This window comes from Oryzias latipes, chromosome 6 (assembly GCF_002234675.1).
Source record: "Oryzias latipes chromosome 6, ASM223467v1".
Classification (NCBI taxonomy): domain Eukaryota; kingdom Metazoa; phylum Chordata; class Actinopteri; order Beloniformes; family Adrianichthyidae; genus Oryzias; species Oryzias latipes.
The window spans coordinates 13,038,182-13,160,077 of record NC_019864.2 but is presented as its reverse complement, the minus strand read 5'-3'; the positions used below and the strand labels follow the sequence as shown (position 1 = coordinate 13,160,077).

Genomic DNA, 121,896 nt, shown 5'->3' with positions numbered 1-121,896 from the left:
TTTTTCTCTCAGTCGACAATATTTGTCTTCAGTTCGATGAAAACTGTTAAAAAGCCTTCGACATTCAATTTCACGGAAGTCGAATCACCTCGTCAGCCTGTCAATTAGTGATCATTGTCATCATATAAGCAGCTGCTTCCCTTTTCCTGTTGGCACCGCATCAGGTCCCTCTGTTATTTCCTTCTCATCCGTGGTTGTGCTTTTGAATAAACATAAGAGAGGAGTCTTTAATTGAAAGCATCTGTCACGAGGAGCCATCGATCTGCAGAAGTTTTTCTTAAAAAGTCTGCAGAGATCTTAATATCCTTGTGGAGCAGCCCAAACTGCATCTTTTCAAAAGAAAAGTACGGTGGACCTGAAGTGCAAATCACATCATGTCACTCTATGCAAAAACATTTAAAGGATGGTAACCACAATGAAAAAACCAAAACAAATGATAAATAAAACAACATTTTATTTTAGAAATCAAAACAAAATTTGACAAATCAAAATGGAAAACACATGTTATTTCCAGAAAAATGTTGCTATAAGAGGCATCGCTGATTGGATGATGATTGTCCACCATTTTAAAACTAAATTTCGCCCGAAGTGATACTGAATAGCATCACCCAATCTAAAATGTCCCATAGTGCAGATCTTTTCTGATTTAAGATTAAGATCAACTGTATTAATCCAGGGGAAATTCAAATTTCTTATTGTGTTTTGTTTTATAACATTACATTTTGTTTTCTGGGTAAATTTTCTGAATTTTTCTTTCTTTCTGTTTTGGCGGCCACACACAGCACCTTTAAAGTAAGCTTCCTGTGGATTCACAGGTGCAACTCTTCACTACAATGCCAAAAATATCAAATACAAGAACAAATATCATCTCACTCTATTTCTGGGATGTACAAAGTGAAGCGTTTGAGTTCCCATATGTAAATTTGACCTATTCAGATGCTCTGAGTGCATAATTGCTTGTGATTTTTCTCTGACATTTCCACATGACTGAATAAATACTCTGCAAACAAACACACATCCTCTTACTCCCACACACAGGTTCACAGCACATCTGTCAGGACCAGGCTGTTTGAAGCTGAATGTTAAGTTTTGAAAACTAAAAGAGGCTATTAAATTCTTCTTCTTTTTTTTTTTTTTTACTATTGTTCCTGTTGATCTTTGTTTTTCCCCCCAGAGGGTGCAACGATAAAATACTACATTTTTTGTTAGCACAACAAAATGTAGCGTAACATGAACCTCCTCTATCAATCCCTCTCCCCCCATAGTTATCAAGACACTACCATCATAACAGCCTTTCCTAACCCCTATAATGTCTCATGGCGTCACGGATGGGTGGGGGGTTATACATCAGAGGGGGGCCCCCACGAAGATTGCCAGGGCCAAATCACATTTTCTCCCTCCTTAATACCTCTCCTCCCTCCCTCGTCCCTGTCCCTCCTCCTGCTCCTCATGCCAGGCAGATACATGTCAGCTATCTATTCTTTCCTCCAGACAGCAGGGTGTTTGTCGTTCCTCTCATCCACCCCAGAGACGGAGCGCGGAGCTCTGTGCTTCAGCAGCAGGATGCATCTCTATTTGCTGTGCCGTGCTGCGAGAGAAACAAAAGTGTTTGAATGCATCTGAAGCTTAAATATCACACACACTAAACTGTACCCTTTTGGGAGTAGCAAATAAGTTTTTTTCTCAGTTACTAAATCCCTCCAGCTCTATGATTTTCTGTAGTGTCATGTTTTTTTTTTGTTTTTTTTTGGTACATCCCTCTTGACCAGGGATAAAGCTTTCATTTTCTTTTAACAGATTCTATCTGGAAGAAAGCATTTTTTGATGAATGTGGGGACGACAAAAGGTTGCATCTTCTTTCATATGCCCCCCCTCCACCCCCACCCCTTTTGCTCACAAAAAGAAGAAAAAAATCCAGTGAGACAGAATTTTTCAATTAATTCCACCTAGCTCTTTTTTTCCCAATATCTTGCATTATTTATAGGCTTTATACCACGGCTGATTATTGTTTGGCTATTTACACCCAAGATCTAAATCTTATCCCAGGAGACTGAGACACCCCCATGTTTGGACTGACACATGCACAAGATGTGGAAATTAGTTATGGTGGCCTTTGATATCTTGGTAATAAACAGACTCAATTGCTTGCCGGGCAGACATGCTTTTGGGGTTTAGCTGTTTCACCAACTCAAAGTAGGAGATTTTTCAAATCAAAAGACATCTCAGAACTACCTATCGTTTTGCCCATGAGCAAAATATACAGTATATTATGAAAAAAAAGTATAATAAAAAGATTCGGCTGCAGGAAACTGAGATGAATACAATATAATGATATAATTTACAATCATCAGCAGGGCATTTTTTAGGCATCGGTTGTTCCCTATGTTTCAGTCCCACTTCAATCATCTTCTGATCTATTTTAAAAATATTTATTTAATCATGATGGTGCCGTTTTAAGCCAAACTAAAATACACAATAACTGCGTTGTTTTCTAGGATGTAGTTTCTGCAGAGTGGTAGTCACTTATCAGAAATTGGCCTCTGAGTTGTGGGTGGGTCTGTTGGCATGGAGTAAGCCCACCCCCTTCCTGGCATTCATTTGTTTACTCATTTCCCTGCTAGCTTACAGCCCCTCACACCCCCAACCGATATTACCGGTGCAACAAAAATGGCGAGTAGTGTTAGAGCTTTCCAGCTGTACAGTTTTGGGCCAGATACCAGCTCAGACGAGGAAAAAGAAGATGTTCATGGATCTATTCATCTGCAAGTGAATGGATAAGAATGGAGTGAAGCAGGGAGCTTGAGACTTCCCGTGGTTGTTTCTAAGTCACACCTACAAGCTTTTTCTGATGACATTTTGGCATCCTGATTCACAACAATTTGAATAAAGAAATACTTAGAAATGCTATTTTTATCTTAATTTCCTTATTTTTTGTCCTCCATAATCAGAACAAAAACTACAAGAACACGTTATACACCAAAAAACACAAATTCCATTGGACTAGGTCTGTTAAACACTTGAAGAAAAGGACAGACGATAAATTACAAAACAGTTTGGAGACAAAGTTTTTGACAAGTGGATATTGTATTTAGCGTAGAAAAAGGATGCATTAAAAGTACCTAAAAAACAAAATGATGGAAATTATGGAAAACAAAATCTGCAATGCTGCAACTTTTTGTTCATTTTCTACAGCTATTTTCATCTTTTGCTGTTATGACAACACTTTTAATACTATGCTATGAACAGTTTCTTCATTCAGCTTGTAGATGTTGAAGGCAAAGCAGTCAGGGGCCAGGAATTACCCTCCACATGTGGAGAATTCCCTTTTTAATAAAACTAAAGCCAAACGCAGAGCTGTCTCATGATCACAGTAAAATTTCTGCAAGGATTATTTAGACATGCACTTTGCACATACTGTTATTTGCATTTAAATGTCAAATGTGGCTTTTTGCATGCATAATGAAGTCCTATAAAACAGCAAAGCAGATTATTTTGCAGAAATCCAGGAGGATTGGTAGAGAAGCAACGACTTAAACAAACATAAAAGTCCAAATCAGCAGTTGACTTATGATAACGGAACACATTTTGAGAAATAGAAGTATAGTGGGAGCCACTTACTCAGCATTCTGCAGGTCTAGCGCCCCCTTGAGTCAACCTCCATAACCCCTCAGCCAATCCACGGGGATGGGAGCGCGGCTCCGTCAGCTTCCTTCCCTGCTCTTGAGCGCCCAGAGATGCGGTGCTGAGCAGGTGTGAGCGTCGTGGAAAAGACACGGGGAGCATCCGCCATCGGCACGCACCGGCACACCTGACCGCTGCGAGAGGTAAGGACGAAAGCAGGAGCGGGCGCAGAGACACCAGACTGTTTTCTTTTTTCCTCCTCCAGGACCAGGGCTCTGTATTTTTGACAGGCGGGGAGAGGAGGGGGGGATCAGTGTTGTTTACAACCGGCTGTGCGGGATGCGGGGCCGGGATGGAGTTTCCGCAATGCAGGACTGTGGAGGATTTGTGCTGGAAGGGAAATACATTTGTGCGTTTTGCTCCACAAAATGCGGGGAGGTTGTGCAACATCTCCGATGCAGGGATGCGCGCCTCAGACACTTCCCTCCTGCTGCTCAAATACGCAATCACACATGTCATATTTTTCATATTCCTAATACATTTTGAAGTTTAGGATAATAGTGGTTGAATGAAAACTCAGCAAAGGCCACTGCCTTGAGAGAGGCGCACGAAAAGTGCCGTCTGCTTTACAGCCGAGATATCTGGACTGAAGAGGCGCCGTAAATATTTTAATCCATTGAGGGACTGAAGCACATGTTCCTGTGCTGGAACCTCAACTGTTGGAGGCAGACGGTGCCAGCTTGTCTTGATCAGTATTGAAGGAAAAGGTGGATGTTTGCGTTCCTGGCGGGGTGTGAGGTGCAGGGGAGGTGCTGCCATGGGCGCGTCCTGACTGTCTTTAAGGGAAAAATCTATTTCATTCATTCAGTTTTACTTTTACAGATTTCATTTTGCAAAAGAATGTGTGAAAAGATATTTTTTCTAGGATTTTAGGCAGGACTAGTAATTAGTTGTTCATTTTAATTGCAAACATGTTATATTTGTGTCAAATGTTCACATTTATGTAGAAAAAAAGACACGTTTCAACAATTTAGATGATTAAAAGTTAAACTCGAAAAGTTTGAAATAATAATTATCTCAAATTTTCATGAAATGCTTTGAACCTAAATCAACTTGTAACAGTCATGATTTGAAAAGGTCAGATCAAACAAATGCCAAAGCTTTTTGGACACTCACTTCAGAAACATTTTCCCAACTTGCATTGCTTCCTTAGCTTTACAGCACTTTAAGTTTGTTATTGATTGCTTAAAAGGTAAAAGGAGAGATTGATGAGGCGCAAACCACTCTCACTGTTGACTGTTAGGTGGATTTTGACACACATCTGCACTCCAATCAGAGGCACAGCAGGTGAAAATGAATGTATAAGTGATGTTTGCAGCACAGAATATGCCATTTGGCCTCATTATGTTGACAGCATTCAACCCCTTAAAACTCCATTTCCCTATTTATACTCGTTTATTTTTCATGTTAAGCTATTTTTCGCTTTTGTTTACTTGAAGTCCTGATTTTAGGGAATGTTTGTTTTTAGGAGCAAGAAAACCCTTAGAAGGATGTCTAATGTACAACCTAGCATGATGAAAAATGTTACATTTTCTATCTGTAGACAGGAGTGACATTGAAGTAGTAATAAAATAAAAGTACAATCAGCAATAAGCAGAATCCCCTAAAAACACAACAGTAACATTTAAAAACATTTATGCTTTCTGTGAAAATGTCAGATAAACATAGAAACCACCATTGAGATGATTTTTCTAAACCATTTTGTCCTGATTTTCAGCGGTAGCCCAGCTGTGACACTGTTTGCCTTTTGAGCACTGAATGAATCAAACTTGTAATTTGGCACAAACTGTCGAGGGGATTTCTTTAGGCACGTGCCACACAAAGTGTTGTATAAATCTTGTAAGCCTGACATCTGCAAATGCATTTTGTGGCCTGTGTGCCCCATGAGGTCAGCCCCTCTCCTTCATGCTAAGTGACTTGAAGTTACTGTGTTTGAAAAAAAAAACATGCTACTATCTGCAAAGCCCTCATGCTCCTTGGTAAAGAATTTTAGATTTTTAACTAAATCAATCTTCAGGCGCAGGATAAAAATGCAAGATGAAACCTTTTTACATAAAGTTCGGTATCAGCTGTTCTAGACCAACTGCGATTAAAATTGTGTTTTTAATGTTTTTAACAAATGTTTGTGTCATTTTTCTCATGATGAAGGACATATATGAAGGAAATTACATTGTGTTTCTTAGTATTTCTTTATTCAAATCATTGTGAATATCAAAAAAATGATTGGAGTGGGACTTCCACAAATTCCCCTTTTGTTTGTTGCAGCAGCTTTAACCTCAATCGGACTTTAGCTAAAATCTAACCCAAAGGAAGATTGAAAGATTTTTGGCTCCTAATCTAGTTTGTTCTTCTAGCTACAGCTGCAAAAGCAACGAGAACTGGACTTTTGCCACCCAAGATAACAAAAATTACAGCAAAGTGCTTGTAGGAGATTAGATTTATTTACAGATATCCTTGTAATAGGTAAATAATTCTCAGACATCGATTGTAACGCTAGCCTGCCAAAGCAGCTCAGATTAAATTAACAGTTGCATCTGGCAGCAGCGACGCAACTTTGCCAGTTTGTCTCCCTGTCATGTCGAATCTTAATGGGAGCACAACCTGTAAATGGGCTCCCTTTATTAGGGGAAAGTCGCTAAGCCAGCCAATAGCAGATGAAGAAGCACAAGTCATTATTGCAGCAGCACTTCATTGTCTGAGAAAAGGCCTCTCTGTGTCCCGCTGGCAAAAAAAAGCAGTGCCCCGGCGTTGATGCTTCAACTAGATTGCTCAGCAATTTACGCCCTACCAATCAATAGTGAGATGCACTTATGGTACGACGGAGAACCGGAACGTCCACGGAGACAACCCTCTCCTCTGTTCAAGCCTGAAGTAGAAACAAATACAGTCCTTGTGTGCCATCAATGGCTTTCTGGAACACTGTCTTCAGTGAGCGGACACCCCCCCATGTGCGCTGATACCTGGACTCTACAAGCTCCATTGCCCATCACCTGTTGATTTTTTTTTTCTTTTACTAAAATATGCTTTTTAAAGTTCATTTATAAAAACACTTTAAAGGCAGATACATTAGTTTTAATTTTCTGTCTCTTTAACAAATACATCCAGCTAATGCATTACAGCACTAAGATGTTCATCTTGCTGCATCTGTGGCTGTGGAAGGATGATTACTCTTGGTCTGATGCTCTATTTCTGGTGTGGTGATGGCTCATGCTGATTGAATGGTCTCAACAAATAGCTACTCACATTTCAGAAAGCCCTAAAGCTTTGATGCTGTGCAACCTGGATTGTTTTACCTCTGCTTTGTCTGAATCCAAATGTTAGTTGTCTACGAGATGAGCTGCAGTCTGCAGGAATGCAGCTCAAAGATAAAAATACATTTACTTGAACTTCTGGATTTATGTCTATTTATAGTCTGAGAGTAGGATTTAAAAAAACAAAACAGTTATCAAGAAGTAGTTTGGTTGTAGAAGACATCCAATGACATCTAGATAAGGGTACTTTTTATCCTGTATTCTATCTTTGCTAGATTTTAGCAGTGTGTTTTTGCTAAATGCCCTCAGTGACTCATGACATTTGCCCAGCTTGATCAGCTGCCAAAATGATTCCCCATCCAAGATGAGATTGCTCAGTTTCCATTAAGATGAACTATATGGGATGTTCAGCTATCAAACATGTAATTGCATCAGTTTTATCCTGCAAATCAAGGGATCAAACTGTCAAACCGATCACTTTTGGTATGTGATTCCATGAGGTGATGTGAGGATTGTGCCCTTGGATTAGGTTTTGTCTGATTTATTTCCTTGGTTCTTGGAATGTTCTGTTTTCAAGTTTATCCCCTGTCAGTCACACTATAGGCTGATGGTCATCCACAGCTGTTTTTAATTAAGTTAGCTACCCTTGATGTATTCAAGTGTCTAGGTTTTGGTAGTTCATAGTCAGGTGATGCTCTGCTTTGTCACCTTTTTCTCTTTTAGTGTAACTCATTTTCTAGTTTAGTTATTAAATGTTTAGGTTTCTGTCATCAAGCCTGGTTTCCTGCATTTTTGATTCCACACCGCTAGTTCCAGACAGGTGAGGCAAGGTTTTTAGGGTGAGTGGGTGTGTAGTATAAAATAGGACAATCTGTATTAAAAAAGACAAATTTTGAAATTGTGTCAAAAATAGAAGTGTTAGAATTTAAACAGAATTTATTGTTTAAAGATCCATCTCTGAGGAAATTTGTGTTTTTAACATGTTCTTGTGGCATTTTTCTCATTATGGAGGATATATGCAAAGAAATTTAAGCTTCTTATTGCATTTTTGAGTATTTCCTTATTCAAATTGTTGTTAATTTAGGAGCAAACACAAACATGCAATTGGAAAAGGGCTTGTAGGTGTGACATGCAAGTTCCTATGGTAAGACACAAGCTTCCCTGCTCTGCTCTATTCTGATGCATTCACTTGTAGACGATTAGATCCATGTACGTCTGTTTTCCTTGTCTGAGTTGGCATCTGGCTTTGCTAGATGGCTCCAATATTGCTTGCTATTTTTGCTGCACCGGTAATGTTAGGTTGGGGATATGAGAAGCTTTAAGCTAACATGTAGAACATGTACACAGATGGGTGATGAGAAGGGGGCGGGATTACTCCATACCAACAGACCCAGAGGTGAATTTCTTATGAACTACTTCAACTCTGCAGAAACTATGTCCTAAAAAACAACACAGGTTTTTTGATTTTTAGCTAAAAGCAGCAAAATCATAATTAAAAGACCACGGAATGCTTTTCAAATAGATCAAAGGACGATCAGAGTGGGACTTTTACTGCATGCTTATTAATATTATCTATTCTGAGAAGCTAAACTAATGATTATGATTTGGAGTTTTAGACTCCTGAAAGCAAACGGCAATCAGACTTGCAAAATAAACATTACAACACACAAACATCAGAGACAAAATAGTATTTACCCCTATAAGCTCAAACAGCAACTTTAAAAAAATAAAGTGTTAATTTAAACGAGAAATAAAATTAATCGATAATATGTCTTGTATTCAGAAGTAATTGTTACAACAGCAGGAAGGCGAAGACTGGGCTACAATGATTCAAGTGAAATGCTAAATGCTAAATATAATACCCCCCCCCCACACACACACACACACAAACCTGGAAAAAAAAAAAAAAAATTCACCAGATGGGTATGAATATGGTATTATCTATGTAGAAATGTAAAACCTGAACTTAACTGCAATTAAAAACTTCTAAGCTCTGAGCTGTGGGTTAAACACAGGGTAAAGACAAAAAAAAACTGTCCGAAACCAGAAAACTGTTTCTTAACTGGACTGATGGTGAATCAATTACATCAAATCAGCTGAACTGATGACTGAAATCTAAAGTGAAACAGGGAACCCAGAAAACGGAAAATATTTAGAAATAAAAAAACAAAACCATATAATAAATAAAATAAATGAAAAAATGTCTTTGGTTCAATGTTTCTTATATTAATTTTCAAATGGTGTTTTTCAGCCCCTTTGTATTTGACAGACATTAGATAGGTAATTAGGTCGCACTGAAAAGCTTGAATATCTTATCTCCAGTGTTTCTCTCAGGTTTCTGATAGATATTTTTAGTCTTTACAATCAAAGTTAATCTTTTGGGATTTGCCGACTCATTTAGACAGATTTAACATTCAGTCACATTTGTTTGAACGGCATTAGCCATGTAGCAAATTGATCACATTTATAGTATTGTTAAATCAGGAGATTCTCATCTGGTTTGAAGTGTATTCATTAATCTATAATGTGTTTTATTATTAGTAATCAAATAAAAGAAAAGAGAGGTTTCAGTTTTATTCAGCATTTGCTTTGTATTTAAAATACAAGATGGAAAATGTAAAATACTAGCAGTAACATTTATTTTGGTGCATCATTTTGCAGCCTCTTGATAGTATTGTGTGCTAAGTTGACATTTTTGTAAATGGTGTCAGAAAACTTCTTGTACAGTTGTTTACTGTGTCAATAGGCAGAGGGATTGTTGTAAGTACACCGACTTCTTTGGTGGAAACTGCGAGCCTTCTGTCTCTCTACTCTCTGAGGTGGAGAAACATTGTTTACAGGAGCTGCAGAGAAGCAGAGCACACAACCAACATTTAGAATCTGTTAGAAATGTCTTTTAGTGGCATGCACTTAAAAAAATCAATAAATTGCTTCTGGAGTACTCACTGTGATATTTAACTTTTTTTTTATCGTGGTTGTAATGTGAACTGCTAGGTTGCCATTGCCAGATTAAAACTCAGAACTTTTTCTAGGCATCACAAATTTTAAAACCAAAAGCATTACAAGAAGACCAAAGTTGTTTTTTTCTGACTTTATAAAGAGTTGATAGAAAAATAAAGACTAATAATAACATTATCCACCAGTTAAATAGCTTTAAATACTAAACCCGAATAACATTTTTATTTGCAAGTATTAATTGTGAATCTTGACTTCCTAAAGTGATACTTTTTCAGGCTTTTTGAATTTTATATTCTCAACCCTATTGGTAGTCACCACTGGTGGTTAGGCACTGGTTCAAATCCCTGTTGGATCTTTTCAGCGTGGAGTTTGCATGTCTGGCTTTTCTCCAGGAACTTTGGTTTCCTCCCACAGTCCAAAAACTTGCTTCATAGGTTAATTAGTGACTCTAATTCACTCTTAGGTGTGAATGTGAGTGTGTTTTGGTTGTGTTGCTCTGTGTGGCCCTCCAATGTACTGGCAAACTGTCCAGGGTCTACAACCTCAGTACCTGTGGATAGGCTCCAGCAACCTCATAACCCCAAACAGGAAGCAGCAGGTTTATGAGATAGATGAATTGTTAACCCTAATTATAAACCAAATAATACATATTTCACTTGAACTCTTATGCTGCTACCTTTTTACTTCAGGAAAACAAACAAACAAACAGACAAACATAAAGATGGAGGAATTTGGAAGAATTTATCCAATTTGACAAGAAGAGATCTTCCTCAGAGTTAATGAGAGCCTGTTTCCATGGTGCCTAGAGTGTTTTAGAAAATAAAATAGTAGTTCTACACATAGTTTATGCCCGTAATTACTTTGATGCAGTCAGCTTTGTTAGTATTCATACTCAACAGCTGGGTTTCAATTTTAGCATTACAGCTTTGATTTCTCTTCTTCTAAGCTCTGGTAAGTAAAAAAAAAAACTGTCAATTGTTTTTGATTGCATAAGAAATGTGTGGAAAGTGTGGTTAAAAAAACAAAATTGAGAAGCAATGGTTTTTAATGAACGGTGTTAAAATGTGTAAACATGTCACATTGCTTTGCAAAACAGCAATTTTTTAATGGGAAAATCAACATCATTAGTCTTTTTTGTAGAATGAAAACAATATTATGCACTTTGTTCAATGTTTGCACAATTGAATTCAACATAAAACTGTTGTAATGTTTGAATAATTCTAAAGAAGAAACGTACAAGATAAATTTGCTTGTCAAGTTTTTTCACCCCCAGATGCATGGTGGGAACTAGTTTTTACACCTTTCTTGGTTTCTCCAAAGGGAGAGTTTTAAGAAGTTTCTAGTAGATAACACTCTCGAAGAGTGATATTCTAACTTCATAAGAAATTTCCTACATTAAAAAGTTACTTTTTTCTTAATAGTATGATGCTTGTCTTCCAGAGAAGGGATGGTAAAATACAGGGAAAGGTTAAAGTCTAAAAAGCTCTTGGGAAGCCTGATTATACTTTTAGAGGCGTCCTGTTTTCCCTTACTTTGGACAGCTGAATAGCTAAATTGTTCATGGATCAATAGTTTAGCTTCTTATTGGCTCCACACAGTAAGCAAAGTGCATTTAAACCATAGAAATCCCATTATTCTTGGCAGAGATAGGAAGCACTCCTCTAATGTGCTGTTCCCATGTCCATCAGTCTTTCTGTTTGTTTACCTACAGAGCAGTTTGAAATGTTCTGTGACGTTATCATCTGGATTTCAAGCGGCTGGATAGCTCATTTGACTGGGTGTAGCACTGTCATGCAGGATTTCCAGAGTGTGCAATGAGCTAAAAATCCAGTGTGGTTTCTTGGGCCAGACACTTCACACTGCTGCCTATCTGGGTGTCCCTGTGCCTTGAAAATTCAGGGTTGTGTCAAGAAGGGTCTCTGGTGTAAAAAATCTCTGGCAAACCACATGTGCGAATCAGTAAAAGCTGATTCCCTGTGGAAACCTCCAATGGGATATGCCAAAAGGTTGGAAAAAAAAAAGTTATCATCTGGAATTGCCGTCTGTGGTGCAGAGTTAGGACCGTCAACCCCTGATCGAATGAGCACAGGATCGGTTTCTGCCCTGCCCGCTGATTTGTTGAAGTGTACTTGGGAAAAAGACTGTTTTAGTTATTGGTAATAAGGTGGTTATAGGTAGTGTTAGGCAACAGAGCCACCATTATTGTGGGAATCTGTTTGTATGTGGGTGAATGGGACTGTGACTGTAGAAAAGTGCTATATAAGTGTACGACAATTGATATAAAAAAAATGTTTTCTTTGACCAAAAATTTTGATTAAAAAACTCACGATTGTCTAATGAGACCTTCACTAATAGAAATATTGGAAAATTATAAAGTTGTTTGAACCTTCTATTTAAAGTTTGAAGCAAACCTGATAATTTTAACCACTGCAGTTCCTTGAATGACCACTTGAGACTGGTGTCAAATGGGAGATTTTTCCCATCAAATATCATATTTAAAATACCAAGAACAAAGGTCAATTTAAATTTAATAACACTTATGTACAGCTTGTTGTCAAAATCTTGTTTTTTTATTTTTTTATTCATGACAACTATAGGGAATGGATGATATTTTTCTAACTCCTGTTTTTTTTATATTCTAGCTAACAATTGTATATTGGGGACATGGTTTGATCTCAGCAGACCTCTAGCTAGACTTCACCCTGCATAATCGCCCTAATTTTGTCCAAATGACCATCTTTAGGTCTAAATTCAGCTCTTTGGGTTTTGTTTTAGTCATTCAGAATCATACGGTGACATCAGAGTTTATGGGTCCAGTGTACATGTGTTTGCTAAGCTAGTATGATGGTATTATAAAACTGCTCTCTGTTCAGAGCATTTGTTTCCAGCCCACCCCTTTGAATATAACAAGACAGGGAATGAAAGAGGTTCAAGAGTAGGAAGTTAAGGAGCAGGGGAAACCAAAAAAGGAACATTTTTGGAGCCTTCTCTTCATTCCCTACATCAGTGTAACCACTAATAAAGGCTGGTTGCTGTCTGGGAGATGCAGGCCACTGCTGGCCCCTCAAGGCTTGTCTTCTGCATTGCCGGTAAACTGGAGCACTAGTGCTCCTGGATCTTCGTCCACATCTTTACATGAAGGAACCATTGATGGTGGGGAGCATTAGCATTCAGCGTCGATGAGCACGACAAGCGAATAGGTTTCCCATTTCACACCAGCGACCTGTTCTTACTGGACCCCCTGAAAAGGTCTAAATTCAGCTCTCTTGTTGAATTACTAATGAGTAAAAAAAAAAGGAAAAAAGGAGGTCAGAGAGTGCTTAATGTAGCCCTGAGCGGTCCAAAGAGTACACTCTCTACAAAGGCTTTCTATACGATTAGAGCAACACACTCTAGCTGGTGGGCTTTTGGCATACACAAAGTAACAATCAACAAGTACCCTTTTCCCCCCTAAATGCCACTAGAACAATACATTTAGGTAAACTTATTTTAAATGTCCCTTTTTCTGTTGACATTCAGATCCAGAATACTTAAAGTTTGGTAAGCAGGTGGGCCCTGTGCAAAGGTTTGCTCTAATTGTTATTCCCTGTTCTTGCCTGGGCTGAAAACAGCATGAGCGTCTGTTGCAATCTGCTAATTCATGGTCAGGTTTATTCAGAAACACTAAATGCCCTAAAGCAGAAGCTAATTCCACTCCATGAAAAATTACATTTCCCAGCTTCCTGTTCAGCTTTTATGTTTTCTTGTTGCGGGTTAGATTACCGTACTGTTTCAGTGAATCAATCAAACACATGGAGAGAAGTAGGAGTTTTAAAAGTCAGGATGCATTCTGTATAGCACTGCTAAAGAATCCATATCATGGTGTTAGAAGGCAGTGTGACCTAACAGCTTTACAGCTACTGTCTTTTTTGCCTTGGTTCAACTGGTTAATTGCCTTATTATTCAGAGGTGTAATCTACTGTCAGCGGTTAGGGAAAAAAAACAACAACAACAACAATATTCTCATACAAGAAAACAACTGGACATCAACCTTATCATTTCCAATCTGGATTATTTACCTTATCTGCTTCTGTTATTGCACATTGGCCATTTGCAATAGTTATAAAGTGCTAAAACTGGATTTGACATATGGAGGACTGCATTAGACAGTAACGTTTGGTTCCGTTTATTGCTTCGAACAGCTTTTTAAATGTTTAATGAACAAGGGTGAAATGCCTTGTGGCCGCATTTCCATCCAGGAAAACAAAACTGCTGCCTTGATTAAATACAATCTGAGAATGCAAAAGAGGTCTACATGAAGTTTGAAAATGAAATGAAGTTTTATCCTACAAAAAGGGTGATATGAAAACAACTTTAAAAAACATTTAATTTCAGAATTTTTACAACCCAAAACAGTATATTTCATTCAAATAACTAAAAAAAATCACAATAGACCGCTTTTAACCTTTTAAGTATTGTTCAATAATGTAACGAATACGCTGTCAAGATTGAAAGAGGCACAAGGATTTGTTATGCTACGATCTTGTCTGAGAAAAAAAAAATATTTCCGACTTGCTGAGGAAATACAAGCCAGAAATGTTTAGGACTGTTCATTTATAGCTTAGGAAGGCTGAATGATGAACTCCTTCCATGGCGCACGTGTGGTCTTTGTGCTGAAATGTGTGATTTTCTGGCTGGTGTCGTGTGTTGGATTATTCATGGAGCAGGTGTGGTGGGATAGAGTGCAGGAAAGGGCACCCAGAGGTGAAAAAGGCAGGGAAAAAGAGTGCTAAAATCTTTTTCTCTGCTCCCGTCATGCCACTGTCTTCCTATAATGCTCTGACTGTTATCTGCAACACACAGCTCCAGTCATGCGACGCACACAACCATCAGTGTGTGTGTGACAGGCAGAGCAGGGGGAATCGTGTCACTGTAAGACAAGCACACTCACACCCCACTGTACATTCATTAATTCTGATCCTTACCAATGAAAAAAGAAAGGACTAGTTTATACTTCAGGACACGTTCCTTAGAATGGAACACAGTAAATTATTGTAAAATCCTACACTTCGAGTGGCAAGGAGAAAAAAAAAACATCAGAAGAGCTTTGATGATTCTTCATATTTACATGTTCAGGAAAACGTAGAAGTTGTTAAAAGGAAATGCAATGGCTACTTCCTGTGTATGTAAACTGTCATTTGTGATTAAAGTAAGGAAAAAGCAACAAGCACTTCAGTTGGAAACAAGTGAAAGCACAATTAGTGACTCAGTTCACAAATTTTGTGATTCTCTACTTAATGAGTAGAAACAGAGTTTTCAAAAGTCCATTGATTCTTAAAGTTATTTTGAAAAGGTTATACGGTTCATCATGATTATATATTTATGTTTTTTGTCAGATACAACCAGTGATGAAATAGTCCAGCTGCTAAAATAGAATAAAAATGAGAGCTGTGTTGGTATAAGTGGCACCAAGCCAAGTGCATTTCCAGTGCAGTTGAATCTTCTTTCAGTTGATCTCTTGTTTCTTCCTTATTTTGTGATGTTCATAAACAGGCTGTGAAAGCACAGTTAATGAGAGAAGAGTGTAAATCTTCAAAACAAGGATGCCCTGGAATATTCTGTTGTGGCTTAGCTCCACGTGATTTACTGCCCCAAAGTCATGACATGTTACAGTGTTGTGTATTTTAAACATTTCAAATAAACATACAGTCACAAGAACAGTCCATTTCAACAGACCAGCAATTTTAATGTTGGATAACAGAACAATATGGATAAATTATAGTGATTTAAGCACAGTTAATTGATAAGATTGGTTTGACAGTTAGTGTACAATTATGTGTTGATGTGGTTAAATGAAGAGAAAAAGGCAAGCTTAAATGGAACAGCCTCTTAACAATGTAGCTGTGTTGGTGGTTTGGGTCTTAACAGCTCTAGGATTGCATTTCAACAGCTATAGAACAGTTGGGAGATTATTTCTTTAAAAAAAGTGGATAATCTTGTGATTTGAACGTCAAAAAAGCACATATCCATCTGCACTGTTGATAAAGTAAAGCATTAGTCACAATGGCCCTAACAGTAAGCTACTGTAGATACGAGCTTTCTTCAGGTGAAAGTTGGCAAACCTGTATGGGACACGCAAGTGGCCCACAAAAAACAACAAAGCTGTTGATCGCTCAGCAAGCCAGTGGAGCGGATATTTTCATGCATATTTTTCTATTGGCATGCTGTGGGTGACAAGTTGTAGTGAACACTTATACAACATGCAAAGATGACCAAGTCTTGAAGATGAGTCATGGTATCTGCACTTAAAATCTGTATGGGGGCTGCAGGTTATTGGGTTTTTTGGAGGATCGTGGTAGAAGATAAGATGCAGCAGCTACTGCCTACAACCCTCTACAACCCGAAAGCCCACTGCCCGTGCATGGGTCAACCCTTGTAGAGGTGTATGTGACTCTACCTTAAATTAATGTCAGTTTCAAATGTGAGTTTGAAGTTTTTGGCTCAGGTTTGATAACTTGGCGTATTTATCCGGTTGCTTTGACTAAAAGTCCTTCTGTTCCTGCGCTTCTCTGCGTGGACACCTGCTTTGTGTTGTGAGCGGTGGTCACACAGTGTGACTTGTCCAGGAGGAACCAGATGACTCAGGTCTTTGCCCAGACTGCTCTCATTGTCAAGCGGCTCACATGCTGCTGTCCTGTGGGCTGTCTGACGTAGGCCATGTGCTTAGCATTGATCACAAGTGACTGGGGCTGGTAAACATAGATACTCCATTCCCGATGACAGCCTTTCAAAACATGATGCTGAAGCAGAACGTTCCATGGGGGTTCTTATAAAGTCCAACAAATTACACCAAAATTTGTATATTACACATTTCTTTTAAGGAAGTCCTACAAAAAATACCAAATAAAAGAAGAATTTGATTTCATGCAAAAATGATCCCATATAGAAAGACTGTGGAGCCTGCAGGGACACAAACAGTGGGCTTCCTGATGGTATGCATGAATATGCATGTGCTCCTTTAAAGAACTGGCGTAGACTAATACAGTATGGCAGTCAATTGATCCACAAAGCATGGCTTTGTCTTGTCTCTTTTTATCCATGTAGGAGGTGTCTGTTTGAACCACACAGCCCTAAAGCGCCACTGGAGAAACTTTAGAGAAAAATCCTTTTCATTGTCATGACACAAACAGTCATCCATAGCATGGGATGAATTTTTACAGACACTGCCTAATGACTTATTTATCAGAAGGGGGCATGGAGAGTTTGCTTTCCAAATCCAACTTTCAATTATCCCAATTCATGTGGGATTTGTGGAGTCTGGGTTGGTTTAATGAACCAATTAGTTATAAGTTACTAAAAATAAACAACTCGGCATGGTTCATATGCTTTTTAGAGCTTTTGCAAAATCTGCTTTCACTAATCTTTTTTGAATTGCAGATCAGATGTGCCGACATTGCCGATCAGACAGAAAGGCAAAGGACTTGTTCATTTCAGGGGAAGGAATGGGATCTGTCTGCCTCTTATGTGCAGAGGCCAAAAAATAAATAAATATATATATATATATATATATATATATGGAGTAATGAAGTAAAGACATCCTTGCAGTGCTGGGTGCTGGGAATTTTGTAGTTTTGCCCCTGGCGAAAGAGGATGGTGCTGCACAAAAGCAACAGCAGCAGTCAAAGCAGCAACTGAAAGAAACATTTCGATCTGTTCAAGTGTAAATATTTAAACACCCTTCATTCTCTCAACTGTGTTTAATCTGACTCCAAAGTTTGAAAAAATACGATCAAAGCCTCCCCCTACAAGGACTTCTTCAAAAAAAACAAGAAAACAACACTTTCCAGTGATGGATTACTTTCAAATAATCAATATTTGCTTTCATGACAGAAGCTGAAAAACACCCTTCTGTTTCCCATTTGGTCCAATGCGCTACCACATCTGTTAGAACATGAAGCTAAAAGAACACAGGGGAAAAAGTGCTAGATTTTGTCATCAATGCTAGAAAGTTGATTTTAAAAAATGCAGTTGTCTTTTTTATTCGACAAATTATTAACCCTGGAGCTATCTTAGATGACCCCCCCCCCTTACATTGACGTGTTCTCCCTACCATGACAAAGGTGGATAAAGGTGGAAAGATTTCATGTAATCCATGGACACCAGTGAAGATCACAAATCATTGAAGAAAAAAGGTTCAGCGCACTGTCTAGTGGGTCTAGATGACCCAACTCCCAATGGTAAAGTGCCTAGGATAGCACAAGGGTTAAATAGGGATCAGTTTTGTTTAATTTCTTAAACAAAGGTATAATCTTTAAGTTATTTTAATTTATGAGCATCTTAAGATAGCAGGGTTTTAAAGTAGAAAAAAATCCAGTACCTTGAGTCTTTGAGCCGGAACTAAACAAGAGTTAAATAATGCCGGGCTTTGAACACAAAGGAGTTGGTTGAACGGTCAACCTCTGATCTGAGGATCACAGGTTTGGTTCCTACCTTGACTGCCCCTGTGTCGGAGTGTCCTGGGGCAACACGCCGAACACCACATTGCTCCTGGTGATTTATAGGTTGTAGCCAGTGTCAGGCAATGGTGCCACCATCAGGGTGTGAATGTATGTGTGTGTGCAAAGGTGAATGTGACTGTAATGTTCCATTCACATCGGGCATGTGTTGGGCATTCAAGAAGGCGTTGAATGCAGGTTCTTGAACGGGGTTTCAGCATGCAGTGTTCACACTGAACTGTTGCTACCCGATACTAGAGCTGATCTACAATTGGAAGAGGCTTGGGGTGGAATGTTGGAGCGCTACGAAGCTCATATAATTCTGGCACGGCACAAACCGCAGTTACTAATTTCTCCTCCATTATCGGTTTCAAACGGTTTCAAGCGGTCTCTACCAAAGCCGATACCTGATACCTGAAGCCCAAAATGCACATATACGTGTATTTACATAGATTTTTCAGTGAAAGTAATCGCTTGAACATGCATAGCTGAGGGTGGTGTTTATGTAGCACGTTTTTTTGGCCTTCAAGGAAGATAGAAAAGTGCTTTATAAGTATACACCATTTGCAGACTGTGAGAAAATGTCTGATTTAGTAAGAAAAAGACGAATTAAAAGAGTTTTTTCTAAAACTGGGTGTTGGTGTTACGCATGTGTCTGAGTTGTTTTATTATCATCACTAAGATTGGATATAGTGTCTACCCATGTAGCGTAGATTAGTGCATTGAGGTTCTCTTTAGTAATATTAGCTACCTTAAAGTTTTCTAAAGCTTGATAAATATTTTGCTGATGGATGTCTGATAGTGAAAAAACCCAGTTAAAAACAGAGATTGAACATAATCATGTGCTAAAAGTGAATTAGCTGCAGCCTTGGACCAGAACTCGGTGACTTAAGACTGACAGAAGCCATAAGGATTCATTTCTGTCACACACAGTAATATTTGCGGTTTTGGTAGAACGTTTTTTACTTGAGGTGAACAAACATGTTTAACAATTGCTTAAAAGGAGCATAAATGTACTGAGAAAATTTCATTGAGGTCACTTCTGTAGCCTGTGCATAAAGTGGAACAGCAATAAAAACGCCTCATAGCAGAACTCTGTGATCCTAAAGCAAAGAGACAGTTTTCTATATAAACAACTGTATGGAACTGTAGTTATTGTTGCAGCAGTTTTAGTGGACTGATGGATGGAGGCCATCTAATTCTATTTCATAAAACGCATCAGTAATCTAACACTACTGTGTTTTCTGGGCTTGCTCACTTTGTAGAATCAGACATCTTCAGTTGTCGGGTTTGTTCTTGATTAACTGAGTCAATGATGGAGGGATATCAGCACTGAAAAATGAATCAATAATGTGAGGCTTCGGCTGTTTTTCTGGCCCTGACTCATCTGAGCTGCACTAAAAAACATTGATTCCCTTCCTGTTAGAGCCTGTTTCTCACACATCCTTATGCTGGGTATTAAACATTTGATTGGTGTCTCACCAACATCCACCAGCAGTATTGCTTCCCCTTTTGTGATGATTCACCATGAGCTCATATTTGCTTGTAAAATACATTTGCTTCATTTCTGTCACATTATATTTGAAAGCGGTTGTGAAAAGATCATTTGTTATGAACCCCAACGAACAACAGCGCACTGGGTTGCCTCCTAGACTCCCATGATCAGTGTTGCCAGATCTGAGCGACAGTTTCCAGCCCAAACTCATCGTAAAACCCGCCCACCTCAATAAAAACAAGCCCAAATCTCAACCTAGCAAAAACCTAATGTTGAACGTAAAAGTATAGCCATAGCCTAATAAAAAATGACGCAATAATAATAAATTATTATATAATAAGTCTGTTATAATAAATTTTTTTATAAAATAAGTACAGAAAATCCAGTTATAGGTTTCTCGTATCGTGTACTCTAGATGGCTTTTGATGGCGCCCCCCTCTTTCTGCCACTGCCAGTTGCTGGACCACAGCGTATGTCAATCAGCGGTGGGCTGGTGACTGGTGGATTAGAGGGGGCGGGGCCTACCTGGGTGCGCGTTGGCTGAACGTTCTACTCCGGCTGAGTGTATAAGCAGGCTGCGCTATTTTTGTTCGAGCTGTAACCATTCTGACAAGGTTAATAAAAGCCAATAAAGCCCTGCATCATCTCCATCTTTTGGAAATGAACCCAAACGGCGGAATAGGGTTCTGACTCTGCAGAGGCTCTGGGAGTTTTAAAACAGCGTCAATTATTCGCTGATTTTTGTTATTCGCGGGGGGGGGGGGGGGGGGGGAACTAAACAGGGGGATTACTGTAATGTTTCATATATTCACAATGCTTTTTTTACGCTATATATTAATTAGTATACTTTTACTTAATATTTTAAATAATAAGAAAAATAATAATAATGACAATAAAACCGCTAAATATTTTGAAAAGCAGCCCAAATTTTATAGACCCGCCCAATGCCAATTTTACCCGCCCAACATAACCAAAAGAAGCCCAATTGGGCGGAAACCCGCCCAATCTGGCAACACTGCCCATGATTAAGTTGCCAAGGGTTTCTAATAAAACTGGAGAAAAATGCTGAAATTAGTGCACTTGGAGGCAAGGATTTGATTTGACCTTAAAACTAAGAAGCAGAAAAGCAACGATTACAGCCAATAGCTAATTCGTTTTACCCAATTATTCTGCTCTCTATTCCTCTTCTGTTTTTTTCTCTAAAGTTATATAGTAAAACAGTCCAGTTGTACTTTTAACAACCTGGCGCTCACTGGAAGCACAACCACTTCACTGCATGCAGGCTGAATGCATAGGAATAATTATGGTGCAGACTGATGGTTCTGGAACAATGTTCTCCTTTAAAACTAATTAAGAATAAAAGAAGGGAAGAGTGCTGAATTGACTTGGTACGAGGGGACTCAAACAGGGGGCCGAAGTCACATTCCCTGACTATGTCAGCTAATTAAGCATCATACATTTTTACATGCCAAAAAACATTGTGGTACATTAGCAGACTGCCAGAAGCTTTGAAAACACCAATTTAACTTCATTTAAATGGCTTCAAATGAGTTTGTGTGTACCGGTATATATAATAATAATAAAATACTTTGCTTTTGACAAAAGCAACCACAGTAAAAAAAATCTTTGGACAATTCTTGTTCAGTTCACAAAGATCCAAGAAAATAGTGTTTTTTGTGGAGGACGGAAAATTTCTTTACGCAAATCATGAATAGGGAGCAGGCAAAAAAAATTCTATTGGAAAAAAACTTGTTGTGACAGAGAATCTACAAGCAACAGGCAACAAGCTCCCTGCTCCGCTTCAATCTGATGCGTCCACTTGCAGGCAAATAGATCCGTACGTCTTCCTGTAACCTTGCAGGAGAGCATGTAAACAGATGGATGATGGAAAGGGGGGGCAGGCTTGCTGTGCACCAACGCAGAGGGAAATTGCTAAGAAACTACTGTTGCTCTGCAGAAACTATGTCCTAGAAAACAACACAGGTTTTTACATTTTGGCTAAAAACTACATAATCATAATTAGAAGACCACTGGGAACACTTTTAAGTGTAAAGTTAAAAAGTGGGACTTTCAAAAACTGTTCTTTTTTTAATTAACTAATTTCTTCATGACTCACTTTTTAATTAATTTCGTATCTCTATAAGTCATTTCATATGCTTCCAAAGTTGGATTGTCTACATATTTCCTCTTGTCGCGATGCATCAAGCTCCTCACTTTACGATCTATTTTGTTCAACCAGCGTGAAAATTGCTCCATTTAATAATGCTCCCCCTATGCCTCCCAAGATGCAATGCCTCTTAGAGCCGAAACGGCCCTTCAAATTAAAACTCCAACCACACGGTATTGTCTCAATTAAACAGATTCAACGTCATGCTTTTGGCCGTCATTTCCAAGATCGTTGCGTAATAAAGCTCGAGGGTCAAACCTGTTGTTTGAGGGGTTCTAAAAAAGAGCAGCATTGTGCGGTCTGTATTGCTGAGTTTAAGGTCAGTGTTGACCCATTTATGCAAACGTGGGTCAAAGGAAATCAGCGATGCAGAGCAGAGCGGAAACATCTCGTCTAATGAGCTTAAATGCAGCAGCCAGCGACACAACGTGCGTCACAGAGACAGCCAGGAGGAAGGCCGACGTGAAGCTCATGCTTTTTCTTCCGGGTGGTACAGTTCTGTGTGATGATTATGCAGACCACTTTCTCCTAGAGGAAAGGGGCCCAAACCCAGGTCTCGAGAGCCGACCTCCTCCTCAAGAAACCCTGACTTATCTGCTGTTGATTACCTGGATCAGGTGTGTTTAGCCAAAAAGGAGCTTCAATGGCTGGATGGTTGGAAAACATGTAGAACACTGGCCGTCAAGGCTTGGATTTGGGCACCCCTGTCCTAGAGACTTGGAACAAAATCACACGTGCAACAAAATAAATAAATATATAGTCAAACATGGAGAAAAAAGCATGTCGTGTTTGCATGTCGTGTGCAGCAGATTAGGTCATCTGATTTCCTAAAGAAAAAAAGAAAGGGTGCAAAAACAATTCTGCTTGGCCCCAAAAGGTATTATCTATGCCTTAATGCAGGAATCAATAGGGCCAGTCTGTCTCCAGTGTCACAGGCGTTGCTGCAGGAAGATGCCATCTTCACACTATTTATTATGGATGAGAGGAGAGGGTCACAAATGGAAAAAATGGATAGAGACAGAAAAAATGGAAGAAGACCGAGTGTGGAAGGATTTTCGTGTGGACAGATGAAAGTAGAGGCTATGAGAGTTAATGTAAAGTGGATGATCAGATTACAGCCCAACAGTGGGCCGACTCTTTGCTTTTATGATTTTGTGACATATTTCCCTGTAAAGCCCTGTCTTTCCAATTGTCCGGTTTTGCTTGGTTGTGCCCTCGTCCTCTGGCCGCCCTCTTAAAGCTCCTTCCACAGACAGCACTCATACCCCCCCCACCCCCACCCCCCACCCTTTATTACTCTCTTTCACGTCTGCGAACAGAGGTCACAGCTGGGAGAGCCCTGGGATTTGACAGCTAAGTGTTTATGTCGGGGTTCACATTAGTGTTTGTGTGATGAAACAGGGTAGAATGCCACGGCAGCCGCTGCTAACTAGCAGCACCACAACCCAAATGGTTTATCCTGAGACACATGCGGCTTGGCGGATTCTCCACCTAGTCCTGCACCTCCAGGCCTGTTAAGGTGGGACTCTGGATCCCTTGGGCCGTACAGTGAGATTGGTGGCAGAGAGGGTTTGTTATTGTGCTGTGCTTGGAAAAAGCAGAGATACAGGAAGTTTGCTTCTTCGGTTTTGTTACTGTAAGCATTAGCATGTGTGTGTGCACGTGTGAATGTGAGTGTGTGTTTACGCTCCACTCAGCTCTGCTTGCTCTGGGATTCTGTCCTCTGCAAAGGGAGAAGCCTATTATCTCCGGTTCAGAAAGAAGCATCCCACCTCATGCTGCAGTGCTGCACACCTCAGGGATAATCCACCAGCAATTCACTGTGTGTGTCTGTGCTTGAAATTGTGTGTATGTATTTGAAGCTTTGTGTTTTATACCTGATCACAAAATCTCCATCTCAGGTTACATTAGGGCTAGGCGATATGGCTTAAAAATAAAATCTCCAATTTTTTTTTTTTTAAGTCGTTAAGTCGTTAAGAGTTCCTATTTTTTCTGGACCCCCCCCCCCCCCTTAAGGAAAGCAATAAGTACAATTGGCAGACAGCTTAAAGCAAATTTTGCTTTTATTTAATCAAACACAAGACAAATGTAACCCCCATTTCTGGGATGAATAATAAATAAATGAACACACTCTTGGAATCAAAGTCCCAGCTGAGCGATTGATGTGGGGTGTGATGCTGTAGGAGGAGTGTGATGCTGTAGTATCGCGAGACCCAGCGAGACGAGTGTGGTGAGTCGACTTGGCGGCGCGTAAGCATTTGAACAAACATTTTCGATCTTGTTTCATTTTTCCGCCATATTAAAATATTTCCTGCTAACTAACACAACCTGTTAAGAGTATTAAGCTTCTGTCAGCCTGGAGGACCTGGAGAATTTCATTGACGAGTGTTTTAATACCTGCAACATGGTGAAGCCCAGAACCGCCACCACCACCCCCTCCGCCAAGCGTGAACGGCCTGAGGACTCTCCCGGGGCTGTGTCCTCTCCGGGCAGCGGAATGAGCGATATCCTGGATTCGATTGACAAAAAGCTCTCCAGCTTTGATGGCCGCCTCAATTTGCTGGAGATCCTCCATAGAGAATTTCAAGGTCTGCGGGAGTCTCTGGAATTCAGCCAGCAGCAGGTGCGGGAGCTCGCAGCGGAGAACCAGGCCCTCAGAGAGACCGTGAAGACCCTGAGCAATGACACCGCCCGTCTCTCCGAGGAGAACCGATCCATAAAGGAAACCCTCCTGGATCTTCAGTCGAGGAGCATGAGGGACAATCTAGTGGTCGCGGGGGTTCCAGAGGAGGTAGGAGAAGACCCCGAAGCCACCGTCAGATCCTTTTTACAGGTCCACCTGAAGCTCCCCAAGGAGGAGGTGCAGAAGATCTCCTTCCACAGGGTTCACCGCCTCGGAGGAAGAAGGTCCGACCACCAGCGCCCGCGTCCTATTGTGGCTAAATTCGAACATTTCAAACAGAAGGAGTTGGTGAAGGGCCGCGGACGGGAACTGAGAGGCACGCATTACAGCGTTAATGACCAGTTCCCGGCAGAAATCCTCCGTAGAAGGAAGATCCTGTTCCCGCTGAGGAGGAAGCATCTTGCTGCTGGTTCGAGAGCGATTGTGGCCGTTGACAAACTTTACGTGGACGGCCGGCTGTTCCGGGACCCGGAGATCACCCCCTGGCTGTGCTGAAGGCTTTCAGATCCGCGCTGAGAACATCTGCGCTGCCCAGAAGAAACCCGCTAAACTTACTTCAATGAATGGAAAACCGGATCATCAATAATCCACACCTCGATCTCAGGAAAACAGTCTTTTTTTTTTTTCTTCACCTCAGTCCCACTCATGTTTCTATTGTTATTTTGTTGTTGTTTTCGTTTTCCCTTCTATCTCTTTTTTTCTTTCCTTTACTCCCCCCCCCCCCCCTCCCCCCTCATTATATGTAAATCACCTGGAAGCAACTCATCCTCGGTAAGTATTTATTTATGCACGGAACGGGCGCGCGCACACACAAGCGCACACAGGGGCGTGCACATGCGATCCCGCACACACACGCCGACATACTGCAATCACCTCACACAGGCTCTCATAGGACGCACGCGACACGCAGCTCACATAGCCAGAAAACGTTCACGCGCACAGCGCTTCTCAATGCGGGCACGCGCACACGGACTGGTACACAAGCACTACTTAGCTCTACACCTTTTCAGTCAGAGCAGTTATGAACAGTCTTAACATCGTTAGCTGGAATGTGCGTGGACTTGGCTCCGAGCCAAAGAGACTGAAAGTGTTAAATCACCTGGATGGTCTAAAAGCAGATATAGCTCTACTGCAGGAGACCCATTTATCAAATTCTTTGGATCACCTTATGTGCTGCTTACAATTTCCAGTTATATACTCTGCCAGTTACAACTCCAAACAACGAGGAGTTGCTGTTTTAATTAATAAAAATCTTAATTTTACTCATAAGGATACAGTTACTGACCCAGAAGGCAGATTTGTAATCATTAATATATCCATTCAGAATAAGGACTTTTGTATAGTGAGTATTTATGGTCCTAATGTTGACGACTCTTCCTTCTTTCACAGATTCTTCACCTCACTCTCAGTTCACTCTGACTCCACAATCATTATAGGAGGAGACTTCAACCTTGTTTTGGACCCTGAACTTGACAGACTCAGCACAGCAGCAGCCCAGCGCACATGGCGATCTGCAAGTATTCTAAAGCAGTACATGAATGATCTGGGTCTCTGCGACGCGTGGCGCTCATGTCACCCAAACACTAAAGGGTTCACCTTTTTTTCTCCAGTTCACTATTCACACTCCCGTTTAGACTATTTATTAATCAGTAACTCTCTTTTAAAAAATATTCAAAGCTCCAATATCCATCCAATTATTATCAGTGATCATGCACCAGTCTCTGTAAACATTTCTAGGGAAAAATCCACACCCTCTGGTACAACCTGGAGGTTTAATACGTCTCTGTTAAAGGACCAGGAATTTCTTGAATTCTTTAAAAAAGAGTGGGCAACCTTCTTAGACTTCAACAATACTCCAGACATCCCACCGTGCGTTCTTTGGGAAACAGCAAAGGCAGTCATGAGAGGGAAAATCATTTCTTATTCAACGCACAAAAAACGCAAAGAGAAAGCAGATTTATTAGAATTAGAAAATAAAATCAAAACCCTGGAGACTGCTTATGCTGCTTCTGCACAGGAACACATTCTGAGAGATCTGAAAAATTTAAAGCTGCAGTTAAATGACATCATTAATAAACAAACACAATTTCAAATACAAAGGCTACGACTTGAAAGATTTGAAAACTCTAATAAATCTGGCAAATTTCTGGCTAATCAGCTTAAAATTAACAGAGAAAAATCATCAATCACCTCTATTATGGACCAAACAGGAAATGTCACCCATGACCCGGTCAAAATTAATAACGCATTTGAAAACTTTTATAAAAACCTGTACACACCGCAGATCAATCCGTCAGAGCAAAGTATTGACTCATTTCTTAATAATGTAAACCTACCCAGGCTAAATGAGGATCAAATCACAAACTTAGATTCTCCGCTCTCGCCGTCTGAACTTCATGAAGCTCTGTTACTTATGCCCAATGGTAAAGCACCAGGGCCTGACGGCTTTCCTGCTGAGTTTTATAAAGAATTCTGGGAACAACTGGCACCAACATTTTATAAAACTGTCACATCTATTAATGAGAGCCAATCAATGCCACCTAACATGAACTCAGCCAACATAATTCTTCTTCTAAAACCAGACAAAGATCCCACTAGTCCTTCAAGCTATCGCCCTATTTCTCTAATCAATGCAGATGTAAAAATTATCTGCAAAGCACTAGCACAGAGAATAGAAAAAATCACTCCTCACATAATTCACTTCGACCAGACTGGATTCATCAAAGGCAGACACTCGGATGATAATGTCCGTAGACTAGTTAATATAATAGACTTTGCCACCATTAAAAACCAGGAAATGACGGTACTATCGCTGGATGCTGAAAAAGCCTTTGACAGAGTTAATTGGAAGTTCCTTATTGCTGCCCTCCAGAAGTTTGGTTTTGGAGAAGCATTCATCAATTGGATCAAAATATTATATCACAACCCCAATGCATCAGTTAGAACTAATAAACAGACTTCAAACAGGTTTTTTCTTGGAAGAGGAACCAGACAGGGCTGCCCACTCTCTCCTTCTCTTTTTGCTATATTCATTGAGCCTTTAGCTGCAGCAATAAGACAGAATGAGAGCATTATAGGAATAAAAACCAAACACAGCCATCATAAAATTAGTCTTTATGCGGATGACATATTACTGTTTTTAAGGAATTTACATTCTGTAAATGAAACAGCAATGATCATAAATGAATTCTCCTCCATATCAGACTATTCCATTAATTGGAATAAGTCTGTTTTATTACCACTCAACAGGAATATGGAACAAAGACTCACAATTCCAGTTAAAACAGGAAATATCAAATATCTGGGTATCTACTTTTCCCCCAAACTATCAGAACTGGTGCAGCTAAACCACACCCCATTACTGAAAAGCATACAGGACGATCTAACACGCTGGACCAACCTGCCTTTGTCCCTTATGGGCAAGGTAGCCACGGTTAAAATGAAAATCTTACCCAAGGTTAATTATCTCTTCTCAATGATTCCCACACAACCGCCATTAAAATGGTTCAAAACATTAGACTCATCCATATCAAGCTTTCTATGGAACAACAAACCTGCAAGAATTAGTCTAAAAACTTTAAAATCTGCAAAAAACTGTGGAGGATTAGAATTACCTAACTTCCACAAATACTTTCTTGCAAATAGATTACAATACATCTTAAAATGGTTAAAAAATAATCCAGAAACCAACTCATGGTTAGACTTGGAACAGGCGTTATGTGGAAAGATCAACCTGTCACAGCTACCATTTATTAGCCAAACAGTTAAAAAACAGGATTGTTTCAAAAGCATTAATATAAATGCCACCTTAACAGCCTGGTGGGAATTTCTCAAAATATCAAAATCATCAATTCAACCGTGCAAAATGACACCCATCTGGAACAACCCGGACATCCTTATTAACAAAAAAATGATTCACTTCCCAGCTTGGCAAGCAGGGGGCATAAAACAACTAGAGCACGTAATTATTGATAGAAGATTCATAACCCCCCAGGAACTTCAAGACAAACATGGAATAAATAACTTCTTGGAATATCAGCAACTTAAATCAAGTATTACTAAAAAGTATAAAATTAAAGACGACGATTTAAAGCTACCAGATGTAGTTACCACTCTGATTAATTTTTCAATGAATAGAACTCTCTCCAAAATATACAAACTTTTATGTAATTTAGATAACAATATTGCCCTTCCAACAAAAAAATGGGATGCAGATTTGAGCATCAGCACAGATGAAAGCTTCTGGTCAGAACTTTGTCTAAACACCTTTAAACTGACAAAAAGTCCAAATCTGCAGCTAATCCATCTCAAAACTTTTCACAGAATTTACTACACTGGACAGAGGATGTTCAAGATGGGTCTCAGTAACTCAGACATTTGCGAGCACTGTCATCATAATCTACCCGACAGCTACATGCACGCACTGTGGTTCTGCACTCCTGTCCAGGCTCTCTGGCAGCAGGTATGTGCCGATTTATCAGTCTGGCTTAAGGTTTCAATCACTGCCTCACCGTCACTTTGTGTGCTTGGTGACATGAGTGCCATCGATATAGAAGAAGGATTAGCATCTATCATTTTCATAACTCTTTGTATTGCCAAAAAAACTATTTTAATAAATTGGAAAAACAAGAAAAATATAAACATAAGTCAACACAGAAATCTGCTGTTTGATCATATCAGCTTGGAAAAAATGTCAGCCCAAAGCTCAAGTAACTTTGAAAGAATTCAGTCTCTCTGGTCTCCTGTGGTTGACTCCATGACTTAGGGGGTGGGGGGCTTGGTCGTCGCTGCTCCTTGCCCTTCTGCCGTGGTTTGGGGTGGGGGTCGGGGCTTCCGGTGCCTGGGGGGGGGGGGGGGGGGGCTCCGTTGGTCGGGGGGTCGGGTCCGGTGCCTGGGTGGGGCGGGCTGGGGCGCTGCGTGGTCCTCTGGGCTTGGGTGTGGGGGTGCGTGGTGGGGGGGTGGGGTGGTGGTCTGGCTTGGCTTGGGGGGGTGGTCCCTTTGCCTGTGCTGGGGGGGGTTGGCGGGGGGCCCTGCTCGGGTGGGGGGGCCCAGCGGCGCCGGATGGGCTGCCCATCTGCACCTGGGGCTGGGATCGGCCCTTCCCTGGCTCTGGGACGGGACGGGACAACCCTCTCGGGGCCCCCGGTCGCTCTGGGTGTCACCCGCTTCGGCTGCGGGGGGTGGGGTGGGGTGGGGGGCTTGTCGGCCCTGTCCTGTGGGGGGGCGTTCTGGGGGGGAGGGGGGGCCCATTATTAGTACGGGTCGGGGGGGCTAGCGGGTCGGGGTCTCCGCTGAGGCAATCAGTGGTTGCCTCGGCCGGTTGGCCTCCTCGGTCCCGTCGAGGCCTGACCAGAGCTCTTCTAGGGCCGGCGTCTGGGGGTGGGGGCCTGGGCTTGCTCCGGGGGGGGGGGGCGACGCTTTCTGGCTCCTCTCTCTCTGTGTGGGGTGGGTGGTGCCGGGCCTGGGGTGTCGGCGCCTCCGGGGGTGGGCCCCTGGGCTGGGTGGCCCTGGCCCCTTTGCTGGGGGTGGGCTGGGGGACGGCTGTTTGACCACCGGGGGACAGTCTACCAGCTGTCCCCAACTTACCCCCTTCCTTATATAACCTCATATTAGGGTGAGGGGGTGGGGGGTCTAGCCTGCGATGCGCCTTGGGGGGGGGGCTACTTGGGAGTGGCCCCCCTCCTATGGTTGCCGTATGGAGTGGGCCCCCCCTCTTTCGGTTTTATTTGCACCTTAGACATGTAGGGTCCTTGGTAGGGGGGGTGCTTGGACATCACTGCAAGCAAGCAGCAGATGTCCTCCTGGCACCCTACCCGCCAATTTTAACCGCACCTTAGACATTTAGGGCCCTTTGGTGTGGAGGGTGAGGGGACATCACTGTGAGTAATCAGGAGATGTCCCCTTAGTGCCCTACTCGCCAATTTTAACTGCACCCCCCTTAGTACACACACCCCTCCCCCTTCAATATATACATTCAAACATAAACACACACACATGCACACAAACACCCTCTCAAACACCCATACACGCACACACATTTTACAAGGAAGGTGGGACCTGGGTCCATCTGTCCCCTACCCCTTCCCTGGTGGGGGGTGCGGGCCCCTTGGCGATGGCGGCCGTGTCCCTTGGGTGCCGGCTCCCTGGGCCCGGCGGTGCTCTCTCCGCACGGTGGGGGGGTTCATATTACACCTGAGCCGGGGGTGTTCGTGTCCCTGGGGGGTGGGTCCTGGTCCTTGCCCCTGGGCGCTGGGCCCCGCCAAACTTCCAACATGGCCGAGCCTGGTCGGGCCATATTTATAACATCCCTTGTGGGCTGCCCTTTTTTCCCCGGGGTTCCCCCCTCCTGGGCGGGGGCGGCGGGCCCCTGCCTTGCTCCTACCTGGACCAACCGTGGGCTGGGTGGGTGGCTGCCTGGAGTGCGGAGCGGGTCTCCCTTGGGGGGTCCTGGCTCGTACCTGGGGTCGGGGCGGGGGGATGCCCGGAACTCCTGGGTGGTGGTGGGGTGCTCGTCTGGGGCTGTGGGCGTCCCTCTCCGGTGGGGCCCTGCGTTGGGCTCTTCCGGCGCGGCGGGGGGCTGCTTTCCTGGCTGGGCTGGGGCGGCGCTCTCTTTCCCTCTGCGCCTCCCTGCTCTCTGGCTCTGGGGGCCTCGCGGCGGTCCGGCTGGCCCTGGCCTGGGTGGCGGTCTTGGTCGCCCGGGGGGCGGATGTTCCCTGCCTGTTCCCGTGTGGCGTTGGGGGAATTCCGGCTGCCGCTGCTGCTGCGGCGGGGGTATGGGTGTGGGGGTGGCTGGGCGCTCCTCCTCCTTCTTTTCACATTCCACCATCCATTTTAGAAGAACATAAACACTCACCTGAGCACAGGTGTTAGCTCACCTTTGCACTAATAGTTTGCATGATTGAATGAATGAAAGATTTCACACTAGTTGGTTTAAAGGCATAGGTATGCGTTCGTGAACACTATCTGTTTTGTGTGCATGTTGACATGTGGACATTCTTGCGGCTAGCAGGTGTGTTGATAATATTTGAGTGTGTGTGAACAGGCCCCGCCCTTTTTGTACTACATTTGAACCGTACCGTAACGATAAACAACCAGTAAACCTGTCTGCTCTATGCTGCTTCATGGTCTTACCCCCCTTCCCCTCCTATTATCACCCTCCTACCCCCCCCTCTCTCTAACGTCCCTCTCTCTTCTTCCCCTCTTTCCTTTTCCGTCCGGTCCAACACCAAAGATTTTCAAACATGATTGAAATTAATAAATTTTGGCCTCAATTACAAAAGGGGTTTATTCAGACATACCTTTGGTTTGTCTGAAGATGAATAACCCCTCTTGTTAAAATAAAATATGTCCAACACAAGAGGCCCTCAGCTCTCATCTGTTTGCCTAGCTGTTGGACAGGACAAGTTAAAAGGAAAAAAAAAAAAAAAAAAAAGTCCCAGCTGAGCTTTTAAGTCATACTTTGTAGTCTAGACTAAAAGGAGACAAACGTTCACCTTGAGAGTAGCACCATTTTCAATACGATTAACAATACAGCTCATATCTGGGGTCTAAGATTTTAACTAAATTAATAAACCCCGTCTTCTCCACGGTATATATTGGCACCATGTCTTTGGTTATATGCAAAGCGACCACTTCGGTGATTATTCTCCACCATGCCCCTTTCCTAGGGATGGGTACCGAGCCCCGGTATTGAACGCGCCCGGGGCAACATTTATCAAGACTGCAATATCTGTAAGATCTGACCTCAAGGGTTCTGCAATAGGTACTGGAGAAGTCGCATTGGTTTTGTGTCCCACAAGATATAAACTAGAGCTGTGACGGTGTGGGATTTTAGATCACCACGCTGATGAAGTAACAGCAGTCGTGGTCACTCCTCCGCCGGCCACGTCGCAAATTAATACCGGTACAAGTAATAAATACAACGCACTACTCTTTATTAACAAATAACAGTGACAACTAACTATCTAACTAATGAACTAACTAAATAGGTGTTGTAGAATGTGTATGTGTGTCAGCTCGCTGCATGTGTAGGAGGAAGGAGCATGTGCCGGACAAGAGCGTGCACAAGTGTTGGGGGCGCTCGTTCATGTTTGGAGTTACGGAGTGAAGGAGAACAGGTGTTGGAATAGGTTTGTGGTGCTGCTGCCTTTGACTGCGATGGGCTTTAGGCAAATGTTGCAGTGTGGGGTCTCTTCCTCCACGTCTGTGGCAGCAAACCCATACCAGTTCCAAACAACAGATGATTTTATTCTTTTCTTGGGAACAACTTCCCACTCTCACTGGTAGACATGTTGTTGCTTGCTGTTTCGTGTGTGCTATGATGTTGTTGTTTCTCGCTTGCCATACCACCATGTGAAACTACGCTGCGGAAGCTCTGGGGAGCAAAAATGCACCATTTCACAAAGCTCGATTTAGTTATATTTTTAATCGCCTGTAACAAAAAGTTCGAATTAATTCATTCAATCGATTTTTCACCCAGGCCTAGGTTACAGGATACCTGTTCCATCTGTCTCTCTTTATAGATAACTTGAACATCTTCAAGACATTCATCAATTTAAGGTTTGAGATCAGAGCTGGAGTGATTCTAAATGCTTTTTTTTCATGCACAATCAGTTCTCTTTGACTAATTTATGCCCACATTTGAGTCTCTGGTTGACTTGATCTCACATCTGCTTTGTTATAGTTTGCCTCCATATTACATATAGTTGCTGTTGTTTCTGTCTCGTCTTGTACTGCAAAAGTCGGGGAACCGACTCTGATTTTACAAATACTCCTTTAAAAGAAATAAATGTCAAAGGATGCAAAAAATAAGTCATTTTTTTGTGTTTGAGCACATTTAAAACACCTAGTAGCCTCATTGACTCATCCAATTACAGACACACTATCTGCTGAAGCATTTATTGAAACATTAGGCCCACATAGCTTTATTTGTATGATGAAGGGGTAAAAAAATGTCATCCATCTTCAGACATGTCATGGAGAATACATAATTTCAGAGTTCAGAGGGATATCATGCCTCACCCTATTCCATGTGTGCAACCCTCAAGGCTTGACTTAGCCAAAAAAGATTAAAAAAAGGGAAATTACCAGTATAGTTTAAATTTTGGAATGCCAAAAGTGCCAGGGAGTTTAAAAACCGTTAGTGAGGTGATGTAGAGTAAGATTGAAAAAGCCAAAGCTACTCTGTACAGTTGAAACATGTAAAACATGGGGCATATATTCATCCATTACATTATGGAAAATTTGTAATAGATCAATAAATTTGCTTCCCCAAACTCACTGAAACAAATTAGACAGCACATTAGACATTGATTTATGTATTTTTTGTAGATGTTCTGGACTGTATAAAGGCTGTTCTTGATTATTGTAGCTGTCTGCAGTTTAGCAGTTTTACACTTTTCAACTGAAGTTGTGACCATTTTAAAAAAATATTGCAATGGAAGTACGAACTATTTTTCAATAATATTTCAAACTAAAAGCTGGATATGAGGATATACACATTTTGAAGCAGTAGTTTTTGTAATTAGAATTTGCAACTGAAAAAAAAACCAACAGTTGTAAAATGTGTAGATCCTCCAACAATTAGTGCAAATTATTGTTGAAAAAAAGATGCTTTTTTCCTTCATAGACTGATCATTTGCAAGAAATTCAAAGGTTGATGAACAGATTCAAACTTTTTTTTTATCTCCTAGACTATTTGTCAATATCAAACTTTTCTCTGGTGAAATTAAATTTTAGTGTGGTGTATTTTGACCAAGATTGATACTAATTCCTGTTGAATCGAATTAGTAGTGTTTTGAGTTTGAAGAAAAAATGTAAAAAATCCATCCAAATGTAATGTTACTCGGTCAGAGAACACAGAGAGCCCTCATCCCACATGTCTTTGTTAGTGTCAAACATTTTCAGTGTTCGGTCAGTTGTGCATAGCAATGAACGCAACAAAGCATTTCGCCTTTCCTGTGTGTGTGTGTGTTTTATTTTTCAAAAATGACACATTTTGGGACCAAAACAGCCTAACATTTTTTTTTTTTGAAATGGTTTATTTCAAGCAATTAAGTAGAAATAATACACAACAGCAATATAAACATCAGTTATACATTCATACAGTAACTAATCAAATTTAGGATTATTAGACATATTAATAAATATTGCTTGAAAGGGAGTGGGAGGAAGCGAACTTATATAATCCCACCCGTTATACTGTAACCATTTTATTACATGATTTATCAATATCCAGTTCCTAGTTTTTATCAGACAGAATTAAAAATCATAAGATATCGATAAAGCACAGGACAAAGATGAATTACTTAAGTATTACGTCAAAAATAACTATTTTAGAAATCAACATGGCAAATGCAGATATATATGCAGATTATGTTACTTATAAAGCCATTCATATGAATAAAACATAATACTATATCAGTAAAGCAGACAACACTGTTACAGGAATTTTCATAGCAAAAATTTCATCAAGTATCAAAAGTTAAAAACATGTGCAAAATTATGCTACATTAGGAAAGATTTTTGAATCAATTTATCAAGTTTTGGAGAAAGTGAAGTAATATCATTAAAAGTCAATCAATTTAACAATTTTCAATAAGTGATTAATCATTTGTTTTACTTTTTTTAATATTTTTTTGTATTTTTTATTTTTTATTTTTTATAATAAAGTAATGCTGTAGGGGAAGAGTAAAATGGGTCCCTAACTGTCGATTGTCCAAGGTTGGTATTTCTTCTTTTACTGATAACAGCTGATCTCCTGGGTTCAAAACAGAGTTTATAGTTCTCTTCGATGTTATGTCTGCAGACATTAGATTCAGGTCCATATCCTTCTTCAGCTAATATCAGCGACGGTGAAAGTTGAGGTCAAGTTGTCTGCAGGTCAGAACTCTGCTGTTATTCAGGTTACGTAAAGTGATAAATCCACTTGTCATATTTCTTGAAATTATTTGGCTCTTTGGTTTATTACTCCATGTTGTTTCAGACGACCGTGATGGTGTTCACAACCACAACCTTTGACCGATCCTCTGGACCGAGCGGTTTGACATAAATCCTGCAGCCTTTAACCCAAGTGTTCTCAATCTGCTTACGCTTCCTGAGAAGCCGTGCATGTTTTGAGATTTCAGCATTCCTTCTGGTCAGATGGTCGTTCAGATAAGCAGCCGAACCTTTCAGTCGTTTCCTTTGGGTCATCAAAGCTAGCTTGTGTTTGTGATTCACAAACCTGATGAGGATCGCTGGTTTATCCGTCTCCTTTCTCCTGGGGAGCAGGTGGCAGGTCTCGATGGTATTGAGATCCAGGGAAATCCCTTTAGATGTGAGAAATGAATGTATTTACTTGCCGTTCCACATCGTCCAGTCTTTTCTCCAGAATCTCGACCCGGTTTTCTCGCTGCTCGTTTTGAGCCCGAAATCTTCGGAACTCTTCCATCATATCCCAAAGTGGCGTTAGCTTAGCCGACACTTGTTCCATAAAACTTTTCAGCGTTTCTTGAATAATGTCAAGAGTCTTTTTGAGGTCTTCATATTCCTGGGGTTTCTTCGGGGGCATGGTCAGCTCTCTTTTTTGAAAATCAACCTTTTAAGTAATTTGAAGATAGTTGTATTCGCAGAGAGGCACGCCACGCGTCCTGCCGTGTAACCCGGAAACGGAAAAAAATTAAAACAATTAAACATTTGAATCCTTTGTATTCGTATTGATCCTTTGTAAAAGAGGGTTCCCATTATAGTGACAACAAAAAATGGTTGCTTATGAACTACAGTTAAAATTATTCTTGATTAACATTTTGTTTTTGCTCATGTTGTCAGAAAATGTATCCCTTGTGTAGTAACAGACCAAAAAAATATCTACAATATCTACAATTCATTATCTGCATGCAAAAAAGTCCTTGATTCACGTTATGTGTCATAAATTCATTAATCAAGAAAAATGAAACATTAAAAAGCACAAACTCCAGCTTCCATTTTAAAATAATATTAAAAAGGTCTAGTTATTTAAAACATCAATTTACTTTACTTTTTGTATAAAAGAATAGCCATTGTAATGCAATATTTACAGCATTTTAAACATCAAATTAATTCAATAAATTACACTTTAAATGAACTAATGATGTCTTTTGTTTCCAAAACTGTTTCCCTTTATCCGTCCATTTTTCATACGTCTAGACTCGGCACAAAGTCCACCCTGTTCAGTTGCCGTTAGCTTGGTTGGCATGTAGGAGAAAAAATAAAATTAAATAAAAGTGACACAACTAAGAAAGAAAAATCTGTAATTTTAGCAATCAAAGTTACTTTTGTACATATTTTATACATATTTTCAAATTTCCCTGATTTGCTACATAAATTGTACGGTGTCTCATTTGCTGGGCAGACCCTCAATAGTTTTGCAATTCCCTTGAATTCATCCAACTTCCGCTCATTTCTCTAAGTCTAAGGTATGGCAACCTTTTCTAATCACTCAAGTTTCACTGTCAAACTCGCTCTGCAAAACAAGTCTAGAGGCTGAAACATGTTCTTCATCGGTCTAACGTCAAAAATGTCTTTCCGTTCCTACTTATTTATGACGGTGAGAAAAACATGGTTGATGATGTCTCTCAGTTACAAAAAACAGAAAACCACAGCTGAAAGTCTCTCTGAACAGTTTAAAGTTGAACTATTTTGTTTTCCTTCTGTTGAAGCACAAATGATACTTAATGTTAAAGTACCATTAGCTGTCACACACCTAGGTGTGTGGAATATGTTCTCTGCATTTGACCCACCCCCTGGGGGAGCGGTGAGCTGCAGACACAGCAGCCCTGTGTGTGCAACCCCCCCCAATCCAATCCCTTAATGCTAAGTGTCAAGCAGGGAGGCAGTCACAAAGTGTGAAGGAATGTGTGTGTTTTCTATGTATGAGCAGGAAATATACTGTTCAGGTTCTTTAGGAGAAATAAAAGCTCATTTAATGTTATCTTATATATAGGGCACATGTCTTCATAGCGATGCTGAAGACGTAATAATCTACTGATAAAGAAATGTAAACAAAAGCGCTAAAAGCACAATTTTATACAAACACAATATATTAAAAAGGATTTTATGAACAGACAAGAGATACAAGTTGAACCCAAGGGTTTTTTCTAACTTAAACAGCTGTTTTCTGATAATGTCTGATTTGAATGACAAGGTAAGTGTCAGACTATAAGCACTTTAGAGAAAAATGGAAGCTAAATTGAAATATTAGTAATACCAAAATACGTTTAAAAAAGTAATAACAAAAAGAAAAGAAACAGAATTGTTTCTTTATAAAACCTACTGTTTGAAAAAATATTAATACCATTTCTTATGTATGGAGCCCCTAAAGGGCCATTGATGAAAAAAAAAAAAAAACTGGAAGAAAAAATTGTTTTTTTCAAGTAAAAAAAAAATTTTTGGGGGTAAAATTTTTTTTTTTGAAGTAAAAAGGAAAAAAAAATAAATTATTGGTGCGCACCAGTTAGTATCAGGTGCGCACCAGTTAGTATCAGGTGCGCACCAGTTAGTATCAGGTGCGCACCAGTTAGTATCAGGTGCGCACCAGTTAGTATCAGGTGCGCACCAGTTAGTATCAGGTGCGCACCAGTTAGTTTCAGGTGCGCACCAATTAGTTTCAGGTGACATTATGACATTGTCAGTAATATTTCTTGTTTTCAGAAAGTTTACAAGGTCCATATCCTCAACTTTAGCCATTCTCAAGACAACTATAGCTACTTGGTGCACAATGAGCAAGTAGGTCAACTATCTGATATCTTCTGATAATAACTGGTGCGCACCAGATACTAACTGGTGCGCACCTGAAACTAACTGGTGCGCACCTGATACTAACTGGTGCGCACCTGAAACTAACTGGTGCGCACCTGAAACTAACTGGTGCGCACCTGATACTAACTGGTGCGCACCTGAAACTAACTGGTCCGCACCTGATACTAACTGGTGCGCACCTGATTCTAAGTGGTGCGCACCTGAAACTAACTGGTGCGCACCTGATACTAACTGGTGCGCACCTGATACTAAGTGGTGCGCACCTGAAACTAACTGGTGCGCACCAGTTAGTTTTTTTTTTGTTTTTTTTACTTCAAAAAAATTTTTTTACTTCAAAAAGAATTTTTTTTTCCTCCATTTTTTTTCCTAACAATGGCCCTTTAGGGGCTCCGTACTTATGCATACTTTGGGAAACATTTTTGTTTCATCATTAATTGTTACTCATCCAAAACAATTGGAGGAAATTACTATTAAAATCTTAAAAATATTGCTCTATGCTAGAAATAACTTAAACTACGACGGAGTATTAGGGCCACCAAAAAAAAAGAAAAATTAGAGCCACCAAAAAAAAAAAAAAGTAAAATTACGAGATTTTATCTCGTAAATTTAGGAGATAAAAACTCGTAAATTTACGACTTTTTATCTCATACATTTACGACTTAAAATCTCATAAATTTACGAGAAAAAAGTCGTAGATTAAGGAAAAAACACAGAAGTTGTCCGTTTATCGGAACCTAGCTTGAAGATGAAGTATGTGGAGCCTTTTGTGAAGCTTCATTTCCGGATTATTATAGGTTTAAAACAAAGAGATTCTGAACCTTTTGGCGACTCAAAATCAGATTATTTTCCGTGTAGCAAGCAGTCTTTCCAGGGTTCAGTGTCAGTAAAGCGGAGTTTAATATGTAAAATAAGGAGCTCAGAGACACGTTTGGGTGTAGACAATCGCTGCAGCCTTTATTCTCCTTTTCATTCACATTTTCTGAAGTTCATTTGTCTCATTACGTCATGAACCTGTCATCCCAACACCAATGCGGAAGTAAACAGTGTTACAAACGCCCCCTCCTGCAGATGAAATGTCCCGTTTCAGCATAAAACAATAAAGAGGAATGAAAATAGTGTTTTATATTAGCTTTGGAACGTTGAAAATGCCAAAAAAAGTGCTCCTCCTTTTGTGTGACGGAAGCGTCACACAGACGTAGAGTCTTGTCTTTGGTGGAGGAAGAAAGAATTCAAGCGAACAGCTGCAGGGACACCGACGACGGCTTCATCGGGCTGCAGAGATCCTGCAAACCAACCATCAATAAATAAAACTTTAATGAATCGTAAATCAAACAAATGACCTTCCAGACATTTGGAACGTTATCAATAAACATTCAGCTCACCTGTTCAACAAAGTTTAGTCGGTCTGCTCTGCTGCTGCACGGCGTTCACCTGCTGCTCTGCATGCTAACTTCCACTGTAATCTCCTAAAATTACGACTTTTTTTCTCCTAAATTTACGAGTTTTTATCTCCTAAATTTACGAGTTTTTATCTCCTAAATTTACGAGATAAAATCTCGTAATTTTACTTTTTTTTTTTTTTTGGTGGCTCTAATTTTTTTTTTCAAGTTTACTTCCGCATTGGTGTTGGGATGACAGGTTCATGACGTAATGAGACAAATGAACTTCAGAAAATGTGAATGAAAAGGAGAATAAAGGCTGCAGCGATTGTCTACACCCAAACGTGTCTCTGAGCTCCTTATTTTACATATTAAACTCCGCTTTACTGACACTGAACCCCGGAAAGACTGCTACACGGAAAATAATCTGATTTTGAGTCGCCAAAAGGTTCAGAATCTCTTTGTTTTAAACCTATAATAATCCAAAAATGAAGCTTCACAAAAGGCTCCACATACTTCATCTTCAAGCTAGGTTCCGATAAACGGACAACTTCGGTGTTTTTTCCTTAATCTACGACTTTTTTCTCGCAAATTTATGAGATTTTAAGTCGTAAATGTATGAGATAAAAAGTCGTTAATTTACGAGTTTTTATCTCCTAAATTTACGAGATAAAATCTCGTAATTTTACTTTTTTTTTTTTTTTTGGTGGCTCTAATTTTTTTTTTTTCTGTGGCCCTAATACTCCGTCATACCGTCGTATTAAACAGTTTAGATCTTATCTAAAAATCTTTCCAAAGTCACATATTTTACTACCAATAAATCATCTGAGGCTTATGAAGAACATCCTAAATGACCCCTCAGTTGAAGATTTTCCAATTACAAATCCAAGTTCTGACTTGACTCCAGCAACGGCTCTTTCATCCACGAGAAACAGCCAATCTATCTGGAAACATGGAGTGTAACCCTGAAGACAGCTGCCTCTGCACTCTGTGCCCACCAACACTCCATGCACGCTTCCAAGACACTTGATTGCTTTTTGGTTGGAAGACTTTTTAGTTGCTTTTCTGAGCAGCGTTGTGTGGCTCACTAGAAGATAGAATGTGTGCTCATTTGCATGCATGTTCTGCCTGGTTGATCAAAATCAAAGATCTGATTTGGTTTCAAGAACTAAGACTTAAATCAATGTTTAAACATAAAGGAGTTTAAGATGAAATATTGAAAAATGATCATTCATAAATAGGTACTATAAAAAAATACAATAATTAGAACCAAATGATTGTTTATACAAGAAAAATATGTGTTGAATGTTTTCATGTATGTTAGTCTCTGTGTGTATGTTTATCTATGTGTGTAGTTTTTGTAGTTTAAATATAGGAGTTACGTATTTCTTTTCTTCTTTCCTTTTTTTATCTTGTCCTATATTTCCCCTAAAGCTTATGTCCAAAAAAAAAATTATCTTATCAAATCAAGACCCAACTATAGGTCCTGTGGTTTTACTGGCATCTCTGCGGTCAATATCCAGCTTTTTTAAGGGTTTAGTGGTGAAATGTCTTCAACTCTTCAGCATCACCCCTCTGTTACCAAACCTATAATATCTAATTATTCAGACATGTCCCATCATTTACTGACATATAATACTAAAGTATTGACCTAATTTTAAATAAATGCATCCTGCCAAAACCATGGCAATTAGCAGACATAATTCAAACAGATAGTTTCATTAAAATTAGATCAGTTAAGATAAATGTGAGACCTATGTAGTTAAACCAAAATTCAATAATTTTAATCAGTTCTGTGATTTGTGTTTCACTATGCTACTTTGGTGCCTTTTATTTTTTACCTAGATTACACTGTTTTTCATCTTGTCACATACAAGAATACAAAGTGGAACTCAAACTTATTTGATTGTTTAGTTCCCGCTCGTCTTAATCTTCCCTGAACCTTTAGGACCCGACTTTGTCAAATCCAGACAAAATCCTTCTTAGCCTCATCTTGCCTCAGTTCAGTGTCGCAGTTCCCCCCATTTCCTGCACACGGGGAACACTTCCCTTTAACATTCCGCCTCACAGGCTGAGAGTGAGACTCACAGCTGGCTGTTTTCTGCATAATATTTCATCATTCGGATATTTGCCCGTGAGTATCTCACCTGGGGACGCCGGGGCTTCATTTTCTTGCATACTAGTTGTTATCTTTTGCTCTTTCCTGCTGTTGTTTCCCTCTCAAACATGCTGGAATTGGTTAAAAATATAATAATAATAAAGGCTCAATTCTTTTTTTATCATTAAAATGAATAATTTAAGGAGAACACACTCTAAACTAACACAATATTTGCAACGGCATTTTGCAATATGCAAAGAGGTCTGTTTTAAATAACTTTTTATATTATTAATTCTTTAAAAACACATCATCTTGTTAATTGACAAGTGGAAATACACTTATATAAAATGTAAATGATCACAATATCTATTTATATAAATGAAAAATAACCAGATGGTTGTAAAATTTGTTTTACAAAACAAAACTTGATTTCTTTTCTGTTTTGCTTGTTTATAAAGATCTATTTTATATTCATAACATTGTGTAACATTAGCATTTTATATAGATTTGAGTGACTTAGGATGTGTGTTGGGGCTAAAGACATGTGCTTATTTAGGATCTAATTCATAAATGTTAAGAATTAATTTAAAAAATGTAAAAGTGGTCATGAGTTGATTCCTTACTTGTACTGCCTTAATTAAGTTTAAAAAATATCAATAATTTGATCTATATACATATATATATATATTTTTTAATCATCATTTAATCATCAAACATGAAGCTAGAGAAGTACAATTTGAAAATGACGTTGCTTTGTAACAGGGTGAATTGCAGCCAACGCCCAATAGAGCCATCATCAATGCCAGTTTAGTGCAGATGCCTAAATCTCTTAGGGGAATGTGCTTACTTTAGCACAGATCAGGACAAACAGCAGAGATTATGATTATGGTATTGGAGATGATATGTCTGGCTCCTTGCCAGGTTGATGATAACATCAAAATATTGAGAGGGCTTGATGTAGTCTGAGTGTGTTTTTTTTTCTTTCCATTTTTTCCTATATATTATTATTAGCGGGGTGTTTCTGTGCATGTGTGTGAGTAGAGAGCTTAAGAGATTAAACTACGGCCCCAGTTGGAAGATCCCTCTGCGGGGCTTTCTCTCTGCAGGGAGGCTCCCTTACTGGCGTCCTATTTGCATGGCTCCCCGCTCCCAGCTCAGGGAGGCGGCTTTTTCCTCCTCTCATCATCTCTCCCTCCTCCTTTACACCTTGATGAGGGCTCCTCTATCCAGGAGCGTTGCTCATTTCTGAGGAGGACAATGGAGCTGAGAATTTAGGACACATGGCAGAGTTGGCGAGTTGAAAGGGATGGCAGACAGGGGCTGCTTAGTAGCTCACCAGAGCTGCCGTCATGGCAGCCTCCCATAGCAAGGTAAGCAGGATCCTGCTGTTTTTCCACTTTAGAGGGTTATGTTTCTTTCTTTTTTTACATCATCTTAATTTATTCGACCTGCATTTGTTGTTTTTATAAAAATAAAACTTTTTATTTTATGTTAGGGAATAAATCTGAAAGTTAAGTCTCTATGAATGAAACAGTGATTTTTTTTTCTATCATTGTCAGTTGCTCTGAGAGCTTTCTATGTCAATCTGTAAAATGATCATTCCATGTGCAGTTTTTGTGAATGAAAAATATGTTTTTGCCGCTGCTCATTTGAACAGTACATCATTATTTTAGTGGCTTGGTTACAGCATGGAGGCCTTCAACAGGGCGCCCTCTTTTCTCTCGTTTTTCTACCACCTTTTGTCTTTCTGGCACATTCAGTTACGTATTTGCAAAACTTGGGATAAAAATAAAATAAAAACATACTTCGTGACTATCTTTTGAGACTAATTACACTGCCTACTGCATCAGACCGTTTCAGGGCTTTTATTATGAAAGGTCAGTGGTTTTCTGTGTTACGTTCACATGCAAATGATCAGGAAATGTAGTCTAAACTTTAATTATGTTGAAATTAAACCAGAGATACCATTTTTGTCACTGTTTCCCTTTATCCTGTATATCTTTTTCCAAAGAGAGGCCAAAGATTGATCTATTGAAGCACAAACTTGTTGAAATGTGAAGTGAAGTTGATCATGTGAAGAAGAAGAGACCCTGATTTAAATAGATCGATGTTAATATGACTAATCTTTTACCCCTTTAAATTAACTTGCAAAATGTGCTTATGACTGCATCATATCACTGTTTTTCTTTTGTATTTTAAGTTTTATTTTTGCCTGTTGAAGTCAACAGGTTCAGCTTTACTTGCCTGTTTGTAAATTGTTCTCTGGCATGAGATAAGAAATATAGATTAAGAAAACTGATAGCATGTGTTCTGACATTATGATAATTGGTCATTTAGTACCTTCTTTGCTGTGCCTTTAGACGTTTTAAGTTTATTTCATTGCAGACTCACATTTACAGATGAAAGCTGATTTGAGGTTAATGTGATGCAGACAGGAGTCCAGCTCCAGCGCTCATGGCTTGAATGGCTGGTGTCATTGATATTCAGGCCGGCTGAGGTTATTGAGGCGGTCTGGCCCCGGGGGGCATTGTGTTGACGGCAGGGGTTAGGATAAATAGCTTGCATTAGCATAGCAGTTCTAGGGAATGAGAAGAAGAGACGGAGAAAAGGAGCGACAAGGAGCAAGGGGGGAGTCAGATAAATAGACACACTGAAGGAGCCATGACTGGATAATCCAGAGCTTGATAACATCATGAATAATACTCCACACAGCTCCAGATGATAGTTTTTTCTTCTTTTATAGATTAAAAAAAATATTTCCAAATTGAAAGAAAAGTCTGCTTCAGATTGGATGTAAAAAAAAATGAATGGAACAAACATAGCCTAAAAAGTACAAATGTTTTTAAATCACCTGTAGATAACCAATGTGTTAATCCTACATTTTTAAAGGAGCCAGGTGTTCTTCAGAGATATGCATATTTAGGTATGCACTTCAGTCACAGACCTTGCAGAGCTGAAGCTGCAGACAATTCTTTTGTGCATCTGTGATCAATGATTGTCATCAATAATTCATATGAAATACATCACAAACTCTTTGCTGTAAAATAGAACTAATTAGATGTCAAAAAGAATCAAACTGAAGCTTCTTTCCCATTGTGGGCCTTATTTTCATAAATAAAATTAGCCAGTTTGACCTGAAGAATGGTTTCTATTGAAAGGAATGTGCAGTTCATGAGTGGAATGCTCCACAATGACTGACATTCATGTTTAATATAGACTTGGAGTTGAAGAAGGGGGGCTGTGTTTGAGGCAGGAGGACTGGTGATGATGAAGAAATCATGAAAAAGTTGAATTTCTTTTCTTTTCAATTTGCCCTGCTGCTCCCACAGCATCTCCACAGGCTCTGGATGAATTAACTTAAAGAGATTGAACAGTAGCGTCCTTCACAACAGGCCGAGTCACAGCTGCGTCTGGAATATGCCGTGTCAGACTCAGCGTCGCGCTGTTTTCATCTCAATTTGATCTGGATCAATACCGCTCTTTCTCTACGCTTTCCCAGGGGCCTTTGGTGATGACACCAAGTCTTATCTGCCGCGTGTCAGACTCTGTGATTCCATGATTACCGGTAGATACAGTAGAAGACAAGAATTTGACTACAAATGACAGATTACATGTGCATGCATTTAACAGTGTAATTAAACAAAAAAGAAAGTTTTAGATTAATTTTGATCTGAATTGGCTAAACCTAAAATAAGTAAATTATAGCATTTAGCAGCATTCATTTTCAGTTCAACATCCTTACTAGTGAGATTTATAACTTTGTTGTTCACAAAGGATGTTTAAAATATTTAACTAAATGATTGAAATAATAAAAAAATCACATCAAATGTTTAAAATCTATCTTTTTTTGTATATAGTTTTTGACTGACATCTTCCTCTCTTCCTCCTGTCTTTTAAGAATTTTACCTCTGAGTTGTAGGTGGGACTGTTGGCGTAGAGCTACCCACCCAACACACTGTTTATTTGCTCTCCTGCGAGTTTACAGCCCCCCATACCCCAACCTAACATTAGTGGTCCAACAAAAATCGTAGCAATATTGGAGCTATCCAGCCGTACAGTTTGGAGCCAGATTCCAGCTCGGACGAGGAAAAGGAAGTTGTACATGGATCTGGTTGTCTACCAGTGGATGCATCCTCTGATCTTTTTAAAACTATACAGACTTGGGTTTTCTGTAGTTATGGGTAATTTTTTTTAGGGTTTTCATTCTTTTGAGCAAACATATGCATTAAGAAATATTACCTATATGCTTAAAAGCAAAGACACTTGCTTAATTACATATTCCAAAACAATCTGGCTCTGAATGCACCCTATTTTTTTATTCTTATATGTTTTTTACATTCTTGTCTTATTATTTTAGTTGATAAACATGTTTTCATTTATTACAAATTTAAAGAATAAAATATCGGGGGGAAAAAAGTACAAAACAATGATGTCAAAACTTTGGTTCTTGCCTTGCATCACCAAATCCTAACATAATGGGATGTGTTGCTGAGCCGTCACTCAAAAATTCCCTGGCTCCTCGTCATTTTGGAAAAAGCTGAAACAGTTTGTAGTTTAGGGAAGCATCAAAGGTTCCCACCATGTCTTTTCAGAACTGGCAGCGCCATTCTTTTCCATAAACTGTCGCATCAGTCATTACTGTTCCTTCTTAAATATTTCAACTTTTGCTCAGCATCAATATTTTCTGACCCCAGTTGTCATTCAAGGCAGTCCTTCAGATTCTACGCACAAGAGATAAATGCAAATTTAAAGAAAGTTTTTCTTTTTCACTTGTGGATTGATTGATTTTTGTTTTTACATTTGCTTTTTGGTCATCCTGTTTGCCTATCAATGTGTGTCACTTTATTGTTGAATCTTTCACCCTCTTTCACCCTCATAGACGGTCCCTATTTTCTCTCTTTAACTGATTAGGACCAATCCAGCGTTAACCCCAGTTTGGCTTTACTTTGCAGGATTACAACAAAGCTGCTGTTGACAACTGAGGCTGTTGGAAGTGTGTGTGTTTGTGTTCATCTGTGTATGCATCTGTGTGTGTGTGTGTGTCGGGGGGGCTGAGGTTGCTCGAGCAAAATCTTTTTTTTTTTTAAGTCTACCTCTCTGTCCCCAATCATCATCTGCTCTCCTCCCCCTCCTCATGATGCGTCTTTATGACCCCCATCTGGCCTGAATATTAACAAATAAATAAAAAAAAGAAAACGGCTTTAGAAAGTTATGGGGTCACACAATAAAATGCAAATGGAGGTGTTGACCCCCTGTTTCAGATTTCTAAATGAGTTCTAAAAAGCATCTAGTAATTTGGTTTTTGGATGTAGCACTCCAAGTGAGAACAAGGAAAAATGAAAATAAAGATCAAATTACAAGCTGTGTCCTTGACTGTCCTGGGTGTGTTTTACGATGACGTGAAGTGGTCTTGTTTGATGGCCTTTTGATCTACAGTTTTGACTGCAACACTCTCATCAAGTGCGATGGGGAGATGAAGCAGGAAAAGCTCTAACAGTGACGGCCGGAACCGTCTCACTTTCTTGGTCAATCAATCAGAGTTAGTCCTTAATGGAATAGATGGGAATGGTACCTGTTTGTTGTCTGCGTATCTCCTAAGAGCATCTATTAAGATCATTTATGATTTACGAGTAACAGAAATGGCATTTAAAGGGCTGTAAACTGACGCTGATTAAAAAGAAAAAAGAAAAGAAAAGAAAAACTCAGTTTTCTGTGATGCTTCTGCTCCTGGATTCTGTTCCCAGATGAGCAAAGCACCCGCCGTCTTCCTTTCACAGCGGCGCTGTTGTCCCAGATTAAAATGAATGTTTGCATAGTTTCATCGGTGGTCACAAAAGACCCCCCCTGCAGCACACAAACTGCTGCTTTTGAAAGGTGTTGCTAGGATACACTCCCAAAGAGAGATGAAACCCCACCCCCTCCGCATGGGTTTCTTACTCTGCGAGTCCATCACGCTGCACACATGGGACAGCGTGTCACACTCCTCTGTGAAAGCTTTACAGTAACTGCTGTTTTGTTTGTGTCATCCAGAGCTGACACTTTACATGTGATCTTGAGGTTTTTTTTCAGTCTGTCTTTTATATTTAGAGCCAATTTGTCTTGTTGCCTCCAACATGTCATTCCTGCCGTCAGACCCACCGTGCTTACAAGCAATCAATAACTTCTGCCTCATCTTTTGTTACCCGTTAATCAACACTCATTTCTCTTCATGAGCAGAAAAAAACCAACAGATTTTTGACACAATCTTTAGTTGAGGGTGGGGAGAACATTGACAGCAGTTTAAGAAAAACAAAACACTAATCATCTTAATTGTTTTAGCTATTGAATTATCATGCATGATGATTTTGTGTTTTGCAGTAAATTATGCATTCTTTACCATCGGTTCACCTTTTAACCCTTCTTATTAAATACATAAAAAAAGTTTTCTTTTGGCTATAACTTCCTAATGGTTCTAAATCATTTAACTTTTTTGTGCTACAAATAACAGTTCTCGTGCTCAGCCAGAACATGATAATTAGGGAATAAATATGTCACATATTTAAGCTTAAACACTTCTAATCACACAATATGATGGACATTATAAAACTGTTTTCATAAATTCGTTGTGGATATCGAGCGCTTCTTAGCCATTCTTCTGCATGTTTCTCCTGACTCAGATCATGCTGGCTTTCATCATGTGTTGCTGGGCAGAAGCAGGAGAGCTGCTGCTGTGCTAGATGTGATGTTGCCGAGATGTGGATGAGAGTGAGTCTGTGCATACTGGCTGTGGTGATCTGCTTTATTGTCACTCATCAGGCAAACACACGGCAGAATGAATGAAGGAAAAGAAAGAGTTGCTTTATTCCTTTTACCAGCTGATTTCTAAAGAAAATGTCAATAACCCTTTGAAGTCTATTGATGCAAATATCCATCCAACCACTTTGGCTTCAAAATTACCTTAATTTGGCATCCTCATGAAAGCAAAAACATATAAAGTAATTTTTCAGGCATCAGGAGGTTAAATATATATCTCTGGTTTTAATGGCATTCATGCTAGGTGCTATAATAAGAAATACGACACATTTCCGCTTTTTAAACAGCTACATGACAAAGTTCAGGTCAGTTCAGTTTTCCTGCCATCCTTTATACATCTAAACATAAAACTATTGAAAAACAGAATAAAATTAAGAAATATAAAATAGTTATAAACCTGACAAGTCATATACTCATGCACACTTCCACAGAAGAAAATATTTAGAGTTTATTCAGTCTGATTTCATTTATTTATTACTTTACTTGACATAGACATTAATATCCATTAATGTGCAATAATGTGCAATTGCCATCTCTGCAAATGCCAATACTCAGTACTTCATCTGTTGTTACTGGACAGGTGGCACATTTGTCTCCCTAAAAACAAAGTGAAATTAACAACAATAATTCAATATAAATCTAAATGAAAATTGAAAGTGTAAATCAATATTGTAAAAGGAGGTTCCAGCTGTGTCTTGCACGAGATGGATGCAAACACGCCCTCCCTTTTGTTAAGTTGCATGACATTCTTTTTTAGTATGTGTGGGTTGAAAGTTCAACAAAAGATCTATTTAATGCTTTTCTTCTGCATTAAATTACTCCGTAGCTGTTTTATCTTTTCTCTTCTATCTAAACTATCTGTGGAGATTTGAGAGTTTCTCATTACATGAACAATCTCTTTTTTTCCCTCCAATTATTAAAAGCTTTTTTTTTCTGTCTTCTTGATCTCCTTAAGGAAAACTGCAAGGTCCTGCTCATGTTTCAACAGCCAAGCTTCAAGCTGTAACCCCACCAGGTGGTTCTCTCTCCAGCATCATGCTGCGCCTCGCCCTGCTCCTCCATCTACTGCTCCTCTCCTTCACTCCTGCAGGTCTGTTGCAAATTCAGCCAAGAAGAAAATGTTGCACAAAATCAAAAATAAGTACTAGGACACAGTTTGAGTCATAGCATACAGAAAAAAAAACATTCTTACACATTCTTTCTTTTCTTGCATGTGTGTGATTTGAAAACAACCAATCAGTAGTAGCATGTGGTTTTTGGTTATAGGTGATTCACACAAAAGCTGTAATTAGAGCGATATTTTTTTGGCTGTGTCGGACGTGTGTCCTCTCCCTAATTGTCTGTGAAAACCTCTTCAAATTTTGCTCATTTGGCTTCCCTTCTATTTGTCTTCGCTCTTCAAAAGATCACTCAGTTGTCAAGGATATTTATTCACGTCAGGAACATTTTTCAGGCAAATTGCAGTTCCAGCCACTTTACCAAGTGTGAAAATCACACAGGTGGTAGGCAGCTTAAGTGTGAGCGTGCTTGTCATAACTGGGCTTTCTGTGAATGGAAAACAAGAAAACCGCAAGCGAGCAGCTCACTGACAACTTAGTCGTATGTCTGGCCACGCTGGCAGTTCTAACATGCTTTAAGGGGAAAAAATGGGAGACACATTTAATGTACTCAGTTAGAAATACATTTGTGCAATCATGCAGTCGTATTTAGGTCAGTTCAAACAGACATTATAAAGATCTCTTGAAAATAAAGCAAGAATTGTCAAATGAGATGCTCACTGTTTGCTTGAGAAGCGGGAGTGCTGCATGCCTCCAAGGGCTCTGAGTTTTCTCAGCCTGCTGCTGTGTAATCAGCTGGGTTGGAGTTAAAGCAAAGATGACAGAAAAGAGTGAACTTAAAAAATGACCTGTCTAAAAATAAAGCAACCTTCTCTGCACTCCTCTAGCCTGGGTAGACCACAGTGGTTTGATTTGTACATTTTCATGCCTCTAAATGGCAGGTTCTTTAAAAAACGGCGTCAATTTGACATTTATGTTTTAGCCTTTAGGCAGTGGGATTTCACTGGCTTGCAACATTTGAAGAGAAATAAATGGTACTCAAATGCACCACATAGTTATTACGTGATTCCAAACATGTCTGTTGTTTACAGTAGATATAGAGCAACCTTAGATTTTCTGTCTAGAAGACATATGGCTAATTCTAAAACTTTTTTTTAACCAAAAAAGGTGAAAAACTAGTGTGTTTTGTGACAAAATTGAGGTGTCACACAAATTGAGATGCATATTAAGCAAATGTCATCTGAATACTAATAAATACACAATGTTATTACATTTCTTATATTTTGACCAATTAACTCCAATTAGGTTTTCTGTTTTGTCTTTAAAAAGGGATGTTGATTAATCGATTGGTTTGGTCCAGTTTGTCAAAGATTATTATCTCACAGAAGAAAAGTAAAATTTGATGAAAATGAAGATTTTTTATTTATTTTTTTATTCTGAAAACAAAAACAAAACAAGCTTCAGTATACAGTGTTAGGCAGAGATTTTGCATGTTGCAGTTAAAGCCTTCTTATGACTTCCTTTAACTTTCAGGTGCTTCGGTTCATGAGGAGTTTGCAGATCTCTGTGGAGGTAAGGCTGTATTTATATCTGTACCAGTATTTTTTTTATTTTTTTACTTTATTTGAAAGGAAATCCACATTTAAACCTACTTGTTTTTGGAAGTGACTGACCTGGATTTTTTCTAAAATTTAGCTCCGAGTATTGTAAATACCAAATAAACACATTGATGGCAAAATACATTTACCTATAAATCAATGTCAGGCAGTAAGAACAAACAGCTATAAATGGAAACTACCGTAGTTGGACAACCTTTAAAGGCATTCATTCTTTTGATTTACAGTTTAACAACTATTCGTGTTTACAGCCTTGGAGGCGGCTATGAATCCTCTTCAAGGCTGTGACAGTTGAGTGGAAAATGTTCACTGACTGTTCCAGGGTTTTGTCAACTCCAGATATCAACTGGGAAAATATTTAAAAAAAAACAACAACAAAGAAAAACTACAAAAAGGGAAAGTATTTGTATTTGGGCAGGTAGAAACCCACAACCTTGTTAGATTAGATCAGTTTTGTCACAATTGTGCTGTGAACTGGGTTCATTTTAAACATAATAAGCAAAAGAAACGATAAAAAAATACACCAAGTCACGTATTAGGAGTACAGTCTAAACTCATTTCATATCATATCAGGGATGAGGTTTGATAATGAGAAAAATAAACAGAAGAAACCACCTACAGAAAAAACAAACCAAAGACAGCAGTTCTTACAATAAAATCAAAGCTAATATTAACCAATGATTATAAATAATTTGTACAATTTGAATAGATCAGTATTCAAAGATGCAGTTGCAATGTGACCCTCAGCAGGACAGGGCTGATGAAAATCAGCGTAAAAATTAGGTGTTGGTCTCCATGTTTGATCTGAAAATGACATTTTATCCCTGTGGATTCAGCAGAATGAATAGATCGGTACATTTCAACTGAGTTAACAGATCAGTGCTGAGAATTTTCATTCAACTATGTTGTTACAGTTGGTGAAAGGAATTATTGTCCTTTTGTTTTGATTTGCATCCAAAATTGCGTAACATTTTTGTTGTAATCAAAAAGGAAACGTTTTCAGATCCATTTACTGGTTTTCCGTTTCAGTTGTTTTATTTTGTTTTTATTTGATGTGAAAAGTCAAGAGCAGGGCTGTCTGGCGCACACACATTTTGAAGGCACAGATGAGACATTTAGAGCATTAAATTTTGATCTTGAAAATAGTGGAATCCACAAACAGTCTATCCGTGCATCTATTTTTCCTTTTAATGTCCTGTGCAGGGTTGCTGTACCCTGCTCTAGCCATTAGGTGAAGGCAGGGTTTACCTTGAGGAGGTTGCAAGTCTACTCTAGGGTAAATCTAGAAATATGAAATTGATAAAGTGCACTTGCTGACGCGACATGTGGCAAAAATGTCAGACTAAACTAAGTCATTGGAATACTGATATGGTGTAATAAATAGCACAATGAGCATTTAGAGCGCTTGACCATATTGTAAAACTCTAAACTTTTCAGTTCAGCAAAACCAAATACTCAATAAGCAAGAATAAAAGACGCATTATGGACTTTGTGTTTGTTTTCTGTAGTTAAAAGCACACAGTATGGCAGAGGTTGCAGTTGTGAGACATCAGCATTGTTTACTGTATACAAACGTCATTCTCTGAAAGAAAAAAGGTGCAGACAGAATGTCAACAAGGGTAAATTAACACAGAAAGGCTCAGTTGCTTGGGAACAAGCATGTGGGTTGATTTGTTAATGGAGTGAGCGGCGGCAGAGCTCATGAAATCATCAGCCGCTCATGCAGAGCTCTAGGAAAACCTGATCCGTGGCACCGCATGAAAACAAAAACCTAAGAGAGCAAATGGTTACAAATGACACAGAGAAACACATTGATGCAATTAACGGGATGACAAGAAAAGTGTATTTTAGTTTCATTTTATTGAAAAATAAAGCAGTTTTGATATGATTTCAACCAAGTATCATAAAACATAATGTTTAAATGGAACAAAATGTTTGTTCTGGAAAAACAACTGACACATAAAAATCACTGTTCGAACTGAGTTTTTGGTTTCATTTAGTCGTGCAATCCGGAATTTCTTTGGGTAAAACAATTATAAAATAAAGTTTTGTGAATAATGTTTGTAGACACTTTCGCTCTGGTAGTTCTTGCTTTAACCTCATTGTTTTCCTTGGATTATAATTAGAGATGCATGAGCCTGATGAACCTGACACAAAGACAGCAAAACGCTAGTTTAGAGATAAAAAAAAGAGAAATAAGTTAGCACTCATTAAACAGCTGGTTGAATGACCAATTCTATGGAAACTGTGCAACAAGAAAAATCAAGGAAAACACAAGACACAAAATTACGGAAATCATATTGTGTTTTTTATTAGCTTTGGGGGGGAAAAATCTTACAAAAGCACTAATGACTGTTGAACAACAACTATTCCTTCATTTAAAATATCCTGTTAGTGTATAAAAGTCCATATACAATTGAAAAGATTGTCATCATAATTTATCTGAGCATGTGCTGCAAACATAATCTCACAAAATAGATGATTCATGTTTAATCGTGTATTAAATTAAAATGATTGTTTTTCTCAGTTTATTTAAAATGAATAGCCAACATTGATACTAAATATGTTAAAAGGTATAATTTGCCAAAAATTATATTACTGAATTAGTGCTGAAATTAAACCTTTATTTATAAAAAGTCCAGCCCTCAGAGTGAAATTTTTTTTGGTCAAAAATGTATACTTTTATTTTTATAAATTTCTAAATTCTAATAAGGGTGCAGCTCACTGACTCTTTAGACTCAATGTAATCAAAAGATAAATAGTTGAAGGTGATCTTTTTCCTTATTTTAACAATTTATCCAACTTGCAAAATGTTTTCTATTAGTTTTATCCCAAGTATGGACTGAAAGTTTTTATGCAAGTCAATATGATGGATGTACTCTTCAGCCTGACATGCTGCAGGCTTACGCTCTGAAGGTCACACTGCACCAAAAACAAGAGAAAAGTGGGAAAATGCTGCCCAGGATGTATGATGTCGAACTTCTTGTCAAACCTGAATAAAAATGGAGTTTAAGCCATCAGAAAAGTGAGTCGATGTAGAGCCCCTCAAAGGTCAGAGCCTTATTGCAGGCAGCTTTGAAGCTGGGCTGCAGGCACTTTTTTTCCCTTTTAAAAGTTAACTTCTAGTCTTTCAGCTCATACATGTACTAATACCCATCACTGGGCTGTGAAAGCACTTCTAAAGCCCACCTAATAAATGTCTCTCAGGTACTGAGTGTCACATCTTTTTGCCTGTTGGAAAAGTGATTCTAAAAGACAGGCAGTGTCTCTTTGCCATCCCAGAATAAACCATCTCTAAGCTCTATAGACATGTGGTGTAAAACTTTCAGCAATACATGCAATGCACGGCATTAAAAGCCTTTTATTCCATATGAAATAATTGTTTGCCTGTTTATAGATGGCATAAAAAAGGGCATTTCTCCTTAATTTTTCTAAGCTAAAAAACAACAGAAAAAAACACAGAGTTTTAGACCAGCTTTTTTGTCGGATTAAAAGTTCCAGCACACTAATAATGGAAAGAGCCTTGCAGATTGTTTGGCTCACAGTAAAGCTGACTAATTAACCATTATTTCACATAGAATTAGAAAAAAAAAAAGTAGATTACTCCCTCCATCCCTCCAGGGACATTTTGGTTTGCCACTATGCTTCATTATATGGCTCAGGGGCTTATGGGTAATTATTGCCACATTTTGCTTGAAGCGCCTGAAGGACACAATATGCTCGCTGTCCCACTTGGACTCTCTCCTTGGTCATGCAAACATTCTGCTGCAGATGTGGAAAAATGTTGCAACATCATGTACGTTGAAATTTGTTGAAGAATTATTCCCCTTTGGGATTGCAAGTAGTTACTGGATTATTTACAGTGTAGTCATACCCCACGGGTATGACTAATTTCAGAGAGCACTGTCTATTAGTGCATGCATGCTCAGAACAGCAATGGTCAATACAGTCAGCAAGAAACCCTGCACCACTTACAGCTTGTAAGGTTTTAGAATGCACATACAATGGAATTAAAACGATTAAAAAGTTAATAGCATTGTGTTTCCAACTGATAACAGACAAATTCCAGAATAGATCAATGGAGTGTTATCTTTATATTTGTCTCACATGCTCCAGATGTTTGCCTTACTTTAAGACTATGATCAGGTCCTGCAGGCCATGGAGACTACTTTGTGTTTGCAATTTAGTTAGATGTGCCTCTCTGTCCATACCTGTCTTTGTATGTCAGTTTATGTCTCTAAGATTCCTAGTTGTTAACAGTAAAGATTTGCTTGTTAAACAAAACAGTCAAGTGTTGCCACAGTAGAAAAGGCGTTCAAGCAAAAAGGATAAAGGCACTGCTTTCAGAGAAGGGGTGGAGCTATCTTGTGTGGCCCTATAATAGACTGGCAAACCGTCCAGGGTGTACCCAACCTTCAGCAACTCCATGACTTCAAAAGGGATTAAGAAGGTTTGGCAAATGCTTGGATGGATGAATGTGTAAGTGTGAATTTTAGTTTGAAAAACAACGTATGAAGTGGTTATCATTCATTCTACAAAGGTCAACATTTTCGCTGTTGTTTAATGAATAAATGAAACTTTATTTATATAGCACTTTACAACTCCTGTTAGGGTGCCAAAGTGCTTCATAGTAAAAGAAAGATCAAATAAAATGATAAAATTAGACAAATAGTGAACAAAAATTAAAAACAGCATCAAACTACAAGAATTAATTAGCAATTTCAGTCAGACAACTCTTGCAGAAGAATATTTATTTCACAACATCTTTAGGTTGACATTCACAATTTGATTCACAACTTCGTTTTGGCATAAGGCTCCGTTCAATTCCTTGAGACACTTATTTTTTCCATACACTTTCGGGTAACAACCCCCGTAACGGAGCCCACAGGTGGAAGCCGGGGAGGAGGGAGGGGCAAAGAATGAGCGCTGAAGGTAAGAGAGAATGAACAATTGTACACCTGACTTAAATAGGACGCTAAGCAGGTGGGTTAATTAACTGACCCGCCCTAGGGGAGTAACCTGCAATTCTGCCGGGTGTCTGCCCGAAATGCGACGAGTCGCTATTAAATACATAAAAGACAAATAAGAATGGTTCTACTCACATTCGATTGTGCTTTAACTGACCATTCTGAGACATTGTTTAGCATTCCAGGCTTGATAATTTGAATGATCTTTGGCCCTGATTTACTAAGGGTTTGCGTGTTTAAAACATCTGCAGACTACAACACATAAACAAGTTGATATATACATGTTACATGCTGTTATGCCGTTGCATACTGTTACATGCTTGTTTACAGTCCTCTCAATAATAGTTAGCAGGTATTGGCCTACATAAGTCTACTCGCAATGACAACATCTTTGTCCAGCTACCACAAGTAGTTTTTTAAACACAAAGTAAATGTGATTAAGATTAAAAAGTCCTTTAAAAAATCATGGATGTTCAAACAAACTGATTTTAGATATTGGATAAAATATTTGGGGCTTTTATCATTTTCATGTAAAATAGAAAAAATAATCTCTGGTGGGAAAAAGTTCTACTAGATATTTCTGTAAGGTCTTGGACTTACATCCTCATCTATCTATATCAGGCAAATGCAATGGAAGCTCTGGGTTTGGTCTCAACTGTAACAGCAGTCATTAGATCATCCACAATTACAATTACACATTAAGTCTTCAGACCCGATATATTTAATTCTTTCAGAAAAATTTTTTTTCTATGTGATTTAAAAAAAAAAAAATTCTTATTTACATTCAGACAAAAAAAGCAAAATTCACATAATAGTACATTTCAATTGTCTTACATAATGCTAGATCTCATCTCATCTCATCATAGGGCTTTGTTAGTAATTTTTCTCAAACAGATCTGTTGGTGTAGCTGTATTGTGGCTTGTAAAAAGAATATTATCTGGTGCAAATGTCGTTTTTTGGAAATAAATCATCTCAAAATGTTAGCTTCCATCCTCCATAGCAAAACAGAAAACACAAACTGATATTCACATGACAAAAATACAAGATCCTTGTCTAAACATGGGTGGTTGGATCAACTTACCCAATGGTTTAGTTTACCCCAGTCTGCCCCATACATCCTGTATTTCCGTGCTAGTAAAATCTGAGGAGATGTATCAGAGTTGAAGCTGATATGTTCATGTAGAATTAAAGAAATAGACTGATTAGCACTATTTCTATTGTTCAATCTGGATTGCGAAACAAAATCAGAGATATTTAGGCAGAGATGAGCTGAATGTGGCTGCAGGAAATGGGTTTGGGTCAGGGGTGCAAGGCAGTGAGAGTTAGAGACAAACAGAAAAAGTGTAACACGAATAACAAGACAGAAAAAATGTGTCTCGAGGCTGACTATGTGGCCTGCTTCAACACCCCCTCCACCATCTGTCGGATCCATCAGAACGGGAATTATGGCACGAGACTGAGTTGCACTTTGGATGCCATTTCAGCACAGCCACAACCCCAGTAACCACCTCCCAGCAGGCCACTCTGCATTTTATTTCTTCATGTAAAGAAGTTAACGTAATCATTTTATGGTGCTTATTATCTTTTCTTGCTTCTTTCCGTCTTTACTTCCTCCTTACTTTCCCCTCTCTGCTTCCTTTCTCCCTTAACACGGATTTGCACTTAATTTTCTTCCTGTCGGACCCATAATAACCTATTTTTAGAATATTTAATTTCTCTTGCAGCCAGCACCAAGCTTATTCAGAGTCCTTGGGAATTTTCATCAATGTCAAGCGCTCTGAAACGGTTCACTGGTGGAGTGTTTGGGTGGGAGTTGAACCTGTCTCCTAACATTTCAATTGAAGCCTCCTGCTGGGGTTTAAACTGTACAGCTAACTTGTTTGCACCGTGTTAAGCCAGCCTCCTAGTTGGTTAGTTTGGTCTGAGCTCAAATGACTTCCAATCCTTTAGCTGCTGGCAGCAGAGGGTGATACATGCGCTCCGGCTGTCAGTTTTAGAAATTACTCTTTTTGCTGTACACGCCAAGCACCCACACAAAGTTTCACATTTGTCTCTAAGATCTCGCTGCTTTTGTGGGAGTTAATAGAAAAGAGGCTGCCACTTCAGGTGGAGCAGTGTTACATGCAAGTTTTTTGTTCAGCTTTCTAAAGGTGACTCAATCTGTGGATGTGCCATTTTTAGAGTGAGCGGATCCCATGAATTGGCCTGGTTAGGGGGATTAAGGATGAAGCTGGATATTATCATCTGAAATACCGAGCTTCCCTGCGAGTCCGTTGTATCTTCTTAAACACATGGGCCTGAAACAGAGATTTACACAAACTTTACATTTGTCATACTGCATGCTGCTGCACCCGCTCTTCCTCTTTCAAAAAAGAGGAAGGAAAATTCTGGCACATTCCTTATTCAAAGGCAGGTATTCCGCATACATTCTATTCATGTCACCGCTCATGATGTCTGCCTGTTTCAGTGAGTAATACAGAAGACTGTTTTGGTGCAATGACTGTGTGTAAAAAAATCAGTTAAAAAATCCTTCAACCTGGTGTTTCTTGTGTGTCAGACAAGATGACGCACAGTGTGCCCAACTGTGGTAGTGGAGCTTACAGGGTTTTTTCTGCCTTGGTAGCCTTTTCCCCTATAAAAAAACTAAAGATGTATTGTAATCAGTGTAATGGAAAAGCATAATGACTTATAGTGACACATTTTTTGGGGTCATTCATTTTAGTATAACTAAATAAAATAAATCATAAAACTTAGAATTTCCCCCTACAATTGATTATTTTTAACTTTTTAACTTTTTTTGTTGAAGCCAGTATTGACCACTCCTTGCATTATGTTTTCTCAGACGGATCTGTAGGTTTCGGACCAGTGTTTGAGAAGCAGCCAGTGGATACGATCTACCCTGAGGAGTCACTGGAGGCCAATATTACCATGAACTGCCAGGCTAAAGCTAATCCACCTGCCACATACAAGTAACACATTTTATTATATCAACACTTTTCACCCCTCTCCATGTTTTCCCAGCCTGACAGGTCCACAAGGGTGTTTGCACCAATGCACCTTGTTTTTTTTAAAAAAAAAATCATTAGATGCACTTACATGTATATCTTTTCAAACCATATTATGTTTCAAACAATCAAAGCAAGTCGCCTAAATTCAAAAATATATATATATTCAAATCTATGTAAATATATTTCTCTTTGAGCCTAAAAGCAGATTTCCTGTCATCCAGCCAGAATTACATAGCAGAGCTAAAGGATTGTGCTTTGTCCTTTTCTTGTAATGTATTCCAACAGGGTTTTCCCAGACACAGTCAACTGCAGCTAAAGTATGCAGCTTTTGAAAAAACTTTGGATGGGAAAATTTATTTTGTCAGAATTTAATTTGTCATGCTGCCAATGTTACCACTTTTCAAATAAACATGTAATTTTGTTATCTTATTTCTCCGAAAGACTAATTATTTTATCAAATTTGGCTTGTTTTTTCCCCCCAGATGGATGCTAAATGACAGAGAAATTGACATCGGAGCAGAAAGAAACCACTACAGTTTAATTGAGGGCAACTTGGTTATCAGCAACCCAGTTAAAAGCAAACATGTAGGCAAATACTCCTGTTCGGCCACCAACATGTACGGCACTGTCATCAGCAAAGAAGCGTCCGTCCAGTTTGGCTGTAAGTTTTTCCATTTTGCACATTTTTGTGAAGAGAATATGGATCCACTTTTCAGCTGAACAACACTGAAAAAATAAGAAATAAATAAAAATTGTTGCGACCAGCTGATAAACATTGCAAATGCTCCAGAAGCTGACCTTTTCATTGGCCTGCCTTCTCAATAGTTTTGCAGCTAGGTTGTCCAGTTTAGTTTAGTTTGTTTAGGTAGTTCAATTTAGAATTTTCCTATGAATTCTATGTATTTATTCCTTTTGGTTTTATGTTTTACTTTTTCAATTACCGATACGAAGCCCATCAAGACGACTGTTTTTGTGAATTTGGGCTATACAAATAAAATTGAATTGAATTGAATTTATTGATTACGAAAAAGGTAAAACCGTAGTATTTCAATCTTATGTCCCTTTTTGTCAGATTTGGATCTTTTCTCAACGGATGAAAGGACCACAGTTTACGTCAAAGAGGGTCAGGGTGCAGTCGTGCTCTGTGCTCCTCCACCACATTTCCCAGGTAAACCACAGAATTAAAAAAAAAAATATTTTGTAAGAGGTTTATACAAGGATATTTCACCTCATAATTGGACTTTGGTATAATTTTTTTCTGATCTTTGAACTTTTTCGTTAGTGTTCTAAAGAAAACTGTTATTTTTTTTCATACTATATCAGTTTAGTTTACTCTCTTGCTTTCATGAAAAAGACAGAAAGTGTAAAATAAATAGGCTCTTTTGTAAGGAACGATCTGCATCTTCACCCACATTAGATTTACCTCCACTGTCCTTTAAAAACACTTCATCGTTTTTTTTTGTAACAATCTTTTATATGCATAGAACATAATTAAAAACCTGTTAATGTTTGCCTTCGGCGTTGCTCATGTTTAATCGGAGCCAATAATCCCCCCAAACTGTCTATGTTTTAAATGTTTATCTATTAAGCGTTAAGAGACTGAGAATGACCACATTAAAGAAAATATTCTCTCAATTAAGCCTTTCTCCTGAAAAAAAACTTTAAGACTTCAAATTAAAGGTCAAGGGATTTATTTAAATTATAAATCCTTCATCTTTTTGTGTCTCCAAAGCTGCTTCTGTGTTTAGACTTTTTGATTGACAGGCACCATCTCAATGTCTCTGTTTCTGTCAGCCAAGCTGTCCTTCAGATGGATCTTCAATGAGTTCCCTACCTTCATCCAACTGGACAACCGCCGCTATGTCTGCCAGACAACAGGAAACCTATACATCTCCAAGGTGGAGTCGTCCGACAGAGGCAACTACTCCTGCATCGCATCAAGCCACTCGATTTCGAAGAGTGTTTTCTCCAACTACATCCCGCTGCAGCCCCTGACTGAACGTTAGTATTGCTTTTCCCATCTCCTCCTACCTTGCTTTCAAGTCGAAATCTGTTGGAAAATGTTAGCTGTCGTGGTGTCCGTTTTCCAGCCAAGACTCTAAAATGGCTCTTTGTCTTGAATCGGGAATGCAGAAAAAAAAGAGGGACTATAAATACGTGTATATATATACCTGTTTATATATCTCAACTCAACGCAACCTGTTTTGGGGTTTTGAACTGTAGTGTGAGGGCATAACATCCTCTTTGGCTTTTGTATTCATTGATGTAAGTTTCAAGGATGTACCTGAAACTCAGTTCTTTTCTCCTCATTGCTGGATTGACATTTTTCCTACCAGTATTATAGCTGGCTGTGATGAGCCTATCAATTAATGTTATTGGCTTTGTGCATATACAGTAAATGTACTGGAGGGGGTAAAGTGCACAACTTGTGTTGTAATTCATCGAGGCAGCACAGAAAGCTGGCCAAAAAGAAGAGAAACGAACTACGTTATTAACAATATCTTTCAAGAAAACTACATTATTTAGGTAATGATGTTTTCTTTAATGCTGGGGGGTCAAATTTAAAGTCAATTTTCTCCACTTCATGGTTGTCTATATGATTCCCTGAAGCAAATATTTGATGTATTTTGGGTGTTTATTTAAAGCCTATTTCTGCTCTGAATCTGAATATTAAATCGCTGCTCTTTGGTTAGGTCCCAACAGGAAGTACCCCGCTGACCTCCGAGTGAAGTTCCCAGACACCACTGCTTTAGTTGGACAGAACGTCACCCTGGAGTGCTTTGCTTTGGGGAAGTAAGTGTGAAGGTGTTTAGTGTGGTTTGTTTGGAAGTTTTATCTGAAAGTCTGATGGCAGCGGGGAGGTGTCTGAGTATTAACTGCAATAAGACGGTGCATAATTGAGAATTTGAATAAATTGATGTCAAGATTGGGAGTATTTTCTGCTCCGTGAGCTGTTAAATTGCTTCTTAATACAGTGGAAAAGTACCATTTTCTAGACTTCAGTTATAAACTTAAGCCTTAGTCACATGGAGGTATGGAGGTTGACCCATATGGGTGCTGCAGGCTTTTGGGTTGTCCCAGCCCATAGAGGGTTGTAAGGAGGAGCAGCTGTATCTTATGGGGAGCACAAGTGTCTCCCTTGAGTCTCATGCAGCCACCTTAAGGGATGTCATTTGCCTTTTTTTTTGCCCGCCGAAAGGCTGTATAAGGGCAATTGTGACTTCAAACTTACAATTCAGAATGTAGGCGATTTGAGAGCAGTCACACAAACCTTTCTGTTTTTCCTCCCAGTCCTGTACCTGAGATTCACTGGAGAAAGATGGAAGGACATTTACCACAAAATCATGACCTGCGGATGTCAGGCTCTCAGCTGCATCTGTACAATATCCAGGTAAAAGACAGCGGGATTTACAAATGTGAAGCAATCAACTCCAAAGGAAAAGACTACCACTCTGCAAATGTATTTGTTGAAGGTAGGGAAATGCTCAGATGCAATAAATGTGTTTTTAACTTTTTCACATGCTTTTCATTTTTTAATCAGCACAAATTTCAAGAGCTCATGTCACAGAATTGCTTTAATTGCAGCTTATCCTGAATGGGTGGAGCACATCACGAGCAAAAAGAAGGAACTCCATAGTAACTATACCATGTCATGTAAGGCCAGTGGCAAACCGGAACCTAAAATCCGTTGGCTAAAAAATGGTCATCAGGTAAAATTCTAACTTTTTTTTGTATATGTTTGTCAGGAAATCCTCTGGGAATCCTCTGTAAGTCAACTTACTGATCAGTATGCAGCCATGTGTTGTTTTGGCACCTCAGCAGAGACAGGAGGGGAACCCAGTGGGTACCAATCATGGCAGGAGGCGATACCTGTTGTTACATCAGGTGTTGTGTAGCTCTCCCCAGAAACAACTGTCATCCGGCCTGAATTACCCCTGGGAGCTGCAGCTAATGACAGACAGTAAACTGGGTCAGACTGCTGGGTAGAACATTAAGCCTTAATGAAATCTCCTCCTAATTATAGGAGCTGTCAAAGTCTTCAGTTTTACCTGCTTGAAAGTCAGAAGTCAAAAATAAAATTTGACTAATTTCTTTATGATTCTTTGTATAAATATTTAAAGCAGGTGTGTCAAACTTTTCTTCCACTTCCCATTGTCTCATTGTCTGATTCTTCTGAGGTAATCAGAAGAAGGTTTATTTAATGATATCCAAAAACAATCAGGACAGTAACCTTTCAGGATTGAAGTTTAACAATGGATTAGTGTCTGGAGGATAAACCAGGAGAATCTCTGTCTTTTTAATATCAGTTGCTTCCTCTGAGAATTTTTGAGAAAAGAATTTAGCATTAGTTGTGGTGACAAATGTTTAACAACTAATTCAGGGTTAGTTTGCCATTTGAAAGTACTGCAGTCACAATAAACAAAGTTTAAAAAACAGTAGTTTTGACCAACTGAACAACTTTTCAAGGGAATTTTGACTGAGACATCAGATAATTGACTTACTTTAGTCTGACAGTACTTAAAGTTCCATTCCTATGCAACTTCTGATCTATTTTAAAAGCTTTCCAAGTGATCATTTAATTATGATTATGCAATTTTTCACTGAAATTTCAAAAACTTGTGTTGTTTTCTAAGACATAATTTCTGCAGAGTGGCAGGAGTTCATTAGAAATTTGCCTCTGAGTTGTGGGTGGGACTGTTGGCACGGTGTAATTCCGCATCCACTTCCCATCATCCATCTGCTTCTGATTAACAATAATTTCACAAAATAAATACAGAGAAAAGCAATTCTAAGCTTATAGTTCTTTATGTTTGTCCTTCATCATCAGAAAAATGTCACAAGATGCACATATGCAATAGATCTCTTTTCTTAGATGTTTGACCACTTCACATTTAATAAGGTTTGCTAATCATATCACAAAGGTATACGTGTTTTTCGACACTTCACAGTTTGACAGTAAGAATCAAAATCTAAAAGCATAAAACTCATTGAGGTGGCTTTAAATTTTGTTTTGCAGATTGATGAAAAAGACGTCCACTTTAGGAACTTGACGTTGGATAATTCTGGGATGTACCAGTGCATAGCAGAGAATCGTCATGGAGTTATTTATGCCAATGCAGAGCTGCAGGTGTTTGGTGAGTCAAGCTTTGGTTTCAATGCTGCACAAGCAGATTTTCATTCGTGAATGTGACTGTGCTGTGAATGCTGGCTCTACTATATATATATATATATATATATATATATATATATATATATATATATATATATATATATATATATATATATATATATATATATATGTATAAATATTTCATTTGTTGTGTTTTTTTTTCTTTTTTCCCCTCAGCTTGTCCTCCCACTTTTGAGCACAATCCAATAAAGACAGTGATGGTGGCCAAAAACAGTCGGGCTGTGCTTGAGTGTCGACCGTACGCAGCTCCAACGCCTAGCTTCACCTGGAGCAAAGGAACTGAGCTGCTCTCCAACTCAACCAGGTTAGGCGGATTTGTTTCAGATCAGGGGTCTACAACCTTCAACGCTTAAAGAGACATCTGAGTTGATTTCCGACTGAGAACAACCCAATAGCGGCCACAAGGACTGACTTCATCCTTTAGAAAAAGAAGACACTGATTTTTTTTGTTTTTGTTTTTGTTAGAATAGACATAAATAAAATATGGTGTTTTAAGAATAAATAAAACAGGAATATTTGGAGAAAATAGAGTTTTTTTTCTAAATATCAAATAGTTTATAACTTTTCACAGATCTATACATGACTTCCTTTCAAAATAAAAGACATGCTGTGCCAAGTAGTATAATTAAAATTCAGCAAATGTAGTAGTAGGAAATGTAACGTCAACAGTGATAAAAAAGGCAGTTTTAACCCCTTGAGGGTAATTTCAGCCATAAATGTATAAATCTAAGTGACAAACATTAAATCAGAGCTAATTCAGTGACCCTTACAATATTTTTTAGGCAACTTAAAATCCTATAATGTTAAATTTAATAACAGATAATGACAGTCCACCTTATAATCCAGCACACTTTAGGGTTGGAATCTGGTTATGCTTAATGACCTCAAACTGGTTTTTTTGTGGTAAACGGCGACACAAACTAGTCTAAATGTTTTTGTTTTAGTAAACTGCAAAGCTGATCTGCTTGATGGATTGTTGGAGCATTATGGGTATTGTAGTTAGGAGCACAGTCATATGTACTGTGCTTCAACTGTTTGGGAAAGAGTTGAAAAAAGTTGGACTTTTCTGACTGTTTTTGCTCAATGCACCTTCGTGTCTGTCAAATATTTTACCTTTTTTGAACTAAAAAAATAACCAGAGAGCCACAATGGAGGGTAAAGAGCCACATGTGGCTCCAGAGCCTCAGATTGCAGACCCCCTTCTAGAACTTCCAAAAAGTCTAGTTTGTCAGAGTTGGGTTTTGATTTTCTTAAATAGCATATTGGGGGTAACACAATTTGACACAATTTAATTGTGTTAAATTCTTCTTAAAAAGAACTTTGCAGATTTCTTTAAAACAAACACAATCTATTGGACTTTGGGGAAAAATCTCAATGTTTTTGTCTGCTGAGCTCTGCTGCATGTGAACAGCTGACATTAAGCTTATTTTGATGATCAGTGCAGACTGACAGCTGGATAAAATCCCCACTTGTGTTCCTCCCTGACGGAACAAGCTTAATCTTAGAGCTCTAACACCCACCAGCCATCCCTCCCCTCGTGGCTTCCCAAATTTTCACAGGGATACCCACAATGCTATGCAGGAAGAGCCCCAGTTTACTTTTGCAGCATCTAAATTCTCTGTTTGGCTACTCTTTGTACCCCAGTCAAGCATAAAAATCGCATTTGCAGGCACATTCATCAGGCATCACTGCCTGTGGCAAAGCATTGTCTTGTTAATATGTTTTGAGTTCAAGTAATTATATATATGGATTTATTCTGGGCACTTTTACGATCCACATGTCCGCACTTGACTTCTGACCTTTGATATTTCTCCTGAAGCTTTTATGTGATGCATTAAGAATGAATTCCTCTTGTGCCCCAGGGTGTTCATCTGGGAGGATGGAAGCTTAGAGATCCGGGATGTGACACAGTCAGACGAAGGCCAGTACACATGCTTTGCCAGCAATATCTTGGGCAAGGCTAGCAGCGTGGTCTCGCTGTCGGTTACAGGCAAGTTCCAGACAAAAAGAAAACGATGCACAATTAAAATTCCTCCGCAGATTTCCACATTAGTGATCTCAACCTCTAAATGTCTTGAATTGTGGTCACGTGAGCTGACAGCATCCAGGCTACTGGTAGTTATTCAACTGCTTTCCCAAGGGCACGTGTGATGGGGGTTAGCTTGAGATTCCATGAGATGTGACAAAGGAGCTCAGCCTTCACACTGTTTCTCAGAAAAGGCCAACAGAGTTTAAGGGAAGAGCTTGAGGTTCAAATACTAATGCACCTTTTTAAGATCTCTTGCTCACTGATTTAAACTGTCTCAGTTGTTAGGCACTTGTTTTTTTCCACAGAAGACCCAATAGTAGTGCCTGCTGCACAGCTCTTTACTGCCCCCTTCTGGAAATGTGCACATATTATGCATGAATTTTACTACCAAACAAACATTACAAGAAATTTTTGTTGTTTGGATGAGACGTTTCATGATGCAATATTTTTTTACTTATTATCATAGCATTCACCTCACTGTGCTCCGCAGACTCCACAAGGATCACCTTGCCACCCTCTGATGCTGACGTTAATGCCGGGGAGGATGCCTGGATGCGGTGTGCAGCATCACATGACCCGTCCCTAGACATAACCTTCATCTGGTCCCTTGACGGACGAGTCATTGACTTGGACAAGGGCAGGCTGCATTATGAACGGGTTCCAGTAAGAAAACTCTTTAATACACACACACATTTTATATATAATAATATAATATCTTTAATTCATTTTTATTTCTTAAGGTAGCTCAGCACAAAATATTACTTTAGTCTGATGAAAAAATATTGAATAATAATATGATGATAATATATTGAAGAAAAAAAAAAAACAGAAGTCAGTGACTTTCAAATGAAAAAGTGCATTTTTTGTCAGTATTTTTATAGCCATGCTTGATATTGTTCATTACAGCTGACATGACCTTCCTCTCTTTTTAAAGAAAAACCCTCATCACAGTTTCTCACTTGTCACTTTGCACAGTTAGTAACCTTCATTTTATGACACTGATTGATGACTTCCCACTGTGTTGTTCTAAAATGCTTTTCTTTTAAGGTAGGGTTTAGCTTCACCATCAGTGCTGTGAGCAAAGCTTTTTATTTATTTATTGTTTCCTGTTCTGTGGAAGCAACATTGGCTTGACCATTAAAAAAATAGCTTCCTACAAAAACTCCCGATAACGCTGATTATGTATTGCAACATATGAATGTCTACTAACTGTTGGGTGGTCATCTGCAGAATGGAAATTCAAGTGATGAGCTGAAGATCAAAAACGCTCAGGTCAAGCATGCAGGAGTTTATAGCTGTACCGCGCAGACCACAGCTGACAACGTCACTGCCTCTGCCCGTTTGATTGTGAGGGGTAAGTTCTCGGCTCGGGATCAAGCAGGTCTGTAAAGTACATGGGTACAAACAACTTAACCCCAGAGAACCCATTGTAATTGTATTATTATCATTTGATACTGTGATCATGTTACATGAAGCAACAGAACAGAAAAAAGAAGAGAATCTTGTGGTGTTAACATTTGAATACCATCATTATAACCTTATAATAATGTTTTTAGTACAAACTTTGGAGTGATTCTGTCAGCAAGTCTGGAATCTAAAGTCCTGCTATTCAATTTCTCAAAGGCTAATAGACCACACAGAAATAAAATAAACTGGTTTGTCTGGCAGAGTCTGTTTTCTGCAGTGTATAATAAAAGAAAATGAATTTTTTCCACAGAAACCAGAGTTCGACCTTTTTTGCCAGCTAATCTGTCAGCACTAAAACTCCATGTGAATGAGCACTGGTGGAAAAGTGCTGGCACAGGTTTTGGAAAGACATGATTTGGTGTTTGAGTCTATAAATAAAGTTGTTTTTTTTTTGGGGTGCGGGAAGAAGCCGGTACCAAAATAAAACACTAGACCTAATTTGACATACTGGACAAACCCATAGGAATAGATTGTTATTAGTTTAAAACTGAATAAGTGTTTTCATACATGATCAAAGGACTGTGCATTCAGAAATAATTATCAGGACCAGCAGGCAAAGAAGCATGAATACTATTTGCATTATTAGTTTTTACTTTAAGTTGTAACAAGCCATTACCATTTCATAACAGTTTCAAAATAAAAGCTGACATTTTTAAGAGAGACTTTTTTTGACTCAAAGTCCCATTAGTTGTCAAATACCTGTGAAATTTGGATTCTGCATTTGAACCAGCCGCTGGGAAGCCATAATAATTGAATTTAGATTCATTAAAAAAAAGCCAAAGATTGACTGCAAATCTTAAGAATTTCTATAATGAATGTAATAGACCAGTTTAACTTGTTTTATTGAATTCTTCACACAGTCCATATTTGTAAAAGCTTGTAAAAGCTTTTTCTTATTCCAAATTAAAGATTTTAGAGAATTAGGAGCACTGAGAGGAATCCACAGTTTGTGTTGGTCTCACAGTTTTTTACCTTAAAAAACCCCTTATTGCTTTCATCTTTTAAGAATAAATACCTTTGATCCAGGCCTCTTACGTGTAAAAATGTTCATGCGTATTATTTTTACGTGCACTAACCTGAAGCCGTGATCGCTTCAAGCACCTAATGGACAACCTAACTTAAACTCTCTTGGTGTCAGGTCCCCCTGGAGCCCCCGGTGGGGTTCGAGTAATAAACAAGACGGAAACGACTGTGACGCTGCAGTGGAGCCGGGGAGCAGACAACCACAAATCGATCTCCAAATACACCATCCAGTACAGGGACGATTTCTTAAAGGATGCTTGGAGCAACGCCAGGACGTGTAAGAAAACTGGACATATAAATGGACCACTGAGCTGGGACGTTTGTCAAAAATATTGCAGTCCACACATTTTCATTGTTTGGTACTAAAGCAGTGATGTATGGATTTTTTTTGTCTAGCTCCTGCTGATGTGGAAGGAAATGCAGAAATGGCCACTGTTGTTAACTTATTCCCCTGGACAGAGTATGAGTTCAGGGTCATCGCTGCCAATATCCTTGGGTCAGGAGACCCTAGCAAACCATCACCTAAAGAAAGGACACTGGACGCAGGTAAGGATGTGTGGCAGGACTAAGAAAAAAAGAAGAAACTTGTGTGGCATTTTCATGCTATGTTTTACACCAGGTCAAACTATTAGGACTGGGTTTGCGAGTGTTTAAGTCTGGCTTTAGAAATGAGTCAGCGTCATGGAAGGCTTTTAAATTCAGGGTCATGCCGTCCAACTCACCACACAAGCTACTACAAATAAGCACTTTGGTGTAACAGTATACTGAGATTGAGTTGTAAAATGGGAATAACAGACCTGCAGTAACCACCTTTGAAAAAAAAATAGTGAAGCTTTAAACATGAGTTGAACAAGAGAGTGTTTGCGCAGCTGGCAAAGTTCCCACGTGCACATTAAGGTGTTGCGTTTGGCACAGGAGAAGATAAGGATACTGTGTTTGCAGAGGAAGGATGTGTTCAGTGGCACAGCAAAGGTCAGGCTATAGTGTGTGGGCTGGCTGTTATGTGTGCGGCTTCACGGTATGAGGGCTCAGAGTTTTGCTGTTTCTGTCGTATCGCAGTTCCTGTGGTGGCGCCGTCAGAGGTCGGTGGGGGTGGAGGGACTGGTAGGGAGCTGATCATCACATGGACGGTAAGTGAGGACTTTCCTATTGTAAAGGAAGAGTGAAAGATCCCGTTGTTGAGAAGATACACAAAAAATAATAATAAAAAAACAATTCACTGCGCATAAAAACATATTTACTGTAAACCCTTTGGTGTATAAACCGTCAAATATGCAGTTGCACATTATATTAGTAAAAATGGGCCTATTTTGCTTTTACACCCTTCTGTGGTATGCTTACCAACCACATGCATACAGCGGTATAAACAGCAGCTAATAAGTAATACCATTTGATTAATCTGTTTTTATATTTTCATCATTATATCTTTTTTTCTTCATTTCTGCAGCCAGTGCAGCCAAAGTACCACTATGGCCCCAACTTTGGCTACATTTTAGCCTTCAAACCGCAAGACCAAAAAGAATGGAAAAGGATGAAAGTAACTGATTCTGAAAGCAAGCGGTACATCCACAAAGACCCCAGCATGCCTCCAGTGACACCATTCGACGTCAAAATCAAAGCTTTCAACAGCAAAGGAGAGGGACCCTTTAGCATAAAAGCTGTGGTTTACTCTGGACAGGATGGTAAGCACTAAACACATTTGCATATTTTACTCTTTGGGTGCAAAAAGGATCCGAAAAAAATATTTTCAGACTGTTATTTCAGTCTGTTAGAGTTTGATATAAAATACTTTTTAAACAGTTTTTTTTATATATCTAGTGGTATTTCTATACTATTTAAAGAGGACTCGTCTCCATTTTCCTTTCCATATGGAGGGGTAATTATGATCTATGCAGCACAACCCACTAAGCTGATAATTCACCTAAGGATGTGAACCGTTTAGCCCGGTTATGAACAGTTGCTGACAGGCAGTGGAGATAAATGCTGGCACTGCTGGCATGTCGGGTCATAGGGGTGCCGTGTTTACATGTTGACAGCTTCAGGAAGTGACAAGAATAGACATATATGCTCTGCAGTTCGGACAAGCCTCTGACCATTTGTATTAGCATGCATCTTGGGTAAGTAATGGTGTTTATATCATACATTGGTTTATTTGCATCACGAAGATGATATTGCAGCATCACTGAAAAGAATGAGAGCAGACAAAAATCATTAGCTTGGGGTCACATTAGATCAGGCAGGTTTTTGTAAAAAAAAAAAAATTTGTTTACAAAAAAAATTCACCAATGTATATTTTCTTTTCTTTTCCAGCTCCATCTGAGGCTCCTGCTGTGATTGAAGGCAGAGCGTTGTCTGCCTCAACAGCTATAATATCCTGGAAGCATGTTGCTAATGTAGAAGGTTATAAGGTTAGTTTATTACAAGATTTTTCACTTTATTTACTGAATAGAAAGTTTTAATAATAATATTATTAAATATTTACCATATAAATACTATACATAATAATACAATACTAAGTATTGCATATCTTGTCTGTCACAACTTCTAACATCTTTAGAGTTAACATTTTGAACCTTGATGATAAATTATTTATTTTGTAGGAAGAGTGAAACTCTTCATTGTACGATTATGCAAACAATTATGCAGTCTGTAAGCAACTGGATTGTAATTTCATACATAAACAAAAATAACATAATGCATTGATCCCATAGGTTTCTGACTAACATTTTGAATGATATGATTGATTGATTGATTGATTGATTGATTGATATGATTGTCGCATCAAAGCATCCTCTGTTCAATCTGATATAAAGGAAGATACTTAAACTAGTTGTTTATGAAATAAAAAGTTTGCATTTGTGCCCAGAAATAAACACCCCATTTATTTGACTTGATATGTTGTAATGAAAATGGAATATGGGAACAAATGAGATTTTGTTGAGGTATCTGTCCTTTTTAAGATTTTATTTTTATTTTAACATCCATTGAAATAATCCTACAAATTATTTTTTTACCTAAATGTCAATGTCTCGATGCCTAAATGTATTGCCAGCTATAAAAAAAATCCCTTATGGTTTTACTTTGAAGTAGATTTAGAGTTTAGTAGTTTGACGCATATTTGCATCAATATGCGTCGAGGGGCTAATGTATTTTCCAACTACTACAATTCCCTCTCATATGTAAAACAAATCCAAATTGAATTTTAAAACAATTGACACTTGTGCTTGTACATTTTTTCAACTCTTTTCAAATCTTTACTGTCTCACCCGTGTGCCCCAGGTAAAGTTCTGGACAAATCAGCAGGACAGAGAAGGAAGAGCACAAGAAGTCGCTGTGTCAGGCATGGAGAACCACACCAGAATTGAGGGTTTAAAACCAAACTCTGAGTACAACATTGAGGTTCGAGGCTACAACTCTGCAGGATACGGGCCTCCCAGTAAACACCTGAAAGTCCAAACCAAGAAACCCCGTATGTTACGCTTTAAAGGGTCCACTTAAAAAAAAATAAGTGCAAACCATTTTATTTTTACTGTATTAAGAGTAACTGTTGTTAATTTTAGTTGTATTTTTATACACCAGCTCCAGATCGACCTCCAAAAATAATAGGTACAAAGGTGAAGGGTCAATTCATAAATATTGCCTGGGAAGCCGTGGAACCGCTATCAAATGAGTCAAAAGTAGACGGTTACAGAGTGAGTTTGGTTCACACTTTAACTTAATTCCTCACAACTGTGGATTCGCCGGATCCTATAAATTGATGTACATCTCATGCATCTAGGTGCTGTTCAAACCGAAAGGTAACCAGACCAGCACTCTGTACACAACCAACAAGCGCTCCATAGACATCCCCCTCCTTGCTGATAAGGAGTTTGTGGTGGAGATTCGGGCGCACACAGATGGAGGAGTTGGAGCCGTGTCACAAATCGGCTTCCCAGGTAACGGTTTTATTTTATTTTAATTTTTTTTGTGAGTTGATAGACCTAAAATTAAGGGACACAAGTTTAATCTTTCATATACTTTCTTTTCAGATAACAATTATCCAGCTTCAGGTGCTGCTTCTAAGGGTAATAGTGGGTGACAGTAAAATAAGGCAACAGCCTAATAATGAAAGTTTCTTTGACAGGTTTATTTTAACGAAAAAAAATAGCATTTATTGGGTGAGTTAAAAAGTGTGCAAACTTCACATCAGTGGAATTGAAAGAAGAATTTCTGTCATCTAAATAAAATGTTAAATCCAGTGCTGAGCTGCAGGAATGAGGCTGGTAACTCTGACCTGCCTGTGGGATTATACCAGGCTCAGAGGCAGCAGTGAGTTATCATTTGTCAAAGCTCAAGCTTCCCATGGCTCCTGAGCCGAACTGTCACCTCAGGTTTCATATCCCAGATTGGAGAGGTGACATGGTCCGTGACTAAAGCTTCGATAGCCTCTAAATCCATCAGCTTCTTAGGGGCTGATGGACTGACAGGCTGAGTAGACCGAAGAGGTCTTAAGCTTTTGTAATTGATCTTGATGAGAAGAGGAAACCCCGCTTGTGGTTTTTGTTATCTCTTATATCATCCATTCCAAGCCCCATGTGACAGCTTGATTTCACAGACCTGGGAATTTAAGTCACAAGGGATTTGCGATGCAGGAGACTGACAGACAAAAGGCAGTTAAAGGTGATCGCCACACAAATATGGTCAGTAATTAACAATACCAGTATGAAGGCTGGTTTTTAGTACCACCATGCATTGGTCATTTACATTGATAAACAACTCATTTAGGTTAGTGAGGTAAAGTGTCAGTTTTAAATTTGCCCATTCCACTGAAAGTGAAAGGCACACATGTTTTGGCTTCTTTTCACCAACTGGCTCCGCCTACTTTTCAACACTGGTTGACTCTTCCTTCTTTCTCTAGTTTGGGGTACCTGCTTTTACTTCGTTGGCTCTGCCTTGTTTTTCTAAACTTCCTTTGCTTTTTGCTTTTTTCTGACACTGGTTTTTGTTTTCTCTGGTTGTTACACTTTTGAATTACTTGGTGGCTCTGCCTTCTTTTCTCAAGTATTCTGTGCATCATTATAACCAGTTTGCTGTAGTCGGCTATTTTTTTTACTTTCTCTTTTTTTTAACAACAGCTTATTGCCTGTAGTTGGCTCTGTCTTCTTTTCTAGTTTACTATTTTTCCGTTTTAACTTATTAGTTATAACTTTTTTTTTACCAGTTGGTTGTTGCTTTCTTTCATTTTTTTCCTTGTCTCACCAGTTAGATTTGCCCTGTTTTCTATGGTTAGATGTACCTCATTTTTACCTGTAAGATAAGCTCTAGTTTATGTCTAGCTTTTTTTTTTATCTCCAGCTTAGTAAACTCTAGCTTTGCTCTGGTTTGCTGTGCTTTCTCACCTATACATTTTTCTAACTAGTTTTCTAACTAATTTTTAAGTTACCTATGATTTGTTTAGACTAGTTTGCTATGCCTTTATTAACTTTAGTTACCTATAACTTATTTTGATGAGTTTGCTATGACTTATTTTCTTTAGTTTGCTTTTGGCTAACTTAGTTTGACTTGTTGGCTGTGCCTTTTTTCCATAGTTACCTGTGCCTTGTGCCTTTTTTCATTAGCTAACTATGCCTATAACTAGCTCTGCCTTTACTCGACAAATTAGCTGTATCTGCTTTTCACTAAATGCCCATGCCTGCTTTTCTTTAGCTGTTCCTTCTTTTCACTAGTTGGTTGTGTCAACTTTAATTTTCACTTAACCTACACAGTTTTGTCATTACTCTTTGCCTACTGCTTGCTGATATTTTATTATTATTATTATTATTATTATTATTATTATTTACAGTGTTTAATCTTTCCATAATGTGGTAGCCTGTAACAATTTGATTTTTGTTGGCTGAATAATTTTTTTTCAGCACTAACCCCACTTTTCCTTCCTTTTTTTTCAGGTGGAGGTGTCACGGTTAATCAGTCCTTCTGCATTTTCTCCCTGTCTCTGGCGCTCCTCTTCTTCCTGAATCTCTGAATGTAGCACCATCTTTGTCTTTAGTGTCTATGAAGGATACTCCTATGGTTATTAAGGCTCACGCCTACAGGGAATTGGAACTCTTTCCACAATATTTTGGTTCCTCCCAGTCATTGAGGTTGTCACTTTCCAGCTCTTCTCCTGTGGATGTGTTTGTGGAAGTAGACACTGAAGAAGTGGAAATGGATAAAGATATCCCTCATTTATCTACAAAACGCCTCTTTGAAGGAGTGTTGAAGGAGTTCTGTATACTCAATATGCCTTATGTAAATGATTACCCTTGTCCTTCACAGTAGCTTGACTTTGTTGGATTATGATTGGAAGCGTAACGTTTATTCTCCGTAAATGTTTAAATCAGACCCTCTAGATTTAAAGAAACTTTATTTTCAAAAGTGAAGGCTTTGTTTTTAGCTCAGACGTTTTGAAAAATCCAATTTCAGTGCATTCCATAGTATAAGGATCTGTGAAGGACAAGAGTATCAATTAAAAAAAAGACACCTGTTTTCTTTACTTGCAATTCAATGTTTTTTTTTTTTTTATTATCAAGCAAACCCTTTTTTTTTTAACCAGGATACAGTCAAAGCAAATCTCAACCTGTTGCATACTTGATTTTAGGACAAGCACAGAAACAAATAGTAGTTTATGTCATTCTCAAATGACACATACAGTAACAGATTCTGTTTTTTGTACAATAAACTACAGAGAGGGAAATTGGCTCATAACTTTTGATTTTGTTCTAAGCGCTTTAGAACTGTGAGCATGTTGATCTAGCTACTTGAGATCTTAAGGCCAAACGACCTACACTAGAAACATAAAAGACTTGTTAAATAATTTCAGCTTTCAGGTCCGCTAACAACAGTTTAATTTCTGCTGGTCACAGTTTCACTAAAGCTGCGTTCCAAAAAGAGCTAAAGTGAGTATAAAACAAACCTGAATTCGAAATGCTTTGTTTTGACTGTATCATTAGGACCTCAGTGGTATCTGTTGGTGCTCTGTAAGGACTGTTGGCCTTTGATTTGTTGCAAACAATTTCCTTTCATTGCTGGCATTTGTGTGAGAATCACAGCGACAGCAGGGACTTAAGTCCTTAAGTAATTGTGCAATGACATATACATCTGTGGCTGCATCATATTTTCTAACAAAGCATTTTTTTCTGTCCTTTAACAGCAGTCTTATGTATACATATATTTATAAATACATATATATATATATCATTTTACATTAGTTAATATAAGCTATTGGTAATCCAAACCATTCATCAGTGGTAAGAGCTCATTACAAAGCTTGCAATGCTTTTTCAAATGTATTTTTTAACTTGTTTTTAGATGCATTAATCTATCGTTATCATTGTTGTTTTCCATTGTTCTATTTGTAAATTTCAAACCATCTTTGGTCAGACAGTTTGAAAGCCTATTTCCCTCAAATGATGGAAGAAATGCTCTTTTTTTGTGTTTCTTTGGGTCATTCTTTTGTATGATTGATGCTGGTAATACTTCTTCATCGTGACAGTATCGATGTCCACCACAAAGTGCTTTTCCCCCCAATTTCCTCCATGCCATATATCATAGAAAGTGTTGCCAAATGCATGAATGCCTTGAACTCTGACCGGAGCGGGTTCGACATAATAACATGCATGAGATCAGAGGCGCAGTGGTACATTGCTTTGCGACAGACCAACACCTACCGCCATTTCGAAGACTTTTATGAAACACATTCCTTCCTTGAGTGACATCCCTTTGCGTCAGTTAGATCTTAGACCAACATGTGCATTAGCTAAAAGGCCTCATTTGGCCCAGTTATCTTACAAAACGGTGAGTCTTTTTGAAAAGGGAGAAAATCTAAAACTGACTAAAAGGAATTCCACTCATTTGAATACAGAATTGGTCCTTCAGCCATGATGCTTAGGATCTGATGGTGTTGGGGCTGGCAACGGCAGCACAACTGGCTCTTCTGGAATTGAGTGCTTTTGCTGGATTTGAATGGCAAAACATGAGGGAAGAAACTAAAACGTTTTATTGGCTGGACAAGAAATAATAAAAGTGTAGTTAACTATTATTTTGCTTCGCTCTTCTTTTTTTCCCTCATAGCTTTTTCCCACATCGACTATGGAGAGATATATGGAAGAACAAAGGTTAACAAGAACCTAAAAATAATGAAAAGCTAATGCCAGAGGATGAAGACTTACACAGTTTTTCAAGTAAAAAAGGTAAAATAAAAAATGCCTCTTTTCCACTAAGAATATTCGATTTACAGTGCAAAATATCACACAAAAAATGATGTGGTTCCATAAAATGCTTTATGGTAAATATTAGCCTCTTAAGTAGTGTAAGAATCTTTTCTAAATTTAAAAGTGGCCATTTTCAAAAGGTGTTGCCGTAATTTAACTGTATGAATACTAATTACCATCTTTTAAATTAAAAAAGAAAGTCATATTAAGGGTATCTTGTATTTAAATGGACATATTGGCAAGAAATGGATCGCTGGAACAGGTTGACTATTTTGGATTGTTAGGATGCTACCGACTCAAGTTACTTCCAGAGGATGTTGGACACAGGAGCCGGATACAAAACCATGCATTTCTATGTCAAGGTTTAGGCCAGAGTTGTAATGATGCCTTTGCAAGACTCAGTGACGAAGCACCCTAAATTCTTATAAGATGTAAAGCAAAATTGCAAACTTAACTAAAGCAGGACCATCACAGAGACAAAAAAAGCTGCTGCCCACTGCAGGCAGAGTTACTTTTAAAAGGCTTGACTTTAAAATGAAGGTTTTGGGACATAGAAGTCGTGCCCCCTCACCAACCACGGAAAAGAAAGATCCACTATGGATATGTATAGACATCTCTATACTCAAGAGCAAGAGACTGAAAGGACAAAAGCTAAAACAAACAATCTTTAGTGCTCTAAAATGCCTTTGTTGACTGGGCAATGAGATGAGAACTAACCCCCTTCCTGACAGGCTAAAGATATTGAAGCACATGCAGAGGTTAGAGAAGTGATACTTCAAAATACTGCTATAAAGGAAAAATTAAAATGTCACGTTTTCATTACTCAGGAAAGAAAACTAACAGGAGAAATACTACTCATTTACAGAGTAACAGCTTCAGCATATCAAAAAATAAAGCTTAAAATGTATAGATAAAGCTTTTTTTAGGGTTCTCAAACTGTCTCAATGTTTTATGTAAAATGCTAAATCATAACAAATATAAAACCCGTAATACACAACTAATGGTTGTTGTCACAATCCTTCAGATTGCAAGAACATTCTGATTGGTATAGGTCCAGTTGGGTCAGATAATTTTAATAGATATTGTGACGGACAGAACATATAAATAAAAGTGCACATTCTGCTATTTCCAAACGTTGAAATAAAAACAATTGAACAAATCAGAAATAATAAATCCATTCCTTTAATCTCTTATTTGGCAGCAAGTATAAATGAAAGGTACAAGTGTTACATGCAGAAGAAAAATGTACTAAGAATGAATCCAAATGTAGCTGAGTAAGCAATATACATATACTCAAGTAAAAAATTAAAACAAAAACTTATGGTTTATTAAAATATGCTCAGAAAAACTCTTCTTTTGTTACTCAAATAAGTGTAACTGAGTAAATTTAACTAATTTATCACATCACAATGTGACCTAAACATCTCCCAGATCAAAACCAGGGTCTTGTAGACCCACTCTAATGAAAATTGTGTTTTTTTGTGATTTAAAACATGTTTGGCATTTTTCAAATGCATATGAAGGACATGAAAAAAAGAAATTAAGCTTAATATTGCATATGTAAAGAAGAAATGTAAAGAAGAAGCAAAGAAAAAAATGCTCTCTGCTCTGCTACAGTCTGATGCATCCCACTTAGACAAATAATCATAATCATAGTTTTAAGACCACTGAGAACGTTTTTAAAACAGATGATCGGAGTGGGACTTTTAAGACAAGAAGATTGACAGCAGCGATGCTTTGATATTCTGCAAACCTGCCAGCTTAACGAACTCCACATGTTTTTATCTCAAAGACTGCCTTTCAAGTTGTTCTACACCGCAGAAGAGGTTGGTACTTTCTCAACAGAACAGCTGTTAGAATTTTCTTATCAGGTTTTATGCAGGTGAAAGGTGAGCTGATAATATGTCTCATGCTAGAGCAGATTACCACAAACCCTTCAGAGTTAGATTAGCAGTTTAGAACAACTCCCAAGAATGAAAAAAACAGATTGAAAAAAATTCTATTTGCTGTAATTTAGAGGCTTTATCAGTTCAAGCATGTGGCTTGTGCGATAAGTTTGATCAATGTTGACAGTGAAACGTTTTTTCCTCCTAAAAACACAAAAGATTGTTTGTTTTTATTCTCAAACTTAAAACACTTCAAGCCCAACATGCCTAATCTAAGACAATTTCAAAAAAACACATCTACAACTGCAGTCAACCCATGTAGATCAACTCTGTAACCATAACAGGTGTGCAGAACCTCACCAGATTGTTGTTCTCTTTTGTAAATCTATACTTTTTCCTTTAAAAGCTTAGACAACCCAAAACATACTTTGAATCTGTGCACGCAGCAGACCAGAACCACTCTGTTTTCGCATGGAGGCCTGAAATGTGACTCTGCCTTTGAGGGTCCTGCAGTATGTCATGCAGCGTCAGGCATAAAAAGGCTGGCCTGAAATCAGACAGGAATGCTTTATAATTGAAGGTCTCAATGGAGATATTGCGTTACTGCTGCTCACCGAAGGAGCATCGTCCCCTCGAGACATGTTTCACCAGAGGAGAGGCCCTGAAGTGGAAAAAAACCACTCTCGATGACAATTATCATGAGAGTTGTAACAAAAAGAGAGGGTGAGGGTCTTTGTTCATGTGCACAGGTCATCGTGTATTTCCTACAATCGTGTAAGCTATGGAAAATGTGGGAGTTTATCCTTCTGTCAGTGGATAATTTTGAACACGCATGATATGATGTCTAATCTGTAAAACGTTCCAAACAGACAGTGAACATCAACCTTTAAATTCACAATCTAACACTGTCTAATACCCCAAGACAGGGGTCTGCAACCTTCAACACTTAAAGAGCCATTTGGGTCACCAACCTTCTCACTGACGACAACCCAAAAGGAGCCACAGAGTCTTACTTCACCCTGTAGAAAAATAAGACAGTACTTTGCATTTATGTTATTACTAGTACTAGAACTAAATTAAAGAAATAATAAGAAATTGCTTTAAAACTTGAAGCTTTCGACAGAGGTTTACACAATTTCCTTTCAAAATAAGACACCCTATATCTCATAGGAGCATCTCAATGCAGCAAATGTAGTAGTAGAGTATAGTCATTGACTTTGTTCCAAAAAAAATTAATGATAGTAAAAAAATAAAATAATAAACATTGGAGTATAATCTGGTGTCTTCCTTTTTCTTTTCTTTTTTCGTGGTACATGGTGGACAAAAATGTGTCAATTTTTTTTAGTTCCGCTTCTGATACCTACAGTCTTTCAACTGTTAGTGAAGGAGTTGAATGCAGTTTACTTTAGTTTACCTTTTTTTACTTTACTATTTGGATTTCTTGATTTTCACTAAACAGTTTTTTTTTGCTTTTGTTTTTTTTATTCAAACCTTTTTTTTTATTTTTCTTTACCAGAGAGCCACAATGGAGGGGTTACAGCGCCACTTGTAGCTCCGAAGCCCCATGTTGTTGCAAACCTCTACCCCAAGAAATCATCTCAGATTGTGGGAGCTGTAGCACCCTCTATTGGATAGTCTTTTTTTATTTTTATTTTTAAAGATCATTTTCAGAATAACTAAATTACGCACACTAAATCCCCAACTGTAGAAATGTAAAAAATGAAATTAAAACACAAATCAGTCTTTGATTTTAACTCCTGGATTTTAAGAGGAGGAGGGTGCGGTTTTCTGAGCTGGGAGATGTCGCTCCTGATGTGGTGCTTTCAGAGGCGAGCTCAGCTCAGACCTTTCACAGCTGCGCAGAGCCCGCAGACCTCACAGTCCACACATGCGCCTTCATGCGTTCAGACTACTTTGTTCTAACTTGTTGCAGCAAAAGAAACTTCCCTCCTCACATTACGCACATGAACTAACTGAAAACAAACCAAACACAAATTGGAAAAGCAATCTATAAAAATCCTCCCTGATGGAGTCAGAAGGAGAACCAGATAGGGGCCAGCGTTGTCGAGAAGGATGCGGGCTTGTGCGCCTGAAAAAGGAGCACAGCTGCGTGGAGGCGCTGCGCGCCTTCGCCGACGGGCTGGAGGAGAGAGCCGCGAGCCTGGAGCATGAGGCCCGGATGGCGGAGCTCAGGTGGAACAGGCGGGAACAGTTTCTTTTATCTCAGGTGAGCACTCTGCAGAACGAGACGCAGATCGCTGCGCTCAGGTACCGGCGGAGACTCCACCAGTACCTGCTGCACACCAGCAGCATCGCTGCACAGATTGTTGGATTCTGCCAGGTGAGGGTTCAGACGAGGTTCATGGCATGCGTCAGCCGCTTGATCACTGTAAAGGATGAAAACTCAACACTTTTTTTTTTTCTCATTCCTTTATTTAAGAAGAGAAAGGCTCCACATAGCATGCAAAGCAAGAAAAAAGAATCATATGAGGAGCATCTTCGGGTAAGATAAAAAAAAAATGTCACTTTCCTTATGATCAGCATCTTTTTGAGACTTTGAAACCTGCTTGTTGGTTCCTTGTTCTATTGTTTCTCTTTATCCTTTTTTTTCTTGCTGAACTTTGCAATTGAATCTGTACAGAAATATTCGCCACATCCATGTCACGTGAACTTTTTTATAAATTTAAATAATGGACAAAAATATTTTGTCAATACATGCTGGCTTTTGTGTTTATTGTTTTTTTTAGTAATATTTAGTTAATAAAACGATTTTATGTTTTATTAGAATAAAAACGAATATAGTTTTTAGTTTTTTCCAATAACAAGATTTTTGAATAGTTGTTGGTACCGAAACTTAACAGTGTGAGGATGACCACAGTCTCAAGAAACTTTCTTACGGAGGTTTGTAGGGTTTGTTTCGATGGCAACAAAAGCCTGTATTTATTATTGTTGTTATTGGCAGAACAATGTGTTGTGTTTCATCAAAACACAGTCTTATTACCTTTTCAGCAATGCAAACGAAGGAAAAAGGATTCATTACTGTCTAAAAGAAAAATTAAATTAAAGAAAAATAGAAAAGTCTGCAAACACAGGAACACACACACACACACACACACACACACACACACACACAAAAACAACAGGAAGATGATTAGCAAGCATGTTCTAAATGTGTTCTTCTGAGATTCTCAAAATTAGTTGCTGCAGTTCCTTTAAGTGGCATGTTTAAAATGAATTGCAACTATCTTTTTTTTTGGTTTTTTTGGTTTTTTTTTTAATAATTATTAACAGCTTTATCCATAAAACTATGTAGAAGTGTCTTTAAATGTTTTAAAATGACTTCAGACTCTTGGTTGTTGCAGGGATTTACTAAATCTCCTGTTGCGTGTGCCAACTCTAACATTAGTTCTTCTTAGGAGTTCACAAGGAAGCTTAAATGTTGGTGCCATTATCCGTCTGGCTGGACCCCGTGTTGTATTTGGGCTGCAGCAGAGGGTGCATGGGTTTATTAGTATTTGTGGTAGCTTAAAGGTGCACCTCGGATTGCCAACAGCATGCTGGGAGAACAACTGGTTCATTTTGATGAATGTGGAAAACTGTTCCGTCTCCTGCCAGAACTGGGCAGCCACGCAGCATCATTTTTGGTCCATTTCGTATGCTCCTTTTTTATAGCTGTTGAGGATTTTTGTCAGAGTTGTTCTCCAAATTGATTTTCCAATACTTGAGTTGCAGTTTATGGGAGTATAAGAGTTTCATGAGCAATTTTGGATGACAAAAAAAGACAAAAGAGCTTGTTGAACTGAGGCGTTTTTTGTGGAACTAGACAAGATAATTACACATTTTAAAGTTCATTCCGTTATGGGAAAACTCAGGAAACGTACAAAGAAAATTGAGATTCCACGTTTTTCAGCAGAAGCCTGTCAGTACAACATTCTAGCTATGAATGACTGCAACCTGAATTGTTCATTTAATTGGTAAATGCTAAATAGCGCACACTTGTATAGCACTTTTCTACCATCCTTGAAGGCCCAAAAAGCTTTACAGTCACAAACCCAGTCACCCATTCGAACACATATTCACACTGATGGCGGCTCCGCTGCCGAACACTGGCACCAACCTTTTACCAGAGGCAAGGTGGGGTTCAGTGTCTTGCCCAAGGACACTTTGACACAAATTCTTGCATTGTTTTTTTTATTTTTTTATTTTGGCTAAAAATGACATAATCATAATTAAAACCGGGAACACTATAAAAATAGATCAAAAGATGATCAGATTTGGTCTTTAAGTCATTCAAAAAGCTTTAAGAAGAAAGAACTGCTTTTTTTTAAAGGCCCTGTGAAGAAAGTGTGTGTGTGTTTGCCTGGGACCAGTGCTGGCTCCTCAGACTCTTCCTGAAAGGGACTGTTCCTCACTTTGTGATATCACATTGTGAGGACCCACTGGTATTCATGGATTGATAGGGGCTGGTGCTCAGAGAGCAGGATTTTAGAGAAATACTCAGAGGTGGCAGACGAATCAAAATAGTGCTTTGTGGTTGTTTTTCTTGAGGAATTAACATTATAAAACATTCAAAAGCTCAAATAAGTTGATTTTGCATGATATAGACCTTTAAAAAATTGTTGCAGAAATATTCTAAAATAAGTTATTGCACTTTCCGTTTGTGCTACTAAGCCCAGCCTGCTGAGAGAGAATCGGACACTGTCTGGTTACGGTATATAGCTGTCTTTTTAATTTGTTGATTTTTTTCCACGGTCATTTACATTTTTTCTATTTGTTTTTATCAATAAAAAACATCATGTGAAAAAAGAAGGGAAAAACAAACAAACAAAAGAACAGGATGTCTTTACCTGTTGAAAAGATTGACATCCATCCACAGTAAAAGACAGTCTGCTCACCTTTGGACAAACAGCATATTATGATGCGCACAGGAATTACGTGATTTGGACGTGTTGGCTTGTGTGCATATGTATGTGCATGTAAGCTGATCTGTATCTCTATTGTGTATGTGTCAATATGATTGTGTGTAAAGGTTTTTGAGGCCAATAGAGGTGTTTTTTTTTCTTTCTTGTACCCTTGTTGATGACTGGGCTACTCCCTCTTTCTTTTTACATTCCATCATCCACCTTAGAAAAAGAAATAGTACAGATATAATTAAGATGAATTAAGTTTATCCTAAATTACAAAATGAGTTTATTCAAATTTACCTCTGGTGTGTCAGAAGATTCATAATCCCTGTTGCAACAGTAAAATATGTCCAACACAAGAGGCCTTTAGCTCTAATCTGATTGCTCAGCTGTTGGGCAGGACAAGTTAAAAATAAATAAATAAAATACGGTTTATCATCAAATACGAAAGGGCTTTTTACAAATATACACCTCATGCGTCACAAGCTACATTGCCCCCTATTGTAACAGTTAAGCAACGCTCGCACCGGGCATGTGATGCATGTTTAAGAATGCACATTCTTGACTGCACATTTAGCCTACAGTATTCACACTGGACTGTCGATACTGTCGCTAGCAGCGCATGTCCCCACCACCTACAGTTGGAAGAGGCTTGGTGCGAAATGTCAAAGCGATGCACGGATTTGGCTTTCACAGCTCAAGTCTGACATATATAAAAGGCTTTGTGTCATAGAATTCACAAACCACAATTATTAAAATTCTCCTCTGTAATCAGTTGTCAAACACTTCCAAGAAATAAAAAGGATACCATCCATACCTCACTTCCAAATCCCAGTCGCTGATCGGTCAAAGTTCAACCTGGTTTAATTTTCAATGGCCCCTTTTTTTGTTGTAAAAACTCATAAGCACGAAAACCCAAAACACGCAAATACATGCGTTTACAGAGAGTTTTTATTGTAAGTGCTGGCTGGAACATGGATTGCAGAAGGTGGTGTGAACGTAACTTAACATCTGTCCAACACAAGAGGCCCACAGCTAGTATTTGTTTGCTCAGCTGCTGTACAGGACAAGTAAAAAAAAAAAAATAAAGACAGATACATCCATTTTACTTCAAGACGCTCTCTCATATCATAAAATTTTTAAAGTTTTATTTTTTCATCCTTAAAAACTTTCATTACTTTTATTACGGTTCTCCAGCATTTGTGGTCCATCAAGAGGTTGATATCTAAGCTCCAAAACCTTGATTCTGTTGTTCTGAGCTTCTTAATAAATTGTCATTTGTTGGTTACTTTTCTAAAAAAAAGTAACGAAGAGTAGTTTGTTTGATTCCTATCGTGTGTATATATATGGGGAAGATGCTATATTTCTTTCCATAAGTGTCACAAACGTTGTGAGTACTTTTGGACAAAAGCATCTGCGCTTTGACTAACAAACTCCACTAAAAACCAAATCTTTTCTGAAGTTCTCACTCACATTCCGTTCTTTAATGGATCACATTAGTCACAGTCTGCTTCCGGTAGGCATATGCCCAGCCAACTCTGATGTCTTGCCGGCTGCATTTTCAGTTCAAACCTCAATTATTTCTCAAGATGTGTTGAAAAACAAACAAAGAGAAGCGGACTTCCTGTGTGGGATGCTCATATGTTCAGCTGGGCAAAACTGTTGAAAAGAAAAGAAAAAAAAACACTTGTGTTCATCTGTTCTGATGCCCTTTACTTAGTAGAACATTATTGTTTTTTATTAAGAAACTCAATTTTGTAAAAGGGAATGTTATGGGCGAGCTGCTGAACTAAATAGAAGCAGATATGTTTCTTTTAGAGTAATAAGTGAGCACATTGTTGCATTTTTTTATCTTTCTTTAAAATTTTAAATGTAAATATCGATTTTTTTTCCTGTTTATGTGGCAAATGAAAAAAGTGTAGGAGGTGCTCAGATAAGACAGCCGTTAAAACTGACCTAGTTCTGTATTGTTCCGTGTTCCTCAGAGATGTGCTGATCTTGATTCAGCTGATTGTGCTTTGACTGGCCTCACTGAGAATGCAGTTGGTGGCTAAATCAGGCTGACAGTTCTGCTATATGCCGAGAAAGGACAATAGAAGGAGAGCACACACTGTTATGGCAGGAGTCTTAGTCAGGTTTGCAAAATATAAACTATTCTTTGTTCCTCAGAGGGTGTTTGCCCTTATTTTTGTGTAGAAATCCATGCTTAAACAAATGAAATAACAGCAGGAGTCAAAGGGTCACAATTCTTCTCCCATCCTTCTATTCCAGCTTTGTCCTGTGTAGGGTCACTGCTGTAACCCATCCCGGGGTCTTCTTGACAGTTCACCAGTCCAGTGCTAACCAATCAACCTATGAAATATGTTTTTAGGCTGCAGGAGGAAGCCAGAGTACTCAAAGAAAGTCCACTTATGCACAGGGAGACATGCACACAGAAAGGACCCAAGTGGGAATTAAACCAGGGTCTGCTTACTTTTTAGGCAACAGTGTTGATAACCACACTGCCATGAAGCTCCAAAACCCCAACACTGCCGTAAAACGGCTCATCTGTGACTCACATTAAACGCACAATTAATTAGGGTCATATAACGTAGTAACGGATATAATTCAATAACTATAATATGATTTTTTTTTAGTCTGGCTAAGTTGCAGAAGCCCCAGTGGATCCAGCAGTTTGGGATTTTTGTTGAAACTGAAACAAAGAGGACAAACGCGAGGAAGAGTGGAGTGTACATGAGTATCAGTGTCATCAAAGTCCAAAGTGTGGGGACCAAAGTGGTGCAGCTTGCTTGCTCCCATAACTTAAGAAGACAAAATCGTAGACAGGAAAGAAAACATTCATTTCTGCAGTTATGAATAAAACAGAAGGGTTTTCATCTTTTTTTATTCATTTGTTTTAATTAGTGGAAAATGTGATGATTGTGATCACCTCTTGAAACTCTAAACGTTAGTATGCAAAGAGGCTTCTTTAAGTATTTGACTTGCAAGGTCTGTTCTTCAAAAACAAGTTTGAATTTGTTGTTCCCCTGAGAGTTTATTTATGTATTTTATTTTAATTTGATGCACAAAAGGTTTAAAATTAAGGAGAGTGAAAAATATTTTTTTAATATTATTGGGTTAGGTGAATCAGACAGCCTGATAAAAAAATAAGTTCCTTCAAAGACTAACATAGTTGATGTTGCTTCAACAGAAAAACAGATTTCAGCTGTTGACGTTTAGAACTCCAGTTGCACATATTGCACTGATAACTGGGAACCATTATAGCTCATTTCTCTCCAGTTTCCCCAAAACATTTCTGCTAAAGAGTGGAATAACACAGAGACATTGGTTCTCCCAGCTCGCCATCTGGCTTTACAGTTGGCAAAGAAACTCTTAAAAAATGGAAACTGAGTCCAGTCTGGACTGGAAATGCTGCGTGTGCCTCAGCGCCCTGGAGGTGTTTCCTGTACCTGTTCTGCTCTGTTTAGGATGCCATTTAGCCAGAATTTAAACCATTTAAACGATTGGTTCTGTGCCTGAGAGACAGGGGCCGCCCTGCTCACCATTTCCTATTTCCTCTCCAGTCGGATTACCACACACCAAGTTGCTAAAACAAACACCAGCTTGCAATCATTTAGATTTACCAACCCAAGAAAATTAAATTAAGATAGCAGTTTTCATTTTTGAGTGCAATTTTGAAAAGAAATGTTATTTAAACGATAAAAGTGTTAATCTTACTATTTATAAGAGTTCATAAGCTGAAAGGGTTTGTTTTTTTAGCCTTTGCTTTCGCAGATTTTCCAAAGTTGTGTGTTTTTAGCCGTTCAGATATGTTGCTTTAAGCAGCAGGTGTGAAGAAAAACAATTTATTAAAGACCACCATGATTGTATAGAGAAAAATGTTTTGCAGCTTGTGGAAAAACTATGTTTTACTTATTACTGAAGCATTCTTTTAATGATCCTTGAAATTAACAGAATGTAAAATTAGATTTTTAAGCTTCAGTGGAAAAGTTTTCCCGTATGCTAAACTGCTTTGTCAGAGTTTGGTCCAGTCTGGGGCAAGATCTCAGAGGTTTTCTCAGGTCCATCTGGATTTAGTAGGTTGGTGTTGTGACTCCCAGCGCAAATCTGTTCTGTAACTTTCCTCTCCGGTATCTCCCAGATGACAGGAGTGATGGATGATTTCATTTATTCTGCAGGAGTTTTATTCACACTTTAATACTGACTCCCTGGTGGCCTCACCTGTTGTTGAATGAGAGCTTCAAGCTTTAGACCCAACATCTGGAAAAGAGCCCTGTGTCCAAAAAAAAAGCTATAAAATAGGAATCTGGGGGAAAATGGATCAAATATCCAGGGGTTTTCCATCCTGCAGGCACAAACAAAACTGCACGACATTCACCTTCACATTCAGTGACACACATGCATCCCTCTTTGACTCTTAAGAGTCATCACGCAAACTCCAAAGGGCTGCCGTGCAACCAAACACTTGAAGTCTGTTGTCTGTGGTCATCTCGGGATCCACTCGCCCCCACGGCTCCATTTTTACAAGCCGTGAGGGAGGCGGAGTTAGTTAGTCATGGATCTGATGGCTTTTGAACTCACCAGCAGAGATCCCTCTGGACTTGATAAACATGTGGCTTAACCTGCAGCTGCTACAGGGGAAGTAAAATTTAGGCTGAGTCAGAATGTTCACATGAGCACACCACCAGCTGCATGGCTGGTGGTGTGCTCATGAACCCATGGCTTCATGGGTTCACACAAACAAATAGGCGGTCACTTTATCTTCATAACTCAGTCAGTCTGTGTGTGTGTGTGGGGGGGTGGTGATTAGGTTAAGGTAGGGTAAAATCTTCTGCATAAAGAACAAAAATTTAAGTGGCTAAAATGCCACTTGTCAATAAATTATCATATTTATATTAGATATAAATTCATTATTTGTAGTTTCTAGTTTTCTGCAATAATGGTTGCTTCCGCTCTAATTTGTCTGGACACAAAACTATTCATCATCATTTGGGCGTTTCTGTGGGACTTTCATATTGTGCTTTTCTGCTCCTGTCAAACAAATCCTTGGCATAACCTTCACCCCTGTGGTGATGACATGTCGTCACTGGCACATTTTTGAATCCGGGCTACTTGGTTTGTCAATGAGGATTAGGGCTTTATTACATTTGGACAGTCGGTGACAAGACCAGAGAAACAACATTACAATGGGAGTCTTCAGCGGCACATCAGAGAGGTGTTGAGCAGTGAGGATTTAAGCCTGAACAATATACCAGGTGCGTCCAGGGTATTAATGGGTTCAGCCCCCACCCACCCACACACACATTACTTCTGCCATGACTTGATATCACAACAAGCCTGAGCCTTTGGTTCTCTGCCATCATTCCACCTAGAAGGGCAATAATCTCCTCTGTCTAGAACTGTGTTATTTAGTCTTTTTGAGCCAAGATACACTTGATAAAAATTACACCACCCACCAAAAATGTACCAAAACCAAACAAGAAATTCTATAGTTTATATTAACAAAAGCCAACCTTATTATTAACAAAAGCCAGCCTTATCAATGTGCTTTTTGCAAGTTTATTTGAGCTAATGACACATTTCCTTGTTAATTCAATACCATGCACATATTGAAAGGCACTTTGAATTAGTTTAGTTTCTCCCTTGGCAGTTTTAGTACATAGTTCTTAATCTTTGTTTCACCTACAGGAGGAACTCCAAGAACTTTTTTTTATTCCTACTAAGATATTTTGTCAGTTTGGTTTTTTTTTTCTTAGATGTTAAGTTTAATTGTTTGTCTTTTCCAATAAAACTGTCTTGAAATCTAAAAGTTAGTTTACAGTGAAGGTTGAAAGTTTAAACATCCCAGATAAAAAAAATTGTATTATTGTGTTTAAAGAAACCAAAGAAAGATGGAAAAATCTCCAAAAGGGTTTAAATTATAGATGAGAATTTTTTGAACTAATTTTTTGAATATTTCAAAAAATAGGCTTTATTTTCCATCATTTACACTTTCAAAAAAAAAAAAAATGGTGTGTGCAAAAGTTTGGGAAGCCTGCAGAGTTAATACCTTGTATTAAAGTTTTAAATCAGAGTTAATATAAACTATCAACTCTGCCCAAAGTTTTGCACACACAGTTATCTTGTTTTCTTTTATTTTGAAAGCGTGAATGATGAAAATAAAGCCTAATTTCTTTTACACATTACAGGAATGTAATATCTGTAGTCGAACGCCTTTTGGATATTTTTCCATCTTTTCTTGGCTTCTTTTGCACATTCATACAACTTTTGATCCCCACTGTATAATAATTTTCTGCACTCTCTCTTTTCCTCCTATTGGTCTCTGCCCACTTGGTAAAGGCGAGAGACTAATACAATTAGAAAATTCTTAAAACAGCTTGTAGAGAATTCTGAAGTATCATCACTGTGTATGAAAAGCTTCCTTACTTCATTATCACTGGAGTATTTGTCCACTGTGGCATGACTTCCTATGATCTGCACAGCTTTACTGTTTAGTTTCTCATTCAGCATTTAGATGGGCAGATTATTCTACATACATTAAATTCAGTATTTTCAACAACTCCCAACAATGTACAGTGTTCCCTTGTTTATCGTGAGTTACTTTACATTCTAAAAATAACCCGTTACAGGTGAAATCTGCAAAGTTGAGTTATAGAAGCTGTGAAACTCCTCACTACACAAATTTTTCCACTTTATACGCTGTCCCGTAGGTGTGTATGTGTGTTTTTTTCCCTGTTTGGTCACGTGATGGACAGTAGGTGGCTAGCGTCCGGATGCCTTGTGACACTGACCAGGAACAAGAGGTTATTGAAAATAGTATGGATGTGAAATTTCCCAAGATAAAAAAAATTATAAGCTTTTTCTGAATGATAAGACAGTTTTTAATCTATTGAGGATTTTTGTTAAGATTAGTCCCACCTTGACTTAACTTTATTTTGTAGAACTGAACCCCAAATGAAGGGACAAACCTAAAAATAAGTTCTGACTAACTGTGATTACATCTGATGCAGTAAATTGACTAAATAAGCCGCCGTGGTAAATGTACGCACATACATAGGTAATGCCCTCAACAAAACATCTCTGAAGCCAGGGATAAGGCCAACTGCCTATAGTAAACAGGTGTTAATATGGTTAATGTACTAAAAAACTCAAGTTACTAAAAAAATACATATAGCCAAATATAAGCCAAATATAAGCCAAAAATAGAGCTTGTTTAAACAGCTTAGTCTCACAAGACCAGATATTTTAGTGTACCTGCACAGTTTATCATTAAATAAACATGTGAGTGCTGCCAGTGTGTGGGAGTTTCTTTTTACTGTTTTTGTTTTCCCGAAGCAGACACGTCACTGTTTCAACGCCTCATTTCCTGCTAATTGACATCCAGCACACACAGCAGGAAGGTGATAGCAATCTGCACGGGTTTGTCTATGTAACCAGATAGACAGGAGCACGGTACAAATGTGGGTGTTGAGCCGGCATGCTTTGTTTATAGCATTGGAGTTGCTACCAGGCCTGTGCTGCCACATACTTATGCCAGTCTGTCACTGTTTCCCAGCTTAAATGAGACCTTCTCCTCAGCCTCTCTGCACCAAAAAACCCTTTTTTTAATCCATGCAGCTCCACTTAAGCTGATTTTTTTTTGCAGGTTAAGGAAAAACAAGCTAAACAAAAATAGTGGAAAATTCTCAAACATAGGATCCATTTATGGTACCCAGATAGCTGATTCCTTAATGGATGTTGCCCTGACATGTGCAAAGTGTAACAGTGAGATCTCACCAGCAGATGGCAGAAGGTGCACGTGTGCCATCAGTTTGCTCTGAGCAGATGCACAATTCCTGGCATCAGAAGCTCTTGGACTTCATTCAGCTTTTTTATTTTCAAGAATAAACAAATAAATCACTAATGTGACACAAGAATACTTTACCAGCTGAACAGTTAAAAACAGAGCCAGAAAAACACAATTAAACATTTATGATCAGGCAAAAACTGTAGAGACTTTAAGGGACATCTGGAATTATTTGGAGTTTAAATGAACTCATGGAAAACACATTTTACTAGTCAGATTTTGTCTTTTTAAATAGCAGCTGTACAACATTTTTTAAGTATATCTTTTCTGTTTTATCATTAAATTGCCATAAGAAAAATCTCAGGTCTTTGGTTACTGCTTCAAATGTAACAAATTAAAATTATATTTCATTTTGGTTCTTTACTAAACATGCAATCCAGTCATTAATTACAGGCCTACTTTGGGTTTTTGATCTTATTTTTATTTATTAATGTACAGTGGTGGACAAAATTGTTGGTACCCCTCAGTTAAAGAAAGAAAGTCCACAATGCTGAAATGACTCGAAACATTCAAAAGTAACAATGAATTAAAATTTATTGAAAATTAAATAATCAAAATCAGCAATTACTTTTGAGTTGTTGCTTAACAAAATTATTTAAAAAACCAAACTGATGAAATAGGGCTGGACAAAAATGATGGTAACGCTTTTCTCTTAGCCATTCTTGGGTGTTTTTGGCTGTGTGTTGTGGATCATTGTCCTGTTGGAAGACCCATGACCTGCGACTGAGACCAAGCTTTCTGACACTAGGCCGCACATTTCTATCCAGAATGCCTTGATGATCTTGAGATTTCATTTTACCTTGCACAACTTCAAGACACCCTGTGCCAGATGCAGCAAAGCAGCCCCAAAACAGAACTGAGCCTGCTCCATGTCTCACAGTGGGGACAGTGTTCTTTTGGTTGTATGCTTCATTTTTGAGTCTAGTAGTAGTAGTAGTCTTTTTTATTTTGGACTAGTGAAACAAATGTAAAATAACAGAATAAGACAAGAAAGAGACAAAACTTACAAAAACAAGAAAAAGACAAGTAAATTATACAAAACAAAACAAAACAAAATGATATAAACACCAGTCCAAAAGGGAGTGAGAAGAAGAAAAATCTTATAAACTCTCACCCCCCTTTACCCTAAGCCCTTACTTTCCCACCATCAGAGTCCAGTGCCCTACCCAAGTGTATATGTACATATATACATGTAATTTTCATTTCCAAACAACATACAAATGAATAACAAAACGTATTGTCAAAGTATGCAGATTTATAAATGCTGACATTCTGAATTTTTTTGTATTTGCACATATTTATCCATGATCATCTTCCTGTATCTATATTTAAATTCTTTTATGTTTGGACAGTGTTTCAAGCATTTACTGGTACTGTTCCACAACTTCACTCCACAAATTGAAACACAGAATCTCTTTTTATTTGTACGTGCTTTATGTATGACAAATGTATCTTTTTCCCTAAAATTGTATTTTTCCTCTTTTGTAATAAATAACCTTTGGATATTTGTGGGTAATAAGTTGTTTTTGGCCTTGAATATTATTTGAGCGGTACAATACTCTACTAGATCGTAAAATTTGAGTAATTTTGATTCTATGAATAATTTATTTGTGTGCTCAAGGTAACTGACTTTGTGTATGATTCGTATTGCTCTCTTCTGAAGTATTGAAAGTGAATGTAACGTTGTTTTATAGTTGTTCCCCCAAACCTCTACACAATAAGAAAAATATGGTAAAACTAATGTACAGTATAACATGTGGAGTGATTTGTGGTCCAGAACCAGTTTAGCTTTATTTAAGACAGAAATACTTCTGGATAGTTTAGCTTGTATGTAGCTAATATGTGCTTTCCAGGTAAGTTTGTCATCAATTATGACCCCAAGAAATTTATTTTCATAAATTCTTTCAAGTTTCACCCCATTTATGTGCATGTCAATGTTAATATTTTTACCCTTATGGTGACCAAATAACATCATTTTTGTTTTACTTAAATTTAGTGAAAGCTTATTTACATCAAACCACAGCTTCAGTTTTTCCATCTCCTTCTTAACAATTTCAATGAGTTGCTGCAAATCATCCCCATCACAAAACACATTAGTATCATCAGCAAATAGAACTAGCCGTAATTTGTTAGAAACCTGAAATAAATCATTTATATATAAAATAAACAATATTGGTCCCAGAACCGACCCCTGAGGGACACCACAAACAATGTCCAAACATTGGGAACAAGCACCATCAACCTTTACAAACTGCTTTCTATTGCTCAAATAGCTTCTGATCCAGTCTAGCACTAACCCCCTAATGCCATACCGATCCAATTTATGAATTAATATACAGTGGTTAATTGTGTCGAAAGCTTTTTTTAAGTCAATAAACATAGAGTCTACGAACATAGAGCTGATGTGCCTTACCAAAAAACTCCAGTTTTGTCTCATCTGTCCAAAGGACATTTTCCCAGAAGCTTTGTGGCTTGTCAACATGCAATTTTGCAAATTCCAGTCTGGCTTTTTTATGATTTCCTTTCAACAGTGGTGTCCTCCCATGAAGTCCACTCTGGCTTAAACAACGACGAATGGTACGATCTGACACTGATGTACCTTGACCTAGGAGTTCACCTTTAATGTCTTTGGATGTTGTTCTGGGCTCTTTGGATACAGTTGGAACTATCCGTCTCCTCAATTTGTCATCAATTTTCCTCTTCCAGCCACGTCCAGGGAGGTTGGCTACTGTCCCGTGGGTCTTAAACTTCTGAATAATAATGTGCCACTGTCGTCACAGGAACTTCAAGCTGCTTAGAGATGGTTTTATAGCCTTTACCTTTACGATGTTTGTCTATAATTTTGTTTCAACGTGACTATTTGTCTCCCTTTAAATAGGCAGAGTGACTGATTATGGGTTTGAAAAAAGCTGTGATGTCAATTAAAGGACATACCTGAGTTCTTCATGACCCCCTGGGCAATTAGTTCTCAGTCTTTCATGGAGGTACCATCATTTTTGTCCAGCCCTATTTCATTAGTTTTTTTTTTTTTTTTAATAATTCTGTTAATCAAAAGTAATGGCTGATTTTGATCATTTCATTTTCAATACATTTTAATTTATTGTTACTTTTGAACATTTCAAGCCATTTCTGTGAACATTGTGGACTTTCTTTTTTAACTGAGGGGTACCAACAATTCTGTCCACCACTGTATTTGCCTCCGGTCTAGTTCAATTAGATCCGCAGGTGTCTTTTAGCGTCCTCCTTTTTTTCAAGCGATTTGCCACAGCTTTTAGATTTTTACAATAGACTGGGAATAACCAAAAGCAGGCTTCCAAAGTAACTATCCTCTTGAAATTGTGTTATCATACCTTCCAGGTAAAGTATTGGTGCAGCTGTAGTGGCAAGCTACTCTTCCCAAAATCATTTGTATTCATACACATATGTTTGTTGTTTTTGCACTGCTTTTATTTTTGCTTTTTTTGTTGTTGTCCTTTTTATAATTCCATATGCACCTTGACATGAGGACCGCCTTTAATTTCTTTAATTTTGTCATGCTTCTTGTGCAGTTTGATAGCAATAAAGCATTCTATTCTATTCTATTCTATTCTATTCTATTCTATTCTATTCTATTCTATTCTATTCTATTCTATTCTATTCTATTCTATTCTATTCTATTCCTTGTGAAAATGTCTTATTTTACCAGGTTTTCCTTGGTTTGCTTACATTGCATGAATAAACTTTTTTTTTCTTCTAATACATCAAATCGTATTTAAATGGAAGTTTTTTTCTTTAACTTTATAATATATTCTTAATTGAAATTGTTACATTTTCTTTACAGTTTTGTTTGTTTGCTATTGTTTTTAAACATATTTTCCCCAAATTAACAATACAAAACATCACTAATTTGACTTGAGAACTACTTTTAATTTCATGCATTTAGTCATATTGCAGACTAAATCTTTTCATTGATTAAAATTACCAACAGTCCTTTGCGTTTTTGAACATAAATGCCTCTCCATCTTTTTTTCCTTACAAAAGTAGTTTTTTTAAAACATTTTTTTACATCTGTCTATAAGGGCATCATGCTGCCTCGTGTAGCAGGCCTGCTTTGACAGTTTTAACCCTTGTGCTATCTTAGATGACCCCACCCTTGCATTGACGTCTTCTCCCTACCATGACAAAGGTGGATAAAGGTGGAAAGATTTCATGTAATCCATGGACACCAGTGAGGTTCACAAATCATTGAAGAAAAAAGGTTCAGAGCCTTGTCTAGTGGGTCTAGATGACCCAACTCCCAACGTTAAAGTGCCTAGGATAGCACAAGGGTTAATTATTCAACATTAGGAGAAGCCAGTAAGCATTTCTGTTGGTTCTACAAGCTTTGGATGGTGACAGAATTATTTGCTGGAGAATAAACGACAAGCTTGTTTCCTTACAGAAAGCGTGTAGCAAATCCTTCCCCACATATTAGAAAAAAACGGAAAAATTATCTTGGAATGGGATACACAGAAGCCACAGGATACAGTGACATTGGTGAGGGTGTCAGTGTAAATTAAGATGGTTTGATTTTGGTTGAATGAAATCCAAAAGTCCCTGGCTTCAGCCCCGAGGCCCATCGGACTGGATCTAATCATTAGACATTGTCAGGCTCTGTAGGGACAACCTGAAAGTGTATCAGACAGCCACAGCCTAGGAGGCCCTTAGGACTGCAACACATCCCACAGACAAGTACGTACAGAGTAAACAGACTCATAAAATCCCCGTATAAGAGCCAATTATGACCAGAACCTGACATCTTTAGTCGTAAAAGCTACAGGAGGTTGTAACTATTGGACACCTCATGAAATACAACCAGTTGTTATTTCTGTCCATTTGTGGAAATTAAAAGCCACCCCAGAGACCTGTGGTACTGGGTTAGGAGGGCATTCAAAATGCCCTGCCTCACCTTATGGCACAGCTGCAGGAGGCCTCCAGAGGGATTTCTATGTGCCAAGCAATCCTCTCTGTGAGCACCTGATTTATCACCAAGCGTCCACAGCTAATGTACCAGGCTCTCTGGCTCTTATAGTTGGCCCACACTGCAAGAAACCAGCTTTATTACTGGCTGCACTGGCATAGATGATCGAGCAGCTTGTATTATTCATAAGATCAACCACATTTCCTCATCGAAACACGAGATACATTATGCAGAGTGCAAATGCAGAGCTGATTTATAGCCTTTGGCTGTGTACAAACATACACCCTGACAAGATGCAAAGACCGTTGATTTTGCAAAGCAGGAAAAAAACAAATATAGGCCACAGTTGCTCAGTATCTCAAATACCAGTGTAAAATGAGATATCACATATTATAAGATCCATGTGTGTTGAAAAACAAAGTAGCATCACAAAACCTCTTCTTTTTTTATAATACAGGATTTTCCCGTATTCAACAGTTTTCAAAACCTCCCTAAACCTTTTTCACAAACTGTTTTATTTTTATGATCGATACGAAGTCAGATTTATTTTATTAATATAGTAATTTTATATTCTTGGACATTTGGATTCTCCAAGAAACGTGTAGTTGGTTGTATCTGGCATTAAATTGGACAGTGAAATATAGAGAAGAGATGCATGTATTTTTAAGGTAGGAAAACTTGCAGAATCATTGACTGACAAATAATTGTTTGCCCCTCTGTAGGTCAACCACAGTCTAAAGCAGGGGTGTCAAACTTATTTTCACCGAGGGCCACGTCTGTTATGATGAGCGTGGCTGGACCCAGAAGCAGGACAGAAACTGAAGGTGGTTGAATAAGTGATATTTATTGAGTCCCAGGGGTGGTGGAGGGTTCAGGCTTGGATGCATACCCCTTAGGTATGAATAAATGCACACCGATTTTTATTTTTAATTTTAAGAAATTAAAAACTTGTATGCTCTCGCGGGCCACATAAAATGACATGGCGGGCCACATTTGGCCCATGGGCCTTTAGTTTGACATATGAGGTCTGTGCTTTCATGCTTTTTACTGACATGAAATTGGCTATTGCCTGTGTCTGTCCCTTTTGTTTGTGTTAAGGTTTAAAAGATAAAGTTAGTTGTCACACACCTGGATGTATGGTTTAACTCTACAATCTTACCCCTTAATGCCATGTCTCAAGAAAGACGGCATTGGGTTCCATTTTTAGAAGACCCTACTGTGGATTACAACACATGACCTTAAAGTTTCATGGCAGACACTCTACTGATACTCTACTGATACATTTACCAAAACCTTGTGCTTGCACCTTGTCACCATACACAACACGTACCCTCATGGCATTTTTATTTTTATTTTTTTTGCGATGCACACTTATTATTTGAGTTCAGGACTGTTTTTATTTGCTCCTTGGACAATGTCACGTAATTTACTCCCTATGTGTCTGGATAGCTTTTGGGTCCACAAAATTATGTCATTACATTTCAGTAAACCACAACAGATTGCCTTATGAACTTAGACTCACAATGTCAAGTCAACCAAAGTTCCTTTGTTTGGACTGCACCAGAGTTCAGGTGAGCTATATTCAGTTTTTCCCATGCTAAGTACCAGAAGCCATTCTCTCTGGATGATGGTACAAATGTCCCCCCTATATCTAAAAGAACATCTCTCTCTGGACAGGTAGATGCCACAGCTCCCATTGATTAAGATGTACTACAGTATCTCCAACCAGCTTTTTCATGGGCAATGGGGTAAAATAAAAATCACAAATAGCTCCATTATCCACAGTGGTTAGTGCTGAAGATAGTCCAGCCATAGGAGGCAATGGATAAAGACAATCACTGGACATGGAGATACCCAGAAGTGCATTCTGGTCAGGATAACAAGAGAACACTAGGTACTCTCCTGTGAGACATATGTGTCTCAACACGTACCACTTCTGTTATGTTGCTACTAAATTTATAATCTTGCATTGGAACAAAGAGAAAATGGGTCTTTTTTGAGCATTTAACAAATTCAGACAATTCATGGACAGTTAAACATATGTCATCACTTGCTTTCTTCTTAGCATAGCTCTCAAAGGAAGCTCCAGACACAGTGTGTATCTCTGTTGACATATATTTACTACAACAGTGCAGGGTCCAGAGACTTCTCCTGCCCACCTAGTTTTGGGTACCACCCCCATAAAAAGATTGTAAAATGATAATTCGCCCCGCCTCCCCCCCGGAAATGCTCACTGGTATTGAATATTGCTACAGATTTTGCGGGGTGGATGTGAAAACGCAAATGCAATCCCCTCTTTGCATTTTCGCTTTAATTATGTCACAGAATGAGCGATGTTAAAGAAGAAAATGAAAAAGCATTTTGAAGAATTGCTTTTTCATTTTGATTTTGAGCCATTTGATGCAGTTACATTTTGAAAACTAAAAAGCATTTCTGTGAATCAATTTTAATTGTCAAATTAGACATTTCTAAATGAATTTAGCTACACATTTACCAGAGAACTTTTTGAAAAAAAAATGTCAAATACCATTTTCTTTATCATTTTAAATATGTGACAGAATAAGCGATGTTGAGGAAGAACATGAAAAAGCATTGTAGTGGATTGCTTTTTCATTTTAATTTTGAGTCAAAAAATGCAGCTTCATTTTGAAAATGAAAAAGCATTTCTGGTATTGACTTTTATTTTTAAATATGCTACACAATCGCTTCCATATCAAATAACTGAAAGTCTGTAGCAGAGCCAAGTGAGACCATAATTAATAATAGAGAGTAGAGTTGCTACACTATCAATATTGGTTGCCTATTTTGTTTTCTCCAGTCCTTTCTGTCAAGTTAGTCTAATATTGTTCATTCCAATTGCAGAAAACAACCAAGACAAAAACCTTGCTCATTTAACCACAGGTATTGTTATAGCTACAGGTACAGTAAAGGCTGAGCTAACAACATGTAGCTAAGCAACAAATGGAGTATCACCATTGGTTTCTGGTGAGGGGGTTAGCATAGTATTCTAAGCTTCTTAAGTCTTCCTAAAACAAAACTGGAAAGTGGTAAATGTCAGCTTTAAATAAAGTAACTTATGTCTTAATGTTGAAGGATTGTTGCTTATGAGATGGCTGGTATTAAAGCATTGCCCTGCTTTCTAATGGTTTACATTCTAGTTACAACAAAATAACAAGTGAGCTTAACTTTCCCTAAGTTACTCCAGGTGAGATATCTGCCTCAGGAAAATTTAAATTTAACTCTGGCTCTCAAAGAAACTCCTTTTGTCATCTGCCACTACTTAGTCTTTACTTAGAATGGGTACCGAATCGAAACTCTGTGCCATGTTGCTGCCAGTATAATAGAAAAACGCAGATTGCGATGCTTTGTAGCGGGCTCAGATAAAAACAAGTTAAGCACTGCAGCTGCACAGCGGCTAATGCACGTAGCACCAGGCAAATGCTGTTGGCAAAGCGGGCCAAAGTTCTGCAGAACCTCACAACAATAGATTCTAGTGAGAAAGTGCGACTGTAGCTGTGCAGTGCAGACTGATATGTAAACAAAGCAGCTTCACCACATTAAAGCAACTTTCTTTCACCCTGTCATGTTGCCTCATCATCACACTTTATTGTTTCTGGAAAGAATTTGTGTTTTGTTCCCCCCCCCCCCCTTTATTTTTTAAGCACATTTCAGGCTCCTGACTCATTTAAAAGTTCTGGAAAAGCTACAGTACATTAAGCAATATTAAAAATAAACAGCACTTTATTTACTCTCTTACTTTTAGAACCTTATTGGCTAAGGCACAATATTTTGTTGTGGAAATCAGACAATGTTGACTGTTCCCTTTATATATTTTAAGTTACCAAAATAAAAGAACTGAGTTTGCTTGGGTAAAAACAACTTATATATGAGATACAGTTGCAGTGCTTAACATTGTGATAATTAAATAAACTGAAATTGACAATTGTATTACAATTGAAGACATATCGAAATCCAGGTAGAATTTTTTCTAATTCATAATTTAAAAAAAGAAATAAAATGACGTGAACCGCATCGTATCGCCAAACCCTTGCCAATACACACCCCTAGGGCAAAGGGAGAAGACTATTTAAGACATAAGGGAGGGAATCACAGGTGGAAACAATCAGGGAGGATTAGACAAACACACTTGCAGGGAAACACACTAGGGAAGGAAGTAATAAGGCCTGAAATGAGAGGAGAGTTAGGGTTTCAAAATAAAACAGGAAGTGCAACACAAGACAACACAAGTGACAGACATTGACCACAAGTGCACAACTCAGGACAAAACATAAGACTGACGATAGATATATATTCATATAATCAATATATGCTCTGGATAACAAGGCAGACTGTAATTTTTGAAACAAATTAAGGCTTTTAAGCGCACCTTATATTCCAGTAAATACGTTTTGTTGGATTTCTGCTATTCTATCGTCTCTGCATCAATATACACATTGGTATATCAATATAATCAGTTACTTCCAGAATAACTCAAGAAACAGGCTCAAAATTTCCAAAAGAATTTCTGCCTCACTAATACATGAAAAATTTTCTAAAAACATGACCATGTTGTGAATGTTGTACATCCCATCAACAACTTCTAAAGATGTTAAACCATGAGGGAGAACTTAATTTTTTATGGTTTACAATAGAAAAAAAACAAATTTTTTGAACAATATGAAAATATGACGTCATGGTGCTCAATAGCCACACTTCTGGCTGCGGATGATAAGGGAGAATAATATCCAAAATCCAAATACTGCTCTGCTGACTTTGGTTTTGTTTGAAACCAGGTTTTGTATGGTCACTCTGTACACATTCTGACAATTGTGGTGGAGCAGCACAGTGCAGAACAATTACTTGTTGTTTTATTGTTCCAGAAAACTGCCACCTCTTATAGTGACCAACAGTGTATACCTTTGTATGTCTTGTAATTTTAGCAAAATTGACAGACCCCCCCCCCCCCCCCCCCCCCCACACACACACACACGACTTATTTATTAAAGAACCCTGCAATTGACTGGCAACCTGTCTAGGGTGTTCCCCGTCTTTTCCCAACTTTGGCTAGGATTGGCTCCAGCAACTCTATGACCCAGAATAGGGATTTAAGCAGGTTTGGAAAGCGGATAGATGAAAACTGCAAAAGACAAGAAGATGGGTAGAAAATAATTAATTCTTATGACATAAACAGATTTAATTGTGTTAATTATAAACATTATGCAAATTAATTTTTAACTATTACTTATTCCTTGGAAAAGAGGAGAGCCGGTTTAGCTCGTGCTGGTTTGCAGTGCCTTCCGTCCGTGAAATCCAGGTTCAACTCTGGCCTGTTCCCTTCTCTACCTCTATGCCGGTCCCAAGCCCAGTTGCATCAGGAAGGGCATCCAGCATAAAACATTGCCAAGTTTACCATGGGACTCGTTCACTGTGGCAACCCCTGATGGGAAAAGCCAATAGAGAAACAACAAACAACAACAACTTATTCCTTGGAAAAGAATCACAGTTTTGACTGCAGGGGTTTTTGCTGGATAAATATACAGACGCTGAAGTATCTGAGTATTTTACGTTGTTTTGATGATGCAAACGAGCACTAAAGATTTGTGTTCATGAAGAGATCTCAGAATCAGATCCAACAGCGCTGAATGTGCCATGCTTGGTGGCATGTGACCACGCATTCTTTTGGTGAAACCTTGCTGGTCCACGTGTGGGGCGTTGTCTCCATCAGTATTGGGGCTTTAGCCAGACTTCATGTTCAACTTTACCATAGACTAAGCTACCTATTTTATTGTGTATATATATATATATATATATATATATATATATATATATATATATATATATATATAATTATTTATTTATTTATATACCCTGTCCTTTGGTAAAGTGCAGCAGCTTTGAGTGGCGTGTTACAAAACTCTAATTAAGAAAGTGTAATAAAAAAATCTTCAGGGTACTCAACAGATACATCAAACTGCCTTGCTGCACAATGCAGTCTGTTTCATGTCTGTTTCAAAACAGAGAGAATATCAAACTAAGAAGAAATCAATACACAACTGTACAAGAGTGAAAAATAAAGTCTTATTACCTCAACTGAAATCTGTAACATTGAAAACCATTGTTTTTCCATTGTGGATAATGCATGTATTATTGGAAGCCAATAAAACATGTCTTAAATTTAGCAAAGGTGTCAACTGCACAAAAAGCAAACTGCTGTTTGATATAAATTTTCCAATTTTTTTTCTGCTGATTAAGATTTTTTTCTGCTCATCACCAAGATTTTTTTTAAAAGTATTTAAATTCATAATTCACAAGGCAAACAGATAACTTCCTTTTAAAACAAAGAGAATACATCTGTTAATCAATTGCTAATGACCTCCCTCTCCAACACCACCAAAACAAACACACTCCAATCATGCTGATCAGTGTTGGAAGCTTTAATTGTCTAAAAGTATTGATTGTCTAGCATTCATTAGGGCTACTGGAGAAAACAAACTTAGTGTTTATTGAAACTTCATTATCAAATAGTGCACACTAATGGCTGGATCAACAGGCGAGAGTTTCTTGGCTCTTCCTCTGGGGTTTGCATGGCAAGTGGATGTGAAATAGCAAAACAGAACACTAAAGTATTTGTATTAAGGGTTTGCTTTGTACTTTTGAATAAATACGCTTAGTAAAAGCATAAATAAAATCAATTCAGACCAAGCTTAACATTCTTAAAATGTAATCTGTCCCCTTTTTTTAAGGTTTGTTCCACAACCAATGTAATATCCCAGTCCCATTTACAACCTTATCCAAGAATCAAAAGAAAATCCTAACAACAGCATTACTTGAACTAATTGTACAGGATAACAACATACCAATATTTACACATCTTGAATATCCAAATATGTTGTCTTGAGTACACCCAAGATAAGGTGAAAGATCTTCAGAATCACCATTCCATGTCACTCTACATGTCACTATATCTATCTATCTATCTATCTATCTATCTATCTATCTATCTATCTATCTATCTATCTATCTATCTATCTATCTATCTATCTATCTATCTATCTATCTATCTATCTATCTATCTATCTATCTATCTATCTATCTATCTATCTATCTATCTATCTATCTATCTATCTATCTATCTATCTATCTATCTATCTATCTATCTATCTATCTATCTATCTATCTATCTATCTATCTATCTATCTATCTATCTATATCTGTCTGTCTGTCTATTGTTTATGATGTTTAAACTGTTTTTTATTTAATTAAATTAAAAATTAAAAGCATTCGCTAATTTTTGTTGTTTAATATTTAAATGTTTAAGAAAAAGAAAATGTTTTAGGTTTCAAGTCTTTCTTTTTTTCACGTCTTTTAAGTTAAGTCTTTTTTGATGCAAACCACCGTTTGTCTTCTTCGATACTATATCATTTATTTTAGTGCTAACCAAACATGCAAATCTCTTGTTTCTGACTTAAAATGTGGCTTTGGAATGGTTTTGAAGTTAATTAGAGGGAATTTAGGTGAACTTTCCAGCGGACCACGCAGCAGAAACAAAATAAAGAGAGCTAGGGGTGTCTGCAATGTGCATTTCAGAAAGAAAAAAAAAAAAAAAAAGGACACCGGAAAATGGTAAAGAAGCAAATCAAGAAAAAGTTGGAAGATGCATTAGCAGACATGATTTAGTGAGATGGTGCAAACAATAATATCTTTAGTCAGATGACAAGATTTTCTTGTCTATTTTCAATCTTTGCGTAGTTTGAGCAATATCTTATTGCAAAATGAGCAGCTACTATATAAATGACACTTTTAGGCAATCTCGTACTCTCAAAAGTAGATTGGGAAATCAGACAAACAAATGCGTTTGTTTTTTGTTTTTTGTTTTTTCTCGGGAGGGGAGGGGGGCTTTTTGGCCAATTAAATCTAATTCATCAGGGTATCTTAGAGTGCAAAAACAAAAGACTAAATAGCATACATATCCAATATTCCAAATGATAGACATTAATAGTATTTATTTGATTATAAAAAAAGTAATTGTCAAGTAGGTTTACATAAATGTCCTAAAAGGCAAACATTTAGTCTCTCTTGTAGTTCTTTCTACTTTTACTGCCGAAATAAATCTCTAGATTTCCTTGGTAGCATTACTCAACCGCAATTTTTTACTCTCTGTTTAAAAAATACATTAAACGTCGTCTTATCTGAATTGTGGATTATCTGCCACAGCTCTCGGTTCTTGATAAAGAAAATAATTGGGAGTCACATGGGTCAGTTGCTAAGGCAGACAGTTGTTTTGTTTCTCTGATGAAGTGGTCTGAGCTTTTGTTGCTTTTTGACAATCTAAACTGATGAATTGACTCAACAGCTCTTTGAAAGTAATTTGTTTTTCTTTCTTTTTTACTCATTGTGTGGCTCTCACTCTCAGCCCTCCCCAAAATACATCCCTGCACTTTCCTCTAATCACCAGCATGGTAGTAAAGCTCCTACAAAGCCTCAGTTGCAAACGCCACATTCATTATTTATAATGATTAATGTTGGGGGGGGGGAAAGAAGTGCTTGTTTGAATTAATATGATTGTGTGTATGCGTGTATACCAAAATAAAAGCCAAAAAAAAAAGCCTCTTTTTGTTTTCTCTATTTCCTCTTACTTGCCCTCCACATGACACCAACAAAACTGATATCCGTGTGCTTTTCAGCACACAGCTGGCTACCGGCGACATGTAATTACTTTCGTGTCTCCATATGTATAGTGGCTTGTGTGGTCACACGCTGTCTGTTTCACATCTTATATCAAGCTCATCTTTCACAAGCTTTACAGACATGAGAACACACACAACAAAAACACACACTTGCACAACTTGATGAATAATTAAGAAGGTGCATTGGCGACAAGAGGGCAAAATACCTCTCGGAGCAGCTCACGCACCACCTTCTTCATTTCCCCAGTTTGTGTGTTTGGCTTTAAGTTGTCATTCATGTCAAGTCTCAGAAAGTAACACAGTATGCAGACACACAAAAGCTCTCTCTCACACACACACACACACACACCCACACACACACACACACAGCCAGGCACCATTAAAATATTTACCATGAGCAACATTGTTAGATGGACACTAAAACCAAATTTTGAGAAAATAGATGGCTACGTACCAAGTTGTACTTTTTTAATTCAGCATTAAAAATAAAACTCTAAACTAGACCATTAACAGAAAGTTCATAAATGATCTTTGGAAACATAATGGGTAACATTTGTGAAGCGTAAAGGTTGAAATGGAGGCTGGATCAAAGCAACTCAGAAACCGTCTTATTAAAAAAAACAAAAACAAAAAGGAACAAATTGTGGTTCAGGTAATGACCAGACAACCTGCAGGTGGGGCAATTTATTTAGTTGTATTAATTAAAGAAACAGCTGGCGATTAATTAATTGATCAATTACAGTGATGGACAAAATTGTTGGTACCCCTCAGTTAAAGAAAGAAAGTCCACAATTCTCATTGAAATGACTTGAAACATTCAAAAGTAACAATAAATTAACATTTATTGAAAATTAAATAATCAAAATCAGCCATTACTTATGAGTTGTTGATTAACAGAATTATTTAAAAAAACAAATAGGGCTGGACTAAAATGATGGTACCCATAACTTAATATTTTGCAATTTAACTGTTTCTGTATTTGTCAATGAGCCTTCTACACCTGTGGAGTGTGCCAAAATACCTGTCGACAGGTATTTGGCACACTCCTCATGAGCAAACTACTCCAGTTTTCTCAGGTTTGATGGGTGTCTTCTCCAAATGGCATGTTTCAGCTCCTTCCACAGATGTTCAATGGGATTCAGATCTGGGCTCATAGAAGCCACTTCAGAATAGTCCAACGCTTTTCTCTTAGCCATTCTTGGGTGTTTTTGGCTGTGTGTTTTGGATCATTGTCCTGTTGGAAGACCCATGACCTGCGACTGAGACCAAGCTTTCTGACACTAGGCCGCACATTTCTATCCAGAATGCCTTGATGATCTTGAGATTTCATTTTACCTTGCACAACTTCAAGACAAGACATCTGTGCCAGATGCAGCAAAGCAGCCCCAAAACAGAACTGAGCCTGCTCCATGTCTCACAGTGGGGACAGTGCTCTTTTCGTTGTATGCTTCATTTTTGAGTCTACCAACACAGAGCTGATGTGCCTTACCAAAAAACTCCAGTTTTGTCTCATCTGTCCATAGGACATTTCCCCAGAAGCTTTGTGGCTTGTCAACATGCATTTTTGCAAATTCCAGTCTGGCTTTTGATTTCCTTTCAACAGTGGTGTCCTCCCATGAAGTCCACTCTGGCTCAAACAACGACGAATGGTGCGATCTGACACTGATGTACCTTGACCTAGGAGTTCACCTTTAATGTCTTTGGAGGTTGTTCTGGGCTCTTTGGATACAGTTGGAACTATCCGTCTCCTCAATTTGTCATTACTTTTCCTCTTCCACGTCCAGGGAGGTTGGCTACTGTCCCGTGGGTCTTAAACTTCTGAATAATAATGTGCCACTGTCGTCACAGGAACTTCAAGCTGCTTAGAGATGGTTTTATAGCCTTTACCTTTACGATGTTTGTCTATAATTTTGTTTCTAATGTCCGGGTCAATTCTCTCCTTCACTTTTTGTTGTCTATGTTCAGTGTGGTCCACACCTTTTCACCAAACAGCAACGTGACTATTTGTCTCCCTTTAAATAGGCAGAGTGACTGATTATGGGTTTGAAAACAGATGTGATGTCAATTAAAGGACATACCTGAGTTCATCATGACCCCCTGGGCAATTAGTTCTCAGTCTTTCATGGAGGTACCATCATTTTTGTCCAGCCATATTTAATTAGTTTTTTTTTTTAATTAATTCTGTTAATCCACAACTCAAAAGTAATGGCTGCTTTTGATTATTTAATTTTCAATAAATTTTAATTTATTGTTACTTTTGAACATTTCAAATCATACCAGTGAGCATTGTGGACTTTAACAATTTTGTGCACCACTGTAATTGGTTTCAAGGGTTGGGAGGTGCGAGGAGCGGTAAAAAATGTTTTTTAATGTATTTATTTGTGTACAGGAATTTTTGATTCTTTGTATGAAAAGTCTATAAATAAATATTGATTTGATCAATGTAATACCAGGTGTGAGCAGAAAAAAAGATAGTAAAAAGGACGGAGACCAAGAAAGTTTGACAGACTGAATAAAATTAAGTAAACCCGCTTGAAACCACTTGAAGCAACTAAAACATTCTGGAATATAAAAGCAACATTATTCTTGCGTCTTCCATGACACATATACCGTATTCCCCCTGTCTTATTCTTTTTTTTTTTTAATTTTTTTAACTTGTCCTGGCCAACAGCTGGGCAAACAGATGAAAGCTGACGGCCTCTTGTGTTGGACATACTTTACTTTAACAACAGGGATTCTGAATCTTCTGACAAACCAGAGGTATGTCTGAATAAACCCCTTTTGTAAAGCCAAACTTTATTCATTTTAATTATATTTGAAAATCTTTTGTGTTGAACCGGACGGAAAAGGAAAGGACGGAAGAAGAGAGAGGGATGTTAGAGAGGGGGGGATAACAGGGTGATTATAGAAGGGGGGGGTAACACCATGAAGCAGCATTAAGCAACAAGTTGCTGGATGGTTATAATCATTAAAGTCAGGTTCAGAAGGACTACAAGTCTATAAGTGCGGGGCCTGTCCACACACACACCCATTGCCACAAACATACCTCTGTCAAAAAGTTTTCTCTGAAAATTCTGAACAGAGTCAAGTAGCATCAGCTGAAACAGCAGCTGCAGCATCGGTCTGTCAGCCTCCAACTGCCCCTCCCCCTGAAGCTGAACCACCCTCAGAGCTCCAACACCAGGAACGAGATGAACAACTGTGTGCGCTCAAATAATAATAATAATAATAATAATAATAATAATAATAATAATAATAATAATAATAATAATAATAATAATAATAATAATAATAATAATAATAATAATAATAATAATAATAATAATACATTTCAACACAATTTCAAAAGAAAACAAAGGTGAATCTGTCATAAAAATGATTACCGGTAATTAAAGTTAATGATATATATCATTTTTAAACATTTTAATAGTTTGAAAAAAATATACCCTTTAAAAAAAATTAAATAGAAAATGTGCAATGAATAAAGTAGATACATCTGGTGTGTGCAGCAGACAGGGATGACTGCTCTTTAAGCTGTATTGTTTCAAAGTGCTCAGTTCTTCCTATACTGTACAAGTCAGTTGTGTTAATTTGTCAAAAAAGATGATAATACTAGTGAAAAATGCAATGCATAAATGTATGTAAAATAGCATAAAAAAGAGTTGCCGCAGTGTCAGGAGCGCTGTAAAAATTCCTTTGCATCTGGCCAAAAATCCCTAGCGGGGACTCTGGATATAGTCTACAAGTGAGTCTATCAGAATGGAGTGGAGACGAGAGCTTGTGGTCTGCTCTTTTTCACAACGATTTGAATAAATAAATACTCTGAAAAGCAGCTTTAAACTTAAATTTTATTATATGTTTTTTTCCGTTGTGGGTCTTTAATGCCTGCAGACTTTTGTGTAATTTTTGTCTGAATTCAGCCATTCAGTTCTTACTTTTCCCTAACTACATCACTTAATTAAACAGTTCCCAAATCTCTTACTATAAATTGCTTAATTACTAATAAATCTAATATTGTGATGCTGATGCAGCAATGCTTTCAACAGAAACACCAGAGTGTTTGCATATCGGGTTGTTGCACATCATCAGTGTGTAATTGAGGATGCTGTTATCACAGTAGTCAGAGCACTGAGAGCCATTAACTGGCCAGTCTTTTTATGACATTTTGTATTATAGATGTCTTGTGCGTACAGTTTCATCAGAGGCCATAAACATGGGCCCAGTCAGCAAAACCCACTCATTAAGAAACATTTAAATGTAATTATTTATTGATGCCTGTTATGATCTAAAGTCCAGGCAGCTCCAGTGTGGATTTTTTTTAATTTTTCATGTCACGACGCCCATCGCTGAGATTTCCGAGGGTAACGGCTGTCCTAACTGTTGCAATGCTAATGAATAAGCCCTTTCCGTAATCTCAGAAAGGTCACAGGAAACCAGAAACGGAGGAAAACATTTCTTCTGCACTTAATGAGCCTTGTGCTGTACATGAAGCTTGAGCTGTTTGAAACTTCGGTGGAAATTATTGTAGGATGGCTCAAATTTACTCAACATCCAAGAACACATTTTAACTTTAAAGATTAATCAGGCTCATTACTGCTTAATCAAAGTTTGCTCCCATTTGGATTACGCTACATTAGTCGGTGATGCTTGACGTTTTCAAGAAATCATTTGACTAGCGGGACTACATTTGTTGGATGTGGATGGTTTTATAGATCACGGACGTTTTTTCACTGGCAATTTTATAGTAGATTTTGATTAAGAGCCAGCGAGCTTCTCCTCTTTAATATGTGCTAAAGAACGGATGATGAAGCCATTGAACTGACACTTTTTATGAAAGACTGCTTTGCTCACTTAAGGTTTTATTAGCTTGCAGAAAGACACACACAACCTCACACATCCACAAAGGGCTGTGAACTGACGGCGAAAAAAAGTCATTAAGAGTTCAAGAGCTGTCAAGGGGATAAATTAGGGCCGCTCTCTGAAAAGTACTCTTATTCGCTAAGAACTGTCACTCTAGCTGTCATGCCAGACCTTTACCCTTGATATTTCAGTTGGCAGTGCCACCACTATACATTGAGATATTCTTGTTAGAAAGGACAGCTCTCTTGATTACTCAGTCAGAGTGGTATCCAGGAGTACACTTGAGTTTTATTTTGCGTTTGGTGTTTCTGTCCTTGTGTGGAATAGAAATACATTCAAAACAAATTAACAGGGGTTCTCTGAGGCCGTTTAGGCAGATGCTAGTATAATTGCCTCCTTCATTATGACACTTTGGGTTTCTTAGTGCCTTTTTGATTTTATGAAATATGGAGAAAAATTGTTTACGTTGTCATTAACAGATGAACATTCACTTTGGGTGCAATAAAAGTACTCAGTTGATCAAAAACTTTCAAAATGCTAGTCTCCCATAGAAAGGTTGTTTAGACAAATCAAAAACCCAATCTTATTTTTACAGTTATCATTCAGTCCTTCCAGGATCTTGCAGGCAGTCTGCTGTATAGACTCACATTTCAGAGATTACTTTATGCACCTTTCTACATAATTTGCAAGATGTAAATCTGTAGCTCTAATCTTTGTTAAGAACTGACTTTATCAGCCATGTTAGCACTAGAAAGAGGGGACCTTGAATATGTTTGATAGGTTAGACTATACGTACAAGTTTAGCTACTAAACTGGATTGGTGGATATAGTTCGATGGGTTGAACTCTTTCAAAATAGGAGCGACCAGCCAAGTGAAGTGAAGTGAAGTTAAGTGAAGTTACAATGTTGAGAAAAAATTCCAGGAATTTGTTGAACTTATTGAATTTGTGGGAATTGGTGCGATTGCAGCATCACAAAATTCTAAAGGGGCTGAATATTCTTGCCTTTTCTTTCCAGCCTTGGCTATTTGTCTTAGAAACAAGGGTTGACCTAAAAGAAATACGTTAAGAAATCATTGTACTGTTTAAAGCATTCCTACAGCTTCCACTGGGCCGTCTCTCACAATCAAAACTTCTACTGTTACCGTGTTTTTCTACTATTTTTTTTAAAACATAAGTAAAGACTTTTTATTTTTTTATTTTACTTGTGTTTACTTGTGTTTTACTTACATGCTGAAGTATGTTTTATTTGGTTTTACCTGCTTTAAGCATCTTATACTATTTTATATTATTTCTCTGGTTTTATCTTGTTTTAACGTTGTGAAGCACTATGTGAGTCTCTCTCTGTGAAAAGTGCTATATAAATAAAGATTTACTTACTTTACTTACTTATTTTACTTGAGATTTGCAATTGTAACAGCAACACAGAAATCATGCAGAACTAACAGAATTTTTCATTTGAGATTTTTTGTTTTCACCACTATCTAGTAAAAAATTGCGATATCATCACTTCCATACGATCAATGGCATTATCTATATAGTGTATATTATACATTGCTTTTAGGCCCAAAGTGCTTTACAGTCACAGCCCCATTGCACACACTCATTTATACACTGATAGCTACTCGCTGCATTACATTGGAGCCAAACTATAACCACCAGGAGCAAAGTGAGGTTCACTGTCTTGCCCAAAGACACTTCGACACATGGGCGGGCAAGGCGGGAACCAAATCAGGGATCCCCCATCAGAGGTCAGCCGCTCTACCTCTGCACCAAAAAATCAACAAAATGACAAGAAAAAAAAATGTAGTTACTACACAAACCACTCTTCATATCTTACAGAAATGTTAAAATTAAATTTTAAATCAATCCTTCCACTTGATTTTTTTTAATAGATATGTATTGACCCCTTCATGCTTCAATTTATTTCCAATTATATAAAATATTGTTCATTGTTTTCTCCTTTCAAGGTGATGCTAAATGAAGTGGAACCCTAGATTTTAATGGTACATTGCAAATTGCCGGCATACAGCGTGAAGGGTTAAGGGGTGGAAAATCCTAACTAATCATAGTATAAGAACATCTACCAGAAATTAAATTAGATGAGTCTCCATGGGAAAATGTATTTGCTGCTCTGCAATACTAACGTAATGGTTTGAAAAAAGTTAATCACAATCCCGATGGGGGAGATGGCATCTTAGTGTGTTGATGCAGCATGTACAACAGAAATGCCATCTTTGATAAATAAAGCTTTTTAACTGCAAAAATTGGGTTTTAAGGTCATATTACTTCTCAGGGTGATTCAGAAACAGATGCATAATGTTTTTGGCGTTTCTCCACACTTCCACCCTGTACCTCGACGAGTTACTATATGTCAGATCGTTTGGCAACAGTAGCAAGTCTATTTTATAACAGTTTTCCACTCAATATTTCTGTGCTGTCTTTATCAAGGTTAAATGAGCAATCAAATCAATCAAAAAGCTATCTATCACAGAAAAAATGGGAGAAAAAATTGCTGAACCTCATTTGAGACCTGTAATTTTTCAAAACGCCTCATGCGCACAGGCCATAAATTGCACATACAATTTCTTATCTGACGTTACGCATGAATAGATGTGGGGCCGGGGTTCTTGTCAAGGATCACACGGGGTCTAACTGATTATAGGTGGATCCAGAAGGATTGGCCTGCCTCAGCAGATAAAGGAGGTTGGCAGTACAGTGACAGGCTGCATCCATCAAACACAGAGGTGGCATATCAACCACTTTTACACAACACTGCATGTTGATGGATTGTTGTGGGGTTGACTTGGGGACCTCTGAGGTGCTGTCTTCACCTAAATTCTGCTGTACTCAACTGTGTCTACAGTATATACGCAAAATCTGCAAACCAGATTTAGGAAACCAGAAAATTGAGCTGTTGATGCTAACTTTGATGTGCAAAGGGAGTTTTTCTTTTAAAATTGTTGCTTTTGAATGTATATTCCAACACTGCATTCAAATCATTTATAGAATTGAGGCATTACAGATGCTGCTTACTCTTACTATACTACAAACTAATCTGGGTTTTGTGTTTGAACATTTACAAATGGTATGATAATTTCAGCCTTTTTATGTGCAATATTTCTGATGCGATCTGGGTTATCATCAATACTTGTTGGAAGTTCTGTCATGTCTGATTCCTATACTACGTGGACACCGGGGATGTGACCAGGGTTTAAGATTACACGTTTAGTGCATTCTTGAACGCCTTCAGCATATGGTGTGGAGAGGTGTCTTCTTCTTTTTCTTTTGCTGCTGTTTACCAGCGCATGTTCGCCACCTACAGTTGGAAGAGGCTTGTTGTGGAATGTTAAAGCGGTTCAAATCTCGCGAATCTTGCTCCAGGCTTTTATTTTCACAGGTCTGTTCTGATACATGAAAGACTTGGTGTCATGCAGAGTAATTCCAGACGGGAACAAACCTCAATTTATAACTTCTGCTCCTTGATCAATTTTCAAATGGTTGGCACTTCCATTAATTAAAGGGGGACATCATCCATTTGTCACAACCAAATCTGAGTCCCTGATTGGTCAAAGGTCAGTCTGGTTTAACTTTCAATGTACATTTAATGGCTGCACTTTTTGTACGTAGAGCCCAAAACCCAAAAATGGTTTTAGAAACTTGCGTAGCTACGCATGAATGCCAGAGTTTGGAATGCGGAAGCCCTACATGTGGATTTACAGTATTTTTATTGGAAGTGGTCACTTGAACATGTGCTGCTGAGGGTGATGTGAATGTAGCATTAATGTCTTTGCTGCACCATCAGATTGAATAAATATTGTTTTAATGACTTGTGTTGTTTGCTTGTTGGCTGTGCTGATAATAGTGTTGGAGGAGGAGGAAGCACGCAGTGCTAATAAGAAAACTGTGGCCAAAGGTTGCCGTTAATGCCCACATTTGTATTTCATTTTATTTCAGCGGTGGAGTTGGGTGTAGAAGGAAGCAGATTTTTTTTCTTAGTTTTAATGGGGATGGCAGCAAATGTGAAGCTAATGGAAGTGCAGTTAGCTTGACAGTTGTGGCTCGCTGCTCATTTGCAGAGCGAGGGGAGGGTGAGGGTTTTCATGGTTAGAAAGCCCTGACATTACATGCAATTGGTACCACATAGTAGTTGATAGAGGAATAACACTCCTTGTTATTGACAGAGCTGCAGGCCCATGAGTATTTCCACTGCTCATTTAGTGGCATGCAGACAGCTCCTGCTGCGGATTAAAAGATAAACATAATTAATCCTCTTTCCATCAATAAGATGCAATATTGTTAATGGTGTTTAGAGGTCAACTCTACCATTGTATTAAAATTTAGGATTTGTTTCAAATTAGTCTATTTGCTTAGATTGCTTAAAATAAATAGTAATATTGGGAGAAATTGTTTTTTTGGGGGGGGTTTTCGGTAAAATTCCATAATTGTGACTTGAGAAGAAATGGTGGAAACACAATGTATTGCTCTGACCGATAGACCAGAGCATTGGGTATGTCACCGGGCCTCATGTACCACAAGAGATATGGGACTGTGACGGCTGCAGATCATTAGGATCCCACAGCTGGGAGAATAGCCTTCAGTCAAACATTTATCTCTAGTGGAAGGCGCCAAAGCTGAAAAGTCTTTGTTCACCCTCAGTACCACTGATGGAAGCCATTCCTTTTCCGTGTCCTCTGAAATCAATGTAAAGAACGATTCTGTCAACCCTTCTTCGTCTCCTGCCATGGCTGAAGAAAAGGACATTTTATTTTTCACCCTGCCCACTTTAAAAGATCCAATTTTTTCTCGAAAATATTCCACCTTGTCCTCATTCCACATGCACATATTCTTTCGCTTTATGTCTGAACTGTCAGATCTTCCTCTTCTTCTGTCGTGCAATTAGCTCTGTTATCAGGACACTGGGTCTTAAGCTTAGAATGAGCTTGTTACACTATAAAAAAGTGTGCTGAAGGCATAAAATCCTTTAGCTAACTATGGTACACACATTTTTAAACACCATTTTCATTTTCTTGGCAATAGAAAACTGTTTATTTAACCATTCATTCATTCATTCATTCATTCATTCATTCATTCATTCATTCATTCATTCATTCATTCATTCATTCATTCATTCATTCATTCAATCATTCATTCATTCATTCATTCATTCATTCATTCATTCATTCATTCATTCATTCATTCATTCATCTTCTTCTGTTTGTTCCCTTTCGGGGTCACAGGGCTATTTAACCAATCATTTTTAAATATTACAAAAAAATCTTGATTTATTAGCAGTTAATTGATAAATATCATCATAATGTTTAATCTCTGTGTATCTAAGATTTCCTTGTGTCATCAGTTGAGCCCATTTGCTAGGTTGACATGTGGAACAATCTGCTTGGATACAATGAAGCATCAATGCTTTTGCATATTATTAAGGAAATTTCTGCATTCAGATACATCTACTTACAGCAGGGTCTTCAAAACCCTAAATTTAATGAAGAAATGAAACATCCAAAATATTTTTAATGGAACACAACAAACACAAAATAATAATTTAAACTCCTGGCGGTCCTGATCATTGCTTCATTCTTTCCAACTGGTGGTTTGAGTTTGCTCTTTTGCAAGGCACAATCCCCCCAAATTGCACATTGACTGTGCTTTTGATGGCAAAATGGATCACTTTTGTAATATTGCCTATAGATCAGCAAATTTTTATTACTTTGTTCACAGTGAATTGAAAGGTATTAGGCAATTTTTATATGAAATCAACAAGTTTTCTGCTAGAAGTTGTAGAAATCAGTCAATTTTGCAGCAACATTTAGATTTATGGTCCAACAGAAATATGTCAATCAATACTGGTCACTTGTGTTTTGCTGAATTGCCTCAGTTATTTTATTTATTTATTTTTTACAGTGTTTACACCCTTTGGCGCTACTAGATGGGTGTCTGGGAAATGTTACATTTAATTTAATAATAAGAAGACAGAGTGATATTATTTTCGGACCTCAGAGGATAATAGTGGTCCACTGTGGAAATGTCAAAGGGTTGCCCTTTATGTTTATGGATGGAAGGCTAGCTTACAATAGAAAACTGCAGTGTTGAGTCACTAAAAGAGACTGCAGGTTTAATGTTTTTATTAAGGATCCACTTTTTGAAGGGTTCGTTTAGCCTTTAATCCCAATCTAATTATTTTATTCATGACTGTAAATAATTTCTATTTAGAATAGGTTTTACACCTAACAGGTTAATGATGTGTTATTCATGATCCTTTTTCAGGCACAGAGGAGGATTTTTGTCTAAAAAATTATAGTTTTCTCATACTTTCTCATACATTTTCATTTTGAGGTGTTGATAACACACCAAAAACTGACAGAAATAAAAAAAAAAAACTTTAGCTGTAACATCTGGATTTATGACATGAATTTGTTCTGTTATTATGCTGGTGACTGTCTCCTCTCCTGTCATTTTCATTGGAAATTCAGAAACTGTCATTAAGTCAAGTAGTTGTAGGAAATATGATCATGTTTATTGTTTATTAGATCATAATCACTGACAATATCCAAAACAATCTCCTCACCTGAATTAACGGAATCTGTTTCCACATTATGGTCATTGACTTGTTCATTTAATTTTTAGAGCCTTCTTCTTGTGGCTGGTTTAAAGGGTGGGCATCATTAGATATAAATTGGATTGCCATGGGTTGCCATGGAGGAGACTTATCTGTGGGGTTACCAGGCAGGGGAATCAGTCTCTGATGGTGCCAGGTGGGAGGAGTGGGTGGATGATTGGGAAGGTTAGAGGATATGGAGTTGATTACTTTGGGTTGCCATGGTGGAGGAGACACACACACAGCAATATCCAGCTGGTTTTCCTTGGCTGCTGTATGAGCAGGTGGGCGATGAATCTTAAAATGAAGATTGGACTGGCTTCATTTTCCTCTGGTCAATAGTCATCTTGTCAGTTCGAAAGACAGCTTTTTTTTAGCATATTTGAGTGTTCCTCACAGTCATTTTTGACTGACTCCCTAGTTTAGATAAACTTCAACAATAATCTAACTCCTAGTTCTGATTATCTCCAATCCCCACGTCTGTATCCTGTTTGGGGTGACTTGGAACTCTCGTTTAGGCATTTAATTATTTGCTGTCCCCCTCCATGCTATCTCTCATGCTTCTTTGTGTTTACCTGTGAGGCTGTTCACTCTGATTGTCTCTCCCGCTGGTTCACAACAATGTTGATTAGCAGAAGGTGGTCTCTGGGATGGGGTCAGGAGGGCTGGTACCAAGCCGTCCAGTTGGTTTGTGTAATAACAGCCTGCAATCAGAGAGCAAGTTCTAAAAGATGTTGCCACTGAAGCTTCTGAGTCTTTCTGTAGGCTTGCCACAGACAAAAGATGCAAACATATACTTTGACTGAAATCAGTGCCATATATTAAGATAATATCACAAATGCAATCAAAGAAAGAGGCGTCAGATGTATCTTTGAAAGGAAAACAAGAGGTGTCCATCATCTATAGTGGTGCACAATTGACTGGGAGTGTAAATTGATGGCCATCAAAAATTAATAAACTAACAAAGTAAGAATACACTTAAAAAAATTCTGTAAGCTAATCATTGTCCTCAGATTGAAGTACATGACTTGATTGACATGCAGGACGGCTAATCGAAGATTCTCCACTGGCAAATGCCAGTGGGCTGAGCACCAGGCTCCTTTAGCAGAGATGGAGATTTTCTTCATCTTAAACTTCAGAAAGGTGCAATGGAAAGGTGTGAGTGGTCAGCGTCAGACTCCTAACCGTAGATGTAGGTGCTCATATACCTTGAATCAAGAAGACGTGCTATTACTATAAGAAATACACCATGTCTTCCAAATTCTGTGACTTGACATTCATCAGAGGCAGTGTGTCTCTGTATGTCGTCATTGTTGTCGGCCAGATCTGGTTTTGTTCTCTTCAAACACCTTTTAAGGTTCCTAATGAACCTTCCGAACACTGCGACATGTGATCTGTTCTGTAGATAGGCCTTGACAGTTAATTACAGCCTGCAGTGGGGGAGTGAATGTGAGGGGGTACTACTCTGCATCCGATAATACCTCGACAAAATGAAACACCTGCAGTGGTGGTGTATGCTTTTCTGTTTTCTGTGTTGATGATCAATTTTGAAAGACTTCAGCTTGTCAAATAAAAAGTGTGGCTGAGGCAAGATGGGCAAACTCTGAATGTCAGGAAAAAGCATCATTTTTTTAATTCAGTCTACTTAAAGAAGAGGGTTATAGATCAATCCTGATGCGTAAAGAGATTGATTTCATCCTGCATATTTAATAAAATATGATCTTTTTTTCCCAAATATGAACTTAAAAGAACACCAATGGAGACCCCAAAGGTTATTTTTATGATTGCCAAAGCTTCTACTTACATCATGTTAATATGATCTGGAAGACAATGATTTCATATTCTGTTTTTGTTTAAATGATCTTTTTTTGTTGTTGAGCAATTTCATTTTAATGACTAATCAAATAATCTTTTACTGTGCAGACATACAATTCAAATGTGCTAACTAGGAAATCTGTCCAAACGTTCTTTCTCCTCAGCTTATTGACTCTTTTATCTAGATTTTTGCCATCTACTTCTGAGTTTTACAGAAGCTGTTGGATTGTTTCTGTTTATAGTAGTAAATGTCAGAACAGAAGAAAGAGTTTCTCTTCTTGGGTTTCCCAGTGATATTTCATTACTTTTTTGATAGCCTCTGACATTTTGTCAGCTTTAGTTCTTCTCTACTGTTTACGGATTTGAGAGAATTTTTTTCCGGCTGCTTTTGATCTCTCTAAGGCAAATTTCAAAAGGTACAGTTAAGGAATATTGAGTGAGTTTTAAAACAATCCCAAAGACGTTTAAACAAATGGAAACTTTTGCAAAGTTTTATAACACATATGAAATATGTATTCATTATATTAGAATAGCTTTAGAACTAAATGGTTTTATCATTTTTTTAGTTTCAGTTGGATTAAGATTTCTCTTCTACTGTTTCTCTACAGTTTATTCAGTTTATGTGGATAAAAAGTGCATGGCATGGCTGATAAACCCTGAACGCCATAGTTTATTACAGTAGGTTAGAGCTGTATGTCAGCAAATAGACCTAATGGTGCAAAAAATCAACGTAAAACAGGGACCATATGTAGTGTCCTGTTCCTGGATGTTCATGAGCCTGGAGCGAGGGATATAGTAAATCACCTCTTATAATCAGGGCCGATGCCATTGGTCGTGTATAGGATGGGTAATATGAGTTATAACCCCATATTGCTTAGCTGTCATCCCCTTCATTCAATGCACCCCCACCCTCATCCTCACAAACTGACGTGAGGCTATCAGCTACGACCTTGCCACTGCAGCCCAGCTCCAGGTGGAAGTGATAGATATTCCCTCTTCATGACAGCCAAGCCTTTCTCCACAAGAAAAGCCACATTGATTCATGGACCAATAAATACACACAAGCAGTTTGGGTTCAGCAGCTCCTCCCACTTCATTTGCCCATCTTTTTTTGTCAGTATTACCACTTCTTCTTTGTTTCTACTGATCGACAAGCCTGGCGACGTTGTGTTGTAATATTTGATCCGTGCCCCTCTTGACAAAAGAAGGTCAGCTGGAGGTCGTGTTTGAGCCGGGGTCTTATCGAAGCATGGTCCATCAGTGGCTTGCCAGTCATTCCACTCTGAGGCCATCCACAGAAAGAATGGCCTCATCTTTGTGTTTCTGAGATAACAGGTCAGTCAGCTTCCTTCAACCTGCGGGATTCCTCAGCTCCAAGGATTAGATATCGATCATACCAATCTAGAAAATAGAGTTATTATTTAGCAGCGTGTCTGGGAGGCTGTGACGCCCTTCTTGGGTAGCAGATGACCATTCGTGGCAAATTTACATGAGGATCATCAGTCAAAATGAAAAAAAAATAATAATAATAATAGTAGTGGCTTGCTTTGACCTGCAGGTCTCTTTCTTTTATATTACCCTTATCGATTAATGTTAAGTGTTATTTGTGGAGCCACTGTAGCAATAAGCTGTTGCAATGTAGTGTGTTTTGAACAGCGAAATGTAGATGCATTGGCGGAAAGTTTAAAAATATTGAACCACAAGCTTTGGTCTGTTATGCTAAGAAACACCAGGCTCGGAAACGCGTACATGTCTATGTAAACAAACGTACATGCATGTTTGGGGCTTCCAAATTCAAAACTCTTGCATTCACGGGTCAGGTTTTGAATAAGCTGGACCCAAATGCAGACTGGAAACAGATTTATTCAATAGGGGGTGGAAACTGGCAGAAGATCCGGAAGGCGAGGCTGGACAGCTTAGTTTTTGGAGTCTGACTAGGCTTGGAAAGGGTGAGGAAGGTCTTGATTTGCTTGGCTTGGAGTGGCTAGGCTTGGCTTGGGTTTGAGCTGCTTGGCTTGGCTAGACTTGGTGTGGTGCTGCTTAGCTTGACCTTGCTTAGCTCGGTTTTGAGCTGCTTGGCTCGGCTTGGCTTGGTCTTGAGCTGCTTGGCTTGGCTTGGCTTTAACCAGCAGGGATCAGTGGTCTTTTCCATAGAAGAGAACAGATGAACCGACAATGGCCGGAGGGAGTGAAGGACTTATAAAGGCAGACTAATTAGATGTAGAACAGGTGCGGGAACCTAAGGCAGGTGTGCGAGGGCGGCCTCGACACCTGACATCACGTGTCGCAACGCAGATTTTTAAGTTAGTTTATGGGCTCTTTTAATCCATTGAATGCGTGTTAAAAGTTAAACTAGTCGAACTTTGACCAATCTATGACTTTGACTTGTTAGTACCAATAATGCCCATTTCAATACACAGAAGTCCAAACCATTTTAGGGGATGACGAAGGTGTCTGAATTCTATGACACCAAGTCTTTCATTTATTGAAAAAGAGCTGTCAAAGAAAACACCTGGGGCAAATTTAGCAAGATTTGCACCGCTTTGACATTTCGCAATGTTGGTCGCTTGGTGCAACCATAGGTACATGCACTAGTATCGCGTAGCATGTGAACACCATATGCTTAAACCGCGTTCAAGAACTTGCTGAACATGGTTTCTTGAACACGCATCACATGCCTGGTGTGTATGAAGCATTAGAGATTTTGAGATCAAGAAAAATCTGCCTAAACAAACAAAGCTGAATTTAAACAGAGCTAAAGAGAAAGTGCAACAATAGATGTGTCACTACAACAACGTATATTTATGTTTATTCCTTAAGATTGGTGTACTAGTTGGTTTTTTCGTGATAGAATTTCAAATGAAATAGGAAGGAAGTTTCCAAAATATGTACATTCCAATTTTTTTAATTAAACTGCTCAAACAGCCATATGAGCTTCTGTTTCAACCACTTTACATATGAAAACAAATTTAGGACCTTGCCAAATTTTTTCTAGTAGACATAGACAT

General features: G+C 38.3%; 1 protein-coding gene and 1 long non-coding RNA gene across 4 annotated transcripts; one reads left to right on the top strand and one right to left on the bottom strand.

The window, feature by feature from the left end:
• Positions 1-1,123: 1,123 nt before the first annotated feature.
• Positions 1,124-3,715, bottom strand: LOC111947533. The gene is made up of 2 exons (XR_002873396.1): positions 3,619-3,715; positions 1,124-1,588 (listed from the first exon to the last, which is right to left on the bottom strand). It is a non-coding gene; the product is annotated as an uncharacterized LOC111947533 (long non-coding RNA).
• Positions 3,711-77,170, top strand: cntn1 (contactin 1). 3 transcript variants are annotated; one of them, XM_011475921.3, is made up of 25 exons: positions 3,711-3,824; positions 49,710-49,844; positions 51,346-51,384; positions 59,239-59,365; positions 59,887-60,065; positions 60,477-60,572; positions 61,199-61,405; positions 62,098-62,197; positions 62,696-62,877; positions 62,990-63,114; positions 64,422-64,539; positions 64,752-64,899; positions 66,458-66,585; positions 67,115-67,287; positions 67,855-67,978; positions 69,230-69,391; positions 69,511-69,660; positions 70,174-70,244; positions 70,562-70,796; positions 71,425-71,522; positions 72,394-72,583; positions 72,694-72,806; positions 72,893-73,049; positions 73,143-73,178; positions 75,039-77,170. In XM_011475921.3, the coding sequence occupies exons 2-25, from the start codon at positions 49,790-49,792 to the stop codon at positions 75,113-75,115; spliced, it is 3,090 nt and encodes a 1,029-aa protein (XP_011474223.1). In that variant the 5' UTR covers positions 3,711-3,824; positions 49,710-49,789; the 3' UTR covers positions 75,116-77,170. The 3 variants fall into 3 exon arrangements, with proteins under 3 accessions (XP_011474223.1, XP_011474226.1, XP_011474224.1); XM_011475922.3 differs by lacking the exon at positions 3,711-3,824 and adding an exon at positions 43,115-43,332; XM_011475924.3 differs by lacking the exon at positions 73,143-73,178.
• Positions 77,171-121,896: the final 44,726 nt, after the last annotated feature.

Excerpts from the sequence above, each read along its gene's own strand:
- cntn1 (XM_011475921.3), top strand. The coding sequence starts at position 49,790 with ATGCTGCGCCTCGCCCTGCTCCTCCATCTACTGCTCCTCTCCTTCACT. Across the intron at positions 60,066-60,476 it reads AGCGTCCGTCCAGTTTGGCT|ATTTGGATCTTTTCTCAACG; the intron begins GTAAGTTTTTCC and ends CCTTTTTGTCAG. Across the intron at positions 72,807-72,892 it reads CAAAAGTAGACGGTTACAGA|GTGCTGTTCAAACCGAAAGG; the intron begins GTGAGTTTGGTT and ends TCATGCATCTAG.